Here is a 144179-nt window from a genome sequence, read left to right on the forward strand (position 1 = left end):
TCTGGAAAGGCCAACACTGTCGCACTCTATTCGCGCAGCAAATGAGACCGCTAAGCATGACTGTACGTGTTGGAACGCGAGCGATTTGGCACTTGCGTTGCGGGCTGTAATTATCGATTCGCAAAGACGCACAAACGAGCAACACGACGAGGAAGAGCAGAAAGTGCGCGTACCTGCTAGCAGACTAACCGGAAGTCGTAGGGTCTTGTTCAATCAATAGACATCGATTCCGCAGTTGACATCACCAGATTCCCTCTGCTGACATCGTGACGACCACTGGGGATACCGGAAAGGCGAGGGGAGAACGGCATTTTTTTTTTGTGGCACTCCCGCAGCGCATGGCATCGTTGATTGTTACGGCATTCTGAACTCGATGCGCGTTTACTTGAAGTGTTCAAAATTATCTGAAGTGGTTTAGGGGCCCTTTAAGGACACGGAAGACCATCTTCGAAGTGTTATTGGACCAGCGCACGATGTGCGATCGGTGAGAGTCGTGCGACATCGTTCGAACAGCAGCAGGCAACGAACGGTACCATCCTTTGCCAATTAAGACTTCTTTACTTCTCCCTTCGGTGGCATCAGGTGCCACACCATAAGACGCACAAAAAACCAAGGGGACTGCTGCACACACCACACACTGCGAGCGAGTACCAGTAGCGCGAGTCGGCCCACACCGGCCACCATTCGTCGGTCAGAAATCGAAAAACATCGAAACCGAGCAGAAGACCCAGCTCTGACGGAACGGTTCGGCACGGCTCATTCAAAGAGAGAGAACCAGCTTCCTCACTCCGAAAGAACCGCTGCTCACTTACTGAACCACGGCTCCCTCGGTCTTCAAAAGAGCGGCCCGCTCCTAAGCGCTCAGGAGCGAGCCGGGTCTTTTGAAGAGCGAGGGAGCCGAGGCGAAAAGAGCGGCTCTCAGGAGCGACCCGGATCTTTTGAGCCGCTCTTTTGAAGAGCGAGGGAGCGGTGGTTCAGTAAGTGAGCGGCGGCGGTTCTTTCGTTCTTCAGCTGAAGGCGAGGGTAGCGAGGGGGCGAAGGCGACTCTTGCGAGGAAGGGCGGGAGGGCAGTTGCTTTCTCGTACCGCTAATAGATGGCGCGGAAATCGCACCCAGCAGAAGACCCGGCTCTGAGGTAACGCATCGGCACGGCTCTCTGAACGCGAGAGAACCGGCTCCCTTTCTCCAAAAGAACCGCCGCTCATTTTTACTGAACGACCGCTCACTCGCTCTTTAAAAAGAGCCGCTCACAAGATCCGGCTCGCTCCTGAGCGACCCATCTCTACTCCTAACATCGCACGCATAACACATCTGTTACCTAACTAGCACATTTATTCCAGTACATTAACCCTTGTATCTACTGCCAGTGTGACGCTGGAGAGGAAGCCGCACGGTCCCCTAGTCCCAAACAAGTTGTGGAGTTCAACATTACTGTCCTTGTCAAAAAGCAGCTCTGTCATATGCATTCATTTCATGTTTAAAAATACAAGCTTTAACAGCACGTGCTGCTTGCGTGGACTAACAGGACAAAAAAAAAAAAAAACTTGCCGGTTGACCCAGTATTTGAAACGTTGTAAGCACTCACCGAGCCGACTAGAAAAACGAATGCTTCACAATCGGTAACGTTCTTCCTGGAGCACGGACACGATCTATTTGCTCCGATTGCGCCCCACAGATATCTCTAGGTGGAAGCTCATCGCCTTCAACAAGCGCTATGTCAGAACCTGTTTTCAATGGTCCAGGTAGGTTCCCTGCAGAAGCTGAATATCACGCTTTACATAGGGTTATTGCTGACACGGCTTTTAAAGATTCTGGTTGAGAGTTCAGCGGGGGGGGGGGGGGGGGGGGGGGGTGTATTTGCAGCCCACGTGGTTCTCATAGTCGCCGAAATGTTTTTTTTAAAGCGAACGTCTTCTTGCCGCTTTTCCTCGGGTGTCGCCGCTGGCGGTTGTGCGTACAACACCAAATTTAAACCGACAGCTATTGTTGTGATTGACTAATTTCGCATCGATAGGCCAGGATTTCAGCTAATGCTTAAGAAGGAAAATTGACACCAGCACATTCTATGAAGTTCGTGCCCACCAAAAGCCCCTCCCCCCCCCAAAAAAAAAAAACAACGCAAAATTACATTAAAAGTAGACCTGTTTTTTATTAGTGTCATGTGTTTCTGTGCTCGTCTGCCGAAAACAAGCAACTCATACTTTTCGTATAATGGGATTATTAGCTTTTATAAGGTTGGCATAAATATTTCACTTATTAAGGTTGTTCACCTTGATTGTCTGTTTGGATGTTGTCAGTTAGTCTCCTGTTAATCTCAATAATGCGAATTATTTTATTTGGACGTCTTTAGGTTACACAGCGCGCTATGAGGAACGGCTTGTGGATACCTGTGGATTAGTTTTGTCCACTTGCTTTTCGTTAATGAGTGCTTAAGTCTAAGGAGACTGTTGTTTCGCATTTTTCGTCCGTAAATCCAGTTGCCACGGCTGTGTAATTTAGTGACCTTGCACTCAACAGCAGCGCCTTAAATAGAAAAATGTTGTAAGGTGATTCAATGTGCAGTTGAAGTAAAAAAGAATACATTGTCTCCCTTGGTAAGTTTGAAGAGAGAGTGCGCGGTATGAACAGCATTATTCGTTGTAAGAGCCACGCTGAAGCAACAATGTTTGATCACCATACCAAGAAGTTGAATCGCTTTCCCACCTTTTAATGTTCTTTCACTCTCAGGCCCCTTCGGGCACTTTGCGGGGTGAACTGTCTAAGTTTGTGTCTATGGTTGGGGATATCTATGTTTCCATTCAACCCATTTGCCGTCTACCGGGGTCGCTGGGTAGTCCATGGTGGAATGGAAAGCGCATCGGCCTGCAGCGATGAATGAACAGGGTTCAAAACCAACCATCGGACCAACTTAAATCACTCATCATGTGGCAACGTGTACCTAAATGCCACTTTTCAACGAACCTCTTTCCCGCCGACATGGACGACTCTAGATGCGGGACTGGGTAGGTACCGCTGTTCGAAAAACCTCTGACGCCACCTTAGAGCACTGGGTGTGTCCCACTCGGTCTGCGCTGATCTTCAATTAACATATTTGATGTAAACTTGGGTCACTAGGTATGCGCCAGTAGGTGTGTGCAACTCTCCAAGTGAAGTTTCTGAAGCCAACTTGGGTAACTAGGTATGTGCCGATTCGAATGAGCCGCTCTAGAATGATGAAAATATCCCTTAAATTTCTCTGTTGCGGAACGGAATCGAGCCCACTTCCAAAAGGTTCCTCAAGGACAGCAGTCCGACGCTTTAGCAGACTGGGCCACAAGTGCAATGAATATTTGCCGCTCTTCGATGACCATCTCGTCAACATGGATTACTGAGTATGTGTCCCTGAATGGGCGGCACTCGAGGGAAGGATTCTCAGCGTTCACAGGCATCCGGCGCCCCACGCGTCTCGTCTCGGAGTCCACGTGCGGATCTCGCAGCACAGCCATTAGATGGCCCAGCTTTCTGAGAAAGAAGCGGGAAAGAGGAACCCGGTTTCCGTATGACGCGTTTCTAGGCTATCTCCACGCAACGGCGTGCTGTACATTTCAAAAGCCACGCCCAGGAGCTTTCCAGTGACGGCGCTAGATGGCACCGAATGTTGTTAGGGGATTCAGCGCCAAAATAAAAATGAGAAGTATACAAAAATGCTAGATAAAGAACATGTATAGTATACCTGATTAAATCAAGCAGGCTAGGTGACTATTTGTCGCCGCCCCGTTTCAAAGGGGATGCCAATAAATCATCATCATCATCATGGATCGCGAAAGAGGAACGCTAGTACAGGGCTCATTCACAATTTGATTCGACGGTGGCAATATGTTGTGTTGATATATTGATTCAATTGTAAACGCATCACCATTGACTGTCTTCGTGAGATGGGTCCCGCCAAACTTTGTCATCAGTTGTCATCATCGTCATTGTCATCGTCATCTCACCGTCATCACATTACCAGTGGCCCACGTTGTAGATGCCATTAGCGCATTCCCAGTGCCCCATACGTCCATGCCCAGTGGCAGATATAGCTAGTGACTCCAGTGGCCCTTATGTTTGAACTGTGCTCTTTCCAGGATTGGCCCACGAGTCATTCTAGAAACAGACGTGAGAAGTAACACAACCGATACAGGAAAAGTGAGAACAAACTAACCAGCACGACCGACACAAAGAGTCATTGTTAACAACCACGTCTCTGCTTCTTTCTGCACATGTCGCAAGGTGGCACCTCCACCGTCCTCACCTTCAGGCCGCAACAATTCGAAGGAGCCATGCGCATCCCCAGGCAACACACCAGGTGGATGCTCGACTTTTGCCAGAAAGTGTTCTGGCGCGAACCGGACGAGACGCAGCAGTTCCTCGACGTCGGATGCGGGATCGGAGACCTGACGCGAGAAGAGCTGCTGCCCCGCTGCCTGCCGTGCCGCCGCATCGTCGCCGTCGACGTGTCGGCCGAAATGGTGGAGCACGCCGCTCGACACTCGTATCATGAGAAGATTGAGTACGGGAAGCTGGACATCGTCAGTGACGAGGACGTGGCCACGTTCAGGGACGTGCACGGCCTCTTTGACAGGGTGTACTCCTTCCACACTGTCATCTGGGTGCGGGACCAAGGGAGGGCGTTGAAGAACGTGGCGATGCTTATGAAGCCTCGCGGCGAGTGCCTTCTGATTTTCCACGCGTCTGTGCGGTCATTCGACGTCAACCGCAACCTACTCAAAATGGATCGTTGGAGCAAGTATTGTCACGTGAGTGTCGGGCGTCAGCGGTGTTAGAGTCCAGTTAAGTCGGCTAACTGCATAATCCATAGAATAGTACTTGCGGGAAACCGACGCTTGGCGAGCTCTTTCCCCAGGAAAAATTATACAACCTGCAGTGGTGGCTGCGGTATTGTGCAAAGTAATGTAATCGTAATGCGTAAATTTCACGAAGAATACGCATTTGGCAGTTGTACAGCCTCTTTCACAGTGCTGCCAATTTAGCAATTGTGCGAAATTGGTACATCTTTGGCGGGAATTGTTTTATTGCGATAGCAATTATATGAACACTCCAAAGCAGATTTCTGCCGTTGGCGTCGCCGTCGTCGTCGCCGTCGCCGTGGCTGTGAGGTTCCGTATGACATCAATGGAGATGGAATCGTCGCCGCGCGCCGAACGCTGTATGTGCGAGTGAAAGGGGGCGAGGGACGCGCGCTTTCACGGGGAGTGAACGCACGGCGAAGAAAAAACGCGCGTTCTGCGCCGTGCTCCCTTAAGGGCTGCAGAAGTAGGCGTCTCTTTCCTCCTTTATAATCACCATATATGTAGAACAAACACGCCTTCTTCGGACGCGCGAAAGGCCGGGGGCGGGAGGGGGAGGGAAGGGAGGCGACGTTCAGCTGCGGCACCAGGTGCCTATTTATATCAGAGGCTCCGGCAACAGTCACCAACGCCGTACGCATTTTGTGCGAACGCGGGCAAAACGCCGACGGCAGTCGACAACAGTTCTGCGTGTTGCCGGTGCTGCTGCATGTCCAAGGTTATACACCTGATAAAGCTACTATCATTACTCCGTATAGCTCTCTACAAATTTGGTATCGCAATTGATGTTTCGCCTTTCAGGTGAAACTGCGACAACTTTTCTAATAACAGGCGGCTTTGGTAGCGATATGAGAGGAGAATAATCGACATTTTAGCGACTTCAAAGTTACAATAGTTGCGTCGAAAATGGTTTTCTAAAACGCACTGAATTCTTCAGAAGCTGCGTGCATGCAGTCGAAATCGGCTGTACACTGGGCGGGGGCTCCTTGACCCCGATGTAGCAACAGTGGTCTCCGCCACGATTACAGCAGGCGTCCGTTTTTATTGACCGGCCGTGTCTCCACTCACAGTAGTCACACGCCACGTTAACTAGGTCGATAGAAATACGCTTCTTATTGATATCACACAATTCATTTTTAAATTGTATAATTTACAAAACCCATTAACCCTGCTGGGGCTACAGCTTCACTAAATAGGTTCGTTTGGTGGACGCTCGAAACGTAGAAATAGATTAAAAGTTACCAAATCATATTGCAATATATTTCATGTTGAGATTGAGAATGTCGCAGGTGAATAACAAAACAGATCAACTAGAGAATGGTGTTATTTGCCGGAGTGGATGGGCTCGTGAGTTCGCGCGAATTTGATAGCCACGGTCGCGTTCTCACGGATTTCGAAGAAATTGGTACCGCATGGAGCTCCCAAGAGGCCCAAGTCGGGAGGCAACGCAGCATTTGAACTAGCGGAATGTAATGAAGTTGTCATCGCAATATTAACATGATCAAGCGCAATGAAGGCAAATTTAACACGATCAAGACAAATTTTTGTCTCCTTTCACGAGCGTTCAACAGTAGACAATTTGCCGGCATTACGTGGACCAACTGCATTTTCGTGCTAGGAAAATCGGGTTGTGCGTGTTTTTTGTTAGCTGTGATAGATCTTAAACCTTATGATTGGAATGCGAATGCAGAACTTCAGCTATCGGCATCCGTTGTCTTGTAAATGTATTAGTAAAATAAAAGCCTTCTATAAGCTGCTGATGGTGTGGTATGATAAACTTCATTAAGGTCCTGAAGATCAAGCCTTAGGATGACGCAGGCGGCTCCCACGATGGGACAGTGAGGTTTAACCTTACCGCTGTGTCAGTGGGCCTTCTGGGCGGCCTGTACTTGATCTAAGAGAACTCCACTGTGAAGCACTCGCCGCCACCAGTCTATTTTCTTGTCGCAGTCTGTGAAAGCCACTGGACATTGTCAAAGCCTATGATCCAGAGTAATGATGCCATTACACTTCTCGCAATTGATTGGTACCTCTCTTTCTGGATATAGCTTGTTACTAAAGTTTGGACTAGGATAAGTTCTTGTCTGTAACAATCTCAGAGTCACCGCCTGAGCTCTATTGAGCTTAGCGTGTGGCACTGGGAATTCCCTTCTGTTCATGTAGTAATGCTTCGTGACTTCATTATATGTAAGTAATCGGTCCCTGTTCTCCTCCTGCATATTATTGGGGTCCTGGTCGCGTAGTGCACAGATAGTAAATCCTCGTGCAGCTGCGTTAGCCATCTCGTTCAAATTCCTCCGAGTTCGATCGACAGACCCCATGTGGGCTGGAAACCAGCGGATTTCGATCCCTTGGCTGTCCATCTCACCGATCAGCTGGGCAGCCCTTTTGGTTACAAAGCCTTTGGTAAAGTGTCTGATAGCCATCTTAGAGTCACTGTAAATTCGCGTCCACGTATCATTCCTTAAAGCCAATGTTTTCGCTACTTGTTCGCGACTGTCGCTTCTTTAGTCATGATTGTAATAGCATCCCGAGTGAGTCCATCTGCATCTACTACTGCCGTAAAGTCTTTCTTTCCTCTGACCCATGCAGCATCTACAAAAGCCGCATGTTCTCTGTCCTCTTCTATCTCTTGCAGGAGAGCTTTGGCCCTTGCCTTTCTTCTTTCCAAGTTGTGCACCGGGTGCATATTTCTGGCTGCTGAAACATTCGCTATTTATTCCTCGCATGCACAGATACTGTATGCGAATGCGAAATGTATCGACAGATGCATCAGGCCATGTTAGGCTATATTAAAGTGTTTGAAAAGACCCACTTTATTAAAAAATCATGCGATAGTTTCAGTGACACGTTTAGCGACATTGTAGCCAAATTTAATGAAAGTTTAGCGACCTTTGGTCTCAGTGTAGCGACCCGCCCAAAAAAAGTTGGCAACACTGAAATCTTTAACTGTACCCGGTGACGCGAAAGACAAACGTTCCGTTATGGTTGACAACAGTGCTGCAACCTACTGCTACCGTCCGCGAGCAGTGCTTAAAAATTCAGTGCCGTTCTACTCTGTGAAGGTGGATGCCCAGCGAAACTGTGTACGCGGTGATTGACCGTTGCTCCGGTGAAACGTTTTAAGTTTGCGGGACCGGGGCCACATGGTAGGTTAGCATTTCTTTTCGCCTCCCGATTGTGACGGGCAGCCCACTTACGCTTGGCTTCCGGGGCTCGGTTATCATCGGTGATCTCGTTCCGCCGCCGGCACGCCCATTCCCTTTTCTGTTCACGCCGTCGTTCTTGGTATATGAACGCTGTTCTTCTTCAGACCGTACAACACGCGGCCTACCCATCTCACAGTCAGAGCAGAACTGAGAAAAGGAGTCTACACAGAGCATTACGTAAGGAGACAGAATGCACTCAGAATGTAGTATCTGTTCTCATCAGCTTAATAGATGATACGACTTATAAAAGGAACCAAGATTTTAAACTCATTTTTGCAAGTGGCGGAGTGCTTGCTTGACCTCCGCCACTGGTTGTACTGGTATTGCACTTTCTTCGGGGTTTTTTTTTTGTATACTGACATCGATCCGCTGGAAGCTAGCCATATACAGCTTTGCTGTAAAATGTATTCTTAAGTCTGGGCGGAAGTGGGGCGCAATGCATGTATGCACCATTGGAGGTAGAGAGAGAAAGAAATTGAAAGATAAAGAGAGAAAGAAATTGTAGCAGCACCAACGACGCAACATGCAGAGCTGCTGCCGACGCCGCCCGCTTTGCCTAGCCGCGCATTCGCCGAAGCAGTAGCAAGGAGGTGACCTCGCGTTGCCTAGTAACGGCCGGCGTAGGTGTGCGCTCACTTCACCCGACAAACACGGCTCCTGCCTGCCTGTCTGCATTTGTGACATGTCAGGAATGCTGTCGCTGGTAGGCGCCGACGCGTCCAGCGCTATTCACGCGAAATGTCGCGAAAGGGAAGTCCGAAAATCATCGCTCGAGAATACGTTCCCTACATCCGTAGTCAAGTTAAACCAAATTAAGACCTAGCCGCAACGAAGGCAATACCTAGCAGTAGCAGCCAGTAAGACTTGAGGATTGACACTTTCACTGTGCCTAATCTTTGCACGACCGAGTGCACACTTGCCCGCTTTTAAATGAGAAGCATTTCTTGGCAAACATTTGCGACTTTGACAGTATCTATCTACCTATCTATCTATCTAGCCGCCTACATCTTGGAGCTCTCATGGTCGTTTCGTTATCTTGGTATATACGAAAATTGTCATAGTGTGACAAGAGTGTATGTCGAACCTAAATGATAGGTTATGACATGAATACCATGACATGCGTGTCATGTAGGTCATGAAACAACCGCCTAAAATGACAGCGACCGAGCGAAAAAAACACTTAACACTCAAAAACCACGGAGAAGGGTTCGGACGCGGGTACTAAGGGAAGGAAACACTAAAGGGCGGTGGTAGAAGGCTAGTCATGGGCATGACTCAGCAAAAATGACAATGATATAGCAAAAAAAACATTAACACTGAAAAACCACTGAAATGTGTTTGTACGTGAGTATACGATGTGAAGGAAACACTAAAGAATGGCGGTAGAAGTCATAGTCATGGGCATGACTCAGAAAAAATGACAATGACTGAGCAAAAATTTATAACACTTAGAAATTACTGAAATAGGCTCGGACATGGGTACTAAGTGAAGGAAACACTGAAGGATGATTGTAGATGTCATAGTCATGAGCATGACTCAGCAAAAATGACAATGCCTCAGCGAAAAGAGATTAACACTCAAAAGTCACTGAAATGAGTTCGGACATAAATGAATGAGATGAATATCATGAGAAGCATGTCATGCATGTAATGAAACAGCCACCTACGTCTTGGTGCCTCATGGTCGTTCCGTTAACTTGGTCTGCTCCCCGCACTCTGCTTTGCATACCATCGATTCCCACAGGGAGTGGGATCTGCCGGTTTTTTTTCTTACTACCCCAAGCTTAGTTTACCAGTAAGGATAAATATTACTCGCCAGTATTTGTTTAACTCAGTTTGTCGCCACAGCACCGCGCCCAGTGCCATTGTGGCTTTATCCAGGATACTCAGTGGCAGTTGTACTGAAGCTAGCTTACCTGAGAAGTATTTCAAGTCAGTGAACAGCTACACAGGGAGAAATTAGCCAGCAACGTTTTATTTTGCCACGCTACGTTTGGCCTACATGTATATTGACGGGCGTGTGCCTTGACCCCACGTGACATCATCTGAAGTACGGGTGTTTCTCATTCGCATAAAAGAGTACCCTCGTATAACACCTAGTAAAAGAGTATCGTCATGTCACTCCCCTTTTTGGAAAAAGAGCGTATGACGGGCAAAGATAAGGAACATTTGAAAGAACGCCGCAAGCCTATGTTTCATGTTTCATGACTCCTTCTTCTCACTGTCCAGGTGGTCGACGACATTGCACCGAAGACGCAAGACATGAACTACGACGAGTGCATTGAATACATTTCCCGACTCCTGACCGAAGCTGGACTCTCACCGAGCATACTGGAACTTCCAGTGTGCACGGTGTTTGACAATTTCAGCATTGAAAGTGTGGCTGGTATGTTCTTATGCCATGTGCTGCGCTCTGGCAGAATAGCATAAGTGAACTCACCCTACGAATGCGTAATAGCTTTAAATTAGGTCTAATGCGTGTTCACCTTCTAACCTCATGGCTACAACGCGATTTGCTTCGAGACCTGTTGTAGGCAAACAAACTTTTAGGGGAGAAGCTCCTTATAGCGGCACCCGTTCGTCCCCGTCGTCGTAGTAGTAGTGTGTAACCAGTCTGAGAAAAGTGAGAAAAAAAAATTCGAAGTTGTGTCCGTAGCGCGGAATCGAACCAGGGACCCCTCGCTTCCGAGCGCGCGGCGTTAGCCCACTACGCCACGAAGCGGACATGGACACACGCACCACGATGGCAATAAATACCCAACATTAACGAAAGGCCGCGTTTCTAGCGCGTTTCTAACGCGTTTGTGCTAGCGCGTTACGGCCCGTGTAAGAAGCTGGTGTAAGACGCTGTGGCCTCTCCGCCTTACCTTCAATGCGTTTCGAACGCGCTGCCCAAAGCGGTGGCAAGTCAAGTTCAAGTCGAGGAGCGTTTATGAATACGGGGGGTATACTCTCTCAGCAGTCATGTGATGGCGTCGGCAAACGCGGTGCACGTTCCGGCATGTGTAAATGGCTGCGTAAGACGCTGTGGCCGCTCCCCCTTACTAGAGAGTACTGCACGTTTCTAACGCGTTTGTGCTAGCGTCCCCTTAAGCCGGAGATCCGATGATTCCCTCCGAAGCTTCGCCCACTCATCATCATTCACACCGTGGATATGCTGTGATTTTTATATTGTAAACAATTTTTCGAAAGCTTTTCAGAAATAGGTGCACGACACCAGGCAGAATACTTGAAGCGACCTCCTCGTCAAAGCACCAATGGATTCATTTTGATCTGAAACAGGCTGATTCTGTCTGATGTGCAACATATGTGTACATGCATTCTGTCGTGTGAATTTCAAGGGGTAATTGAAGTCAGCCTTCCGAACGTGTGTTTCACTTGCTGCTAGGTGATGTTACGATATCCATAAAGTCTACATGACTGCTTTATAGTAACAAAAAGCTTTGTTCATTGACCTTTTTGAACGAACTAGTGGAAAGATTTTTCTTTCTTTTGCATCTTTGTGTATCGCAGAGAGGTATGCCTCGTTGATTCCACTGACAGCAGCTGTCTCGGAAGACGAGAAGCAGCAGTTCCTCATAGACGTGGTGCAGGAGACGGCGAAAATGCACTCTCCAGACGTCGACCCCACTCACTACAGGATTTACGTCATCAAGGCATCGAAAATAAACAAATAGAGCTTCGACCTGAGCAGCCGTACACAGTGCAACCAATTCAAAATAAAGGTGCAACTCAGTTCGAGTTGCCCTCTTCCGGTTATACGAATGTCTGTTAAATTTCGGAATTTGTCTGACTCTGCATGTTACGCAAAAAGAATGGTGAAATCGACCAGTATGGATGCCAATTACCGTATGGACTACAGGTATACAAATTACCTTGAAGCGTTCATGAACACAAATGTGGCTTTTTTTATAAGTGTGTTTTTTGCATAGTTCCGGAGAGCCCCACTATATATACGGCGTTTCTCATTGATCATGTCTTGCTTTAGAACGATAAAATCGAAAGTTGCATTTTTGTTGTTCTTGTCTGTTTTCATTCGTTCTGAAATCAAAGGAGAGCATGCTGGCTGCATTTTTTCTTCATGTTATTGATTCTGATGCGGAGCTGAACTAATAATAATTTTTTTGTGTGTTTGCTGTATATCTGAAATATAGTTTTTTGAAATAAGGTATATATTAAATAACTTTTTTAAAACATGTCAAAGTTAGCTTTTCATAATTAAGGCATGCTGACATGTGATGTGCTTTTTCACTTGTGTTTTCATTTTCCTCTGCAAATGTGGAGTCATTCGTTTCTTAGCCTATTTCTCTGTCGGTGCATTGTATAAGATTGGTAATTTCGCACCATGGTTTTATTAATGCGTAAGCATTCTTTAGGCGAGTACCCTCTCTTCAATGCTCAAACAGTGTAATGCCTTGTATCTGCACAAAAAGGCATAATTTTCGAAGACAGCTGACCATAAATGTAGATGATTGGTAGCTTCATAAGCGATAATGAACAAATTACAGACAATGATTATGAAGAATGCCTATAGGGATACCTAGGGCTCCATAGAAAATTCACGGAGAAGCTTACAGTAGGGGTGGGCCAACTGAATTTGGGAGATAGGCCCACTTTATATTTGGGGGTGGGCCAACCTAAACTTGAGGGTGGGCTAAGCAGAAATCGGGGGTGGGTCAACTTGATTTCGGGGAGTGGCAAATTGAAATTTGAGGGAGGTCAAGTGAAATAGGGGGTGGGTTCACTCGAAATGGGGGAGCGCCGACTTCAATTTGGGTGGTGGGCCAACTTGAGGTTTGGAGGTTGACCAAATTAATGGTGGGGGTCGCCCAACTAGAAATCTGGGAGGGGGCAACCTAAACTAGGCGGTAGCCATACTGAATTTTGGCTGTGGGCCTATATGACACTAGGTTGGGAGCCAACTAAAAATTAGGGGTATGCCAACTTGACATCTGGGATTGGCCACCTGGAATTTAGGGGTATGCTTACGCATATTTAGACAATCCAGTGAAGTATCTGCATTCTTATTTCCTTTATCCATGCCGCAGGTTCGTTGTTAAATCACAGTTACGTGCATGAAAAAACAAAAGAACGTGAGAAATCGGTAACCATAAGACTGTATTATGAGATGCTATTGCTTCTAAATAGCACACAGTTTTAGCCGATTTATTACTGTCACCATTGTCGTATGCAAATAGGATATGAGGTTTCACTGCATTGCTAAATCACACTCCTGGGGTACCTGGAAAGGTCATCCTATCCTGCAGTAGCTAGACTAGTCAGACAAGGTGCAGAAACAAAATATTGGTGGCTGTACAACCCCAAATCTATGACGGCATCATCTCAACGGCTTCGTCGATCTTAAAACGAGAGCGTACGTCCATCCAGCACATAGGCCAGACGACAATTGGGTTAGGTGTTTGAGTCTGCCACGTTAATTTTTCCCCTGATATTGTGCACCTCCATGCTGATTTGAATCAAGGGCACAATTTAGCACCGCTGACTCTAAGAATTTGATGCATGTTTAGATTGCGATGATTGTGACGTACGTCTTGAATTTTGCATCCGCATCGATCAGGAAGAAGGCTGCCAAACCTAGAAATATTTTCAAATACTTAAGAATTTTCGGCCTTGTTTATGTAAAATTCATATTTGTACAAATCTAGGCAAAATTCAGGTATTATAAGACGTGAGCGAAAAAAACCCCGAAAATTGAGAAACCACTGCTGCGACGCCACGACAAGCAATACCTGCATGCTGACGAGACGGCGTGGCTTGATTTGTGTCACTGCAACGCCTTCGCAATAACACTCAAACTATGACTTATGATCACACTGCAACTCATTGAACGCATATCCCGAAGCAAACGAGAAGGTGTGGATTTCTTGAGTTCCTTAACAGAACAGAGCTACTGCGCTATAACCATTTGTACCTCTACCTGGCCTTTCAGTGTGTGTGCCCTTTTAATGAAATAGTTATCTCTAACCGGCAAAACAAATGTATGCCACCACATCAAACAAAGCAGCTCAGACAACTCTTACATAAGCAGACACATATACCTAGCAGCTCAGCCCAACAAGGCATTTGTGATTCTGCGCAGCCGGGTACTGACGCATATTCACCGGAACGGCTCATATATGCAAACCAGTCTTGGACAGAGTCCCTTTGTAGAGTCAGTTTAGGCATGGAGGGAAGAACAAAAATTGGTCACGTATACGTGTGTTTGACTGCAAATAATGTGTCCGCATACAAGCATAGACGTCTGTACGTCAAGACACGAAAGAAACATTATTGCACAAACTTTACCATGGTGCCGTGATGTAGCACACTCATTCTACGGTGGAATGTTCTGTTCGGGTGGTGCCAGCGTCCATCTTTCTTACAATTCTAGTAAGCTGCCGTGTCAGTCTTCGCTCTTTGTTGCTGTCCAATCTTGCATTGCATGTCGAGCGAAGTATAAAAGTGTTGACACCTTCATCTGTGAGTATGGGTGGCTTCAAGCAGGGGATGCCATGTTGTTAGCATAACTTGCTGTACGACTATATTTAAGCTTGAGTGCAGCGACTTCTATAATTAAACTTTTCAGGAACAAACTTATAAATAAGCTTCAACTAAAATTTGAAGTCCATTTGCATCACAAAAGCATGTCAGAGGCTATCTCACGATTAATGTCGACGTTAATGCGAATATCATTGAAGAAATATAGTGATACAGCGTATTGACAATGCCGAAACATGTATGCAGCTGGTGTCCTGTTTCATGCTTCCTAGTGCCCAGACTTCATCATCCACATGCGATGCCGCGAAATCCGCGTGTGGTGCGGATTCGATCACGTCGAGTGTCCGATAAATTTTAAATATATTAAGGGGGGGGGTTGTAACGGGGGGGGGGGGGCTTTCTTTGCCTTTTACTTCGAATTTTTCACTGCTGCTGCGTCGGAAGGTGGTTGAGAGCGCATGGTAGGGAGTGCAGGAGAAGAGACAGGTGGTGTCAAAAAGCATGCCTTGTCTGGAAGGAGCAAGGCCACAATACCTTCTGGAGCTCCCTGGGAGTCGCCACAATTCCTTTTTTTTTCTCGAAACCATCGCAGAACCTTCAGGGTTTGCGTTTATGCTCACGCGCTACAGTCCGGAGAGGGAATAGAGAGAGGAGGTAGGGAACAGGTAGAACCAGATGGCCCTAACCATTCAGTCACCGAGGTAGTCGCGAAACGAGTGAACAGCTTGACCATTTTTCGCTGCTGGCAGCTCGCCTACACGATGCGGGAGAGTGGCATTGTGACGTCATGTGAGAGCATTTGTCGTTTGCGGTCTCTCTGAATAAAGGAACGTGAATTACCACGCGTGGAAACAGTTGAGGAGGAGGAAACAGCCTTATTTTGTTCATTTAAAACTAAGTGTATAAATGTCAATTCATATTACGGTACGGTACGTTTCTGCAATTAGTGCAATACAAACATCATGCAAATTTAGCGGCGGAGAACTGACGCAAGGGATGCAGAAGCAAAGCTGCAGCAAAGCACTGCGGCGTCAAGACGGCACTACGCAAGCGGCCGCTTAGCAAATCAACAGTTGTGTACACGACGCGTTATCTTATGGCGAATTCCATAGGGAGAACGGAAGCAGGGCGCCGCGCAGTGCGGAGTTGGGTGACAGCGCAGTGAGAGCAGGGACACTCGACCCGCCACTGGAATACGGCGTGCATTCGGGGAGCAGGTGGGAGGGGGACGTGTGAGGAGAAATGTACCATGTGACTAAAGCAATCGACGTCCCACTATTCTCTGCAGGAGAGCAGCAAAACACGCGTGATCGTCTTCTAATCTGTCGGGCGTAACGCTGTCACCGTTTGCGGCCACGTACTACATACTTTAGTGCAGCGCCGACGCATCCCACAATGTTTCGGCCTGCGAAGATCATCTGAAACTGCAACTTGAATCTGAAGTTGAGCTCCAGCAGCTTTCGCTGCTGTCACCGTCGAGCGTCTCAAGCACTTCAGCAAGGCGAAGACGCTTTGCTGCCGCTGTCCCCCGCGCATCCAACGAGAAGCAAAGCGGACTAGAAATGCCAGGATCTGTCGCTAAATCGCTGCGAAGCTCACTCGTATCACCGACGTCAAAAACAGCGGTGCCAAAACACCAACTACGCTTGACTGCCGCCATTGCCGCCGTGCGCACCGGCTGAAGCAAAATAAAAAGAAATGAGGAGGATATGACGGTTTAAGTCACGTGACTTCCTCCGTACTCCGCTTTTCAGGCGAAAGCAGTCCGGACTGCTCCCGGCTGCTCTCGGCGCAGCGAAACTGCTCTTGTTCTACCACTGGATGACGGCTTTCCCACTCCTGTTCGACCACTGAAACACGTCGCCTCTGGAACGAGCACTTTCAGCGTGCTTTTGAGTGCTCCTGTTCTCCCCATGGCAATTCGCCATTAGTCTCTGTGGCGCCGCTGGAGATCGCGGGCTCAAACCCGACCGCGGTGGCCGCATTACTACGGGAAAGAAATGCGAAAATGCTCTTGTACTGAGATTAAGGTGCACGTTACAGAGCTCCAGGTGGTCAACATTATTCCGGAGTACCCAACTACGGCGTGCCGGATAATCAGACTGTAGTTCTGTAACGTAAAGCACCATAGCTGAATTAAAGTTTAACACACTTCTGCCACGAAGCGATGCGTCGTGGGAGGCAATGACAGTGCTAACCTTCTCGCAGGCTAGAAAGAGCGGCCCACAACAACGCCTCAAGCAAACATACCTCACTCTGTGTTTTGAGGACTATGTGTGCACGCAAGGGCAACATCACCTCAACACACACGTATTGCCCCAAGCACTCAATAACTTAAGCATTCGACAACATCCCCGCCAGTTACCGACAATTAACGCGAACGCTACTGGTAGCTTCACTTATAGTAATTACCACAGTGCGTGGCATCTGCTTAATGTTTTGTCAATGAAGTACGACACATACACAGTGGCACAATCTCTTTCACGCAAGTTGCCCTCAAAGAGATTCATTGAAGAACGGCAGCAAAGTAGCACATACCGATTGCTCGAAGTTATCATCACAGACTTTCATTGAGCAGGGGCACATACCCAGCATTGGACACCCCAGTGATGTAGTTACTACGACGGTTGGTTTCGAACTTCGTTCTGTCAAAGAGCAGCACGATAAGCCACCCATTCACTAATGCACTACCCATTCCCATTGACCGAAGTTGACGGGAAAACGGCTATAGACATAGATACTCCGCGGAAAGTGCGTGAAGTATCCTAAGAATGCCGATTGTATTCAAAATTATTTTTATTGCTATAACAATTATCTGGACACTCCAGGCGCATTTGTGCCATTGGCGATGCCGGGAGGTTCCGCATAAAGTCCAAGGGCGATAACATCGTCGTCGCGCGCCGTATTCTGTATGCGCGAGTGAAAGCGCTCGAGGGTTAGCCGGTGATCACGGCGCTGCGCATGCAATAAAGGAAAGCGGGGAAGGAGCGCGCCGTCATCCGTCGCAAGCAGGGCTCCGGTTGGGCGGGGGGGGGGGGGGGTGAGGGTAGATTGTGTTGATAGAGAGAGGCCGCCATGCGCTGTACTTTCACGGCTTTCAGGGCCGCACGAAGGTCAATTCGCTCGCTGCTGCTGCGCTTCCTCACTCCAGCGTTTCGACAGCGAGTTTCCGCGGTCATAAAGTCAGATATGTTGATGTTTGCTTGTGCGCGCGTGACACCATGCTTCTTAATTTAGTTAGTATGCCTATGTTTACAAGTTTATATGGGCGATAAAACCGCTATCCGTACTTCATTTAGCTAACCACTAATTTGCTATCGCAATCGATGCTTCGCCTTTCGGGCGAAACTTGCGACTTTTTTGCTAAAACGATAGTGGCAAAGTAAAGAACTGTTTTGTGCAAAGATTCATCCGTAAGTAGAAAATTCTGTTAGTTCAAATTAGTTAGGAAGAATTGGAAAGCGATATCTTTCATTGCCTCTTCCCCCCATAAACGGTTCGTCAGCTTCCGGCCATTTTGGTCAACTTGGGACACTAGATGCCACTAGTTCTCACTCAAAATAAATTAAATAAATACATAAATTGTCCGATTGTCGGTTTCGAACGCGCTCCCCCTAAGCAGATAACCATTGAAGCGCTAACCATTGGACCACGGACGCATTCAAGAAGAAGCCGAAACAATTTGTGCAACTGAGTGCATGAAACGCCTGGCAGGTTGGGCGCGTCGCATAGCAACAATTTTGCTTAAAAAGTGAGCATCAGCATCTTCTACACGGCGATGAAAAAGGAAGTTAGGAACGCGTTCTGTGGTCAGTTATTGCAAAATCAATTCAATGTGCGACTTGAAACAAACATTCTTACCTTGTAGGTACATGTAAATAGAGGGACGATCCGGTGTCTGACCAATTTATACGCTGGATATCGGATTATGGACGCCGAAGTTAAAGGTCTAAACAACAGAATGCTTTCTTGTTTTTTTTTGTGGGATATCAAAGTGGGCTTGAGTAAAAATGACGCGGAATGACCTCGTTCTTCCTGTGCGTTTCTTATTATGGAATGTTTCTTGGCTCTTATAAGAAACATTAAACTAAATCAATAAATATAGTTGAAACCTTCCTGAAAATTCGTAGGTGCGAGAAGTGTAAAGTCATGAGAATACGATGTTTCTAATGTTGCCGTATACTCAGCTAGCCATCTAACCACAAGAATGAAAGTTACCAGAATAAAGCGATTCATGCGTGTTTGACTTCATCTGCTGCAACAACGACAACGCCTCACGATGACACGGCAAAGCAGACACAAAAGAAACGGCGGATGAACGGATGCAGTAAACAATGTGCAGAGCTTTGAACTTTTATTGTGGTAAAGCAGTTTTTCAGAATCCAGCATCCGGCCTTTGATCGTGCCGGCCGGGTGCTTGCAGCGAGAAATACATCTGTGAGCTAGTTCGCATTAAACTTGAACCGCCTGGTTTAGACACACGAAAAACGAATGAAATGACCCCGTACAGGAAAGTGACAAGTGGGTTAGGGACTAAACAAAACGAAAAGCTTCTGGAAAGTTCGCATCGTTGTTTTTATAGCAGCTGTGTCTTTCCAGTACTGAAATTCCAGGTCCATTTGCACGCATTTCGATCTAAGGCTAGAAGGGGATAAAAAAAACGCTGTAATATTACTGCTATTTGAAAGGGTTGAACACACTCAGAACTAACGTATAGGGAATATTTTACACTCGGCAGCGTTTCTTAAGGCACAGAACCTATTAGAGCTAACTGGTTCACAGGAACATCTGAAGACAATCTTGAGGGTAACCTATAGTCATAAACTGCTTCTGCAGTGAAACTTTTAATTACGTCTGTACTCTAAAAAAGAAAGAAAACATGAAAAAAGTAACCCTCACATTATATATGGCAGTCTCACCTGTCTCCGTCCCTGACTGGGGTAATTTCCCTGCCCCAAAAAAGCCAAGATTGGTTCACGCTGTTTTAAGGTAACATGACATATGCCAGGCGAGCAAAAAAAAAAAAAGAAGTCAGCAAACTTCATGAACCTTTCAGCGCTGAACTCAATTGCTGTGTCAGCTGGGGGCTCTCACTGCGCACACCGCCATCTTGAAATGCTCTAAAGAGCTACTCGGCGATGCGCACTTGATCGTAGCTGCAGCATATGGCGCTGCTGTGGCCTAGACAATGTATGCACCGTCACCGCTGTACTCTTAAAGTCACTGTGGCGCACAAAAGTAGCCCAACTATACCAAGCACGGGCGTTGTGTGGATGCTAAGGGTTTATCGCGTCCAGGTGAAATTTTCACTTCGCTATATCATCCTGGTAATGCCGATGAGCAAGAAACTCGTAAAGAATCCAATGCCGCAGTGCATCTGCAAGGAGTACAATCCAGGAGACAGGCTACTTCCCAACTTCTCCGCCGATGTTACAACAGAAAACACTTTTTGGAGAAGGCGCGCTGGCGCCGGTAGCCTAAATGATTAGCAGACAAAGCTCTACGTATTTTTATGATGCTATGCTCGGCAGCTTTTCCTTGAGTGAGCAAGTGTGGGAAAAAATTTTGAGCGAAGCCATTCATTAAAACCGAAAGGCCGGGTAGAAATGAGGAGGAAGAAAAAACAACGATGCTTCTCCATTGTACCAAATAATATTTTTTTTAAATACAAGTAATACATACAAACATCTGAGCGGGAAGGGGGCATTTCATTATGTTTCCATTGCAAAACTTGGCCAATGCCCCCTCGTAAGTTCGTGTGATACGATGGAGGCAACCACAACGACGACAACTTCAACGCCGGGGGAGCGCTACATACACAAGCGACGACGGCTCGGGCTTTAGCCGTCACTGAATAAAGCTTTTATTCCGGAACGGACATCGCTCGCGCGCATCTGGGAATATTTGCGAGAGCCGATGCCGCAAGGAACATTGCCAGACTTATTCCTCATAATATAACGCCAGCTGTCGTATCACCTCATGAAATTAGAGGCAAGAGTGCTATTTTTTCTGTTCTCTTATAAGCAGATTGTGAAGCAGCAAGTGGAGAGGTGACCCGACCACAACTTTATTTTGACAGTAACAGACCTAGCAACGCTAGTGTCGAGGTTTCAACTGATATCGGAGGACAAGAAGCTCACAGAACTGAGCATCTGGAGCTTTTTGCTCAGGATATGACGACAGAGGTCGTCAGGTAGTTTACAGGGAATATTCTCTGTGCGAGGGAGAGACGCGCAAAAAAGGATGAATGGTCCCACTAGACAGCGAAATAAATTAAAATGAAATTTTGGGGTTTTACGTGCCGAAGCCACAGTCTGATTATGAGGCACACCGTGCTGGGGGAGTCCGGATAATTTTGACCACGGGGATTCTTTATCGTGCACACAAATCAAGGTACAAAAGCGTTTCTGGGTTTCTCCCCCATCGTGATGTGAACGCCATGGCCGGCATCGGACCCGCGACCCCGAGCTCCGCAGCGCAAAGTCACAGACACTAAGCTGCCGTGGCAGGTAGGGAAAGGGACGAAAAGGTTTCGAAATGAGCAATAAAATTGTTGCGTGAGCGTTGATTGCTTGATCCCTGGCTGCTTATTAGGCTTTTTGCTCGTATTTTCAAATTACAATCCGACGCTACCATGTCTGTATGTTTTAGTTAAGTCGTACTTTACGATTCTTCTGATGAATTTTACTTTGAGAAATTCAATTTTTGTTCGCTAACACCTTGCCCCACGCGGAGCGCCTGTGTGGTCGGCGTGGTTGGGGATGAATTTCTCAACCACGGATGCCGATGCTTACGCCGAAGCCGACACCAACGCCGGATTTTCTGTGACACGGGGCCCTTAACGCCCGTTATAACAGTGTGTGCAGTGTACAACATCGCTGTCCTTGTTATAAAGCAGCTGCGTCGTAAAACTTCCAGTTGTGTTAAAAAAAACCAGCTTCAACAGCACGTGCTTGATGCGTCGACTAAAAGGGGAAAAATGGTGGTCGTGCCAACATTACAAATGCTTCTAGGACTTTCTGAGCTGACGTGAAAAGCGACTGCTTCACAATCAATACTATTCTTCCTGGCGCAGATTCTCGATCTATTGGATTATACAGGTTCCCAGGGATATCTGAAAAAGGAATCTGATCTGCTTCAACAAGAGCTATGTCACAACCTGTTGTCAAGGTCCAAGGTATGTTCTCCAAATACTCCTTTTCATAGCTAGCAAAGCTATCGAGGCTAGCAAGACTCCCCACTGTAGCTACGTTCGCACAAAAAAATCGTTCGGGGTTTTTTACGCGCAAGTTCGTGTAATTGTTCTTTATTTAGGCTGAGTAATAAATGCAAATCGTTTTGCGGATTACAAGTGGACGAACTTTATTATACGAACGTCTTACATAATTTTGCTTTTCGTTGTTTTCCGTTTTGGTTTTCTCATTTGCAACCCGTCCCGACGCCTAACGCGCAGGCTCACGCTGGGTTTACGCCAATATGTTCGTCCACGAGACATGACCATGAAACGCGCGGAGTTATACATTTCGATTACCGAACCTCTTGCGTAGTTTGCAAACTGTTGCACGCTAGGTATGAAACTGAGTATACAAGGTAAATATCACCTTTGTTGTGATGGGGTTGCAATGCCTTTTATAAACTCCGGAGGAAGAAGGGAGGGGCGGTTGGATTGACTTTGCACCCCCCGTGGTCCTGATGACTTCCCAAATAGCGAAACTTCTTTTTTTTTCAGGTGTCACCGTTGGCGCGCTGTCCCGAATAGTTTCTGTATCGAACAGACGTTTGACCGAGAAGTAGGTACCCAGTGAGTGCACCGCTATAATATACCAACACAGCAAAGTGCACCACGTAGTAAAACAATGAAAGCCTGTACGTTCAACGTCACCTGATAGGTATCTCTAATCACCGCAGTGATCTTATGAAATATTGCGTGGTACTCAACGGCTTATTTTATGTTGTCTTCGTGACATTGCTGCGCATAGGCATCTCGTCAAGTTACGGGTGCTCGAGTAGCGTAATATTGCCAATCTAGTCGAACGCGAATTTTCTAGAAAAATGAGCTTCGAAAATGAACCGAATAACAAATATTATCTGATGTCTTGACCGAGTGAACTTAACGCTAACGTTGGGACAGTCTCACTAATAAAACCAAATTACCGTGCCTTCCACTCCGTGAAGATGGTCGAACAGGGAAGCTGTGTTAGTTACACCGAGTGTTACGAGTGTTACATGCGCATGTGTTGCACATGATGCAATAGCGTAAACACAAGTAAACACAGATATAAAACAGGAATTTATATTATTTTGAACTTTGCCAGGCGAGAAGAGCCAGCGACTTCCGACGTTACTCAACGAGTGTCCAGTTCTCTGGTCGAAACCTGCCGAGCCGCCGCCAGCGGCAACGGCTGCAGCCACGGACACCACGCGTGTTCGGCGTGTCTGAGGAAACACGGACGGTGTCGGCAGCAGCTATACGCGTTGCGCGTTATCCGAAAGGGTGCGCCGTACAGAAAAGCCTTCTCTTATCGTCTCTCCTCCGCGTGCCCAGCGAGGCCTCTCATCGGTCGCCTCCTCCCCCAGAGCACCTCTCCTCCCCTGTTGGTCACGTGACCTTCCCTCCCCCGGCACGGTTCTCATCCTCTCCTGTTCACGTGACCTGCGTCACGCCGGACAGACAGCGAACGGTCGACAATGAACAGCTCCGCTGTTAAATATCTGGCAGATCCCACCTCAAGATGACTGAGGGCTTTGATGCTATGATCATTTAAGCACTGTAGCGAAACACAATATTGCAGACGGCACCTGTATTTAAAATCCGGAGAGGTAGTTTTTATATATCTAATGCTTCGGGTTCTTTACCAATTCTGTTATTGTAGGTCAAAAATACCCGCCGTGGTGGCGTAGTGGTTATGGCACTGCGCTGCTAAGCCCGACGGTTCGGAATCATATCGTAGCCCCGGCGGCAGGATTTAGAAGAGCAAAATTCAAAAAACGTCCGTGTACCATGCATTGGCTGCATTGTAAAGAACCCCATGTGGTGAAAATTATTCCGGAGTCCCTCCCTAAGCTGTGCCTCATAATCAAATCCTCGTTTTAGCTCGATAAAACCCAGAATTTCATTATCGTAGCTGAACAGCTGATAAGGCTCTCTTAGGTGGGAGATCCAAATTGCAAGACAATTACTCTCAAAATGGCAAAAACTATTACTTTTATCGCTTTTGTGTTCTTTTTTTGTTTGAAGTTTGTTTTCACAGTATAATGTGACTTTTTTTATTTACGATTCTAAGCACATCATACTGTGTTTTACCACTTTATTCCATTTGTTACTTTCACGTTGCATTGAATTCCCCTTCACGTAATGCCTTCGGGCCCTTAAGGAGGATATAAATGATATAAAGTGAAATCAGGCTGTGCAAGCCGTTTTATATGAAATTGTGATAGACGTTGTAGCGGGGGCTACGTGCAACTGTTGCATTTTGTATCAGCTGGCCTTGCGCACCTTCAGACTCCACAAAGAAAGCTTCACTAAAGATGGCTTCTAAACTGCAGCCAGTTTCATCCCGCTGGCAATGTACAATTGCAGTGCAGTCTATCTGAGTTCCAATGAACTAGGTATGACATAGATATAGATATATGGATATAGAATTAGAGCAGTCCGCATAGAGAGGGTTGGTCCTTTGCATATCGACCTTCATGCACTAAACAAGACGTAGGAGTTGTCCTCAATGCGTCGATCCACTCTGAAACCGCCATGCAGCTCGTCAAGCACGCATCTGCTCTCGGCCCACCGTTCGAGAAGGATCTTTAGCACTTGCATTGCCATCCTGTACAGGGCAGGCGTCACCGCTAAGGGTCTGCTATTCCCCAAGTCACGCTTGTCTCCCGATCCCTCGTCCAGTGGTTTCACAATGCATAGTCCCCAATCTCCCGGCACCTGCGCCTCCTACAGAATCCACGTCTTGGTGCCCAGCGTTTCGATCAAACCGATGGCAATCCTATCGTATCTTGGGAAGTCTCGGCGTCCACCCTCCCACAGGCTCGCCTAAGCTCCATCCCTGCTTCAATTACCCTGTGCTTGGTCGCCAACTTTCTTGACCTTTTCCTCCATCCCGCGTCCACGCTTCTTATGCAGAGATATCACTGCAGTTTAGCCGGCCCTTTCTTTTCATCTATGTTCCTCAGTGTTTCTTCAATACTAATTTTGCTCGGCGCTTCTCTGACTTCAAAGGCCCAGCTCAAGTCAACTTGCACTGCCTCATTTACGGCTTTACAGAGGGCCCCAAACCCAGTCGGTCCACCGACTTCAAATTAATTTCCAACCCCGACATTTTTTTTGTATTTAAAGCACAGCACCGCATTTGAAAACGTTAGCGCTGGCACCATTACAATTTTCCTAATTCCTCAGATCACCTCATATGTATTGTAGTCCACAAGAAGATGACGATATATTGGCAATACCTCCGAAACGGGAAGCCGGCAAAAAGGCCCCTAGCATGCTTGAGTTAACCAAGTAATCTGTAGACTGCTATCTGTTTAGCATATTGTTCTTGTCACCTTATTCTTTTTTCTCTTCCTTAAGATCTCCTATATCTACCCTGTAAAGTTACCTATGCCCAGTCATAAGACAGTACTGCCATGCACGAATGCGCTTGAAAGACGGAGCGGCACTGAGAGCGGCTCCGCGCCGACGTGACTGACATAGGAATGAGTAATAGAGGAAGCTATGGCCTGGGCGGCATATCCGATTTTGACGACCGATGACTGTGCTCGGCGCTATCGTTATGCTTGTGTGTTACTTGCTTTTCTGGGCATGCATACGGCCAATAAATTGTTAGTTCTTTTTATTCGTAGTTTTGACTGCCCGGTTCTGCACCATTGCTACCGTGTGACAGTATGCTTATTTCGTATAGTATTTAGCATCCTTTTAGCATAAGCGTTTTACGCGCCTTTCTTTCTACTCATCTTGCTAGGTGACCCCAGTGCCGTCAATGTCTTCAAACCGGACCAATTTGTGGGCGACAAACGACTTTCGAGAAAGTTCAGCAAGTGGCTGCTGGACTTTTCCCAGAAAGTGTTCCGGTGTGAACCGGACGAGACTCAGCAGTTCCTCGACGTTGGTTGCGGGATCGGCGACCTGACGCGAGACGAGCTGCTGCCTCGATGCCTGCCATGCCGCCGCATCGTCGCCGTCGACTTGTCGCCCAAGATGGTGGAGCACGCCGCTCGGCATTCGCATCACGAAAAGATTGAGTACGGGAAACTGGACATCGTCAGTTACGAAGACGTGGCCGATTTTATCGACGAGCATGGCCTCTTCGACCGGGTGTACTCGTTTAACACTCTCACCTGGGTGCGGGACCAAGCGGATTGCGCTGAAGAACGTGGCAAGGCTTTTGAAGCCTCGCGGGGAGTGCCTTCTAATGTTCTCCGCTTCTCTCGAGCCTCTCGACGTCTACCGAAACGTTGCTAAACTGGAGCGCTGGAGCAAGTATTCGCAAGTAAGTATCGAGCGTCAGTGGCATTTAAGCCCATTTATGACCAGTACCATCTTCACTTAGAGTAACAAGACAGTAACATTCTTGCTGGAGGGAAAAAATGAAGTTCTATGACGCCTGGCGTGATTCTTGCCCCCAGACTTATGGTAGAGGCTGCACAAATGTCAGAGTATTGGACATCTCACAATATAGTAATCAACGGAAAGCATAATGCACACCCGTATGTAACCTATAAGCCTGCGTACACAAGTATATATAGAATGCGACGCATTTATTGGCGAACATTTGCTACTGTGACAGTATCTATCTATCTATCTATCTATCTATCTATCTATATATATATTTATCTATCTGTCTAGCGGCCTACGTCTTCGGGCTCTCATGCCCGTTTCGTGAACCTGGTATGTACGAAAATTAGCATTGTATAACAGTGGATGACGAACATAAATGATAGGTCATGACATGTGTATCATGTAGGTCATGAAACAACAGCCTAAAATGACAATGGCCCAGCCAAAAAAGATTAACACTCAAAAACCACTGAAATGGCTTCGGACGTCGGTACTAATTGAAGGAAGCACTAAAGGATGATGCTAGAAGTCATAATCACGAGCATGACTCAGCAAAATGGCAATGACGGAGCGAAAAAAAGATTAACACATCAAAACCACTGAAATGGGTTCTGACGTGGGTACTAAGTGAAGGAAGCACGAAAGGATGATGCTAGAAGTCATAATCACGAGCATGACTCAGGAAAAATGGCAATGACGGAGCGAAAAAAATATTAACACATCAAAACCACTGAAATGGGTTCTGACGTGGGTACTAAGTGAAGGAAACATTAAAGGATGGTGGTAGAAGTCATAGTCACGAGCATGACTCAGCAAAAATGACAATGACTCAGCGAAAGACGATTTACACTAAAAAATGTCACAGTTTCGCCCTAAGGGCGAAGCAATGAATGCGATAGCAACACAGCAATGTCATACGAAGTAAGGTGAGCGGCTTTGGTAGCAATATGAATTGTAGTAAACATGAGCTGATTAAGTAAGCAGGTGTGCTGCGGCGTAAGTAGACCGACATGAAGAGAGACTCGATGACCACGAGAAGGCGCGTGTGAAACGGTGGTGTTGATGAGAAGCGCTTCCCGTGGGCAGCGCGCGTGCGAAGGGACACACCTGTAGCGCTGCACTGCCGATCCGGACAGCATTACATGTGTAGCGTGCGTTGGAAAATGTGGCCCGACTATTACTAACTGAATGAACAAGCGTGGTGTGAGCGCGCACAAACAAACATGAATAGATCACACTGAATGACTGCAGACAACGACTGTCAAAACGCTGGCAGCAAGCCCATACGCTGCAGCGGGCGAAGGTACGTGCGGTCTATCGCTTCCACAGAAACTGAGCGGCGAATGCACAGTGCATAAAGGTCAGAGCCGTGTGGAGATAAGAGACGGTGCGGCGAGCGACGAGCGCGGTTGTTGGCAGAGGAAAAGTGCGCCCCCCCCCCCCCCCGCTCCCTCCGGCGCTGGCTTCCCGCTTCCTTGCTTGCGCGTGGGAGAGATAAGAGACCGTGCGGTCAAGCGACGAGCGCGGTTGTTGGCACAGTAGAAGTGCCCCCCCCCCCCCCCCCGCTCCCTCCGGCGCTGGCTTCCCGCTTCGTTGCTTGCGCGTGGGAGATTGAGTGCGTTCGCTCTCCGTGATAGCGCGCGTCCCCGCACGCTTCCGCTCGGGCATACGGCGCGCGGTGAAGATTTTATCTATACGGAACCTCACGGCGACGGCGACGGCGACGCCGACGGCAGAAATCCGGTTGAAGTGTCCATATAATTGCTATCGCAATAAAAAGACCGCTGGAATGTGGTCGGACGTGGACATCAATAAAATGAGATCGGATCTGGTACTAAGCGAAGGAAAAGGCTATAGGTTGATGGTCAAAGTCATAGTCATGAGCATGACCAAAGCCTGTTTCACATGCAAGCGACTGAGCGAATGAAGCGAAAAGTGGCGCGGCGCTGCGAAGCTTTTCGCGAGGTTTCGTTTCGCATGCATTGCCGCCGCGCATTTTACACCACTGCGAATATCGTCGTATGCGCAGCCTTTCCCGCACTAGTCTTTCACTGGTCAAGTGGCGAGGCGGGCAGTCATTGGTTCGGAAGCTGGTGCTGCCGCGCTGGCACCCCTACCGCCGTGATGAAATTTCAACTTGCTCGAACGTTGCTGCTCCAGCCGCTAGTGCTGTCGCCGCCGCTCGAAGTAGGTTTCTGTGCTGCGGCGGCAGGAATCGCGAGCGTTTTTGCTTGCATGTGAAACAGGCTTAAGGCTTTCGCTTTAAGGTCTCTTCGGCGTAGCTAAAGGCACTTGTGATGACTCATGACATGCGTATCATGTATACGTCATCAAGCAGCCTGCTACATCTTGGTGCTCTCATTGTCATTTCGTTAACTTGGTAGGCTCCCCGCACACTGCTTCGCCTAACATCGATTCCCACAGGGCGTGGGATCTGCCGGCTTATATATAATATATATATATATATATATATATATATATATATATATATATATGTGTGTGTGTGTGTGTGTGTGTGTGTGTGTGTGTGCATGCATTACGTCTGCTAGGGAGGCCCAGCAACTGTTTGAAATTGATGACGTATATTCATTACACACAAGAACATCAAGGTAGAGAACTGCGCGGCGCGTGCAGCACAGTCGCAGAGTATGCTGGAGGAGTCGCTCCGTAGGAGTTCCATTTTCGGCAGCACGCACTTGAGGGTTTTCGTGGCGAAGTCTGAACTGTCCGCCCGCCGTCGACGGCAAGCTGCGGCTTGTGCTGCTCTCTGCACAGCGGTCTGCTGAGCTCAACGTTGCCTGGCCGCAGCCGCGCGCGTAGCTCTACGATTCGCTTTTCAGGCGAAGCTTGTATTGCCTCAGAGGGTGGTGCCCTTGTAGGTGTTTTCGGAAAAACTATCACTCTATATAAAAATTGCCCGTCGGGCTGCGGATTCGAACCACCGACCACCGGGTTACAAGACAACCACGCTAATCGATTCAGCCCTGGTCGGTTCATCATAGACTCTCTTAAAACCGGAGTTTTATATGGACGGTGGTCCGCACGCGCTTGTGCCACTGCTCCCGCGTTCGTCGTCGTCATCTGATTGCACAGCTGGCTGCGTTACCGCTAATCATTCCAGCGTAGAATTTCACTTCTCTTCTGTCTTCGTAATGGAGAGGCCGCGTTTACGGGGGTATGAGCCATCATTGCTTAAGGGCGTATGAGCAATTCAATGTCTTATATGTAACGGATATATTTAATTTAGAAGAAATTTGATAGAAATCCATCCAGAATGAATGCACTCGAGAAAAGGTCTCGTAGTCGACGTGCCCATTCTATCGGGAAGGCTTCCGATGCTCAGGCGAAACGTCATCGAAGAGCCGCGGACCCCGAGTTGAGGGAGCGCGATGCTGATGCTACATGTCAGCGCCATCTTGCCCTCCGGGAACCCGAGAAAGGTGTTGCACGCATCGGCAAGTTAGCGCCAACTTCGCCGGTGCGACGGCCAGATTAGAACGCGAGTGGGCGTGAAATGTACCTCCAAGTGCTAGAATGTACCTTTTCCTGATTGCTTAACTGCATTTTACTGACATAGATTGATATTCCTGTTTAAGACCCTTTTAATCTGGTGCCTCGCCATGCCGCGAGAGCGCGCCAGTGTAGCGCTTCCGGAATGCTGCCGCCATGGAAGTTTGGGTTTACCTGAGCGTGTGTCCAATATTTACCGAATAAAGCTACATAGCATGCACATGTTTAAAATTATCAATTCGCACTAAATATTCTACTGTTTCAAATTATTTCAGTTGTGCATAACTTGTCTACTGATAGATTAATTGCACAATTGTTATATATTTATGTAAATGAGACCTAAACCCCGTGAGCTATGATTGCCTTTTGTCTCGGCCTCCTCTTAGACTACGTCTGACAAAAAATAAAGAGAAAAATAGTGACACATAGCAAAGCGGACTGCGGCCATCATATGTATTTTTTAAGCGACCCTTTCTATGTCTCACTGATTCGTCCGTGAGCGCCGAAAACGCAGTTCAGGAAAGCCAACTTGCACAATAGATCAACGACTGCGCATCTGCACACACAATAGAATAACAGCGCACGACATGCGTATCGTAGAACACTACAGTTTACATTCGCAGTTGTACCAATAAGAACAATGAAAACTGCAACGCCACGCTACCCAAACGAACTGTATCTTTGCATTGCATTGCGCGCGTCACGCAATGCATTCCAGGCCGTCACCATGGGTAGGCCACGGGTGCAGCGAACGGCAGAAGATGCTCACGTACGCGAACGTAAGCTCGCGCGCGCTTGTGCCCGTACGGCCGATCCCGTGTACCGGCAACGGCAGAGCCTCTGACTGTATTCCACAGCGATCACAAGGCAATACTGTGCAAGTGTAGAGTCATCCGTGAAAGTGTGAGTTTGTGCGTGTAATCAACGGCTACATGGTCTAAAATAAATGCTATGCAACTTAGCGAAATGTGTCTTCATTCAACATCAACGTTCAAAAAATACAATCCTAAACAAGCAATCAAAATAACATATAGATCGCATCGCGTCGCTCAGCATTTCTTGGGTTCGTTGCGTGGTCGTTGGCTTTGGGCTTTGATTCAGTTTGCATGGGAGAAAGCTTTGCGTTCAGCTGTCTTTCTTTAAGAAAGGGGCTTTGATTTTTTCCTAATTCTTTCTTTTTGTCTTTGTGCAGCTGGTAGAGCAAGTGATGCCAAAGACGCACGACATGAACTACGAGCAGTGTCTTGAATACATTTCCACAATTCTGGAAGAAGCTGGACTTTTCCCGAGCATACTGGAACTCCCCGTGTTTACAGGTTTTGATGACTACAGCTTCGAAACCTTGACTAGTAAGTTCATAAACAGAAGCTTCTTTTTTCTTTCCTCAAAATTTGAGACGTGATTATATGCTTACCACTGCGTTATTAGCGTTTGACAATATCTTCAAGATCGCATTTTTCAGTCTGCGTCGCAAAACACAAACACTTCAGTCATGGTGGATATATTTGTGTAGGCAACTTGTTTTCGCCGGTTCTGTCAAGTGGTGGGGAAAAGCACACTCCTATTCAACTTTGAGTAAATTGAAGCCCTTCCATACTTAAAGTGTATCCATCTAACATCAATGTTCTCAGTACTGCTATACACATGACAGCACCTCCGTGAACCATTGTTATTACTGTGTTTTTTCTCACAACACTTGTGGCGAAAGCTAAAGCCGAGTCAGTTATTCAATGCTTTATATGGTGAGACGCAACACATTTGACTATTCAGTAATTTGATGCTTATTTACTCATTAATAACGAGCTCTAGAAAATGCACACTGCATTATCCATCAACTTGACGTTCTTTAGTGGAGTCGGCGGCGACTTAGTGCAAAATTATGTAATATATACAAATTTACTGACAGTCCATCACGACTCATGATTATGGGGATAAAATGTGGCATTTATACTTCTCCACTTTCCCCTGGAAGAAGCGAAAAAACATTGTCACAAAGGCATAAACTAGCTGATGCACTGATTTCTACGGGATACGCAATCTGGAGGCAACTAAATACAGAGAAAAATGGAAAGGCAAGGAGGTTTACAAGACAGACTTACGGTTTGCTACCCTGCATGGGGGAGAGACGTTTGTGAAGCACGAGGCAAGGTGCGGTAGATCGTGAGATGAAAAGATGAAGACAAAGAATACGGGGGGGGGGGGGGGGGCGTGAGTGCACTGTGTTACAAATAGCGACGACGTCGACGCGCGGGAAGCACGAGGACACGCAGCGCGAGTAAAGGATATTAAGGAAAATGATCCATTCGGGAAAATCCAAAGAGCTCTCAAGCAGCAATCACCGGTAAACAACGGGCTACGAAATTTTCCAATCGGAAAAGGGCAGAAGGGCCAGGGCAGAAGAAAAACGAGGCGCGTTGGCTTTCGCGGAAGAGTTCCAGGAAGCGGCGCAGCGAGAAGGTAGGCCACCAGACCGTTCGCTGAATGCTGGCCACCAGGACCGGGGCAACCTGTCAATCTCTTCCTGTGCTTCGCAACATCGCCACGCCGCGGACTTCTACCCGAGGCCTGCGGACGCCTGCGCCCGTAGGCAGAATGTGAGCGGTGGGGCTACTGGCCCGAGTTCGCGTGCAGCTGCCTAGCAAGAACATCCCTGTCTCCAGCCGCTTCCACCTGTTCCGCTGAGAGGTCTCTGCTTATGGGTACACGCGTCTGCAGGGCTCGTGTAGAAGCCCACGGCCTGGCGCTGTTGCGAAGCACAGGAACGAGTTCAGAGGTTGCCCTGGTCAGGTGAAGCTCTGGTGGCTCGTGTCCGGAATCTTGACAGCCGTTATTCAGCTTCGTGTTCGGCGGACAACCTTCCTGCATCGTTTTCTGGAACTCCTCCGCGTTATACCAACGGGCCTCGCTTTTCTTCCGCCATGGCCCTTGTATTCTTTTCTGACTGGTGAATTTCGGAGCTCCGTTTTTACCAGTGGTTGATACTTGGGCGCTCCTTGGATTTTCCAGTTTCAATCAATTTGTCTTTATCTTTTTCACTCGCGCCGCCTGTCGTCGTACTCGCCGCTCTTCGACGTCGTCGTCTTTTGTAATGTAGTGGATTCATATCTGCGCGCTCATTCTTTGTCTTCATCTTTTCATCTCACGATCTACGGGACTCTGCTTCGCGCACCATTGGGGGAGAGTGGATGCGAGAATCAAAGGTAAAAAGTCGCAGTTTCGCCCAAAAGACGGAGCATCAATTGCGGTAGCAAATTAGTGGACACCTGAACGAAGTAAGGGTTGTAGCTTGATCGGCCATATAAACTTGTAAACATAGGCATACCAGCTAAATTAACAAGCGCGGTGTCACGCGCGCACAAGCAGACATGAACACACCTCACTCGATAACCGCGGAAACTTGCTGTCGAAAGGCTGAAGTGTCGAAGGGCGGCAGCAGCAGCGAGTGAATTGACCTTTGTGCTGTGTCTCGCATCAACACGAACGTAGCCGCGGAAACACAGCACATGGCAGACTGTGCCCCCGCCGTAGATGGCTTCCAAGATAAATCGCACAGCCGCCCGGGACGCCCGTAGTAGAACCCCCCCCCCCTACCCTCCCACCGCAGCGCTGCGTGCGACGGAAGAAGACGCGTTACCTTCCCGCTGCTTTCCGCGCTTGCTTGCGCGACTTCGAGCCGAGTTCGCCGGCTCACCCTGGCGCGCTTTCACTCCCACATACAGCATACGGCGCGGGGTGACGATTTTAGCGCCCCTGGACTTTATACAGAACCTCACGGCGACGCCAACGACAGAAATGTGCCTGGAGTGTCCATATAATTGCTATCGCAATAAAAAGAGATGTCGAAGACAGAAATACTTAACTCTAACAGCAGTAGACGCAGAGTTTTAATAAGTGTCTTTTCGGCACCATTGATTTTTGAAAAGTCACGAGAGCAGGCGTACCTTTCTGGATTGATGGTGGATGCGGTCAAGTATCCAGAAGCTTTGCTTCTGGAAAGTATAACCGTCCAGTTGCCTGTGTGTCCTCCGAACAGGCTTGTGTTGGACGTCAAGGCAGGTGCAGTGGCAGAGGAGCCGCTGCATGGTAACCTAACTGTTATAGTAGTCTCATATACGAGAGTTAGCCATTCCAGTGAGGAAGAAGTGTGAGTTCGGGAAAGCTACACCAAAATGTAGCATAAGGGTGCAATACTGTGGTGCCTTCCAAAGTGCCAACGTGATGTCACGATCAATCTCGATCAAGAACAACACAAAAAAGGGACCACAGAAATCCCTGAAGGACTTTGTGGGCACGCCGGAAGCCATGAAAAGTGTGATCAGGCTGGTCACCATGCTTGGTCTGGCCAGAGAAATTAGTTGAATGCGATTTGCAGGGCGGGATTCTGAACATCGACACATGATTGCAATAAAGAAAACTCTCGCCAGTAGCGCACCCAGGATCTCTGCCAGGGGGGAGGGGGGTAGGGGTTGACAGTTAGCCAATACCATCTGAACAGCACTAATTTCAATTTATTCATGGAAAATTGGCAAAAAATGAGTTTTTCCGAGTGTGCAGATGATTGCGCGTCTTACATCTTAGTTGCAGTACTCAAAGGCGCAAAGAAAGAAACGGGGTTAAACAAATGGGGGCTTAACTCGGCCTCAGGATGGGGGGTTACAACCCCCGAACCCCCCCGTCGGTGCGCCACTGACTCTCTCTCACTATCAGTAGTTCACACTGTAAATGCAGGTATTTCAAGTTTCACAGCGAAGAATCTGCCTTGATGCGCCACAGAACTAAGTCATTACAATGAACGACTGAGTCCTTCCAAGACTGACTGCTGCTCACCGTAAAGCGATGTGCGGCAGCTTGCTGCTCTAGCTATTAAGTAGCGAAACAATTAACCTAATCTTGGCACCTCGCCGGAAAAACCACAAGGGTTGCCTTTTAGTATGTATACATGTTTTCTTTTTTTTTCATTATTAAATGCCTTTCTCTCTCTATGCGTTCGAGGCAATTTGTATCCACTTTAATGCAATGCCCAAAAATGCTTTTCAACATTCGATTGAGAAGACTTTATCAAATATTTCCATTTTTTCTTCTCTGTCTTTTCGTATCGCAGACATGTACGTGGTGAAGAGTCCGATTTTCGCCGTGCTGCCGGAAGAGGAGAAGCATCAGTTCCAGATAGACATGACACACGAGACGCAGAAAATGCACTCACATGACGTAGATCGTACTCGATATCGCATTTTTATCATCAAGGCGTCAAAAATTTGTGATTAGAGCATTCATGTGTTGCAGCCCTTCGCGAAAGGAGAGAAGCGCTCCTGGCCTGTCTTCACGAGAGACTGTTATGCGGCCGTCACTTCGAGTCACGGCATCCTGGACAGAGGAAATAATGTTCAATTCTACAATCTCTGACAAAACATGGTATGAAATAAATAAATAAATAAATAAATAAATAAATAAATAAATAAATAAGCAACTGGACAGCATTTCCGATCCATGCTCGTATTGCTGTTCCTATACAAAAGCAAATTCATGCAGAAACTCCACTGGAGTTGTCTAAGTATGCGTAAGCATTGTTCCACTTGCTCATCTCCACGCAGCCCGGTGTCATGGTCAATCTCATCAAACTTGGTCTGACCAGTACAAACACTTATCAACCCTTATCGGTCGTTATCACCTTTCTCGAACTAGATCCGACCGTTATCGTCTCTTATCAGCGGTTATAAACCTATCAAACTCGATTCGACCTTTATCAACCGTTATCTGTCGTTATTATCGTTAACGCATATGATCCTATCCTAATTTTATTTAGAAATACTGATGTTTCTACTTCAAGACATAGCAGGTGTGAGTACAGATTTTAGTACAAACAAAAGAACAAACAATAAGGTTATACAAATCAACAGGTGATCATCATCATCAGCCTATATTTATGTCCACTGCAGGACGAAGGCCTCTCCCTGTGATCTCCGATTGCCCCTGTCTTGCGCAAGCTGATTCCAACTTGCTCCTGCAAATTTCCCAACTTCATTACCCCACCTAGTTTGCTGCCGTCCTCGACTGCATTTCCATTCCCCTCATATCCATTCTGTAACTCTAATGGTCCACCGGTTATCCATCCTACGCATACATGGCCTGCACAGTCCATGTTTTCCTCTTAATGTCAACTAGAATATCAGCTATCGCAGTTTGCTCTCGGATCCACACCGCTCTCTGCCTGTCTCTTAACGTTAGGCCTAAAATCAACAGGTGATATGGTTAGGCAATTGCCCAATGAACTCTTCAAACCTTATCTGTCCTCATCGATCTTATCGGATATGATCTGACCCTTGTCAACTATTATCGGTCTTTATCAGCCTTATCGGACTTGATGCGATCCTTATCAACTCTTATTGGTCCTTATCAAACTTATCAGAACCGCTCCGTCCATTATAGGACCTTATTGCTCTTTAAAACCTTATCCATCCACGTCAAACCATTATCAAAGGTGATGGCACCCATTTAACCCCCTCAGCCTTCCTTACCTCCCTTATCAATTGAATGGCTGCTTATCTGTAAGCGTTGCGCGGTGCAAAGCGCATGAGCCCTCACATATCAGTGGCATTTCGGTCAGTGAAGGAACGCTCCAGCACAGGGCGCTTCCCGCGACTAAAGAAACGCATTGGGGATGTGGCGTGTTTGGCAGCAAATTTTTACAAAGTCGGAATTTTACTGATGTCAACAATGCTCCAAGGCAGCGCTGCATGTGGACTTAGAGAGGGCTTTTATTCCACCCGCACACAATCTTTCAACATTACCTTCACAGAAACTGTTCTCCTTCGACATTTGTTTTGTACCGCCGGTACAGCACATTCACATGGTTCACATGTATTCGCATTATGCAAGCGTGAATGTTTAGCCGAGTAGGTAAGATATTCGGCTTTTGAGCATGGGATCGTAGGTTTAAATCTCACCACCGCCAACGTTTTTTCTTTCGAATTTATTTTGTTTTATACAATAGTTTCTTTATAGCGAATCGTCTTACGTGACAGAGATACCACCGCATACAAAGACATATGCCCATGGTGTGGAGCCACACCAACTCGTGTTCACATCATGTGGGATTGTGCAGTGCACGGAGACCACAAAACAAGCGGCACATAGAACGAATGGGAGGCGCTGCTGTCTAGCCCGGCCCTGGAAGATCAGCTACGACTGGCATGACATGACATGACAAAAACTTTATTGAGGTCCTGAGAAGAGCTCACGCCTGGGGGGACCCGGGATGAGCCGGTGGCTTCACCCATGACGGGACTGGCAGGCCGAGACCCACCGCAACATCATGGGCCTTCTGGACGGCCTAGAGTTGTAGATGTTCGAGACACTGGAGGGCGGATTCCCAGGAGTCCTTGGTTTGAAGTGAAGATGCCTCTAAGGCTGGGCACGGCACAGCCAGAGAATGTGTTCAAAACTACAACATTCGTATCAGAAATTGTGACATTCCTGTGAACTTTAACGCGAAAGCGTTAAGGCGCCCCCTGTCGCAGAAAATCCGGCGTCGGCGTCTGCCTGGATGTCGGATTCCGTAGCGGAAAAAAATAATCCCCAACTACCCCGACCACGCAGGCCCCCCGCGTGGCGCAAGGTGTTAGCGAAGGAGAAAATCATCTCGAACCACCCCGACCGTACAGGCCCTCCAAGTGATGCAGAGTATAGGTGAAGAAAAATTGAATTTCTCACAGTGAAATCACTCAGAACAACAGTAAAGTACGACTTAACCACAACCTACAGACATGGCGGCATCGGATTGTAATTTGAATGTACGAGAAAACGTAATTCTGTTACCCGTTTTGCAGCATTTCTACCAACCCAACATGGTTCGCTCGGGTAATTGCTGAAATGCTATCTGGTTGGCGCTCACGTCCTCGGCAGGTCTAGTTGGGACTTCGCCGGCCTAATGCGTTTTGGACACGCGCGCGCGTCGGGGCAATAGCAAAGAATTATTAAAATAATAAAAAAGGTGCAAGGGCATGCATATTTTAATATAAGACGACTTATATTGCGCCTGGGAAAACGTCTTCCCAGCAATGCATTTCTGTTTAAATATGAAGCCGACTTTAAGGGGATCGGTGTAAGCTTGGTCTTTGTATGCTAGCTGGCTTTCCCACGTTCTGCGTTGCGGTAAAACCCACTGAAACAAAACTGCGATGTGAACGGCGCCCGATAACGCTATCGCGTTTCACTATTAAAGGCGAAGCTTAAGCATCCTCCAATTTTTCCTGACCTATTAAATGCATTAGGCATGGAGTAGGGTAAGATCTAGTCTGTAGCATTCTAAGCGTCGACTGATCCAACGAGCTGAGAGGATGGGCCATACTAGTGGGCCCTTGGAATAGGGGCACCACCCTGCTGGAAAAACAATTTTTTTCCTCCCCGAGCCCCTTTGGGGGATTGGGGTAGGAACCCGTCTGGTTTCTGTATATAATAAAGTTTTTCTACTACTACAGAGGGACGGACGGGTTTTGTTGTCGTCTTCTTCTACAGCTGGCTCTAATACCACTGATTATGCCAGCGTTCCCATACTGCCCCTCACGCTCGTGCCACTTCTCACGCGTTCATCGTCTTCTTCCACAGCTGGTTGGCTCTATCTTGAAAGCTATCGTCTTATGCGAAGGACGGACGCACGGACAAAATTCTCGTTGAGTAACCATAGAAATGCTTACGCATTCAAAACTCAGAGTGGTTACGAGTAGGCAGCGCGAATGCTCAAGCGTTTGCTGCGATGTGGGCTCGGAATTTTCGACCCCGATCTCGAGCTCGCCAAATCGCTCGGTGGCTTGGAGGTCCCCCTTCATCCGTGACATTACAGTGTAAAAGATATTTCGTACCGTTCGTTTTTAAACGGCTAAGCTGATCTGGAATGCGCGAGCGCTCGCCGGCTTTTAAAAAGGCCCTGAACCACTTTTATAGAAGTGGAGAAATGCACTTGAAGCTAAAGTAGGCTATTTCAGAGACACTTTGCCACAATAAGTACTGTAATGCGTTCGACAGAAGCGGATTTATTCGCTCCGTTAACATTCCAAGTATGCGAAATCTAACATAGATTGGGATGACTGTGACGTGCCGGCTTCTGGAACCATGTTTCTCACGAGCAGGGCTGCCAACTTAGAAAAATTATGCTAAATTTAGAGATTTTAGGGCTTCTTTGTGAACAATTACAATTAGTCCAAATCTAGAAAAAAATGGGCGCTAATATAAGAGGTTAGGTATAGGAAAACCCCGAGACTTGGCAAGCCACTGCTGCGATGCCACGACGACCAATACCTGAAAGTGCTTGTCTAGACGGCGTGGCTTGATATCAGTGACAACAAATTGCCCTCCTTGTACCATGCAAAGTATACCGTGAGATCGCACTGCATCACAGTGAACGGATCACACCAGGTAAACGACAAGGTGCTGATTTCTTGTGTTCGTTAACGGAGCGCAGCTACTGGGCTCCTTTTTTTGTGCCTCTAGCTGCGCTGTCATTCTATATGCCCTTTAAATGAAACATTTAGCTGTAAATTGAGAAGCAAATGTAGCCTGGAACATCAAACAAAGCAGCTCAGGCTAATTTCGGCAAAAGCGTACGCAAATAGCTGGCCCCTCAGCTCGAGAAGGCGATCGTGGTGCGGCGCAGCCGGGTATTGCCGCAAATTTACCAGGAAGCGCCGATAAATGGAAACCAGTCTTGGCAAAGTCCCATTGTAGAGTCCAAGTGGTCACGTCTTTTAGTGAGTTTTGGCAAGGAGGAATGCACACAAATTGGCCCCGTAAGTGCGTGTTTCACTGCAAATAATCTCGCGCAAGCCTGGTTGTGCCACATCTGTACGTCAAGACACGAGAGAACCATTATTGCACATATTTTACAATGGTGTAGTGAAGTAGCACACTCATTCTGCACTTAAACTTTCAGTCCGGGTGGTGCAGTGCTCATCTATCTTGCAATTCTGGTAAGGTTCCGTATCAATCTTCGCACTCTGTTGTCCAAACTTGCTTTAATGCCGAGCGAAGAATAAACGCACTGACGTCTTCTTCTCTGATCATGGGTGGCTTCAAGCAGGAAGCCATGTTGGTAGCCCAATAACTTGCTCTGCGAAGTCATTTCAGCTTGAGTGCAGCGACTTCATTCTTCACATTTTAGGACAAGTTTAGACATAAACGCAAACTATAAAATTTGCTGTCTTTTTGCAGGACAAAAGTATGCTGGAGGCCTGCTCACGGTGAATGTCGATGGTAATGCGATTAGCATTGAAAAAATATAGTGGCACAGCGTCAATGGAGAATTGTGCATGCAGCCAGCGTCCTCTTTCCCTCTTGCCACTGCACAAGTTTGGCCATATAGCTGCGATGCTGTGAAGCCCTCGGGTGGCGCTGCTTCGATACCGCCGAGGGCTGGATAATTTTTAAAGGATATTTTGGAGGAGGGGGGGGGTGGTGGAGGGGACAACTTTTTTTTTGCATTTCCTTCAACTTTTCCACTGCACCTGTCGCTGTCTTTCAACTATCCGCGTCGAGTGGTGGTTGAGAGCCCACGGTAAGGAGTGCTGGTGAAGAGATAGGTGGCGTCAAAAAAATCACGCGCCATACCACTGCTGTGAAGGTGGATTACCAGCAAAGCAGTTTAGCAGATGACATAAAGGTGACAGAGAGCTTAGATCAAAGAGATGAGCAAACTTTATTTCTCTTGAGCGGTGACGGTGGTCATCCCAAAGAAAGATATCTGCACACGCTTTTATTTTCTTCGGCGGTCTTGTTCGGCGACATACATTCGTATGGAAGGCTACCAGCACCTCGGGGAGCTGGGGGAAACTTGACACGCGTGACGGGACCGCCACGCTTGGGGAGCGGAACGAAACTAGGCACGCAAGCGCTTGGTACGACGACACAGAAGTCAAGCGTATTGATTACTGCTTTAGTCCTGGTTTCCCCACGCTGAGACAAACTTGCTGCTCCAAAAGTCGTTATACACTACTAAAATTCTTGGAAACAATATTTGCTCGCGCATTAGATTGCGCTGTTTGCACCATGAACATCAGTTACGCCTCGGGTCCTCCTTTGCTGACAATCGACTTGCAAACCACCATGTACTGCAAGACAAACTCCCCCTTTGTCTCGCAAAAAAATCCCAACATAACACATGAAAGAGCTAAGGTCCCGCGTGTCTAAAATGAGAATCTAGCCATGCACTTCGGCAAAAATGAACAGATAGCATGGTTTTTAATGCATGTGCTTTCTTTTGATGTTTCATGTGACAGTTCTTGCGCTAAATGCCACGTGTTCAAGATTTATCTTCTTCATAACAATTCATTTTGTAACGTTACACGTTAGCCTCGAACACACCACTTGTAAATTCTGAATATTTATTGAAAGCGTTGTTCTTGTATTATCTGTGCTAGTGAGGGTATTATCTGTGCTAGTGAGTAGTATTATCTGTGCTCTTGCTGTGCATTTATTATGGAATGCTTCTTGGCTCTTATAAAAGACATTTAAATAAATCCATAAATATAGAGGTAAAATTCCTGAAAAGCCATTGGCACGAGAAGTCTAAGGGCATGAGATGATTATTTTTCTGTTACCGTGTTATCAGGTGGCCGTCTAACCACAAGAATGAAAGTCGCCAGAATTAAATGATTCATGCGTGTTTGACTTCTTCTGCTGCAACAATAACAACGCCTCACGATGACACGGCAAAGCCGGCACAAAAGAAACGACAGATGTACGGATGCGGCAAAACAATGTGAAGAGCTTTGAACTGCTATTGTAGTAAAGCACGATTTCAAAATCCAGCATCCGGCCTTTCATTGTGCGGGATGTTTGCGGCGAGATACATATCTGCAAGCTAGATTGCATAAAACCTCTACCGCCTGGCATAGGCATGCGAAAAAACAAAAGCAATGATCCCATACAGGAAAGCGACGAGTGCGTCAGGGAATAAACAAAAAGAAAAGCTTGTGAAAATTCCGCATCGCTGTTTTTGTAGCAGATGTGTCTTTTCTGTACACAAATGCCAGGTCCGTTTGCAATCATATCGCTCTGAGGCTACAAGGAAAGAAATAACCTGCGCTGTAATATTGCTGCCAGTTGAAATGGTTGAAAACACTCTAAGAACTCACTTGAAAGCAAGCGAATATTTCCCACTCAGTAGCGTTTTCTAAAGCATATACCCTATTCTGTGCTGACTAGTTCACAGGAACGTCTAAAGACAAGCCTGAGGGAGACCTGCAATCGTAAACTGCTTCTGCGGTGAAGCTGGTCAATCCGTCTATACTCTTCAAAGAAAAAAAAACATAAAAAACGTGCCCTTCACTTTAGTTAAGTAGAATGGCGGCTCACGTGTTTTCTTCCCTGAGCGGTGTAATTTTCCGGCCGCAAAAAGACCACAACTGTTCAGGCTATTTAAAGCCAAAATGACATATGCCAGGCAACCGAAAAAATGGAGCCAGCAAACTTCATGAACTTTTCAGCGTGGAACTCACTTGCTGTGTCAGCTGGGGGCTCCCACTGCGCACACCGCTATCATGAAATCCTTTAAATAACTACTCTGCGATGCGCGCAACATCGTAGCTGCAGTATGGCCTTGCGGTGGTTTACACAATATGTGCGCCGACGTCACTACACTCTGAGGGTAATTGTGGCGCACAAAAGCAGCCCATGAAGCTATACCAAGCACAGACGTTGTGTGATAGCCGAGGGGTTATTGCGTCCAGCTGAAGTTATCACTTCGTTATATCATCCGGTTTACGCCGATGGCCGTCGCCGGAATCACGAAGTGTTTTGCCAGAAGCTCATCAAGACAGCAATGCCGCAATGCATGTGCAAGGCGTTCAGCCGAGGAGACAGGTTGCCAATGGACAATTCTTACTTCCCAGCCCCTCCATCGATGTTACGAGAGAGAATACTTCATGGAAAGGGCATGCATGCGCCCAAAGCCTCTATGATTTGCAGACAATGATCTACCTATTTTCCGATGCTACGCTCGGAACCCTCCTCGTAAGTGAGCACGTGCGTGAAAAGATTTTAAGCGACGCCATTGATTCGAAGCTTTGAGCCAGGATAGGAATGAGGAGGGAGAGAAAGACGTGTCTCTCCATTCTTCCAAATACGATTTTTAAATAGAGGTTATACACACAAATACATTAACTCGAAGAAGGCATTGCCATATGTTTTCGTTGCATCCCTTTACCTGTCCCCCCTCGTAAATTCGTGCGATACGACGCCGGCTACGAACGCTATACCCAGCAAGCACGGCTCGGGCTTAAGCCGTTACTGAATAAAGTTTTGTTCAGAAACAGACATCGCTCGCGCGCATCTGGGAATATTTGCGATAGCCGATGCGGCAAGAGACAGTGCCAGGCTTAATCTGCGTAATTATTTTAATTTTATTTATTAAATACTGCAGATCCTTGGGTCCAAGCAGGTGGGCAGTTTCAAAATTCCAGTCGCAATACGAAAAACGACAACAGGAATTTGTTTAGAGATTAGTGTAATAACATAGATAATAAAACACAAAACAATCATAGAATCTGTTTCAAGATTAGTGTAATGAGATCTAAGCGCTATATAAAAGTGTTTTTCCGAGCGTTAAAGATGCCCGCGAATACGCGTACACGCAAAGTGCCTCGAGCGGCCAGTCACGCGGCAATTTTGTGTGCATTCGCGTGTTTCTTTCACGCTCGGAAAAACACTTTTATGTAGCGCTTATCGAGCGAAAGAAAGCTGTATCGGGAGTTTTTCATGTTGCGCTAAAATGTTCTCATTGACACTTTTTATCTAATATATTAGTTGATAAGTTAATTCATTCAGACTAATTATCTAATTAGGCGAGTTGCAAAAAATAACCTGAGTATCTCCAAGCGACGGCAAACAACATTACCTTGGTTCTTTCGACCTACGTAGAATTTGCATACTTTTAACGTTTGGCCCAAAGGAAACAACCTCTAGTTCATGTATTAAGCTTTGTGCAACGAGAACAGAGCGCTTTTGGAGCGTAGATTTCCCATGTTGCTGTGCACATTTAACAAACAGTTTCACGATAGTTTCCGTGAAACGTATAACTTCTTATCGCTTACTTGCTTTCTGGAGTGAAGTATGTGTTACCACCGCCGACTGTTGGGACTGAATGGGCAAACATTTATGTAAACGCTGAAAGTTACTGTTTGGTCAGTAGTTTCCCGGCAAGAAATTGACCCCTATATAAGTATTTCTGCAGGTTACGTGCCTAGTGTATGTAGATTTGAGTTAGGCAGCACGACAGGGCACGTGACCGCTGTGTTATTAGCTTGTGTGAAGATATTTTTTATAGATACAGTTCAGTTTAAAGTCCAGCTTCGCGATAACCTTTCTGCATTGTTTGGGTTCTTGGATGTACCCGTGTAGTTGTCTTCCGTATTGCACGGCAAATAGCACCTTTGCCTGCTTGTGAAGCAGGCGCTGATTTCTGCGTGTTGTAGGCACACATACTCAAGCAACATTGCCTGCCACCTTACGTAGCACGCTGAAGTAGTAAAATGTTTTGCTAAAGTTTCAGTAGTATGCACACCTGCAGCCCGCAATTGACAATAAAGAAATATGTAAGAACTACAGCAACTTCAAGAAAATATGAAAGGTGCACGAGATATTATAACCCATTTCAATTTGGTATTAGAATGTGCATGCGACTAACTTCTAAGCGCAACACGTTATGGCGTAGACAGCAGTGTGGTGCGATGGTAGGCCTATGATATAAGCAAGCTTTCATGGTAAATACTGACAAGTTCTTGCTCATGGCATAGCGAGGGCCTCAACTTTGGTATCCTTGATGCCATGAGGTAGAACACGAAGGTTTATAGGCCAGTGGCCTGGTGCTAAAGTTCATCTACTATTTAGCAGCTGCTGCAATAATGTTTAAAATAATTTGTGAGCAGTTTCATACTTGACTGGACTGGCAGATGGCAACAGCGCAGTCTATTTCAAACAACAATTAGTTTAAGGCTTCAGTGTTGCCCTGATGTTTTGTTTATGAACTATCCTTTTGACTTCTGCACGTTTCTTAGCTGTGTGCATACAGGCCAAACTGTTCTTGTCTATATGAAATTCAATGCATAAGTGAAAAATTTTCGCTTTTGTTTTGTTTTTCAGGTGCCCTGGGAGCTCTCATACAAGCACCCCATTCCACCGGTCTTGTGTGAGCCAATATGGCATATCAAAGTAACATGCAGATAGTCCAATAAAATACTTGTAGTTTCAGAGAAACCTTTGCAAAGTATAGTCAAAACTTTCAAAAGTGCAAGCACTTATCCAACCTGACATCTTTCCATGCAAACAGTACACTTTATATTTGTGACAGAAACATATTTAGAGCAACAGCGACAAAGCAGGTAGGAAGGTACAAGTTGTACTGAAAGATTCATATTATACTAAAATTATTATTAGAGAACAATTTTGCGTGAATTTCTGCGCCCTAGCAGACTTCCAATAAGTATGCTGCATCATGTAGCGAGCAGTAACCTTTTAATAAAACGCAACGCAAAACTTTCAAACTCACAAAATCCTCATAAATATAAAATGAACACAGGGAACTCTTCATGTATGCATGTCTTCATAAAATGCAGGATACAGGATCTTATCAATAGGGCCACATGAAAGGTGCACTAATATGGGACTCATGAAGGAAACATAAAAGCAGTGTCGAAATTTCAACATTTAGGAAACATAAAGGACGTTTTCTCGTGTCACCTCCAGCAAGCATACAGTAAACATAAAGGACATAATCATAAGGGCGGTCCCCGGATTATTGTCGAGCACATGGGCTTCTTTCACGTCCATCTAAATCTATGCACATGAGCGTTCTTGCGTTTTGCCTCATCGAAACAAGGCCACTGCGGCCGGAGTCATACCTGTGACCTCGAGCTCAGCATTGTGACGCCAATGCCAATAAGCTGCCGCGGCCGATAGGGAAAGTGATGAAGGGGTTAACAAATGAGCAATAAAACAGCCTGTATAGTACAACACAGCCTGTGCTCGTTATAAAGCTGCTGCGTGGTATAAATTTCATACTTGTATAGAAAATAAGGTTCGCAGCACTTTTTTACTGCGCCGACTAAAACGAAAAATAAAAACTCAGAGGCAGTGCCAACATACGTTACAGATGTTTCTGGAGCTTTCTGAGCTGACATAAAAACTACTGCTCCACAATCAGTATCGTTCTTCCTGGCTCAAAGACTCGATCGATTGGATCCGATTGGTTCCCAGGGAAATCTCAAGAAGGGATCTGATCTGTCTGCTTCAACAAGCGCTATGTCCCAAACTATCGCCAAGGTTCAAGGTAGGTTCTCCATATACTCATTTTCGTACCTAACAACGCTTTGGAGGCTAACAAGATTCCTAGCTGCGTTGGCACCAAGAAATCATTCAGTGTATTTTTTCCAGCAAGTACGTGTAATTGATCTTTAATTAGGCTGAGTAACAAGTGCAAATGGCTTTACAACTTAGAAATGAACGAACTTTGTTATACAGCCGCTTTAAATTATTTTGATTTTCGTTGTTCTCCTTTTCGGGTTGCCTTATTTGCCACTCGTGGCGGCTCCTCACGCGCAGTTTCGCGCTTGGTTTGCTTGAATGTGTGCGTCCCCGAAGCATGACCATGAAACGCCCGGAGTTATACACTTCGATTACGGAACATCTTGCGTAATTTGTACAGTTTTGCACGCTAGGTATGAAACGGAGTATAGAGACGAAATATCACATTTGGTATGAAGTGGACGCAATGCCTTTTGAAATAATCACGCAGACACTCCTCTGGGACTTGTCTAAGTATGCGTAAGCGTTATGCTGCTTGCTCATCTCCACTCAGCCCGGTGTCATTATCATTGTTGTGAAACTTTATCCAACCAGTATAAACCTTTATCAACCCTTATCGGGCTAGAACCGACCCTTATCACCCCTCATCAGTTGTTATCAACTTATCGGTCTCGATCCGAGCCTTCACCCCTTATCGGTTGGTATCAATCTTATCGCAATGAACCCGATTCGTGTGAACGCTTATTTGTCCTTATGAACCTTATCGGGCATGATCCGACCAATATAAACTCTCATCGGTCCTTGTCAATTTTATCGGACTTGATCCGACCCTTATCAACGCTTATCGATGCTTATTAACCTTATCATAATTGATCCAACCAATAGAAACGCTTATCGCAATTTAGCACCTTAATCATCCATGTCGAACCACTATCAACCACGACTAAACCCGAGTAACCTCTCATCACACCTTATCAACTCATTGGCTGCTTATGTGTGTGCTGCGCGACGTCAAGCATACGCGGATGAACCCTCAGAGATCGGTGGCATTTGGTTCGGTGAAGGAACGTCCCAACGGAAGGCGCATCCCGCGTCCACCAAAACGCAACGGGAACGTGGAGTGTTCGGCAATAAATTTCTGCAAAATCGAAATTTTCATGATATTCACAATGCTCCAACATGGCTCTGCATGTGGTCCGTGAGATGGCTTTTATTCCACCATCACTGAATCTCCCAACAAAGCCTTCTTAGAAACTGTTCTCCTTCGACATTTGTTTTGTACTGCAGGTACAACACACTCATGTCGTTCAGATATATCCACCTTTCGCAAGCGTGGGAGTTTAACTCACACAACCCTAATCCAAAAGAGCACTGATAATGAAGTATTAAAGAGAGTAAACAGATATAGGCCGATATCGTTATGTAACGTCAATGATAAAATATTTGCTAAAGTACTTATGAATAGCTTGCAGAAAGTAAATGCTAAATTAATAGGTGACCGTTAAACGCGCGAAATTCGAGGACTTCCGTAATATTAATAACTTCCGTAATAGCGGATCTCATTGGACGCCCGTGATAACCACCATCCGTCGAAAGGTGACAACCTGGCAGATACGTGACCTCTCAAGTTTGGCAATAGCTAAGGCATGCAATATATTTTGTTGCTTCGAAGCTTCTTTATGTCCTGCAGGCCTTGCACTGTTCTTGCATCCATGTGCAAGCATTTCATAGAATATTTGCATGTTTTATTTGGCATTCGTCATGGGAAGCAATGAGAAGGGACAATCTTTTTCTTCCACTTGATAAGGAAGACCTCAGTCTTGTGCATTTGTTTGTGCGACAATTCGTCACGCTATTATTTTACATTAAAAACGTCCGTCATCCATTCCTTCTTGCGGTTAACCGAACACGTCTTGGTTCACACCTCCCTTTTCTTGCTTTCACCACAAACTCAAGAACTGCCGTTATGGGGCTTCCTAAAAGAACTTCTCGACCCTATTTCATTTTTAAAAGCCAGATTCACTCTGGAATATTTTTTTGGCGTCTTCCCTTTTCCCTCCACCTATGTATCGAAAGCCGTATCTGTCTCTATTTGGTCAAGATATTCTTTGCCGTATCGGTAGAATGTGTATAACGCGAGAAGCGAAAGCAATTTTCTTTTAACAGCACACTTCCACCCTACTGGTTAAAGCATGACTTCATGAAAACGGATTATATGTACCCGGGAATACAAATTGTAGACTTCACAATGAACCCGAGCCAATAGTACATTGCTTTATTCTTTGTCGTGACGCATATTATTTTTAGCACATCTTACAACGAACGGTCAAAAAAGACTTTCCTCTCGCATCTTACGGTTTCCGGTTCATTACTTTCAGAGAGATAATCAGATATACAACATGTGATTGGTTTATGTTATTAAGAGTTTATTCATTATGGAGAAGCCGAATGGTCGACAGGCATGCCGAGCCACCTAGCTTGACAAGGTCTGTCTTTCGAGAAGAGGCTGTTCATGTGCGTAGTGTGGTTGCAACTTTGGTACCGTTCCTGAGTGGACTTCGTATCTGGACGCTTGCGTTTGTTTGCCCGATATTTGAACTTTCATTGGACTGCCTAGCATATGTGTACTTGTTTTTCATACGTGTCTACGTACAATGTAACCAATTTTCGCATGAAACTACTCGTAATTCCAAGCAATACAGAAAAAAGTGGGAGCTTAGCCCAGTGGATAAGACACTCCGCTTCTGAGCGTGGTGCCCTAGGTTCGAAACTCATCGCCGCCAACGTCATTTCCTTTCGAATTTGTTTTGTTTTATACATTATTTTTATAATAGTGAGTCGTCTAACCTGACGCACGGTTTTTTTTTTCGTTGGGTAGGCATAGAAATGCTTAAGCATTTAAAATTCCCCAGCGAGAATGGAGAGTGGGGTTGAATTTTGTACCCCCTGTGGCCCTGACGACTTCCCAAATAATATTTATATTTCAAAGAGTAACTTCGTTTGCTTTTTTCCTCGGGTGTCACCGTTGGTGTGTAGTCCCGAATAGTTGGTGTATAACAAACAGAATTTTGACCGACAAACTACCTAGTGAGGACACCGCTGTAATATATCAATAAAGCCATGTGCACCAAGTAATAAAGCAATGAAAACCTGTACGTTTAACGTCGCCTGATAGGTATCTCTAAACCACGCAGTCATCATATGTAATAATCTATTGGCGTCCCAGTTACTTTCGTACCAGTTGCTTTTGTTAAGAAAGTAACTGGAACGCCAATCCATTTCTCCGGAAAGTTCGGGAATTGATATCGCAAAACTGGTGTCATCCTGAGGATTCATCCAAGTGGATCCGTCTTGCAAACTTCGCGGCTAGAATTTGTAACTTGCAATATGGGTCATAGGGTAAATAATTAAAATTTTAATCAGTGAATAATAATAATGAGTCGATTATGCATTTCAATGTTTTGTGCATGTAATATGTCCGCCGCTTCGAGTAGACCAGCTCATGAACTAGAATTGTGCTATCTGCCATCGGCAACTTTTAAACATTTTTGAAAGTGTTCGCTTAAGCAACCTGTATACGTACCTTGCATAGTTACCTATGCTCAGTCATAAGACAGCGCAGCCACGCAGAGGATGCACTTGAAAGAGGAGCAGCACGGCCGGGCGGCTCCGAGCCGACATGACTAGCATTGGAAACATTACCAGAAGAAGCTCTGGCCTGAGACCCAGATCCGATTTTGACGACCGATGACTGTGCTGGGCGCTATCGTTGTGCTTGTCGGTTACTTGCTTTTTCGGGCGTACATCCGGCCACTAAATTGTAAGTTTTCTTGATTCGCAGTTTTCACTGTCCGGTTCTGCACCGTTGCTCCCGTTTGACAGTATACTTGTTAAGTGTGCATGGTATTTAGCGTTTTTTCAACATTAACGTTTTATTCGTCTTTCTTTCTACCCATGTTACAAGGTGACTCCAGTGCCGTCAACGTCTTCAAACCGGAACAATTTGTAGGCGACAAACGACTGCTGCGGAACTTCAGCAGGTGGCTGCTTGACTTTTGCCAGACAGTGTTCCGGCGCGAACCGGACGAGACGCAGCAGTTCCTTGAAGTTGGTTGCGGGATCGGAGACTTGACGCGAGACGAGCTGCTGCCTCGATGCCTGCCATGCCGCCGCATCGTCGCCGTCGACTTGTCGGCCGAGATGGTGGAGCACTCCACTCGACACTCGCATCACGAGAAGATTGAGTACGGGAAACTGGACATCGCCAGTGACGAGGACGTGGCCGCGTTCGTCGACGAGCACGGTCTCTTCGACCGGGTGTACTCGTTTTACACTCTCAGCTGGGCGCGGGACCAAGCGAAGGCGCTGAAGAACGTGGCGAGGCTTTTGAAGCCTCGCGGGGAGTGCCTGTTGGTGTTCCACGCTTCTGTTGAGCCTATCGACGTCAACCGAAACGTAGCTAAAATGGAGCGCTGGAGCAAGTATTATCATGTAAGTATTGAGCGTCTGTGGCGGCTAAGTCCAGTGCAACCTCTTCCCTTACATTAACAATACAGTAACATTCTTGTGGCTGGCAAGAAATAAAATTCTATAACGTCTGGGGTAGCTCTTGGCCCCGGACTAATCGTTGAGGCTGCAAGAATGTCAGAGTATTGGACAGTGCAGTTACTACTAATTAACGGCAAGTATAAAGCATACGCTCATGTAACATAGAAGTGTACATTCATAAGCCTATACAGTGTGTTTCAACGAATACTTAAAATTTTTTTAACGGTTGTCTGGGGCAGATAGAGCAATTCTAGTTATTCTTCTTCTTTCTGGGGTTTTACGTGCCAGGACCAGTTCTGATTATGAGGCACGCCGTAGTGGAGGGCTCCGGAATAATTTTGACCACCTGGGGTTCTTTAGCGTGCGCTACCACGCAAGCACACGGGCGTTTTTGCATGTCGCCTCCATCGAAATGCGGCTGCCCGGGATTCGATCCCGCGATGTCGTGCTCAGCAGCGCAACGGCTTAGCTGACTGAGCCACCACGGCGGGTCAATTCTAGCCTATGAGCTGGTCTACTCGAAGAGGAGTACATTACTTTCACAAAAAATTGAAATGTACGTATATTCGACAAACAATCACTAATTCAGATTTTAACAAACTACCGCATTGTCCGTATTGTTTTTACAAATTCTAGCCATGGAGTTCGCAAGGCGGATATACTTGGTACGAACTCTCAGGACGACACCAGTTTCGAGATATTATTTCGCGAACTATTTCGCGATATTGGCGTTCCATTTACTTTTTTAACAAAATGTCATTTTATGCATTGAATCACAAAATTAACTGGAACGCCAGAATTTGTTAAAAGCTGAATCAGTTAATTTTCGTTAAGTACTTTATTGTCCATTACAATTGTTTGCGGAAGTCATGTTCGCCTCTTCGAGTGGACCAGCTCATGAACTAGAATTGTGCTACCTGCAACACCCCTTAAAAAATTGGAAAGTTTTCGCTGAACCAGCTGGTATATATATATATATATATATATATATATATATATATATATATATATATATATATAGGGTTACGTAGTAGTTTGTGCCGCTGTAGAAAGATGCTGTGAGGAGAAGATTACGTGACACTTGCATCGATCAGCGGTATCGCTGTGCCCTGACGTAGAGAGTTACGCATTGTCCCTGTATATATAGCCCTTGTAAATATTCTTCAAGATGATATATATATATATATATATATATACAGGATGTTCAGCGAACACTTTCAAAAATTCTTAAAGGTTACCTGTGGCTGATAGCACAATTCTAGTTAATGATCTGGTCTACTCGAAGTGGCGGAGATTACTTGCAGAAGAAATTGAAATGCACAGTCGAATAATTAACAAACATTCACTAATTAAGTTTTTAACTAATTACCTGATGGCCCATATTGCAATGTACAAATTGTAGCCGTGAAGTTCGCAAGGCGGATCCACTTGGAACAAATTCCCGGGATGAAACCAGTTTCGAGATATTAATTCCCGAACTTTGCGGAGAAATGCATTGGCGTTCCAGTTATCATCTTAAGAAAACGTCGATTTATGCATTGAAGCACAAAACTAACTGGAACGCCAATGCATTTCTCCGCAAAGTTCGGGAATTGATGTCTCGAAACTGGTGTCATCCGGAGAATTCGTTCCAAGTGGATCCGCCTTGCGAACACCATGGCTACAATTTGTACATTGCAATATGGGCCATCAGATAATTAGGTAAAAACTTAATTAGTGAATTTTTGTTGATTAGTCGATTAAGCATTTCAATTTTTTGTGCAAGCAATGTCCGCCTCTTCGAGTAGACCAGATCATTTACTAGAATTGGGCTTTCTGCTACCGGCAACCGTAAATAAATTTTGAAAGCGTTCGCTGAAACACCCTTCATATATATATATATATATATATATATATATATATAGTATAGTATATAACTAACGTTATAACTAACTAACTAACGTTAACTAACGTATAACTAACGTTAAGAGACAGGAAGAGAGCGGTGTGGATCAGAGAACAAACGGGGGTAGACGATATTCTAGTAGACATTAAGCGGAAGAAATGGAGCTGGGCCGGCCATGTAATGCGTAGGATGGATAACCGGTGGACCATTAGGGTTACAGAATGGATACCAAGCGAAGGGAAGCGCAGTCGAGGACGGCAGAAAGTCAGGTGGGATGATGAGGTTAGGAAATTCGCAGGCGCAAGTTGGAATACGCTAGCGCAAGACAGGGGTAATTGGAGATCGCAGGGAGAGGCCTTCGTCCTGCAGTGGACATAAATATAGGCTGATGATGATGATGATGTTTTAGTCGGATAGGGTGGCCTATAGCCACAGTTCGAAATTCATAAAGTGGATTTCTCAGAGACTGAAGTTCAAAGTAGAGAACTTCACGGGCCAAGGCCTACCAAAGAGCCCGAGCCGGGTTGGATAAAGCATTTCATGGTGGGCCCGGACTTGGTACTTTTGCCGAGCCAAGCTGCGGCTTGTAGCTGTGTCTGTCCGGGCCCGTTCATTAATAGCTCTAACTCGGGCCTTGGAGCACATGCGGTCATTCTGCATAGATGAAAGACGTTCTGTACGGAACTATGCTCGCTGGAATTACTATAAAAAGGCAAGATAAACTTTAAAAAGCCATTGAAGTTTACATTCCTTTCTGTTTCATCAAAAACAAATTGTCTTCCCCCGAATGTAAAAGCTTTGATAAATAAAGCAGCCTTTGACATTATTTCACTGTCACAGGTTAAGGTACCATTATTTTATTGCAATTGCGCCAATACACCGCTTTCAAATCGAATTTTTCTTTGCTGATTTCTCCCACTTCTCGGGTGGTGGCGGCTGCTGGCTGTCTTGCACGATTAGCCGGTGCCGGGGCGTGGCAGAAACGCGCACCGGATATAGTGCAAACCAAGCTGCCCGGGGTGGCATGTGATGGATGTAAGTACTGACGTGAGCGGCAGCACCATCACGCCGTCGTCGTGATACCACCGTCGTCATTTCATCGCCTTCATGCTAGACGGCCACTGACCTCTCGGTCATCCCAGAAGACTTCTATGCACACCACCCGCTATGAGACTTGACACTGGTGTCACTGCTTCTCTGCACACACAGTGTTCACTTTCTGCCCTTTTCCTCTTTCTGTTCACCCTTTCACTTACCTCCTGTGCATGCATGGTAGCAAACCTGACGCTGGTGGGGCTGACCTCCCTGCTTTTTCTCTTTATGCTTTCTCTCTCTCTTTCTCTGAAGCGTTCTGTTCGTTCGACCAACTTGAGACACTAAGTAATGACGCAATTCGCGGAACCTCTTTCATCAACCTTAAGTGACTGGATATGTGCCACTAACTACGTGTCGCTCTTCAATGAACCATTTCATGCCAACTTGGGTAAGTGGGTATGGGCCATTGGGCATGTGAAACTAAGCAACGTTCTTACATACTAATAACGTTCCTACGAGGTACATGCTACTGTGTATGTGCCGGACTCGCGCCATGCACAGATTTCGCACCGGCGCCGCTGCATGGCGCACCCTGTCTTCAGGGAAACGCCAGAGAGGAGCCAGTTGCAGTACACGTCAAGACATGGCACGCCTCTTGCATAGGAATAAGCACAGTGCATCACTACATTTGCTTCACTGCTTATCGACATTTACGTCGACATTCATAGTGAGGTGCATTCCCCAGGATTCCTTTTTTCTTGTCTGGTGCTAAAAAGGACCTTTTCCTCATTGCTAAAAAGTATTTAATTGCCATAGATTGATATTCCTCTTTAAGACCATTTTAACTGTAGTGACTCGCCATGGCACGAGAGAGCGCCAGTGTTGTGGTTCCGGCATGCTGTCACCCAGGAAGCTTTAGTTTACCTGAGGGTGTGCCCAATTTGCCGAATACTGCTAATAGCATGCACATGTAAATAATAATTGATTGGGACTGAAGAGTTATATGTTTCAAGTTATTTCAGTTGTGCATATCTTGTCTACCGGAAGAGTAATTGCCAAATTGTTGTATACTCATATAAATGGGACCGAGACCCCGTCAGGCACTGTTTGCCTTTTGCCTCGGCGTCCTCGTAGGCTACGTCTGAGAAAGGAAATAAAACAAAAATGCATACAGATAGCAAAGCGGACTGCGGCCATCATAGGACTTCTTTTTTGCCTGACACTCTGCTTTTTCTTTTTTTTTTTGCAGTTGGTAGAGCAAGTGGTGCCAAAGACGCACGACCTGAACGACGACGAACGTGTTGAATACATTTCCACTCTTCTGGCAGAAGCTGGACTTTCCCCGAGCATACTCGAGCTTCCGGTGTTTACAGGTTTTGATGGCTACAGCTTGGAAACCTTGGCTGGTACGTTCCTAAACAGAAGCTCCCGTTTTTTTCCCCAAAAATGCTAACATGTGATTGTGTGTCTACCCCTGCGTTATTAGCGTTCGAAAGTTTCTACCAGATAGTATTTTTCCATCCGCGTCGCAAAACACAATGTCTTCAGTCATGGTATATACACATACGCAACTTGTTTTTGCCGGTTCTATCAAGTTGTGGGAAAAAGCAGATTCATAGTGAACATCCAGTAAATTGAAGCCATCCCGTACTCAACGTGCATTCACTTGACATCAATGTTCTGAGTACTGCTACACATGACGGCTTTGCTAAAGCTTCATCGGATGCTCGACATATGGCACATGAACTCCGGCAACAATTGCTAATAGTGGTTTTCTTTGTCATAACGCTTGTGGCCAAAGATAAGAATGGGTCACTGACTCAATGGTTTAAGTGATGAGACGCAAAGCATTTCAGTATACAGTAAATTGATGTTTATTTGCTCATTAATTGTGAGTTCGAAAAAATCCACACTGAATCCTCCCACCACCTCGACGTTTCCTTAGAGGAGTCAGCCGTACTTTGGGAAACAATTAGGTAGATTTACCGATAGTCCATCACAACTCATTACAAGGCGATAAGATATGGCATTGCTACTTGTCCGGTTTGTCCTGGAAGACACGAAAGAACACCCTCACAAAGCGTAAGATAGTTGATGCACGGATTTCTACTGACTACGCAATCGGGAGGCAACTAAAGAGAGAGGGAGAGATGGAAAGTCACGGTGGGTAACCAGGCAGACCTCCTTTTTGCTACCCTGCATGGGGGAGAGTGGATGCTGGAATTAAAGAGAAAAGAAAGAGATGTGGGGGAGAGAAATAGGTAACTCGAACAGCAGTAGACGCACAGTGTTTATCAGCGGCTTTTCTGCTCCGTTGATTTAGGAAAAGTCATGACGGCACGCGTAGCTTTCTGTGTTGATGATGAATGATGTCAAGCACCCTGAATGTTTGCCTCTGCATAGTAGAACCGTCCAGTTGACTGAGTTTGCTCCAAAGAAGCTTACGTTGGACGTCAAAGCGGGTTTAGCGGTGGAGAAGGCGCTCAATGGTGATCTCACCGTCGCAGTAGTTGCATAGACGAAAGTCAGCTATTTCATTGAGGACGAAGTACGAGTTTGCGAAAGCTACACAAAATGTAGCTGGTACAGCAGTGTAGTATCACACAAGGAGAGGTTTGATGTCAATCTAAATTGCAGTGATGGATCATCATCATCACCCTATTTTTATGTCCACTGCAGGACGAAGGCCTCTCCCTGCGATCTCCAATTACCCTGCCTTGCGCTAGCTATTCCAATTTCCACCTGCACATTTACTCATTTCATCACCCCCACTTAGTTTTCTGCCGTCCTCGACTGCGCTTCCCTTCTCTTAGCACCCATTCTATAACTCTAATGGTTCATCGGTTATCTACCCTATGCATTACATGGCCTGCCCAGCTCCATTTCTTTCGTCTTATATCAACTAGAATATCCGCCATGTCCGTTTGCTGTCGGATCCGCACCGCTCTCTTCCTGTCTCTTAACTTCAATATATGGAGCAGAAACTTGGAGGTTAACAAAGAAGCCCGAGGACAAGTTGAGGACCGCACAATGAGCAATAGAACAAAAAATGTTAGGCGTAACGTTAAGAATGATGGATCATGTATGCACAAACGACGGTTGCAATACTCTGGTATCTTCCAAAGAACCAGCGTAATGCCACGAGCAATTTCTGGAAGTTCCCTGGCTCCATCCATTCTTGATGGATATATAAATTATTGTCTGGGCGTTACCGTGAGCTGATATAGCAGTTTCGTTAGAAACGTGGATGCCGAAAATGCAGCAATGACCAGGTAGGACAACTGCAGAAATTAGCATAGAGCGCGGGGGCAGAAGAGACGCGAATGTTCAAGCTGCGATGTGCACCCAGACACTCCCTACGTTGGGAAGGGGCAGTGGGAAAGAAGCCATCAGTACTTCAGGAAATTCACCTAAACCTTAAGAAGAACACAAGCACAAAAGAAAAAAAAGTGACCAGAGAAATTCTTGACGGACATTGTGGCCACGCCGGAAGCTATGAAAAGCGTGATCAGGTTGGCCACCATGCTTGGTCTGGCTAGATAAACTAGTTGACTGCGTTTTGCAGGGTGGAGTTCTCGACATCGCCTCATGGTTAAAATAAAGAAAACTCTCTCTCTCTCTCTCGCTTTTATTACTTCACACTGTAAACGCAGATATTTAAATTTTCCCTGCGAAGAATCTGCCTTGCTGGGCTACAGAGCTCAGTCATTACGATAAACGAATGAATCCTTCCAAGAGAGGACCTCTGCTCACGGTAAAGTGAAATACGACCGCTTGCTGCTCTACCTATTAAGGAGCGAAACAATTAACCTAATCTAGGCACCTCGCAGAAGCAAACATCACATAGGTTGCCTTTCATTATAGGTATCTATTCTTTTTTTAATCGTTACACTTCTTTCTCTTCCCCAGTTTTCGAGGTAAGTTTCTACTGACATCTACTTCAATGCAATGCCAAAAGGCACTTTTCATTATTCGACTGAGAAGACCTTATAAAATGAGTTCCTCTTTTTCTCTTTCTTTTCGCATCACAGACATGTACATGGTGAAGAGTCCGATCTTCGCAGTTCTGTCAGAAGAGGAGAAGCATCAGTTCCAGATAGGACATGGCACACGAGACGCAGAAAATACGCTCACCTGATGTAGATCGTACTCGATATCGCATTTACATCATCAAGGCGTCGAAAATTAGGCGAGTAGAGCTTTCACTGGTTGCAGCCCTTCGCGAAAGGAGACAAGCGCTCCTGGCGTGTCTTCAAGAAGGGCTGTACAAAGAAAGTTATGTTCAATTCAGCAGTATCTGGCACAGCATGACATCAAATAAATAAGCAAATAAATAAATAAATGTGCAGCTGGGACAGCATTTGCGAACCACGCTCGTATTGCTATTCCTATACGAAAGGAAAGAAGATGCATTCATAAACTCCGCTGGAGTTGTCTAAGTATGCGTAAGCATTGTGCCACTTGCTCATTTCCACGCAGCCCGGTGTTATTGTCAATCTCGCCATACCGATCCCACCAGTATAAACGCTTATCAACCCTTATCTGTCGTTATAAACCTTATTGGACTAGATCCGACCCTTATCAACCCTTATCGGTTTTGCGCTAGCGTATTCCAACTTGCGCCTGCGAATTTCCTAACCTCATCATCCCACCTGACTTTCTGCCGTCCTCGACTGCGCTTCCCTTCTCTTGGTATCCATTCTGTAACCCTAATGGTCCATCGGTTATCCATCCTACGCATTACATGGCCTGCCCAGCTCCATTTCTTCCGCTTAATGTCAACTAGAATATCGTCTACCCCCGTTTGTTCTCTGATCCACACCGCTCTCTTCCTGTCTCTTAACGTTACTCCTAAGATCTTTCGTTCCATTGCTCTTTGTGCGGTCCTTAACTTGTTCTCGAGCTTCTTTGTTAACCTCCAAGTTTCTGCCCCGTATGTTAGCACCGGTAGAATGCAATGATTGTACACTTTTCTTTTCAACGACAGTGGTAGGCTCCCAGTCAGGATTTGGCAATGCCTGCCGTATGCACTCCAACCTAATTTTATTCTTCTGTAAATTTCTTTCTCATGATCAGGGTCCCCTGTGAGTAATTGACCTAGATACACATATTCCTTTACAGATTCTAGAGGCTGACTGGCGATCCTGAATTCTTGTTCGCTTGCCAGGCTATTGAACATTATCTTTGTCTTCTGCATATTCATCTTCAACCCAATTCTTGCACTTTCTCGATGAAGGTCCTCAATCATTTGTTGTAATTCCTCTCCATTGTTGCTTAATAGGACAATGTCATCTGCAAACCGAAGGTTGCTGAGATATTCGCCATCGATCCTCACTCCTAATCCTTCCCAGTCTAAGAGCTTGAATACTTCTTCTAAGCATGCAGTGAATAGCATTGGAGAGATTGTGTCTCCTTGCCTGACCCCTTTCCTGATAGGTATCTTTCTACTTTTCTTGTGGAGAACCAAGGTAGCTGTGGAATCCTTGTAGATATTTGCCAAGATATTCACGTATGCCTCCTCCACTCCTTGATTACGCAATGCCTCTATGACTGCTGATATCTCTACTGAATCGAATGCCTTTTCATAGTCTATGAAAGCCATATAGAGAGGTTGATTGTACTCCGCTCTATCGGTTGTTATCAATCTTATTTTACTTGAACCGACCTTGATAAACTTTTATCGGTCGTTATCAACTTTATCGCAATTGATCTAATCCTTGTCAACACTTATCTCTCCTTGTAAACCTTATCGGACATGATTTCGACGCTTATCAGCTGTTATTGGCTCTTATCAACCTTATCAGAATTGCTCTGATTATTATAAGTCCGTATCGTTCTTTAACAGCTTATCCATCGCGTCGAACTATTATCAACCGTGATGAGGGCCATATAACCACTCATCACTCCTTATCCTCGTTATCAACTCATTGACTGCTTATCTGCTGCACGACGCGAAGCGCAGGAGCCCTCAAAGATCGGGGGTATTTTGGTCGGTGAAGGAACGCCCCAACGGAAGGCTCATCCCTCGACCGCAAAAACGCATCGAGCATGTGGCGTGTTTGGCACTAAATTTTCTCGAAGTCGTAATTTTTCTGATGTCTACGATGCTCCAAGTCTGCTGTACATGTTGCCCTAGAAATGGCTTTTATTCCAGCATCACCAAATCTTTCAGCAAAGCTTTCATAGAAACAGTTCTCCTTTGACGTTTGCTTTGTACCGCCGGTACAACACGTTCATGTGGTTCGGATATATCCACCTTCTGTTAGCGTGGGTGTTTAGCCCAACTAACTTCCAAGTAGTCGGGCTAAACATCCATGCATTTAAAGCGAAGATTTATATGGCTAGGCGAAACGAAAAAACGTCTGTTAGTCGACTGTACACAAAACTATAATGATCAGCACTGGCCCGACCATCGCCGTCTTTCGCAGCTGGCTCGTTTGCGCAAAAGTCCCTAGATTTTCTGCTCTTTTTTTAAAGTCCCTAGATTTTCTGCAAGAAATATCTAGGGACGTTAGTTCGCACCCCTCGGGTGGCGCTCGTGCTCATGCTCAGCGCACGCTAGTGCCACTGCTCCCGCCTTCGACGTCATCGTCTCCTTCCACAGCTGGCTGCGTTGCCGCTGATCAATCCAGCGTAGAATTTCACTTCTCTGTAGTCGTAATTGGAAGGCCGCGGTTATGGGGGTATGAGCCATTGCTTAGGGGGTATGAGCCATTCATTCTCTTATGTAACGGACAGATTTATATTTGAAGCCATTTAAATTCGAATAATCGCAAGCGGCTATGGTGGGTGAATGCTGCTCACCACGCTGCCGAACGCCGAGCAAACTCGAGACATCGAACGCCAGCGACAACGACGGACTGCGGGCATACCGTCAGTGACGTCATTCTCTCCATCGCCGAAGAACGAGTGTGTAACCTCATAATTGAGGAATACTGAAATGAACCGCCGGGATTAGCCCAATGAATGAACACCGGGGCCGCACGTTACAGCTTCGCTGGTTAACCATATTCACGTAGTGGAAGGGCCGACGAATTTTTCTTGTTTTGCTGAAAATTCTGCTCCCATGTAATAAAGAGAAAAACATCAGAGCCCTTCCACTACTGTGAAGATGGAAGCCAGCGAAGCTGGGACTATGGTGGGTCTGCTATAGTGAATATTGCTATAGTGAATTTATATATTATCATTATTGACTGTATTGAGCGTCTTGGGCATGTTCGTCGAAGAGCAAGGACACCAGCGTCCTGTTTTCGCCTGGCGCGATGGCCAAGTAGTGCGTTTGCTGCGCCAAGCCTGCCCCATCGTCACGGATTAGTGTATGAGCCACAGCGTTCATAGCCGCGGCGCACTGCACGGCGTCGTCAGGATCCTGATGTAAGGATCCTGGAAGATTTGGTTAAACGAGCGTCAGTCCCAAATCGAGCCCAAAGGACAACTGTTGGTAACAGCGCTAGTGCAATATCTACGTCGTGAGACAAGGGAGCACAACGTTTGTGGGACGTGCCGCCGCCGAGTATCGCGACACTTCTGAAAGCGGCATCGGCGGTGGCGAGGGGCCGTCCATTATCCGTTTTGACACCTGTGCTAAGGCACAAGAGGTGGGGAACCGCCACGCACATGGGGCCATACCACTACGCAAATGGAGCCATAGCAAATGATGCTGATGATAGTTTTTTTTCTGCACGCGCACATGATCCTGGGGAACCAAGTAATTAACAGCTTCACAGTAAAGAACTTACTCAGAATCTCCTCAGGTAGTTATCCGAATGATGCGTAAGCATTTCTTAATAATGACGTGCTGTTGAGTGCTCACACTCAACACTGCTGGTAATCGAAGCACTGCTCGGAGGCTGAGGTCGGCATGGCGCCATTACGGTAGATGCGAGAGCACTGCGGCGACACGAACTGTTGCTCAAGGTGGCGCAACGTGAATTGATTAGGCAAGCAAACTACTGCAGGTGGCGGCACCTGGTGTGCTGATGACGTTCCGATCTGAAGCCACGGCTGCTCCACAGTTCTGGCCCACTAAAGGTATGCCTAGTGCGTGCCTGATTGAACATGTCACGTGGTCACATAGCCACGCTCGTGCCACTGGTCGCGCGTTCGTCGCCTCTTCTTCCACAGCTGGCGAAAACATTGCTGCTGGCTCTGTCTTTAAATCGATCGTCTTATGCGGAGGACGGATGGACGCTCGGACAGTTTCCTCGTAGGGTAACCATAGAAATGCTTACACATTAAAAAAAGTGTCAACCCCTCCCTTCCGTAAACGGCGGTGCACACGAAGCTTGTCCAATCCTAGGAAAGGGGTTGGTTACCTTTTTGAGCGTTTGAGACACATTAAAGAGACAAGGTTGTTGGTGAATGAGAAATGGTTGTTTATTGTTGATGTTGAGGTTGCGTTGTCGTTGTGCTTCGGGCATGGCAGCCCTACGGGAGGATCGGAGCGTCATTGTGGTTCCCCTTCGACTTCACATTGCCAAAGCTCTCGATTCGCCCGGTGAGCAAGTTCACGGGCCCGGTCCTGCTGCTGTTCCTTCAACGTAGCCTGCTCTTCGGCAGAACAAACTAAACGCGGCCTCCCCATCTGACTGCCGAGCCTGAACTGGCGGGAAACGGCGGGTGCGAGGCGAGCGAACACGAGATCACACCCTTTCCCTCCTCCGGAGGAAGGGAGCGTGCACTGAAAAGCCTGCACATGTAACGGGCGTGCGGCTTGCGCTGCGTCTACTTCTTCATGGATATCAAATCCCGCTTTTAAGGGAGCGTATTATGAACCACTCCACATTCCCCAGTTTACCAGGGTATGACGTACTTCAACGAGTCCGTAAGATGCCTTTATCCCCATGTATACAAACGTTTTTCGTTAAATTACACAGTGAAACATTACCTGTGAAAACTTGGATGCAGAAAAAAAAAGGAATGTTCGCATCCACTGTGAATTATCTTTGTGATGTACCCGAGACTATAGAGCATTGCTTCATAAGTTGTGAAGACCCAATATTATTTTGGGATGTGCCTAAAAGAACTCTGAACGAACACTTCATTTTCAATCAGCATACCATTGGCCGATACTTGATTGCACCCCATGGAGAAGACATGCCTTTTGATATGTTTTTCCTAATTGGACTACATAACATGGCAGACACGCATCTTGGACCGAAACGCTGAATCTGTTGTTTCGTCAAAATTTCAGTACGCTCAAATGATTGGTCACTAGAAGGACATGTATGACTTGACAGTTTCAACAGGACTGGTACCACCTCTTGTTAAGTTGCTTGTCGTTGTTACCTTTTTTAAGTTCAAAGCTACTTGTAGTTTTTGTATGTGCATGGTGTGCTCAACGCGATTTTTAGTTCCTTTCTAGGCCATCAATATGAGATCGACAAATAATCAATAAATTCCGCGAAATGCTGGGGATGACTTGGTAGAGCTTAGCCTAGTCCAAATACATCGCCAATACCTTGCGATAGCCAATCAATAACCAATCAATAGCTAATCTATAATCTACAAATAATCAATAAACTCCGGGAGATGCTGGGGATGACATGGTAGTGCTTAGCCTAGCCCAAATACGTAGTCAATACCTTGCGACAGCCCATCAATAGCCAAATAGTAGCTAATCGATAATCAATCAATACTCAATAAATTCTGGGGAATGCTGGGATTGACTTGGTTCAACATTCAACGGAAGCTTGGTCGTAGGAGTTATCTCAGTCAGACATCTCATTGCGAATGCCTATGAGCTGTCTGGAAAGACGTTCAGCAATATCGTCGAGTCATTGCCAGGCGAGTAAGTAGCTGTCCGTCTTCTAGATTACGCTGACACATAAGCGCACTTATTTCCAAGTACCAAGGTGAAGCAACCGTTTCAGTGTATGCTTATTGTCTTTTTTATTGTGCACCATGACATACTTCATGGCGGGAATTCCGAATTTTTTAAGGTGGCACAAAAGAAATCAGACCAAAGTGTATCTGATGCCTGGTATGATACATTCTCACAACTAGGACACGAGACAATAATTATATTACCTGAATTCAGCATTATACCGACGAACAGGAAGCAAAATGTAGCAAACATATTCTCGTTCGAATAAAGAAATACTGAAAGCAGGCAGCAGCAACGACACAAATGAAATTCTGCCACTAAAAATGTGTTTTCGGGTTCTACGTGCCAAAACAACCTTATGAATATGAGGAAAGTTGGAGTGGGGGAAAACACGTCGGGTGTTTGTGCATTTATACCCCATAAAAATGCGGCCGCTGCAGGCAGTATTTTATGCCGCGCCCTCGATTTTTCTAGCGCTACGCCAAAGCCACCACGTCACCACGTCGGCAATGCACGACTTGCAAAAATTGCGCGCCCTCTTTCCTGCAGCGGCGAATTACAAAATCTGTTTGGAACTGCAAGGCATATCCCGGCTATTGGGGATATTTCACCTCGTCTCAACCAGCTCAGCTGGGCTGAGTCACTTGCGTTTCGCGAGGTAGTGATAACGCGGCCTAGAGCGCGCGCTCACCACTGGTCAATCGCTTATGATGTCTCAAGATAAAAAAAAAGCACGTTGGCGCCAATCTACGACGACTCATTCCGTCTCTTAGGAAATGGTGCAACGTTCAGATAAACACCTTTGGTTAGGAAATACCTTTCTCGGGCATGGTGATATATTTCCTAAATGCGGCATTATGGAGTCTATCGTCCCCAAACACACGTTCAATAAGAAACGCCGTGGTGAGGCGCTGTGGCATAATTAAAAAAACACTTATGCAGCAAAACCACGCGATTATGTTCATAAAATACAAAATTAGTGGTATACCTGCACTGTACACCTTGACAACAAGAATTGGTATCCTGTATGATCTTGCTTCGTGGCGTATAATGTGCGGTGTCCGAGACAATTTGCAATATACGTAGCACCCACCTTGAATTTCAGTCATTTATTGGAAGAAACACGTAGGCCTTCTGCCATTTCATGAGTGGCTGCTCAAGTCGAAGCTCTGTTCTTTCCTTTCGAAGCCTTGATGACGTAAATCCGGTAGTGAGTACGATCAACGTCGGGTGAGTGCATTTTCGCCGTCTCCTGTGCTAGGTCTATCAGGAACTCCTGCTTCTCGTCTTCCGAGACAACTGCGGTCAGCGGACTCTTCAAGGCATATATATCTGCGATAGAAGATAATATGAAAATTAATAATAACATACGCTTTTTACACGTTTGTAGAATAAAATTAATGAGCGAATTTGCTTCAATACATGAAATGACATTGCATTAGAGGAAGTGACGCAGATCCTCACATCGCCTCCGAGAGTGGCGGCGTGCTTCGGGCGTTGTCTGATGTCAGAGGTTGTGACGAGGTGCCGTGTTGGCTCTCAAGCTTGTAGGTTCCGCGTTATTTCGGGCTACTAGTAATATTAGTGTTTTCTTTTTCAGTTTTGGTATCGGAAATATCTATTTCAGTGAGTCTTTTGTGATCTCTCCTATCATATTTGTAATGCAAGAATTTGCGTGGTGGTCGGTATGCTAACTGCATTTTTATATCATAGGGAATTTCTTTAAATTGCTTGCGGCAGGTAGCAGAGTTCTAGTTCTTGACCTGGATTTCTAGAAGAGGAACATTACACCTACTGGCACGAAACCCAACGCGAAATTCACTAATTGCGAAAACTTCGTTATTTAAGTTTATGAATTACTTTATGGCACATATGGTAATTAACAAATTTAGACGGCGTATTCTCAACGCCTATTAACTTGGAACAAATTCTCAGGAGAGCAACCATTTTGATATATGCCCCATAAGACGCGTCAAAAGGCAATGTTGTTCTACTCATTGTTTTTGCAAAAAGCCGTTTTTCGCATTCACTCCCAAAAATACCTGCAACTTTGGAGTATTTCATCACACACTTAGGGGAAACGAATACCTCAAAACTGGAGTCATCCTCAGAATTTGTTTCAAGTGATGCGAACTCGACGGCTGCCAATCGTAAATTATTGTGTGACACAAAGTAACTACTTCATACGGAATTCACGAAATTTTGTTAAATATTAGATTATGCCTTTGGTTTTCTCGAGCCAGTAATGTCTGCCTCTTCTAAAGATCAAGCTAAAGGACTAGAGCTTTAGTGCCTTCAACAGGCAATGTTTAAAAAATTCTGTATGGTTAAAAAACGATACAGAAGTCCCAGCACATACAGTATCTAAACCTAGGCTTTGTACGCGGTTCAGAAATTTCTTGCAGTTCTTCTTTAAAGCCGTATACAATAAAATTTCGAAGCCCATAATTACACTACAACTGTGCGAATGGAATTAAGTGAGGTCAGGGAATATATGACAAACATAACTTTTTTTGCAAACGTACATGTTTGAAGATTGTCCGGTGGCATCTGAAGAGTAATGAATAATTGACGAAGTTGTGAGGAACGTTCGATTGTGTTAAAACATGCTTGCGGGACTCTCTAGGGTGACGCTCCCGGCAGACTCTGCGTCAAAATTATTAGTAAAGATTTGAATAGGTCCGCTAACATTTGCTTTCCCGCCGCAGTTGTGCCACAAAATGTTATTTCAGCCTTGAAGTAGTAGATCAACGCTCCTTAGACTTCGCTTAAAGCTATTGCGCATTTAAATCTTGCCGTGACATCTGCTTTGGCGCCAGAGAGAAACCTTTAGCATAGCAACATACCAGCCAAGAGTTGGAGGCTGTGGTTGTCGAGCATGGTGCACACTGGAAGCTCCAGTATGCTCGGCGAAAGTCCAGCTTCTGCCAAAAGCCTGGAAGCGTATTCAAGGCACTCGTAGTAGTTCATGTCGTGCGTCTTCGGTGCTAACTGGTCGACCAACTGCACAGCGGGAGGAGGGAGTCAGGAAACGTGGGATTATGGTATTCTTTCAAATATTCATTATTTTAGCCCGTCCTATACTCTCGCACAATGTGAGAATGATACGGGGATACTGTGTTACTGGAGTGACAGACACCCCTACTGTAGATAAGGCCATGTATGAGGTCAGGAACACGTCCGTTGAAATATGGGCAGAAGGTCCGTCGCAAAGCAAAGCATAGCTGGCTACTTTCTCATTGTGTACTGCTTTAGCTCCTGTTCATTGACTTCAGTACTATGATTTGGCACGTAATCTACCCTGAGTACGCCTGCAACTAAGCATCCTGGGAAAAGCTACAGAGCCGCTTCACCGTGCCGTGGCGACAAACTGATATTAAATGAGCACTAAAAAGTAGCATCGAGCTTTACTGGTAAACTAAGCTGTGGTGGTAGAAAAAGGGGGCACTCGTGCTGTAAGACAAGACTTGGTGAGCCAGAAAGATAACGCTAGGACAATAGTTGGGGGACGACTCCACCACGCACTTGTTCTGTCGTCTCCCTGAAGTCATACATTTTGACAACATTTTAGTCGGTAATAGCTAAACGTTGGTTAAGTAAAATTTAGACGCAGTTTAGAGGACACAAATACTGAAGATAAGTTTCAGAACGTATCCTGCATCGAAACGGCACATATGGCCGAGCCCACTTTTGAATCAATCATGCAACAGTGACGTTTCAGCGTAGTGACTTTGGTGCAAATTCCTGACTTACACTTTCTTCTCTAGCAATATCTTACCATTAGCAAAAATTAAAATACCACGTTGAAAAATACGTTTCATAATTAAAATGCTCACTTAACCGGACTCTAACGCCAATAGCGCTCGCCACTCACGTGTGAATACTTGCACCAGCGTTCCAACTTAACAAGGTTTCGGTTGACGTCCAAAGACCGCAGAGACGAGTGGAAAATCAGAAGGCACTCTCCGCCAGGTTTCAGAAGGCTTGCCACGTTCTTCAGCGCCCTCGCTTGGTCCCGCACCCAGATGAGAGTGTGGAAGGAGTACACTCTGTCGAAACGACCGTACTCGTCGATAAACTTCGTCACTTCCTCGTCATTGACAATGTCCAACCTCCTGAACTCTAGTCTGTCGTTATGATAGTGACGTGTGGCGTGCTCCACCATTTCGGCTGACACGTCGACGGCGACGATGCGGAGGCACGGCAAGCATCGAGGAAGCAGCTCCTCTCGCGTCAGGTCTCCGATGCCGCACCCCACGTCGAGGAACTGCTGCGTCTCATCCGGTTCGCGCCTGAACGTTTTCTGGCAAAATTCAAGCATCCATCTGATGTGTTGCCTGGGCATCTCCTTCTCTCCTTCGAATTGGTGCGGCCTGAAGGTGACCACGTTGCGAGAGACACCTTACGATATGTGCAGAAGGAAGCAAATACGCGATTGTTAACGATTTTTCTTTGGCTCTGACGTGATGGTTAGTAGTTTTTTTACTTTTTAGGTATCGGGCATGTTGATTATCACGTCTGTTTCTAGCCTAGTTCGTAGGTCTATCCCAAAAATAGAGCTCGCTAAATGTTACTGTACCTGCTAATATACGTGTCACAAAAATGAACCAGTTCAGACTATAGTGAACCACTTGCCAAAATTCATTATCTTCATGTCAAAAAACTGAAAATGTAACACTTGAATAACACTTGAATTTTCATAAAATTGTTTTCTTGAACCAGTCCCTGAAACGCGAACTTTTATCAAAGCCATCGTATTTGTCAGCGCGTATTGATCACCAGCATAAAGTCGCCATTCCTTTTTGCCATACTAACCTGTTTCATGATTCATTTATACCAAAGACTAGCTCTGACTGGAACCACCTTCCCAGTGCCATTGCCAGCATTGAAGATGTACAGTCATTCAAGGCCGCAGTTGTTGACCACTTCACAGAATAACCTGCGCAGCTACTTGTTCTTTCAATAAGTTTTGTATTTTACATGTATAATAACGTTGCTAACGCAATTGCCGTTCAAGGCCTTTGGTATTGACCTGTTAAACTGCTCTTTTATTCATTGTTCTTTTTCTTGTTTTGTTTTGGTTTTTTTCATACTCAGCTTTGTTGTTGTTCTCATTATTACGCTTGTCTAATAAGAATGTACCCACCCCCTCTGTAATGCCACCTAGGCCCTGAGGGTATTGCAATAAATAAATAAATAAATAAATAAATAAATAAATGAAAAGTATATACAGTGGAGCGGTGTGGTTGTCAGGTAAGTTCACAGGAACACATGAGACTTGAAAAGAAAATAGAAACATAATATTTTACTGAAAGAATAATTACGCATGCCAGAAACAGGTGCCGCTTCAAGAGCACGCGGCGCAGCGCAACCTGTCGGGAATAAACGTAGCCAATAAGGCAATAAAATATCGCACTGCTGAAGGAGCCAGATCTCATGTTCTTAGCGTTTATCTGGAAACTTCTTCCTAGTACTTTATAGATATTTAAATGGCCCGTTTTGGATCCCTGTATATATATATATATATATATATATATATATGTGTGTGTGTGTGTGTGTGTGTGTGTGTGTGTGTGTGTGTGTGTGTGTGTGTGTGTGTGTGTGTGTGTTTGGTAGGAAGTGCTTTGTTAACGAGAGCAAATTAATGATTACTATTGTTCTTCTTATATTTGGCGCTTACATTGCAACATTGCTAATTCGGTGCCGCTTCAGAACTCCGCGGCTCAATTTCTAGCGCACGAGGGAGGAAGGCGGGGAGGAAGCGCGTCGTCTTCTTTCGCGCGTGAGGCACGTGGGAGAAGCGAATGAGAGAGGGGGGGGGGCGCGTTCTACTCTGGCGGCTGCTGCTTACGGCGCGGCCGTGCGGGCACCATATCTTGAAAGCGATCTGCGATGCGGACAAAGTGCGTGCCCTGCGGGCCTCCATTTCAAAGCAATATGCGATGTGGACAAAGTGCGCCGAGTGCCGGTAGCTTCGTATGCCCTGGGGTTTCGACGTTTAGTTCGCGTTGAAGCAAGAGAAAGCACAAATGTCAACTCTCTCACTGTTGCTGCCACGCTTCCTTACTCCAGTAATTTGACAGCGAGTTTCCGCGGTCATCGAGCGAGATGTGTTCATGTTTATCTGTGCGTTCGTGACACCGTGCTTGTTAATTTAGTTAGTAAGCCAATGTTTACAACATTATACGACCGATAAAGCTACTATCCTTACTTCGTATAGTTATCCACTAATTTGCTATCGCAATCGATGCTTCGCCTTTCGGGCGAAACGGCGACATTTTTCCCTTTCCCCTCTTTTCGACTAATTCGGCTACCGAGCCATCCTTATCGCAATAAAAAGATTCAATCAGTCAGTGGAACTCCGCCATTATGCCAAAGCACTAGGCCAGAGCTGCGCGATGACAAATTTTTGTGAGCAGGCCGGCGACAAAGTTTATATATGATGCCCAAGCTAATGGTCTTCTGGTTTCATGTTTTCATTTGTGAGTATTTTTTACGTCATTGAGGGTGCTAAAGATTGTTTTGTTATCAATGGCTTTTTGATGTACCTGTTATTCAGCGTGCAGAGCGTGCGACTATCTATGGCTGATTATAGATGTCACTTGTGCAAGAGTTACGATTAAGTTATTTCTATTAAAGTTGGTATGAAGCGCAATCGTGTAAAATACAGTAGCTTGTCGAAAAGCACGGCATAGATATGCCCAATGGCGTAATTTTCTCTTTAGAGCACAATAAAATCAAACTTGCCTATTGTACGTATGGTAGACTAGCGAAAGGGCCGCATATGACGTAGCGCACACAAACAAACAGTTACTCAAGGGACACTGCAGAGAGCAGCTTTGTTCTTAACTTTTTGTCCTCAACCTTGCCTATTTCGACTGCTTCAATTTCAAATAACAGAGGTTATACGCCTCCTGACGGCCACAGCGGAAACTACTGCCTGTTGCGCGGGAATGTCAGAGCCAAAGAGGCTCCTACAAAAATGACTACAGGGCACCCTGTTACTAGTGTTTACGGGATATGCAAGTTGTCTAGTTAAGCTGCCGCTCAGCTATGATGGATAGTGCAAGTATTTGCCTATACTTTGCTCCTGTGGCTTCGAACAGGTTGGAAACTCGGCTAATTGATCATTTTCGACAACACATCACGCTTTAAGTGCAGGAATTGGGAGCTAATATGCACGTGCACGAAGACTAATTGCCGTGCTGTGTTTAGAAAACTGAGATGGCTCGGAAAGTGATAAAAACAATACGTAATAGGTAAGGTCCCCCGGAAATTCTAAGTGAGCACCACGAAGATTACACACATTGGAGCACTAACCACGATTCCAATTCCAGTTGAGTGATCGCCACACCAGAGTTCCGGTAGATAACTTAAAGAAACACAAGATGAAAATATTAAGGGTGGTTAGATGGACAGATTCTCCAGAAATGTATCATCGTTTTCTGTGTGCCAATTGCTGCCGAAGGTCACACTGCTGCTAACCAATTTGAATCGTCTGCCCCAACCGCTACGTGGGCTTGCGGATCAGCAAAGACGACCAAGAAACGAGCCCCAAAACCTCGGCTCCTGTGAGCACGTCGTATGCTCGACGCAGGCTCTTAATGTGCTCTGTAAAGCAGACGATCAGATTTAGCATTTGGAAAGAAGCTGGAATCTAGCCAGACGTAGCTGAAAAATATACCCGCTGGAGGACGGGAAATAAGTAGGCAGAGACATTGCTGTAGTCGCTGCACGATCCATAGGCTTCGTGGCACGAGCCAAGAAAGTTGTGGGTCCGCGTTCGGCAACAATGTGGACACTCAAGGTATCGGCCATTTAGCACAAACAACAAGTCAATATATCTTACTGAATTCCTCATTATATCTATCACTACACGACAATTCTTGGTTTCTAATAGTATTTTTATGCGCCAAAAGTCTCAGAACGAAGCTGTTAGGGTCACTACAAGTGCAGCAAATAGTTATATGCAAGTTCTCACGAATTTCTACAAGTAACCATGAGATTGGCTATGCTTGTATTTCCAGCATATGTGGGTAATGTAAGAGATAATATGCACGTAATGTTAAAAAATTATGGACAACATGAAAATTTTCTAAGCCCTCCTTTACGGCCCGTTATGCTATAGGAAACGCTTACAAACTCTCTGCGCTACCATTGAAAGACAAAAACGCAGCAATTTTACATTAGCAGCAATTTTGCCCACTTCATTCTATGGGTGGTACAAAAGTTACATACGGGAATTAGGTGCCTCGGAAAGGCTGGCCTACATTTCCATAGGTGGACTTATCTTCGTCAAAGTCGGCCTTGTCATTCACGGTATAGCCACTGATATAGTCGTCGCTGGTGAGCTGTTCGCGGGAACTCGTTTACGAGTTATTTGTCTATCGTTATCGGCCGAATAGTTCTTGCCGAGGATGATAAGGCCACCTTTGACGAATTTATGTCCCCCAATCGAAATGGAGACCCGCCTTTCTAAGGCACCTTATATCTGAACTAACCTGCCGAGGATGACAAGCCCGCCGTTAACGAAGATGGGTCCACCAATTTAAACGTATTCCATATTTTCTGCGACACCTTATTCCTATTCCTATTTTTTACCTTTTATACCGCACTGTGCTACTGCACGTGTAGGCCTCCTTCTTGGTTTTTCGTTCTATGGGTGACATGAACGGAACGTTTGAAGTGTGTAGGTCAATATTCTCCTTGAAAAGAAATGCCAAGTAGTCTCTTTTATTTCAATTTTCATGCCTTCTACTTTGCGTGTAGTTGGGTTCTCTCGGTTTCCTCGGTGAACTATGCGAGGCAGGTTTTTTCTATTTTGTTAAAGTAGGAAGATTCTCATAAATGACCATCTATAAACCTTTAGTCTGTGTATGTTACAGCCACTGTAGAAGTTTACTTATCCAAGCGTTACGGAGTGTCATAGGGATTTTACCAGCCATGTTTCCTAAATCTCTTAATCAGCTGTCCCTGACTCTAATTTCAAGTTCAGTGGCAATGGGAAAGGGGGGCGCCATGCTCAATTCATTGTGTGGCGATATGTTTACGTTCCTGGCTTAATTAAAAGCGTCGCAAATAATTACTGAACCCCCATCCTTTCGTTCTTTTTATGCAATAAACGAGATTTGTGGTAGTTTCCCCGGTTCCGTCAGTTAGCTAAACAATGAACCTTGTTTTATTTGGTGAAAATATCGAGAAATGCGTAGCCAGCCAAACTTTAATCTCTTTCACGCAGTTGGCGCCTTTAAAATAAATACATAATCTAGTACTCCGAAGCGTTAAAATAGAGTTTTACATGCTGCGAAATATTTAGCCCGCGGCCCTGGAGTGAATACAATTGCCACCAAGTTGAAAATCAGCAGAAAAGTGAGTAAGGGGAGGGGGTGGCAATGCCGAATCATTATGCGAAATTAGGAGCACGTGGACAAAACCGAGCTTTCTTTAAAAAATAGTTGAGCAAATGCTCGCCGGCGTTATACGGCCATGTTCAGTTATGTTTCAAAGCATCGCGAATGGGAATCATACGTTCCACTGAGTTTATATTTTGTGGCAATGGGGAGAGGAGGAGGGTGCATGATAATTGTAATGTTGAGCGAAATTATAATGGAGCGCTGCAAATCAATACTGAAACCTCGTTTTTTTTCAGTATTTTCATTCGTTATACGAGGCTCGCAGTACGTTTTCGCGTTGTCTTCGCTGAACTAAACTATGCATCTTTTTTATGCTTGCTTGAAAGTAAGGGCCCGGTTATGGGTAGAGAAAGTTGAAAGTGTAGAGAAAGCGTAGAGAAAGTTGAAAGTGTGCGTGCTGGATGCGGTCTTTACAATTAATTACGTATGCAAGCGCTTTGCAAGGTTAATTATGCGTGTGCTTCACGAGGGCCATAGAAGTTATCCGGTTGCCCTGACAGAACTACAAAGCTCAGCGTGATCAAATGTATCGAAAGTAAGGGGAATGCTAGGTGAGAACTTTAATAGCTGTTGAGCCAATACAGCCTTTGGAAAAAACGTCGGAAAGAACTGTTGGAAATTGTCACACCACCATTATAGCGCTCGTTTAACAGTGCCCTGAGAGAACTCTAAGATGCGCCAAGTTTATATTTGGTGGAAATTGGCAACCACGATATGTGTAACCTTTGCCGAAACTTTAACATTCCTGACCTAACCCAGTATTTGCTAATGGTGAGGCATCCATTGTTTTCTCTCTCGTTTTTTTACTTGCGATCGTTCGTAGTAGGTTCCAGAGCTTTGACAAAATATGGAGTTTGACAATATATGGGGGGTTTTCTTTTTTACCTTGAACAAAAATTTCAGGAGTAGCCTTTGGCAAATAGCGTAAGTGCATTCTTTGAGCTAGATTACTCGAAGCGGCGGACATACATGAGCAAGAAATAGGGATGCGTACTCGCTAATCGGAAAAAAAATCCCTAGTTCAGTTATAAACCAATTAGTTTACGGCAAATGCAATCTACGAGTTGTAGCCGGTGAGTATGCAAGACAACCACTTGGAATAAATTCTGAGTATGACGCCCGTTTTGAGATATACACATATAAATGTATGCGTAGGATATTTCTGAGAGCCTCATAAACGTAACAATTTCAGGTAAGGTACAATCCCATAAATGAAATTTGCCCGCCTTTGATGCTTTAGCATGTCCAGCTTACAGAACAGTTTACGGATTTGTAAACACTGTGCTTCAATTAGACCATGTACCCCGCTTAAACGCTACTCGAAACAAGTTAAAAATGCGTTCCGTTTATCATCCGAAGTTTTGTTTGTGCGCAGGACACAAAAAACAATAACAATCATTTCTTTTTAAAGCGTCCGATTGCGTTTATATACCTGTGGTGAAAACAATGCTTGCTAAACTCTGTTTCTACTAGTGTAGCTTCTTTTATGCAAGATTCTGTCTATGTGCGAAAAGAATCACAATAATTGTGCGCAGTTCTCGCGTTCGAAACAGAAATGCAAACATGGAACAGGAAAGTAGCGAGCGCCGAGTTTGACAGTTACAGATGACAGATGACAATATTTGTTTTGCAGCAAAATACACCCGAAACACTGTCAACCTGTTTTTTTTTCTTCTTTTGGAGTGGTTGGGTAAAGCTCCCTAATACCTAACTTCAACGGACAACTTGCCTTGGGCCACATCACGCTTCTGGGTTATATTCGCTCTTCAGATGGCTTTCTGAACCAATTGGCTGCAGTATGGTGAAGTCCTTGTGCCTAAAAGAGCTCTACTGAGCTGAGCCTGAGACATTCGCTTTTCTCCTCAGTTCGAAGAGTGCTCGGTGCCTTTAATATAGCGGCACCATAACTCAGTTATTTTCTGTTCTTTCTATCGGTGAACAGGAGATGAACGTTAGTTCTGGTATGTCTGAGCCCTAACGTACATTATACAAAACAGCTGCTGTAACCAGCCCAGCGAACGTCACATTTCGCAAGCCGCTTATCTGGGTTGTTTTTCAAGCGAAGCTTCCTGCACGTGTTTGACCTACATAAAATTACACACGTGCATTAAATTTAGACATTTTACTGCAAAATTTGAATTTTATAAAACCTGTATAGTTTTTTTTATTTCTAGCTTACACTTCTGTGGATGACATATTTTGTACTTTTTTTCTTCTACCGAGAATCCAAAATTAGCGACCTTCTACAAAACATTTCCTTTGCCTCATGAGACCCGAACACAACTATGGCATATAATCCCTCTTGCAGGTGATTTTTATTGTCTGCTGTTAAGTTATGAACTTGAATACCAATCTTAAAATTTTATATACCACGGTTAGAAGCCAAAAACTGCGTCTCGATGTGCGTGAAAAAATGAACTATCTCCATCAGCTCCTCCTGTTTGCTATGGTAAATACTGCATTTCATTGCTTAAATGCCGAGATGAAGATAGTACTACGTGCAGTGAAGTGCCATGTTGCTGCCGCGTCTGGTATTGTCACGCCATCTCAGTGATTTCGAAACACTCCTCAAGGTTGCTTTCAGCCGTCCGGGACGACACCGAGGTCTAGATCAATTGAGTGTCAAATTCCTCGAAACGGATGACAAGAGTGGGGGGTAAACCATTCAATTACAGTCAAACGTGCGCCATACTTCATAGTCAAAATTAATATTTGGCGTAATCACTACCGAGTGAGTTCGAAAACGTTGCGTGAAATGTGCAAGGTATTGTACAAGGGGTTTGCGATATGTGAAGTGCGCGAGGCGATGCGAACATGGTGCGTGGGATGGCCGGGAGCCCAAAGACGATGTCAACGAAGTGCTGCATGACGAAGTGCTGCATGAGTTTGGCTCGAGCACGCAGAGCGTCGCAAGAGAAAAGCAACATCTAAAGAAAAGTTCACGAGAGACTAGGAGAGAAGAAGAAGAAGAGACGAAGAACAGAAGAGTGCTCTGGCGTTCGGAAGCGTTCGCTGTGGCTCCTGTCTCTTGGCCAGGTTTTGGGTAATATTAGGCTTTACTAATCTTATTTATTGAGGTATCACTTACTCCAACATCAGCTTCATCCTAGGCTAATGTCCAAGAACTCCCCCGGCGGGGGTTTTTCTTCTTGGACGGCCTCTACTCCAACGGATGAATTACCTTTAGATTTGTTCATCCGCAAGGGTGTGAGCAGCATCCCGGTGGCTCTGGTTCCTTCAAATGGAGGCTCTATACGTCTGACCAACCCCCCGGCGATCCCGAAAGCTCTGCAGGCTGCTACATCTTCATACCAGACCATCACGGAAGTGAGGCAGTTCGGCCGCGGAGGTATCGTGTGTCGATCGCCAGACCAGACCTGTGTCGCGGATTTGCTTAAGTGTTCATCTTTCGCGTCATTACCGGTGAGTGCCTACATCCCTACTCACCTCGCCTGCACTAAGGGAATAGTCAGAGGTGTCGATGCGGATCTTTCTCCCGCTGAAACACTAGAGAGGTTGTCTGGGACGGGAGTAATTGCTGTTTACCGATGCAATCGAATGGTAGACAATAAGGGGGTTCCCACAGAATCGGTGATTGCAATTTTTGCTGGAACTTCCTGCCCATCAGAACTAAAGGTGTGGCCCCTTGTGTTCAGAGTTGAACCCCTGGCATCGCGTCCGCTTCAATACCGTAATTGCTGGCGGTACGGCCATAGTATGGCAGGGTGTAAGTCTAGACAACGTTGTTGCGCATGTGGGGAAGAACACGCTCAAAGTGATTGTAGTGTCCAAGAAGAGCGATGCTGTCTCTGTGATGAAAATCACCCAGCCGATTATTGTAACTGTTCTGTTAGGGCTCAAGAATTACAAGTGATTGAAATAATAGACCGACGACGCTGCTCTAGGATGGAGGCAATAAACATTGTGAAAGAAAGGGCATCTGGCTATGCGGGTATTATAGGCAGACAAAATCTTACCACGAACCTATCACTTACTACAACTATAGAGGCCGCTGTGGAAAAGGCAGTTACCAAAGCTATGGAACGGTTGGCAATAAGCCTGGGTGAATGTATCTCACAGGCCATCTCTAGTCATTTGTCTCATTTCATACAAACTACCTGCCCAACTCATGTGACAACGCAAACAGTTGATCCTGAGCACCAAGCTAGTCATAAAAGCTCAGATACCATTCCTTCCAATGATGATATTGAACCTTCGACTTCCTCTTCCACGGGCCCTACAACTGGTAACCTGATTAACACAGATTTGGAAATGACAGAGGTGGAACAAAATTCTCGAGCATATAAAAGAACCATGTTTTCTATCAATGAAGACTTTTCTCCCGGTCCTCACTCAAAAGCTAAGAAAAGTCAATCCAGTGCTGTGCTAAAGCAAAGCATTCTAGAGAAGGCAGTTTCAGCTCCTGCACTTTCCAAAACATAGGATCGCTAAAAGTGCTTCAGTGGAACTGCCGCTCTTTATACTCTGCTTCAGTAGATTTATCTTGTCTAACTTCTCAACTTAATCCTGATTTAATTATGTTACAAGAAACGTGGCTAAATCCTGCGAAATATTTTCAAATAAAATGCTGCAGATCATTTCGTTTAGACCGTCCTACAAGAGGTGGCGGATTAATTACACTCATTTCATCTAGAATTTGCCATAAGGCTAAAATTTCATTTCAATTTTCTACTCCAGAGTGTGAAATCCTAGCGATAGAGCTAGTTCTTCCTGAATGTTGTCCCTTCACCGTAGTTAATGCATATTTTCCATCTGGCGTACAGGACATTAGCACACTGGATAGTGTTATTAACTCTTGTGGACGTGAAATTCTAATCGTAGGTGATTTCAATTTTCACCATATCTCATGGGGTTTAAGAACAGATTTGTGCGGCACCCGATTATGGAACTGGTCGTTGGACAATCGGCTAACGTGTGTTACCTCCGGATCTATTACGTTTGTGCGAGGTCGATCTTACTCTTCAATAGACCTTACATTCTGTGGCCCGAGTCTTTCCGTAACTTCTTGGTCGACTGTTGAGTGTTCGACAAGCAGTGATCACCTTCCAATAGTATTTGAAGTTGCCCGTCCTGTAACATTTATGAGTGACCAGGTTCGAACTTTCATAAACTACGACACTTTTAAAAAGATGCTTACGAAATGCCATTTCATCTCTGTCTGATGCGCCTACAGAACAAAAAACCACGATTATCTGTTCCACTTTGGAAAACTCTCGAAAAAAGGCTCAATTTGAGATTAGATTGAATAAAAGAAATTCTTATAGCCCTTGGTGGAATGAAGAATGCCCCCGAGACTACAGAAAGAGAAAAGCTGCTTGGAAAAAATTATTGCATAACCAGAGTCCGCAAAATTGGAGTGACCATAAATTTTTTCCAGCAGTCTTTAAACAAACAGTTTCTAAAGCCAAAGATGAATTCGACTGTAAGCATTTTCATTTCTTGTCAAACAATAAAAATAAGCGCGCATTGTTCCGTTTTCTCCGCAGTAGAAAAGTTCTTCCGCGTCAAATTAATATTGACTCTATATTCTTAAGTAGCGATGAAATAAAACAATCACTAGAAGAAATTGCGAAGGGATTAGAGATTATATTTTCTTCCGTTTGCCAAGTTGTTCTCGCTTACGAAGGGTATCAGATGATTTTACAGAAATCTCTATGTTGGAATTGGCTGAAATTGTGGAGCGGCTTCCAGATTCAGCTCCCGGCGTGGATGAGGTAACATCTGCTATGATCAGAATCTTATTTAAGGAAGCTTCTGATGACCTTTTAGCTGTTGTAAATTACTCAATTCGGTTTTCATGGATTCCGTCTGCGTGGAAAATCGCTGAAATCATCCCAATTCTTAAAAATCATGGGGAAGGTTATACAATAGATAATATTAGACCAATTGCCCTAACTTCAAATTTGGTTAAATTAATCGAGAGAATTCTATATGCCCGTATGATTACATTTATACAGAACAAAGACTTGCTTAGCCCCTGCCAAATTGTATTCCGACCATCATGTTCCATTTGGCATGCTCACGTGGACTTAGAAAGTAGAATAAGATTAGCACGGCGACAGAGGCAAATAGGTGCTCTCGTGACGTTAGACATTTCCAAAGCACACGACAGCATAGAACACTTAATTGTATTAGATATATTGCGAAGTCTAGAGATTCCAAATTATTTTTCAAACTGGATTGATGAATTTTTTAATGGAAGAACATTTTACCGCTCTCTAAGAGGCTTTTCCTCGAGTATTTATAATCAATCACGTGGTGTTCCTCAAGGAGCTGTCACTTCACCATTACTTTTTAACATTCTGATGTGTTCCATTCCTCTTCATCAAGATGTACAAACATACGTATACACAGACGACATTGCTTTCTTCGCATCAGACAGTGATATCCACTCTCTATATTATCGACTACAGAACTACCTCTATGCCATAGAAACCTGGTTAAACAAAATTCGCCTTTCACTTAACGTTAGAAAATGCTCGATATTGGTTTTCCCTCTTAACAATCCCGTGAACATGTCGCTATCTTACCGCCTCGAGACTATACCTCAAGTGGAGTCTGTGAAATATTTAGGTGTAGTATATGACGGTTCCCTCAGCTGGCTCGGCCATATTGACCATATAGCTAAAAAAGGAGTGAGAGCCGTTGGTATGCTTCGTAAGCTGTGCAACAGACCGTCCGGAATGCGAAGAGATCCACTTTTAATGATATATAAAATGTATGTGCGGCCCATTTTAGAATTTGGATGTGTATTATTTTCTGGTGCGCCAGCTTATAAATTACGTCCCCTTGTTCTGCTTGAGCGGGAAGCCCTACGACTGTGTTGTGGATTACAGAAATGTGTTGCCAATAACATACTACACCAAGAAGTCAGGTTGCCCTCAATATTGTGTAGATTTCGTTTACTGGCGGTGCAAACAGTCTTAAAATTGTATGAATCCCCTATTACAAGATTAGAATACATATTCATTTCCCAGCCTGCACTATTCTTTGGAATACACTGGCCTCGTTTTCATACACCCCAGGTGGTCTTCGTACAAACATTAATCAATCCCTTAAATGTACGTGTCTAGGAGGTGCCGCCTATTTGTAATGTGCGAGAGAACCTACAAATCATATATGATGACATCTACCCAAAAAACGCAAAACTCCCTTCTTATAATAGATTAAACCGCCTATTACACGACCATTTATTAAGTTTATCTATCAGTACGGTCATTGCGACAGACGCCTCACAGTGTGAAGAAAAATCTAGAATTGGCATTTTCTCTCCTGCTCTAGATTGGTCATTCGCAATCAGGATTCCGGACTTCTTTTCCCTATTTCTGGCTGAATTTCTAGCTGTAGTTCTAGACCTACGCAAAGTAAATTCATCGATATCGGTGTAGTAATAATAACAGATTCTTTATCTTTATGTTCCTCGCTCACAGCAAATAGTGTCACTAACCTTTTACGTACATTTCATTTTCTAGTGCCTGCCCACATAAATTTAATTAGATTGCTTTGGGTGCCTGGACATAAAGGATTAGTCATGAACGAAATGGCTGACAGTCTCGCGAGAGCTGCCCTCAGTGGCCCTGTATTACGATTACTTCCTACAATAGCTTACCTAACGACTACTAAATTCAAGAGATATTCAATTATTCAAGACTTAATGAACCCAGCTGTAGCTAATTTCTCAGAATATCGACACGTCCTATTCCCTTGGCCCAAAAATTCCTTTCACACCAGAAAAACTAAAGTCATATTTACCCGATTACGTTGTCGGGTACCAATATTAAACTTCTATCGTCACAGGGCTGGTCTGGTTCCCTCCCCTCTGTGCCCATTCCGTGGAGATGAAACAATAGATCATTTTTTCATATTCTGGCGCCGTTTTTCTTCTTTAAGGAAAAATATTCTAGAATCAAAATTTACACAGCTTGGTTTAAGCTTTTCTATTCTAAACGTGCTTTCTTTAGGAGCCTCCTCTCTTGGAAAGTGCCACAGGGATATTTGCTCAGCCGTGGAGGAATTTACAAGTGCTTCAAATAGATTTTCTTGAATTCTTAAATATTTAATTTTTGTTCATTTTCTCCAGTTAGCTATACCGATTTTAGTGTTAAAAAGATTGCCTAATTCCATCCAAATCTTGGCCAATCCCCCGCAGTGGGTATGCGCCATCAGATAAGGCATACCATACCATACCAGAAGAGTGGTTACGTGCCACGGTTTAAGATCATCATCATGATCAAGGAGAGAAGACACGTCGGAGGTTGGAACATGGGCAGGCGGCTAGGGTGCAGAGGTGTGAGCTTGACGGGCGCTTGGACCCGGGCTAACGAGGCCTCTACCTGGTCGGCTCTGCACTTGCCGACGACCTGGCATCTTCCCACAACAGGCTGTGGTTTGCTCGACTGTGAGCGCTCTCCGGAATCAGGACGACGAGGCGCGGAAGAATGTGCTGCCAGGTGACTGGGCCTGGATGCCTAGGCCTTCCACTCGATCACAGCGGACCTGCTGGAGACGCTCGAGACAACCGTATCTGACCTCTCCTCAACGGCAAGACCTTGGTTGAGCCAACGTCACGTCGACCGTTCGAGACTTGTTTCCTTCAGCCGACCCCAGGCTTCATTTTGCTGGTGTCATCTCAACATGGACTTCCGGGTCACCATCCCCGCCAATAAGCCAATAACTGGTGAACGCTTCACTTGCACGTGACCTCCGCTTGTTTGTTACCCCTAGGTATCTTAGTGAACTCTAGGTTTGTTCTTGAACTTATCCATGTATCTCGTGCTATAACTGACATTCTAATTTCCTTGCTTTGTTATTCCTAGTGCGTGTATATAGGAGAGTGTTATTTTCCATTGATAAATTTATCCTTGCGTGTGGTTTGCAGCCAGCCTTGTCTTTTATCGGAAGCACCAAGGCGCAACACCTTGGATGCGTTTCCTATTACACTATAAAGAACCTAATCATTACAGGGTCTTAGGATGTTAAAGGGCTACTGACATGATTGTTTGGACTGTATATATTCTTGTGTTATTGAAGGTCCTGGAGCTCTAAACCATGGAAAATATAGTGAAGAGATTCAGAACGCCGCAAATAATTTATTATAAGAGCTATGCTGCCGCCAGTCTCGGTATCGTTTCCCACGAGTACACTGTGTCGTGGCGTTATCACACAGTGTGTGACCACGTGGGAGCAGAAAATTGCAATGTTTTGACACTCGCTGAGGCTCGCTTGGTCGTCTTATATGCTGCATTGGCCCTCACATGAGTAACAGCATACGAGAGGACCGACCGTGCTGGAACACGGGTCAAAACGCTTTAGTGTCCAGCTCCCACAGCAGTGCCGCGAAGTTTTCAATCTGCCAGTGTGAGGGGGGGGGGGGGGGGGCAATTTCCGCCCTCTCATTTACAGCGTAAGCTGTTATGGGCTCATTCCAATAGCCGTTTCGGTTCTAGGGAGCCTATATGCAAGCACAGCGCTTGCATGTAGGTTCCCTATTCGGTTTGCGATGATGCCGCCGGCGGCGGCCGCCGGCGTTGGGCCGTAAGCGCTATCGCCGGAAATGTGAAAAAAGTACGCGTTTCCCGCTGGGATCGAACCAGCGCCCGCTGCGTGGGAGTCAGATACTCTACCACTGAGCCACGCAAGCACTCGCTATCGCTCGGCTTGTCGAGTCTGCAGTTTTAATGGCCACGTTGATTACGGATGTCGACGACGCATTCGATTGTTTGTCCCGCGGTGGTTGCGATTCCCACAGTTGGCGGCACGTTTCAATTCAATTTCAATTGCTCTGGTTGAGATACTCGCATATTCTCGGAATCTGAAGCTCAAGAAGAATAAGCTGCCACACCACAGCGGCGAAGGAGACCGAAGCAACAAATGACGTCTTCCCGTAGATAGATGAATGAAAATCGTTCTTGTGGTCATTTAGGGCGCGAGTTAGCCCGCAGCGGCCCGATCCCACGTCGGGACAGAGAGGCCGAGCCTCGCCGCCACTTCGCGGGGCCGTTGGACAGCCCATAAAAAATAACTGTTTTTCGAGGTTGGGGCTGCGTGGAGCTGTATCGCCGCGTAACGCGGGACGCAGCCAGAGCATGTGATCTAAGTTCGCTAAGTCTTTCCGTAGAGACCATGGGAAAACTCACCGGAATGTGTCGAAGAAAGCTGTCCGAGCACACTTCACAGACCGGTGCGTCCCCCTTTCTTAAGAGATAGCTGTGGGTTAAGTGCGTGTGGCCAATTCCCGCACGGCACAAGACCACCTCGTAGAACCGTTCCGAGTGTCTGGCACTCCGGCATTCGCTTAAGATGAGTTAAATGCTGTGGAGCTTATTATGAAGCTCAAAGCCACATTCATTTTCCTATAAACATTTTGTTTATATTCGGCAGAATGATGTGTAGTCTCTGCCGCGCTTATTTTAAAGGTAAATTTAGAGTTGGCGTTTGGAGTAAACACTTGATTTGGGTGCTCGGGAAGGGCTCGAAGTCTTAAAAGAGAATGTGCACCAAGGGAACACCTGCACTTATCGAGTGGCCATTCATTTGATTCCGCACAGAAACTTGGATGGAGTAGTGGGCACGTGTAACAAAAAATCCGGTGCCGGCGTTGGCATCCCGTGCACAAAATTTGCCGTACGTATTCTATACGGCAGTAAAGTTCTTTTATCAATAATGTTGGTGTCACGGAGCGGCATATTTTCGAGAGTTCGGGTGGTTTTGACGCCAATTAACGGCCGCCGAAAACGTGGCGTCCTCACTGTGCGGCGTATAATTTCGAGAAGGCGACATGCCGAATTACGGGTGTTAAAAACGCCGTGGCCCCACGGGGTGGCATCTCGTTTCGAGACGCGACAAGCCGATTACGGACCCCAAGGTGTGCGTGGGCGTCCGTGTGGTACAGTGCCAGGGCTCGACCTTGGCGCTTGACCTTGGCAGAGAGGGGAATCTACCGTCTTTCGTCCCGGGTGAAAGGGCCGCAGCCAAGACCTTTGGGAGGAGTCATGAATTAATTAGGTGAACTCTGCATACCGGCAATTTCCCTACATAGGGAACTAGGAAAGGAGAGGCTATTTAAGCGCAGGTTTTGGGCCCTGCTGGTCAGTCTAGAAGCTGAGCCTGTAATCTGCGTAGAAGCAGTCAAGGATCTAGTGCCATCCAGCATCGCCTGGGCCGCCTAGCCACGTCGGAACTCCAAGTAACTAGTTGACGTACGAGACGTCAAACCAGCGTCTGCAACGAAGTTCTCGGTAGTTCACCTCAAGTTAGCTCAACCTGCCTGAGGGAAGTCGTCGGATCTAGACTCCCGGGAAACCCAGACCAGCAATCGTATACACCTCGACAAGATCAGCCGCCAGCATTCTTCGGGAAAGCTCTGCGCGCCGACTTCATGGTTTATGGACTTTCTGCTGCTGCCCGGCCATGGGTATGACACCATTTGTTTCTTTTGAACTTTGTCTTCATTTTGAACTTTATTTTTACACCATTTGTTTCTTTTGAACTTTGTTTTCATTTTGAACTTTATTTATATTTGCTGTTAGGTGTTATTCTTGTATATTTGATCCGCGCCCTGTTTCATATGTATATGTACTGTTAATTGCTCATCATATTTCGCTGTCATCATTGTGTTACATTAAGTTCAGGTGTGTTAGTCTGTCTCGTGTCTTTTTATTATTTTCTTTTTAAAAATTGTGTATATTTCATCATCATTATCATCAGCCTATATTTTTATGTACACTGCAGGACGAAGGCCTCTCCCTCTGATCTCCAATTACCCCTGTCTTGCGCTAGCGTATTCCAACTTGCGCCTGCAAATTTCCTAACTTCATCATCCCATCTGATTTTCTGCCGACCTCGGCTGCGCTTCCCTTCTCTTGGTATCCATTCTTTAACCCTAATGGTCCACCGGTTATCCATCCTACGCATTACATGGCCTGCCCAGCTCCATTTTTTCCGCTTAATGTCAACTATACTATCGGCTATCCCCGTTTGTTCTCTGATCCACACCACTGTCTTCCTGTCTCTTAACGTTAGTCCTAAGATTTTTTGTTCCATCCCTCTTTGTGCGGTTCTTAACTTGTTCTGGAGCTTCTTTGTTAATCTCCAAGTTTCTGCCCCATATGTTACCACCGGTAGAATGCAATGATTGTACACTTTTCTTTTCAACGACAGTGGTAAGCTCCCAGTCAGGATTTGGCAATGCCTGCCGTATGCACTCCAACCTAATTTTATTCTTGTGTAAATTTTTTTCTCGTGATCGGGTTCCCCTGTGAGAAATTGACCTAGATAAACGTACTCCTTTACAGACTCTAGAGGCTGACTGTCGATCCAGAATTCTTGTTCCCTTGCCAGGCTATTGAACATTATCTTTCTCTTCTGCATATTCATCTTCAACCCAATTCTTACACTTTCTTGATTAATGTCCTCAATCATTTGTTGTAATTCGTCTGCATTGTTGCTGAATCGGACAATGTCATCTGGAAACCGAAGGTTGTTGAGATATTCGCCGTTGACCCTCACTCCTAAGCCTTCCCAGTCTAAGAGCTTGAATACTTCTTCTAAGCATGCAGTGAACAGCATTGGAGAGATTGTGTCTCCTTGCCTGACCCCTTTCTTGATAGGCAAGTTTCTACTTTTCTTGTGGAGAACCAAGGTAGCTGTGGAATCCTTGTAGATGTTTGCTAAGATATTCACGTATGCCTCCTGTACTCCTTGATTACGCAAAGCCTCTATGACTGCTGGTATCTCTAATGAATCAAATGCCTTTTCGTAATCTATGAAGGCCATATACAGAGGTTCATTGTACTCCGCAGATTTCTCGATTACCTGATTGATGACATGGATATGATCAATTGTAGAATATCCCTTCCTGAAGCCAGGCTGTTCTCTTGGTTGGCTGACGTCAAGTGTTGCCCTGATTCTATTGGAAATTATCTTGGTGAATATTTTATACAATACTGAAAGCAAGCTAATGGGTCTATAATTCTTCAATTCTTTAATGTACCCCTTCTTATGGATTAGTATAATGTTGGCGTTCTTCCAGCTCTCTGGTACACTTGAAGTTTTGAGGCATTGTGTATAAAGGGCCGCAAGGTTTTCAAGCATGATATCTCCTCCATATTTGATTAAATCTACTGTTATTCCATCTTCTCCAGCAGCTTTTCCCCTGGTCATGTCTTTCAAGGCCCTTCTAACTTCATCGCTAGATATAGAAGGAGTCTCTGTATCCGGTTCATCATTATTTCGAATGAAGGTAGCTTGGCTGTTTTGGGCACTGTACAGGTGAGTGTAGAATTCTTCCGCTGCTTTTACTATGTCGTCTAAATTGCTGATGATATTACCATGCTTATCTTTCAGTGCATACATCTTGCCTTGTCCTATGCCAAGCTTTCTTCTTACTGATTTAATGCTGCGTCCATATTTTACGGCTTCCTCAATCTTTCCCACGTTATAATTTCGAATATCCCTTACTTTCTTCTTGTTGATCAGTTTTGACAGTTCAGCGAATTCTATCTGATCTCTTGAGTTGGACATTTTCATGTTTTGTCGTTTCTTTATTAGGTCCTTTGTTTCTTGGGAGAGCTTACCTACTGGTTGCCTTGGCGCCTTACCTCCAACTTCAATTGCTGCTTCTGAGATCAACCTAGTTACGGTTTCATTCATGACCTCTATGTTGTCTTTATTTTCATTTTCTAAAACTGCATATTTGTTTGCGGGCACCAGCCTGAATTGGTCTGCTTTTACCCTTACTGCCTCTAGGTTGGCCTGTTTCCTCTTTACTAATTTCACTCTTTCTTTCTTCAAATTGAGAGAAATCTTAGACCTCACTAACCTAGGGTCACTGCACTTTACCTTACCTAACACTTCTACATCCTGCACTATGCTTGGATCGGCAGAGAGTACGAAATCTATTTCATTCCTTGTTTCTCCATTAGGGCTTTTCCAGGTCCACTTCCTGTTGCTGCGCTTCCTGAAGAAGGTATTCATTATTCGGAGCCTATTTTTTTCCGCGAATTCGACTTACATCTCTCCTCTTGCATTCCTAGAATCGATGCCGTAGTTGCCAATTGCTTGCTCACCAACCTGCTTTTTCCCCACTTTTGCATTGAAGTCGCCCATGACTACACTATACTGAGTTTGCACCTTTCTCATTGCTAATTTATCAGTCCATAAATATCAGTTTTTTTTGTTTACTCCAGACTCTGACTCTTTTCACTGTGTTCGCTTGAGTACGGAACGACCAACCGGCTTGTATACCCCGTCGATCGACTTTGCGCTGACAACGAATCGGTGACAGCTGCGACAGTTGGTCCCACCTTGTCTTGCATTCTTTATAAAGTTATTCCTCCCAATTTTGAGAATAACAGCGCACAAACAAATGAAAAGAAACGAAACATCGACAGGGCATACCTTTTATGTTAAATCTTCTCAGACTGAATCATTAAAAGGGCGAAACAAACAAAAGATCGGCCCACGCTAAAGGTCGTGTTTCTATCAGAAAGCTCGCTTTCTTGCGTAGCTTTCGCCGCCAGCGTTTCTCGGTAAACATTACGGTTGCGTAAGCTACAGTTGCCGGGAAGCGGGTGAAGCAGTCACGTATCTTTGAATGCTATCGCGTTCCACTACTAAAGGCCAAGCTTGAGTGACGTCCAATTTGTAATAATATTAGGAGTACGCCTAACAACCACGCTTGAACCTTCCTTGTTCAACGCCTTCCTTTCGGAAAGACTGGATTCACCAAGGGTCTCTAGACGAGATAAAGCTCATAGAGCCCATTTGCGAATTTTTAACGCAATAGATTGAGTGTTCTGATTTCAGCCTATGCATAAATTATAATGGCTGGATGTAGTTCAATTATGTGCTAATTTGTGTGCCATCTGCCTTCCGTAAAGTGCTCCTGATGAGAGCGTTATGCACTTCTGGCTCTCGTGTTGTTCTCGCGTCTGTCCATTTAATTCATTTTATTGCGATAGAAACTATATGGACACTCAAAGCGGATTTCTGCCGTCGGCGTCGCCGTGGACGTCGCCGTGGGGTTCCGTATGACGTCAATGGCGATAAGATTGGCGTCGCTCGCCGTATGCTGCATATGCGAGTGAAAGCGTGCGAGAGACGCGGGCTTTCACAGGGAGCGAGCGCACGGCGCTCGCTCCCTGTGATATATATATATATATATATATATATATATATATATATATATATATATATATATATATATATGCACAAAGCAAACGCGACTTATTTCGTCGCGCGAAAGGCCGTGGTGGGACGGGCGAGAGGGAGGGAAGGCGACGTTTAGCTGCGGCACCAAATGCGTAATTATAGAAAGACGTGGCGAGCCGAGAAGGTGGTAAATACTTCCGACGCTGCTCAACGACTGTCCCGTTCTGATCTCGTCGAAAACCTCCGAGCCGCCCCCAGAGGCACTGGCAACAGTCACGAACGCCGCGCGCGTTTGGTGCGAACGCGGGCAAAACGCCGACGGCGCCGACAACAGTTCCGCGCGTTGCTGGTGCTGCTGCATGTCCATGTTGATACAGCTGATAAAACTACTACCCTTACACCGTATAGCTCTCTACTAATTTGCTATCGCAATTAATGCTACGCCTTTCGGGTGAAACTGCTCATTTTTTTTCTAGTTCGGACCGGCACCTTGAAACCATTTGCGACTCGCTTCGGTTGTCTGGAGACGCAAAAGTTCTGTTTATTTCTGGAATTTGTTAAAAGATACCCAGATCCCAGTTACGTCAAACCCGTGTGAAGCCAGCTAAAGCGACCATGTCTTCTTTAAACATTCAACGGAAGCTTGGCCGGAGGAGTTTTCTCGGCCAGGCATCTCATCCCGAATGCCTATGAGCTGTCTGGAAAGACATCGAGCAGAATCTTCGTGGCATTGCCAGGCGAGTAAGCAGTGGCGGTCTTCGAGATTACGCTGACACATAAGTGCATTCGTTCCCAAGTACCGAGGGGAAGCAACAGTTTCAGGGTATGGATCTTTTTGTTCTTTTGTAGTTGTGCACCATGGCATACTTCATCTCGAAAATTCTGAATTATCTAAGGTCGATACCACACGTTGTGGCGGAAAAAGAAATCTGAACGAAATGTCTAATTCATTGGTATGATGCATTCTCACAACCCTGAAACCAGGCAAGTTTTATATTATATAAGTTCATCATTACACCCACTAACATGACGCGATTTCTAGCAAATGAATGAATGAATGAATGAATAAACTTTTATTTCCCTTTTTAAGAAAGGGGAGGGGCCGGGGGGAGAGAAGGAGGCCTGTGTGCTCCAGTCTTAGCACCTTCTGCTGCCCGACGTCCGCCTACCAGTCGTGGTAGGCCTCCGCTACCTCCTCAGCCCACCTCAGAACTCGGTCCTTCAGGGTGGGATCGGAGCTGCGCAGGGCCGTCTCCCACAGCTCCTCGCTACTAATTATTGGTTTGAGGTTGCGGGGGGATATTTGATGGGGCCTTTACACATGATATGGGAGAGATCTGCTGTCTGGACAGAGCAGAATCGACACTTGGGTGTCGGGTATGTGTCGAGAAAGAATAAGTGCAAAGTGCGTGGGGTAATAAAAGTGCCAGTTTGTAGTTGGCGCCACATTATTTCTCTCCGGCGCGTGCTCGACACAGAGAGAGGTGGATACGCTAGGCGTTGGTGTTTGTAATGTGTGCAAATTTCATGGAATGTGATGAGTGCGTCTTTATTGGCCTGTTGTTGGGAGTCATTGGCTTCTGGGGTAAGGCCCACATTTCCGTCCACTCGGTCCGTGAATCCTCGAGCAGCAGCATGAGCCATTTTGTTGCCTGGTAGTCCTTGATGTGCTGGAGTCCAGATGAGAGCGATGTAGTTTTTCGGCGGGTGAGCGACAAGTAGGGTGTGCGCGAGGTTGGTAATGTAGCCGCTACTGAAATCCCGGATAGCAGTCTTTGAGACACTGATGATGACATCGCAATCAGGTATCCCCGATGCGAGCGCAATGGCGGCTTCTCCTGCGTCGCCCGCTGAGGTGGTCTTGACTGATTCTGAACGAACAGTGTTGCCCTGCTTGTCTACAACCGCTAGAGCATAACGATGTTTAGTGTTATAGGCTGCGGCGTCCACATAGTAGACTCCTTCCGCCTGTCCATAGCTGCGTGGTAGCGCCTTGGCTCGACACAAATAAAATTTTGGAACTAAAAATATATTTTCTTGCTCTACATGCCAAAACAACGACATGATTATGAAGCAAGCTGTAGTGGGGGGAAACACGTCGGGTGATTTTTCTCTTCGCCCCCATAGAAATTCGGCTGCTACAGGCAGAATTTTTGTAGCGTTACGCCAAAGCCACTACGCCACCACGGTGGCAATGAACGACTTGCGGAATATTGCGCACCCCATTCCCTGCAGCAGCCGAACTGCACAATTAGGTTGAAAAACAAGGCATATCCGCGCTATCGGGGATATTGGGCCTCTTCTCAACCAGCTCAGTTAGACCGAGCCACTCCCGTTGCACGAGACAGCGATAAAGCGGCCTAAAACGCTTGCTCTACACCAACCCCCCCCCCCCCCCACACACACACACACACTCAGACGCTTATTATGCTTGAAGGTAAAAATCATGTTGGCGCCAAACTACAACTAATTCCGTGTCTTACATAATGGCGCAACGTTCACATAAGCATCAGTGGTTGGACAATACCTTTCTCGTGCATGTTCAGAAGGCTGTAAGCATTTGCTGTAAACAGTCGCTTCGCTGTATATGGCTAGTTTCCAGCAGATAGCTGTACGTAGACCAAAAATCTCCGCTCAGCTGGGCGGAGTCACTTTCGTTTCACGAGGCTGTGATAGCACGGGCGAGAACGCGCGCTCTTCAGCACTCGTCAGTCGCTTATTATACCTTAAGGTAAAGAAGAAACATGTTGGCGCCAAGCTACGATAGATAACCCATTCATTGTCTTAGAAAATGGCGCAACGTCCAGAGAAGAATCTTTAATTGGAAAATACCTTTCTCGTACATGCTCATAATATTTTTTGTAAGTGCGCCATTATGGAGTCCATCATCCCAAAGCAACACATGATCAATAAGAAACACCGGGATGAGGCGCTCCGGAATACCTTTAAAAACACGCTCATGAAGAAAACCCCGCGATAATGTTCATAAATTGTGCAATATTATTGGTAAACCTGCACTGTACACATGAGTGTTTGACAAGAATTGGCATCCTGTCACATTTTTTTCGTCGCATATAATGGGTGGTGTCGGAGACAATTTGCAACATTCAAGCCACTTTGATATAACCAGAAGACGGCGACTCTAACTGGCTGCCATGTTTATTTTGAATTTAAGCCATTCTATGGATGAAGTAGGGAGGGTCTTCTGCCGTTTCATGAGCGGCTGTTCGAGTCGCAGCTCTGATCTTTCCTTTTCGACGCCTTGATCACGTAAATCCGGTATTGAGTGTAATCCACGTCGGGAGAGTGCATTTTCGCCGTCTCCTGTGCCAGGTCTATCAGGAACTGCTGCTTCTCGTCTTCCGAGACAACTGCAGTCAAAGGACTCTTCAAGGCACATATATCTGCGATACACGAAGATACAAAAATAATAGCAAAAGCCCCTTTTCCTCGTTTGTACATTGAATTTAATTATAAAAGTTGTTTCAATACATGAACTGACATTACATTAGAGGAGGTGACACAGATCCAATCACATCCCATCCGAGAGGGTCGGCATGCTTCGGGCGTTGGCTGATTTCAGAGGCTGTGTCGAGGTACCGTGCTGGTTCTCAGTGATCTAGGTTCCGCGTTTTTCGGGATAGAGGTAAAGTCAGTGTTCTTTTTCTTTCAGTTTTGGTAGCGGGAACGTCAACTTCAGTGAGCCTTTTGTTATGTCACCTGTCATATTTGGAACCCAAGAATTTGCGCGGTGGTTCGTATACTAGGTGCCATTTTATACCATAGCGAAATTTTAAAAATTGCCTACCACAGATAGCACAGATATAGACCTGAAGCTGGTTTCTCGAAGAGGAACATTACTTTTACTTGTCCGAAGAAACCAAACGCGAAATTCACTAGTCACCAAAACTTAATTATTTACGTGTTTCAATTAGTTTACGGCACACATTGAAATTACCAATTTAGACAGTGTGTTCTCAGGGCCTATTTGTTTGGAAGAAATTCTGAGGGGAGAGAACCCATTTAGATGTAGGCACCATTACACTAGAGGTAAAATGTAATGTTCCACTCATTCTTTTTACAAAGAACCATTTTTCGCAATTACTCCCAAAAGTATCTGCAAGTCTGAGGCCTTTCATCATAGTTAGGGAAATGAATACCTCGAAACTGATGTCATCCTCAGAATTCGTTTCACGTCATGCGAATTCATCGGCTGCAATTGTTAAATTATTGTGTGTTGGAAAGTATTTGACACTGAATTCATGAAACTTCGTTAATTATTGGATTATGCTTTTGCATTCCTCCAGCCAGTAATGTCGGCCTCTTCTAAAGATCAAGTTCAAGTACAAGAGTTGTACTGCCGGCTACATGCATTTTGAAAAAACTTGCGGGTACTTACAGGATCTGAAACTAGGCTTTGTACACGGTTAATAATTTAGCGACCGTCCGTCTTTAAAAGCATGCAATAAAACTTTGAAGCCCGTAATTACTATATGACTGTGCAAGGAATCTTGGAATTAAGTGAGGACAGGGAAAATACGGCAGACATAAATTTTGTTGACAACGTACATGCTTACAATACCCTTGAAGATTGTTCGGGGGTATTTTAAGATTAGCTGAGTAACTGATAAAGCTGCGAGGAACATCCGATTGCATTAAAAGATGCTTGCGGGGCTTCCGAGGGCGACTTTCTTGGCATACCTTGTTCGCCACAAATGCCTTAGGAAATATTTAAATAGGTCCGCTAAAATTTGCTTGCCCGCCACAAGTGTCCAACCAAATGTCATTGTAGCCATGAAGTAGCAGATGAAGGCGGATTAGACCTAACCTAAAGCTATTACGCATTTAAATATTGCCGTCGCTTCTGCTTTGGTGCCAGAGGACAACCTTTAGCATAGGAACATACCAGCCAAGAGTTGGAGGCTGTGGTTGTCAAGCATGGTGCACACTGGAAGCTCCAATATGCTCGGCGAAAGTCCAGCTTCTGCTAGAATCCTGGAAATGTATTCCAGACACTCGTCGTAGTTCATGTCTTGCGTCTTCGGTGCTAACTGGTCCACCACCTGGACAGGGGAGTAAGGAGTCGGTAGCCGTGGACTTATGTCATTCTTTCGAATAAGCGTTACTTTAGCCAATTGTATACTCTCTTGCCCAATAGGAGAATTACACGAGGGTGCTGTTTTACGAGAACGAGAGAGGTCCGTGTTATAGATGATGCCTCGTGGGAGTTCAGGACACACCCATCCAAATAAGGGCTGAAGGTTTCGTCTTCAAACAAACATGTGCTGGCTACTTTGTGATTGTGTACCACTTTATCTCCTGTTCATTCAGTTTAGATACTTTGACTTGACACTTCAGCTACCCTCAATACACCTGCCACTGAGAATCCTGGAGTAAGCTACAGTGGCGCCGTGGTGTGCCGTACCGACAAACTGAAATAAATGCGTACTAATCAGCAATATTCAGCTTTACTGGTAAATTAAGCTTCGGTAGTATGAGAAGAAGGTGCTCATCCAGTGGGAGAAGACATGGTGAGCCAGATAAAATTACACTAGGACAAAAGGTAGTTGATGAATGCAACCAAGCTTTTCTGGCGTCATCTCCCTGATTTCATACATTTTGATAGCGTTTCACTCGGTTATAGATAAACGTTGGTTAATTAGGATTTAGAAACAATCTGAAGGATACACATACTAAGGATAACAAGTTTCCGAACATTTCCTGCACCTAAATAGCCCATATACAAGCGCACACTTATGAATATGTTATGTGACGTTTCAGCGCACCTACTTTGCTGCAAACTTCTAAAAGGCGCAAATTTCAAAAAGCCATTACCTGACCTACACCTTCCTTTATAGAAATTTTTCACCAAGAAAAATTAAAAGTACAGCTTCGAAAAAAATGTTTCGGCAATAAAAAAAACAGTTGAGCATTGCTCTTTCTAGTACTTTTATTGTACCTGAATTCTGCCGATGTTCCGCGTAGACTTGACGAGGCAATTTACATTACTTTTAAATAACGGGCAGGTTCTTGCCAATAGTTGCTGTAGGCATTAGCGCTTTGGCAACCGTAATGGAATGGTTGTTTCCTATATCATCTGATCTAGTTAACGGTGCAAGAGGTTGTACAACTGTCAAATGAGAAGTATTCGCTAAATCCACGCTGACATTACAATGCATTACGCTGTACAATACTGTCACCACCACTGCAGGCTGTATAGTCAGTCCGAGCTAGGGTAAGGACACTATCGTAAAGCCTCTGCTTCTATCAAAAATCTTACTATGGTATTGTTTCTATTGCTAGGCTGAGTTAACTGAACTCTGACACCAGTGGCACTCGGCACTCACGTGTGAATACTTGCACCAACGTTCCAACTTAACAAGGTTTCGGTTGACGTCGAATAACCGCAGAGACGCGTGGAAAATCAAAAGGCACTCTCCGCCAGGTTTCAGAAGCTTGGCCATGTTCTTCATTGCCTTAGCTTGGTCCCGCACCCACGTGACAGTGTGAAACGAGTACAACCTATCGAAGAGACCATGCTCGTCGATAAACTTGATCACTTCTTCGTCGCTGACAATGTCCAACCTCCTAAACTCAAGCTTGTCGTTTTGATAGTGACTTGCGGCATGCTCCACCATCTCGCTTGACACGTCGACGGCGACGATACGGCGGCACGGCAAGCATCGAGGCAGCAGCTCGTCTCGCGTGAGATCTCCGATCCCGCACCCCACGTCGAGGAACTGTTGCGTCTCGTCTGGTTCGTTCCTGAACACTTTCTGGCAAAATTCAAGCATCCACCTGATGTGTTGTCTGGGCATCCGCTTGTCTCCTTCGAATTGGTGTGGCCTGAAGGTGACCACGTTGTGAGAGACACCTTGTGATATTTGCAGAAAGAAGCAGATACGCAATTGTTAACGACGTCTCTTTGCCTCTGACGTGGTGGTTAGGATTTTTTTTCACTTTTTAAGTATCGGGAGTATTGATTCTCATGTCTGTTTTTAGCCTCTTTCGTAGATCTGTCCAAGAAATAATGCTCTCAAGATATAAGTGTCCACTGGAAATAAGAGCGTCACAACAGTGAGCTAGTTAGGACTGGTGAACCACTTCTAAAAACTCAACAACCTCATCTCAATTAACAGAAAACGTAACACTTGAATATAACGAAAATGCATACAGTTGGACGTTACGGTTTTCAGATTTCCCGGGAAGACATGGGATGGGAAAATTAAAGAGAAAAACAGTAGGTAGCTTGCGCTGGAGGCTCAACGCTAAAGAGCTGACTGGCACCTAGCTAGTCCGGGCTTTTGAGCTAGGCTAAGCAATACCAAGTCATCCCCAGCATTTCGCGGATTTTATTAATTATTGATTGATTATCGATTAGCTATTGATTGGCTATTGATTGAATGTCGCAAAGTATTGGCCATGTATTTGGGCTAGGTTAATCACTACCAAGTCATCCACAGCACTTTCCGGAATTTATTGATCATTGATAAATTATTAATTAGCTATTGATTAGCTATCAATTGGCTATCAATTGATAACTGTTGAACAACCTACATGGCAATGCGAGGGGGGTGGGTCATGTTTTGTTCACTGTGTGGCGATATACTTAATTCAAAGCGTTGGAAATAATAACTGAACCCTCACCATTACGTTATTTTCCCCCGTTATACGAGATTGGTGGTAGGTTTCATCGGTTTCCTCTGTGAGCTAAACAATGCATCTTGTTTAAATTTGGGGAAATTATTGGTTAATGCGTAGGGAACTTCAAGGTGTTTCGCGTAGTTCTGGTGTTCGAAAATAAATTCCGTGATGAAGCTCTCAGAAGCGTTAACATAGAGTTTTACAAGCCACGCAGTATTTAGTCCGCTGGCTTGGCATGAATAGAAATGCCACCAAGATAAAACTTAGTGAAAATGTGAGTAAGGAGCAAGGGGGGGGGAGGGGGGGGGCTTTGCCGATTCATTATGCGAAATGAAGAACTTGTGGACAAAATAGAGCTTATGTAAACAAAAAAAAAATACTTGAGCAAGGGCTCGCAGGCGTTATACGACATGTGTTGCGTTTCGAAGAGTCGCGAATGGCGATTCTACGTTACACCAAGCTTATATATTGTGGCAAGTGGGGGAGGGTAAGGTGGTATTGCTAAGTGTAATGTTAAGCGAAATTGTAATGGTTCTGGCTTAATAAGGAGCGCTGCAAATCAATAATGAACCTTTGCTTTTTAGGCATTTTTATTCCTGATACGAGGTTCGCAGTACGTTTTCGCAGTGTCCTTGGTCAACTAAACTACGAACCTTTTTTTACCTTTGGTTAAAAGTAAGGGCCAGGATTGACCTAGATGTTTATCTAGGTCAATTACTCACAGGGGACCCTGATCATGAGAAAGAAATTTACAGAAGAATAAAATTGGGTTGGAGTGCATACGGCAGGCATTGCCAAATCCTGACTGGGAGCTTACCACTGTCGTTGAAAGAAAAGTGTACAATCATTGCATTCTACCGGTGCTAACATATGGGGCAGAAACTTGGAGGTTAACAAAGAAGCTCGAGAACAAGTTAAGGACCGCACAAAGAGCGATGGAACGAAAAATCTTAGGAGTAACGTTAAGAGACAGGAAGAGAGCGGTGTGGATCAGAGAACAAACGGGGGTAGAGGATATTCTAGTTGACATTAAGCGGAAGAAATGGAGCTGGGCAGGCCATGTAATGCGTAGGATGGATAACCGGTGGACCATTAGGGTTACAGAATGGATACCAAGAGAAGGGAAGCGCAGTCGAGGACGGCAGAAAGTCAGGTGGGATGATGAAGTTAGGAAATTCGCAGGCGCAAGTTGGAATACGCTAGCGCAAGACAAGGGTAATTGGAGATCGCAGGGAGAGGCCTTTGTCCTGCAGTGGACATAAAATATAGGCTGATGATGATGATGATGATGAAGGGCCAGGATATGGGTGTTGCGTAGAGAAAGCTGAAAGTTGATGTCTTAGATGCGGTCTTTGCAATAAATTACGTGTGCAAGCGCTTTGCAAAATTATGCTTGCATTTTACGAGCGCCGCATAAGTTAGGCAGTTGCCCTGACAGAACTATAAGTTCCACCGTGATCAAATTTATAGGAAGTAGGGGAATGCTATGTGAGAAGTTAGATATCTGTTGAGCCAATACAGCCTTTGCAAAAAAAACGCTGGACAGAACTGTCCGAAAAGGTCATACAACGTTATAGCGCTCGTTTATCAATGTCCCGAGAGAACTCTACGATACACCAAGTTTACATTTGGTGGAAATGATCGACCACGATATGTGTAATCTCTGCCAAAACTTTAACGTTCAGGACCTAACGCAATAGTTGCAAATAATGACGAATCCTTAGTTTTCTCTCTCTTTTGTTATTTGCGATGGTTTGTAGTACGTTCCAGCGCTTTGGCAAAATATGGAGTTTGACAATATATGGGGTGTCTTTTTTTTACTTTGAACAAAAATATTAGGAGTGGCCTTTGGCAAGTAGCGTAATTGCAGTCTTTGAGCTGGATTACTCGAAGCGACGGACATAACATGAGCACGAAATCGGGGTGCATACTCGCTAATTGACAAAGAAAATCACTAATTCAGTTCTAAACCAATTACTTTAGTGCACCTGCAATTTGCGAATTGTAGCCGGTGAGTATGCAAGACATAACCACTTGCAACGAATTCTGAGTATGGTGCCCGTTTGGAGATACACATACAAATATGCGTTGAATATTTCAGAAAGCCTCATAAATCTAACAATTTCACGAAAGGTGTATAATTGAAATTTACCCGCTTTCAATGCTAAACCGTCTACAGTTTACTGAACTGCGATATATGTCTTGGATGCAAAGTTAGAGATTTGTAAATATTCTGCTTCAATTTGACCACAGACGCCGCTTAAACGCAGTTCGAAACAATTTATAAATGTGTTCCGTTTATCCGAAGTTGCGTTTAAGCGCAGGGCACACAAATCAGTGTCAATGTTTCTTTTTTTTTTCAGGCGTGCGAGTGTGCTGACATCACCATGGTGAAAAAAAAAAGAGTTTACTAGACTCTGCATTAACTAATGTAGCCTCTTTTGTGCGAGATTGTGTTTATGTGTGAAAGGAATCCAAATAATTCTGCACAGTTGTCGCATTTGAAATAGCACTGCTGACTTTGAATATGAAAGTACTAAGCCCCAAGTTTTCAAAAATGTCACAGTTTCGCCCTAAGGGCGAAGCAATGAATGCGATAGCAACACAGCAATGTCATACGAAGTAAGGTGAGCGGCTTTGGTATCAATATGAATTGTAGTAAACATGAGCTTAGTAAGTAAGCAGGTGCGCTGCGGCGTAAGTAGACCGACATGAAGAGAGAATCGATGACCACGAGAAGGCGCGTGTGAAACGGTGGTGTTGATGAGAAGCGCTTCCCGTGGGCAGCGCGTGCGAAGGGACACACCTGTAGCGCTGCACTGCCGATCCGGGCAGCATTGCATGTGTAGCGTGCGTTGGAAAATGTGGCCCGACTATTACTAACTGAATGAACAAGCGTAGTGTGAGCGCGCACAAACAAACATGAATAGATCACATTGAATGACTGCAGACAACGACTGTCAAAACGCTAGCAGCAAGCGCATACGCCGCAGCGGGCGAAGCTACGTGCGGTCTATCGCTTCAACGGAAACTGAGCGGCGAATGCACAGCGCATACAAAGATCAGAGCCGTGTGGAGATAAGAGACGGTGCGGGCGAGCGACGAGCGCGGTTGTTGGCAGAGTAGAAGTACGCCCCCCCCCCCCCCCCCCGCTCCCTCCGGCGCTGGTTTCCCGCTTCCCTGCTTGCGCGTGGGAGATTGAGTGCGTTCGCTCTCCGTGATAGCGCGCTTCCCCGCACGCTTCCGATCGGGCATACTGCGCGAAGCGAAGATTTTATCTATACGGAACCACACGGCGACGGCGACGCCGACGGCAGAAATCCGGTTGAAGTGTCCATATAATTGCTAGCGCAATAAAAACTAGCAGCAAAAAAAACATATCACTATTATTGTTTCGTAGGAAGGTACACCCGAAAGGTTCTCAACTTTGTATTCATTTCTTTTTTTTTCCCTGTTCCTTTGAGAGTGGTGATACCTACCTTGGGCAGTAGCATCGGGGTGCGACATCACGCTTCTAGGTTATATTCACTTTTCAGGCGGCTTTGTGAACCTATTGGCTGCAGTGTGGTGAAATACTGGCGCCTGGAAGAGCTCTACTGAGCTGAGCGTGAGGAAATCGCTGTTCGCTTCAGCTCGAAGAGTACTTTATGCCTGTAATATAGTGGTACCATCGCTCAGTTATTTCCTGTCCTTTCAATCTGTGAGCAGGAGATGAACCGTAGTTCTTTTACGTCTGAGGGCAAGCACAAGTTGCGCTAAACAGCTGCTGTGACAAGCCCAGCGAAGCTCGCATTTGCCCAGCAGCTGTTCTGTTTTCTTTTTTTACAGGGGAGGTTTCTGCGCGTGTTTGACCTACATAAAATTACGCGTGTGCATTGAATGATTTCATTTTTTTAACTGCTAAACTTGACTTTTTACACATCCTGTGTAGTTTCTTTTTATTTTTATTCTGTAGCTTTTACTCTTGCGGGGACATTTTTTTCTTCTACCGAGAAGCAAAGATTAGCGACCTTATACGAAACAGTGCCTGAAGGGGGTACTGACATGAAATTTTATGCTTTATATTCTTGCACTAATGAAGGCCCTAGAGCTTTAAACCATAGAAAATATAGTTACGAACTTCAGAGCGCCGCAAATAACTTATCATTGCTAGCAGATTTACCAGTGTCGGTATCGTTTCCCACGAGGATATGTGTCGCGACGTCAGGACAGAGTATGTGGTCACGGGGACGCAGAAAATTGCTACGTCAAGAAACTCGCTACGGCTCGCTTAGACGTCCGCTATACTACCACATCGCTCCTCATAATGGGTAGCAGCATACGAGGCGACCGACCGAGCCGGAACCCGTGTCAAAACGTTGCGACGTCCTGCTCTCACATACTGCGGCGTGACGTCAGGACACAGTGTCTTCCTTGAAACGAAACCGACACTGATCGTAGAAAAACTGTTATAATAAAGTATTCGCCAAACATTCACTCCCCTTCCCTTGTCGTAAGACAGCCATGTGGGCCTGGAATCGCACCACAAAGGGCAAAGAAAAAGAATACTTTACTTTTCCCACCCTTACCGCAGTGCATCGGTCTCATATCCTTGCTGCTATGTGCATTGGCGAAATGGATGCGCTCACCCCTGTGCTATCCTGCAAAGTTCCCTCTTAGTAGCTGCTGTTGCGTATAGAATATGTGGCTTATACCCACTATGAGGGGTTGCCCGAGAAATGGGGGTGATATTCAAAGATATGCTGAAAAAATTTGGCGTAGCTTGCACTGGAGTAGCAATGCTAAACAGACAGCGGAGCTGATGGGCTCCTAACTAGGCCTGGCTTTTGGACTCGGCTAAGCATACCAAGTCATCTCCAGAATTTTCCGGAATTTATTGATTATTGATTGATTATTGATTATCTATTGATTGGCTACCGATTGGCTATCGCAAGGTATTGGCTACGTACTTGGGTTAGGCTAAGCACTACCAATTCATCGCCAGAATTTTCCGAAATATATTGATGTTTGATCAATCATCAATTAGTTATTGATTGGCTATCGATTGGCTATCGCAAGGTAATAGCTACGTATTTGGGCTAGGCTAAGCACTACCAAGTCAGCTGAAGCATTTTCCGGAATTTATTGATTATTTATCGTTGAGAAAGAAATTTACAGAAGAATAAAATTATGCTGGAGTGCACATGGCATCCATTGCCAAATCCAGACTGGGAGCTTACCACTGTCGTTGAAAAGAAAAGTGTACAATCCTTGCCTTCTACTAGTGCTAACATATGGGGCACAAACTTGGAGGTTAACAAAGAAGCTACAGACCGCACAAAGAACGATGGAACAAAAATGCTAGGCCTAATGTTAAGAGACAGGAAGAGAGCGGTGTGGATCAGAGAACAAAAGGGGGTAGCCGATATTCTAGTCGATATTAAGCGGGAAAAATGGAGCTGGGAAGGCCATGTTGTGCGCAGGATGGATAATCGTTGGACCATTAGAGTTACAGAATTGATACCAAGAGAAGGGAAGCGCAGTCGAGGACGGCAAACTAGGTGGGGTGATGAAGTTAGGAAATTTGCCGGCGCAAGTTGGAATCAACTAGCGCAAGACAGCGGTATTTGGAGATCACAGGAAGAGGCGTTCGTCCTGCAGTGGACATAAATATAGGCTGATGATAATGATGATGATCGGTTATTGATTAGCTTTTCATTGGCTATCGATTTATCGATGACTGCCCAAGCTTACATAGTCTCTTATTCGCTCTTATTCTCTCTTGTCCGTAGCTGTGGTTTACCCGAATGGTCCCCCGGTGCTTCGCCCACTCATCAACATTCACTTCGTGGATATGCGGTGATTTTTTATGTGTGATCGTTTTTATGGAATAACAATAATAATCAATTATTGAATCAATAAATCAATCAATTTATGAACGCGCCCAGGAACAACCTGGTGGTCTTGGTACTGGCGCACGTGACAATGCGTATAATATACATGCACAGCCACCAAGCGTCCACCTCACAGTATTTGGCCAAAATAACTGTAGCTCATTCAGGGAAAGAATAGGCAGACACTTGAAATATATGAAACAAAAGCAGTCTTTGAAGAAGCGTCGGGACATCAAGCATGGTAACTGTTACATGGAAAAGATGGAAATATATACACATCACAAACTACACAAAATCAAAGTCTGCTTAATTTACGCGATTAAGTTTTACAATGTATAACAAATATACAACATAACGTAGCCTAGCATAACATAGCAATGTATAACATTCACCATAAAAAAAGAACATTGACTGAAATTTCTTGAAGTCTGGACACCACGCAGACGGTAACGGTGACAAGGAACGAGACACCTATAGATATTTTCATCGGGCGAGGAGGAAAGGGCGCGCGACGAGCCTTTCTTCCTCTCTGGCTTGTGCGAGCCGGCGCGCGCGGCTTGAAATGTGTTGCCGGTCGCGCGCTGCGGAACGATTTGGAGGTGTTTTAGCTAGTGCTGAGTGCAATATGCGGGATGTCAGTTCTTACGAGGTCGTCGAACAACCACTGTGTAGCCTTTAGGTGCAGCAGTAGCTAGAGTATCTGGAAATTTCTTTTGGACGTGCAAAAATGCGACGCGCATCATCAGCCGCGGTGTGTGTATACGTGTTGTGAACTATGTTGGAGGTATCGGTTTTCACTCGACAAAGACTTGTAAAACATTTGCATCAGCCACTGGCAACGTTCTCACGCATTTTAAGTCTAGTAGACTTCAAATCACTATATAAGTCTACGTTAGCCTCCTGCAAGAGGCCGAAGGCTTTGCTCGAACACTGCGGTTGGCAAACCAACATGATACACACAAACTTCGTGCTTTGATCGGCATTGCCTTTTTGCCATGTAACGTACAATATACAAAGCGGATCGCGTAAAGAGAATCCAACTGCTATTTGTATAAGGACACAATTTCCGTAAGATGGGTGAATGCGTCGTAGATGACTGAACTTACGAGAATGAAAAAAAAGAGTTCATATGTCCTACTGTTGCGGCAAAATAAAACATTACACGACATAACGACGCAATAAGACTTCGCATGGTCGTGCCGCATGCTTGGACCACTTGGACCATGCGCTATATAGAAGAAACACATCTATATAACACAGCATTTAGTACTGCCTCGGACGCTCGCGAAGTCTGCAGCTGGTCGTTCGACCCCTCGAAAATTGTGATTCACATTTTACGGTATGCGGTTATTATTAACCAAACTATCTTATTTGTGCGCGGAAACCTTTCCCAGCAAACAAGGCAGTCGTTCAATGTGTCTACAGATAACAACTTGAACGCTTGTCAAAGTAAACAGCAGCAGAACGGTACCCACGCTGTTAGGATCGTCAAATGGTTCGTAACTTCTCGTTGCAGCTAAACCAGAGCTACCTAACTCATATCCGAGGCTAATTGTAAGGCGCTCAAACAAACGCACACACCTCGCGCTGGGTGCTTCGTTCGCCCTAGCGCCAGCAGAAACTGCAGCCGCTTAATTACTTCAGACTTAAGTTCCTTCCCTACGCCTCACAGGACCATTCCCCATGTAGAAGACGCCATTTCATGCTAAATAGACCGCGTGAGTGCGAAAAAATCCACCAGAAACTGCCGCCGAGTGTATACCATAGCTTACAACACGGGCGTTCACCCAAGCCAGCATGGCAACTGCCCATAGATGGCGCAAATGCCTACGCAATGGCGGCGCCCATGAAAAAACGGTCTATATATGCATCAACAAACCGGAGTAAAGAGTACGCATGCTTTATGACATCCGTTTACCGTTTAACATACAAAAAGAACATTGACGTTTATGAAAATACGTTATGAATGGGAGGCGAGTGCTGCTTCGAAAGTGGGCGAATGTTTGTGAAATATGTCAAATTTGTTTATTGTTCGTTTCAGGCCCCAGGAATCATTGCCACAGAGTTCTTCCAGACGTAAGACGTAGTTAAGTGAAAAGTTCAAGACACGGACCGGTGTATGAGGCATGTTTGAAAAATGCACGCAGTCAGTCAGCGAAAAAGTGAGAGACTCATTCTGACTCAAACATACTCAAAAGACCGAAATAATGTTGATGGCAGCAGCGGCAGTCGCAGAAAAAGCCAAAAAGGTAGCAAACCAATAAAACAAACAAACGAACGAGGAAGAAAGGAAGGAAGCAATTTGGGGTTCCCCTGTCATAACTGGTCATAGTGCTTACTCCAAATCCAACCTTTTTTATTACAAGAATCATGCGGAGACGGTTTATTTGTCCGCATACATGGAGATGCTTCCTCCAGCATCTAACCGGGGTGTTCAAACGGAAAACTGTGTTTTGACGTACGTTCATAATGTGCCAGTCGGTAATAAGAACCGACCTAAAAACTTACTATTCCTCTGAGCGGCCTTTGGTTCTCAGAAGAATAAAGGAAATTACTGTGTTCTAGTGGGTTCAGCATTTTCGGGAAAGCAGTGAAGACCCGTGGACGATGGAAGATAGCGACACCCTCACACCTCCACGGAAGAAAACATCGATCGTGTGCGGTCTCTGAATTTCGGTGACCACCGAATGACTGTGAGCATAATAAGAGAAGCCCTTAGTTTGGGAAAGTCGGTTGTTCGGTTGTACACCGTATTTTGACTTAAAGTTTGGTAATGAAACAGGGGCGCTATAACGTAAAACTATTCCTATCTGTGTTTATTCGAATCTCTAGACCTCAAATTCACGCAACTGCCGAGGCAAGCATCGGGCTGTGATTCACAGCGTTGTTTGCACAGGCGAATGAAATGCTTTCCTCTTTACAGGAGGTCACTTCTGTTGAGGTATCACTTTTGTTTTGAGGTATAGGAGGCCTTGCCTTACTTGACAAGGTTTTCTTATCTAATTAGCTGAGCATAGGCCTGGAGCATGCCGAAGTGCAGAGGGTTTCGGTATGGCTGGGCCAGCGCTGTGAAATTTGATACCCCGATGAAGATGCTGGTACCAGCGTCTGCGATTGGCCCGCATCCTCTTGCTTGAACGATTTAATTTTTCCCGTCCATTTGTAGAGCTGATATATAGGACAGTTGGTGACTGTGAATCCTGTGAGCTGTTGCGTAAACTAGCTAACATTGTCGCTGCGACGTTGACATTATCAACGCTTTCGGCGTTGTGTTCCACCAAGTACCTTATGTTCGGCGCATCCTCTTTTATGGGTACGTGACCTGTTCAAGGCTTATCGTCACGACTGTCATGTACTCCTCCACTGCGCTGTCGAATCTGTTTTCAAGAGCATGACAATGAAGAATTTCACCCATCGACACCACCATCTTGTCAATAACATTTTCAATTCCATGCCACTACACTTATTTGAATTACGTGCCCAAACCGCACAACCGCAATATGATTATGAGGCATGCCATGTTGGGGACTCCGCATTAATTTTGACGCCCTGGGATTCTTTAACGTAATCCAAATGCACGGTACACATCAGTTTTTGCATCTCGCCCCTATCTAAACTTGGTCGCCGTGACCGGGATTTGATACCCCGCCCTCGGACACTGGAGCACAATGACAAAGCCACTATGCCACCAAGGCGGGTGCCTCTAGAGATCACTACTGTATTGCTCCTTGTGCAGTTCGAAATGCATGCACAGATCGCCGTGCTCTAAGAGTCTCTGCGCAATGCAAGGTCCCGAACTACGGGCCCGACGATGTTGTTGCCCGATGGTGCGCTCAACTCGCAAATGCACATTGCTTAACAGGCATTGGTTCGACTCCCAGTGGAGGCGGTAGCGGAGAAGTTTTCTTTTTCTTCGCACTGTGGCAATAGCCAAGAAGCAGGAGACGATGTGACTTAACGACCGTAGCCATCGCTGTTGCGTGTACTCGATGACGATAACGGTCGTTGTCAACGTAAGAAATTGGGCGGACGGACGGGACGGACAAGGCAAATCCAATTTCGAGCAATTAACTGCAGTCACAGTAAAAAAATAGCAGTGTTCAGCTGTTTCTGGGGCTCCGAACTGATTTAGTGCGGCGGCAGCCGGACCTTTCAGTCGAAGCTACGATATTTTTTTCCAGAGCAACTCATTTGCGATGCTAACAGCGTCGTCCTGATCCATTTCTGTATGGCCTCAGCCTTAGAAATACCCCATTTACTCGATTCTAACTCACCTTCGTTTGTAACATGGCAGCCAACATCTGAAGTACCAGTTCCACTAGTTCAGAGCATGTTATGACGTTTTCTTCTCTGTTTCATTGACCAGTAAATATACGGACCAGCAAGTATACGGAAACGGACCGTGTAACAGACTTGATTTTTCCTGGAACATCTGATGATCCTACGTCATATATCAAAGACAAATGCCGAAGTACTCCGTTTTTAAGGCCTACTACTGAAAACGAGGTCTATAAAACAATCATGCAGCTTAAAGTAGTAACTACTATGGTTATTTTTATTTCCAAATCATACCAAATAAGTACACTGCGGAAATAATCGCACAACCACTTTCCGCACTCATTAACCTTTGTCTGTCAACAGGAACTATTCCCTCAATATTACAAGCTGCTAAAGTGTGTATTTTGTCCAGAAATGGAGATAAAAATATTTTGCAAACTACAGGACCGTATCAATTTTGCCGGTATTTCTAAAATATTACAATAAAAAAACACCGCCCAAGCACTCCGTACACATGGTTAACCAGCGAAACTGAAACGTGCGGCCCGGGTGTTTAGCAGTGGGTTAATCCCGACGCTGTATTGAAGCGTTTCTCAATTATTGGGTACATGTTTGTGTTTCTAGTGGAACTACCGTGCCTAGAGTAAGTATATTCTAGGCACTGTAGTGGAACGCAAGCGCCAATGGTGGGCGGATGCTGCTAACCACGACGCCGAGCTAACTCGAGATGTCGAACGCATGCGACAACGGCGAGCCGAGGAGGCGGCGTTGCAGGCAGAGTAGCGTCAACGTGGCAATGGCGGGAACGCGTTCGCCGGGGCCAACGCCTGCTTTCGGCGGGAGTTTCTCGAGCGGCACTTTGGCTTCGGCTGCGACGGAACGTCCACGTTGAAATCGCGAAGTGGAACGCGAGCGCCAATGGCGGGCGGATGTCGACGCCGAGCTAACTCGAGATATCGAACGTATGCGACAATGGCGAGCCGAGGAGCCAGCGTTGCTGGCAGAGCAGGTATGACGCAGAGAACGACGTCACTAACGGCGCTGCCAATGGCGCGTGTGCTCGGGTGCGACGTAGAGAACGACGTTACTGACGGCGCAGCCAACGGAGACGTTTATTGAAACACTGGGCGAACGGTTTACAGCGAAAGCTGTATATGGCTAGCCGAAACAAAAAACCGTTCGTCCCATGTTTCTCTAAACTTCTCCATTGGCTGCGCCGTCAGTTACGTCGTTCTCTACGTCGCACCCAAGCGCACGCGCCATTGGCAGCGCCGTTAGTGACGTCGTTCTCTGCGTCGTACGTGCTCTGCCCGCAATTTTGAGGCTACAGTTTTCAAGCTGATTGACACCAGCTAATCAATATGTGTGTGATTTAGCCAATTGTATAGCTATAATCCTATTTTATGTATTTGCAACATGCGTGTATGTTTTTCGTTCTATTTTGTGATGCTTGATTAACTATTGTATCCTGTTAAACATTATATCCCGTAATAATTGTGAAATAATATTATTGTAATAATTAGCATATCTCATGTTCGGTGGCTTATATCTTCTTTACTAATAGATGTCACTCCTTTGCAGCCCTTTGTTAGGTAGTGGGACATAGCCAAGCTGCTATTGTGCAGCTTTTACTCCCGCCATCATTTATACACGACACATGAAAATAGAGATTCAATTCAATTCAAGCTACCTGCTGCTAGCTTGCTAGTCTGTGTCCGCGTTGTCTACGCGGCTTAGGCTTTGCTTATGTCTTGCAGGGCATGTCCGGCACTCAAGGAAGCGTCTCCTCCAAATTTCACCGGGTAGTGACGGTGGAGAAGCAGGCAGTACGAATACTGCGAGTCGTGAATCTAACATTATATTGGGCACCAACGTAACCACTGGTGCTCGCATACGTTCCGGAAAGTACACCGCTACTTGCATCGCGTCCGCAATCTGATTAGCAAGATTCATCGGCTATAAAATTGGCCACCGCGTTTGAGAAAGTACTGATAAGTGGAGGTGCGCCTTGCACCCAATGGTAGCTATGTAATAGTGGTTAGTCGGTGAAAAAGTGCCGCCGGAAGAAGATAAAGAATGTACGCGTGTGATTGTCAGTATCAATGATAATTAAAAGTAATCAATAATTAATCACTATCAATCAACGAGGCATCATTATCACGATCGATCCCCCACAGTATCTCATCATGCGTACCATCTATAACATTTCAGGTACTGAGAGAGAGAGAAATGAAGAGCGAAAGGTAGGGAGGTTAACCAAGGACGTGCCCGGTTGTGGAGGGGGAGAGGGGAAGAATAGATAAGGAGAGAAAAGAAAAAAATGGAGTCAGTCATTCGCAGAGACAGTCAAAGAAGAATCTCCGCTGTCACAAGTTTTCGTACAATCCAGTGCTCTTCACGAACTGCAGAAGGGCTTTTGTGGCCTTTTGCATGCAAGAATTCATAGGCCATGGCAATTCATAGGCCATGGCCCAAGAATCTTTTCTTCGGAGAGCGTCCTGTTATCTAACAGGTTAAGTTTAGCTTGGAGAATACGTCGTTGAGTGCCAAAAGATGGACAGTGACACAGAAGGTGCTCGAGAGTCTCGTCGCACCCGTACAAATTGCACGCCGCACTGTTGGTCATCCCTATTAGGAACGAATAGGCGCTGGTAAATGCGACACCCAACCACATGCGACACAGTAAAGCTGTTTCGCGACGGGAGAGTCCAGGTGGTAGGCGAAATCGCAAGTTAGGGTCAAGAGAATGCAAACGTGAGTTGGTGAAACCCGGTGAATTCCATCGCAGAAGTGTGATGTGGCGAGCAATCGACTGAAGTTGCCGCGCAGCATCCGATCTTGAGAATGGAATAGGAACCCGCTGATGTTTCTGATGAGGCAATCGATACTGCATTTCTTAAATGCCTTGCAGACCAGGTATGGCAGCCGAACGTTAGGGTTTAGAATATACGATACCATGTAATGAGTTGACAGAGCGCGTACAAACCTACCGGATCTCGTTCAACTGCACTGATGTGTTGACTGGTTCGAAATAAAGAAAACTTTATTGCCACTTATATTAGCTTCTCACTACTGTAGGATTTTCTTCGTATGCCATTATGATGTTCATATGATTATTTGTTTTGTTTTTTTTTTCGCAATGCAAGTAGGCTTCCCACACAAGTAAAGGCGGTACATGTATGGAGGCTGCAGCTTATTGTCCGCTTGATGCGCAATGAAAAGTGAGAAAATTCAGAACTCGCCAAACGGGAACATTGCTCGATAGCGCAGGGATGTGCGCAACCTGTTCACAAGTGCACATTACTCCGAAAACACTAAGTCAATACACTGCCACGAGGGTACTCAAATTAGTGTTACATTTTTCTTCGTCGTATGGTGAGATTCTCGGCCATTTGCGGCCAATCGTGACCTGTGCGGATGCATTACAACACAAGAACGAGTGTAAGGTTAGTAGAAGCAAAAAGTCAAGAACGCTCATGTGCCGTGCACATCGTGCAAATTATGGTTTCGAAGAATGACGCTGATTTTGGCTTGTCGGGAGAGGTAAAATAATCATTAAAAGTCCTCCACCCGACACTAAGCTACAAAAATGAAAGAAATACTATACATGCTTCAAAAGTATCAAGCTTCGCAGTTGAAAAACAAAAATGTCGGTACAACGAACACGTTCAACGTATGCAGATCCAACGCACGCTTAGAGTTTCGCTATCGATCAAAACGACAGCTTGCGAAATGACCCCTTCGGCGTGCTTGTCATAGCAGCAGTGTTGTCTGACTTCCGTTAGTGTAGACGAGTGCATGGTTATTCAGCATTCTACATTTTCTGTGCCCCGACCGTGCTCCGACACACATTAGAGTCATCCTTGCGCAAAGAATCAACTTTATCTCACCCAATCAAATCACACAGGCATCTGAAGAACAGTTCTCCCCATCAAGGACAATGTCAGACACCGACCATAATGTCCAAGGTAGGTTCCCCTTAAAACTAGGTATTAAGCTTCAGATGGGATGGTTGGGTCAAAGATGAGATGATTGCGAAGGGCGGAGAGGTGGCATAGCCCCTTCACAAGTAATATTTACCCAGATATCCAGTAGGTCACCTAAAATGCTACTCATTATTACGATAGCAATTATATGGACACTCGAGGCGCATTTCTGCCGTCGCCGTGAGGTTCCGTATGAAATCCAAGCGCAATAAAATTGTCGCCGCGCGACGCGTATGCTGTATGTGCGAGTGAATGATTCCGAGGGTGAGCGGCGATCGCGGCTTAATCTCGCGTACACATGGGAGGAAAGCGGGAAAGAAGCGCGCCTTATTCCGCCGCTCACAATGCTCCGGGTGCGCCGCTCACAATGCTCTCTAACTGCTTCGCATGCTTCCCGGCCACTGCAGGTTATGTAACTGTTATGTTTAGCCGGAAACTGCTATGCACGAAGGCGAGCTCTCTGGTAGAAACGCGGCCTCTTGCCAGGGCCGATCGCAGAGGTTGTGCACAGGTGCGCTAAAAGATTATATCATTTTCAGGTTTCTGTCATATTTCGCGCCTTTGATATTTCAGTCTGAGAAGATTTATCATAAAAGGCATGCGCTGTCGCTGTTTTAATTCATGACATTTGTTCGTGGGCTGTCATTCTCAAAATTCCGAGGAATAACTTTGTCAAGAATGCCAAACCAGGTATGAACGACTTTAGTGATAAAATGTTGTGGTAATAGGCCACATGTACCGCAGTAACTTGAAGGTTCACAAAGAAGCTCGAGAAACTTTTTCATTTTCATTTTTATTTACCCTAAAGGCCCATCGGGCATTACCTAGGGGGGGAGACATTTTTAGTACAATGAACACTAAAAGTTACATGCACACAACAAAGAATATAGCGGTGCTAATAACACTTGCATAAACGCTCTTGCATAATAAAGTATACATAGAATTCGTCCACTAAGGTGGGAATATGCAAACGAAAAACGGAAATATTTACAGAAAGCAATACAGCAATTTCAACATGCAGATACTGAAGCGTGCGATGATTTATTTGATACTTCATGACAAAATAACTGAAAAACACCTTAATGAAAGTTAGAAGACATGCCATTCGCACGTGTCAAAACTACCGAACATCTTTGTGGTTATGTCAATGGCTTTTGGTAAGCGATAAGAATTGATTTAGTGCTTCTGAAAATTTATCGGCATTTTCTTCTTCAGCTACTGATTTCGGCAACTGATTCCACTCCTGCATTGCCAAATGCAGAAAGGAAAAAAATCACAGCATATCCACGGGGTGAATGATGATGAGTGGGCGAAGCTCCGGAGGGAATCATCGGATCTCCCGCTTAAGGGGACGCTAGCACAAACGCGTTAGAAACGTGCAGTACTCTCTAGTAAGGGGGAGCGGCCACAGCGCCTTACGCAGCCATTTACACATGCCGGAACGTGCACCGCCTTTGCCGACGCCATCACATGACTGCTGAGAGAGTATACCCCCCGTATTCATAAACGCTCCTCGACTTGAACTTGACTTGCCACCGCTTTGGGCAGCGCGTTCGAAACGCGTTGAAGGTAAGGCGGAGAGGCCACAGCGTCTTACACCAGCTTCTTACACGGGCCGTAACGCGCTAGCACAAACGCGTTAGAAACGCGCTAGAAACGCGGCCTTTCGTTAATGTTGGGTATTTATTGCCATCGCGGTGCGTGTGTCCTTGTCCGCTTCGTGGCGTAGTGATGTATGTTTTGATCATGCAGAATAGGAAGAGTAATCCGACACGATGAACCTAGCAGCTTTGTTTTGTAATGATTCTAGCCTCTTCGTGAGGTATGCTTGATGAGGGTTCCAAATAACTGAACAATACTCAAGTTTGGATCGAACTATTGATTTGTAGGCAAGAAGTCTTGTGTCCTTCTTAGCTTGGCGCAGTGTGCGTCGTAGAAAGCCAAGAGTCCGATTTGATTTTCCAATTACCCAGTCAATATGTGTGTTCCAGGTCAGATTAAAAGTTAAATGAACACCTAAATACTTAAATGACTCAACTGGTTCAATTACCTCATTATTTATTGTATAAGTGTGCGACACAAAGTTATTACAAGTGGCAAACCGCATTAGTTTTGTTTTCTTTGTTAAAAATGTTAAAAACCGCAGAAAGAGCGATGGACCGAAAAATATTAGGCATTACGTTAAGAGGCAAGAAGATAGCGGTGTGGATCAGAGAGCAAACGGGGATAGCCCACATTCTAATCGACATTAAGAGAAAAAAATGTAGTTTGGCAGGCCATGTAATGCGTAGGAGGAATAACCGGTGGACCATTAATTAGTGTTACAGAATGGGTAACAAGAGAAGGGGGTACGTAGAAGCATTAAGGTAATTCACCACTGTTAATTGGCTCAGTGTTGTCAGTTAACATGACTTTAACAGTAATAAACGCCCTTTATTTAATTAATAGTATTTAAACTGTACAGAATGCTATCAGCGACACCGTAGTCAAGAGCTCCGGATTGATTTTCACCGCCTGGGATTTTAATGAGCGCATAAGTCTAACTGGATTGACGTTTTTGCAGGTTGCCTTCAATAACTTCCAATCTCTGCGGCCGGTAATCAAATAGGTTACATTATTTTGCTCGACAGCGGTGCCGTTATTGAAAAAAAAATGTCACAGTTTCGCCCTAAGGGCGAAGCAATGAATGCGATAGCAACACAGCAATGTCATACGAAGTAAGGTGAGCGGCTTTGGTAGCAATATGAATTGTAGTAAACATGAGCTGATTAAGTAAGCAGGTGTGCTGCGGCGTAAGTAGACCGACATGAAGAAAGACTCGATGACCACGAGAAGGCGCGTGTGAAACGGTGGTGTTGATGAGAAGCGCTTCACGTGGGCAGCGCGTGCGAAGGGACACACCTGTAGCGCTGCACTGCCGATCCGGGCAGCATTACATGTGTAGCGTGCGTTGGAAAATGTGGCCCGACTATTACTAACTGAATGAACAAGCGTGGTGTGAGCGCGCACAAACAAACATGAATAGATCACACTGAATGACTGCAGACAACGACTGTAAAAACGCTGGCAGCAAGCCCATACGCTGCAGTGGGCGAAGGTACGTGCGGTCTATCGCTTCAACAGAAACTGAGCGGCGAATGCACAGTGCATAAAGGTCAGAGCCGTGTGGAGATAACAGACGGTGCGGTCGAGCGGCGAGCGTGGTTGTTGGCAGAGTAGAAGTGCCCCCCCCCGCTCCCTCCGGCGCTGGCTTCCCGCTTCCTTGCTTGGCGCGGGAGAGATAAGAGACTGTGCGGGCGAGCGATGAGCGCGGTTGTTGGCAGAGAAGTGCCCCCTCCCCCCCCCCCCCCCCCGCTCCATGCGGCGCTGGCTTTCCGCTTCCTTGCTTGCGCGTGGGAGATTGAGTGCGTTCGCTCTCCGTGATAGCGCGCGTCCCCGCACGCGTCCTCTCGGGCATACGGCGCGCGGCGAAGATTTTATCTGTACGGAACCTCACGGCGACGGCTACGGCGACGCCGACGGCAGAAATCCGGTTGAAGTGTCCATATAAGTGCTATCGCAATAAAAGACTAACCACCAATATAAAGGTAAGTAGACCTCGCTAAGAATCCGGCCTCTGCCTTTTTTTACTCATCTCGCAAGGTGTCTCCAATACCGTCATCACCTTCAAGCCGCATCAATATGAAGGACACAAGCGACTTCCGAGGCACCAAACCAAGTGGATGTTGGCCTTTTGCCAGAAAATGTTCCGACACGAACCTGACAAGACGCAGCAGTTCCTCGACGTTGGTTGCGGCATCGGAGACCTCACGCGAGAGGAGCTGCTGCCTCGATGTCTACCGTGCTGCCGTGTCGTCGCCGTGGACGTGTCGGCCGAGATGGTGGAGCACGCCGCGCGACACTATCATCACGACAGGCTTGAGTTCAGGAAGTTGGAGATCGTGAGAGACAGGGACGTGGCCGAGTTTATCGACGAGCATGGTCTCTTCGACAGGGTGTACTCTTTCCACACCGTCACTTTTGTTGCGGACCAAGCGAAGGCGCTGAAGAACGTGGCCAGGCTTCTGAAGCCTCACGGAGAGTGCCTTCTTATTTTCCCCGCGTCTCTGCGGTCTTTGGACGTCAACCGGAACCTCGTTAAAATGGAGCGCTGGAGCAAGTATTCTCACGTGAGTATCAATTGAGCATTAGTGTTGTTAAAGAGACACTAGTAAAATATTAAGTCAAGGTAGAGTGAAAGTTTAGGCTTATCCAAAAGCGACTTCATCATTAGTAGTGAAAACAGAGCCTTAGTAACCAATAAAATGACGAAAATGAGAAATTGGAGTGGCGCAACCTGTTGTGGACGATGTACCTCTCCAGTGACGTCAGCAATGGTTGATTCACAGAGAGCGCCAAAGAAGGCTGGGATTTGGCGATTTATCCAAGTCACCTGTTTTGCCGCGAGTGTTTCAAATTGAGGACCAGCAGCGTGACCTTCGGCGACAATTTTCTACGCAACACAGCAGCATATTGGACCACAGAAAACAATGTATACTTTCTATCTATCAGTCTAGCTCAACTCAATATTTTTTTTTCTTTAGGGTCCATTTAGGGCGCAGTCAAGCCGTTCTAATTGCTGAAACAGTTTAATATAACAACATTCTTGCACGAGGCAGGCGCCCGACGAAATGTTAGCGTCCAGCTAACTGAACAACATAATGGATGTAAAGTAAGCACCGAATTCACGAAGATTTGATACTTGACAGTCGCAGAACATCTTAAATCTGCAACTAGTTCAGAGGATGTACAAGACAAACGTTCATTTAGGGTTGAGAGCAACAGTGCAACAACTTACCACTAGCATGAGCGCTACGTAGCCTGCTTTAGAGCGCACACGTCCCTCCGGCGAGCGTCGGCGTCCTACCTCGTAACCAAGCGAAGGATAACAGCGAAAGATGAGTATGTTAATATGTATGTCAAATGTAAGTAAAATATGTATGTAAAAAGTATGTAAATTTGATGAATACGTGTGAAAGTAGTGGGGGCACAGCAAGGCAGCTTTGTTTTGTAGAGCTAGCCTCGGTCTTCATCCAGGGCGCCCTCTACTGTCGGGGGCATTTCTCAGTATCATTCACGCCCCTTTACTCGTGCGACACCCCTTTTGGACAAAATAGTATACGGCGAGCTAGGATGACGAATATTTGAAATCACGGTTGAAGCCTACGTTTCTTGAGTGCTTTCTCTCACTCTCCAGGTGGTCGACCAAATAGCGCCGAAAACGCAAGACATGAACTATGACGAGCGCATGGAATACATTTCCAGGCTTCTGGCATTAGCTGGACTTTCGCCGAGTATATTGGAGCTCCCCGTGAGCACGGTGTTCGACAATCACAACCGCGAACTCTTGGCGGGTATGTACGTATGCCATGGTGCTGCCCTCAGGCACTACTGATTGCTTGATTGAAAACTTTACTATTCCACCGAGCTGGGGTACCTGCCTCTTAACCTACACGTAGGTAGGGGGGGAGGACGAAGCAGTCCCCGCACGTTGAGGACGGTGAGTCTTCACGGCCTCAACGGCCAGGCGGATTACTCGACTCTGGTCGTCTTCAGTCTCGCTCTGGAGCAAGGCCTCCCAGGCTTCTCTACTGTCAATATTTTCCTTGGCCCCTGGGGAGCCAGCACACTCCCATATTACATGGTCTAGCGTACCTTTCTCCTTACGAATTTTGCAGAGGGCGTCATTAGTGCATGAGGATCTAGAGGCCTTCAGGCACGAAAGCACGTGTGATGTCAGCATACAAAGACGTAGTTGTTTTAAGCGATGTCTCACGCGTATTCATCTGCTACTTCATGGCTGCAACACTATTTTTCTCGGATACCTGGGTTGGTCCAATAATCTTTAGCAGATCGATTCAGAGGCTTATACAGCATTCGTGGAGAACTGCGTCAACCGAGGTCGATGCCCTTCACCACTTCTTCGCTTCTTGAAACTGCTTCCCGGCTTATTTCTTCAAACATCGTCAATTATTTAGGAGTCTTAAGATTCCGACAGACAATTTTCAAGGGTATTGCAAGTATATGCGCTGGCTCTATAGACCGCGTTATCCAGTACGCCGCCATTTTGCGTATGCAGTGGCGCTACCTATGAGCAGTCTGTTTTCCCCGCCATGCTAGCTTGGGTAAACGCTCTCTGTTTTATGCCAGATACACCTCGGTTGCAGTTGCTGGTGGTTAATTGTTTGGGGCTGGCATGCTCTATATAGTACGAGTACGAGTTCTACGTTGGTGATCATTCTGTGAGACTTACTGAAGTTTTAAATCGACATGGCTAGAGTTTCTGCTGTCGCTGGGACGGACAGAGTACGCCCTGTGGTTCGTGCGTGTGTGGTAAAGCATGTATATATATATATATATATATATATATATATATATATAGAGAGAGAGAGAGAGAGAGACTTTAGAAAGAAGGAGCAAACACATATGAAAATTTTGCACGCTAAGTCTCCTGTGGGCGTTATCTAAATGATGCGTAAGCATTTGCTACTAATCATCTACTGTTTCGACGTCGTATGCTGCTGTGTTTGTCATAATAGCGAGAAACACAGCGAAAGAAACGTGAAACGTAGAAGCGCGTTTGCAACACCGAAATGTCAACTGAGACCAGCATGAGGCGACGAAGAAGAGGCGAGTAGTTCACAATGTTCCATCATGTTATTTGATGGTGCGTTTGGATGATGCCCCTGCTTCAGGGAAGATAAGCACTATCTGGGCAATGCGTGCTGTAATACGGGACGTAATTGAACAGTGTCACGTTTGGTAGACCTCATACGCAGACATGGTCAATGATGCTGCCTCCTCTCGATGCGAACCATTATCAACCGTGATCAACCGTACTGCGGCGGCGGCTGCGCATGGTGCGGCTGCGAGGGCCCTATTTCTAAAGCGATCTGCCATGGGGACGGAGTGCGCCGAGTGCTGATAGCTTCGTGTGCGCTTTGTTCTCACCGCTTAGTTTGCGTTGAACCGAGAGGCGGGACGAAGGTCAATTCACTCGCTGCTGAGGGCCCTATCTTGAAAGCGGTCGTCTCATGTGGCGAATGGATGGACGGATGGACGGACAGGTTTCCTGGTTGGGTAGGTATAGAAATGCTTGCACATTTAAAAGGCCTGTTGGCTTGAGTATGTTTCGGCCGTTCGCACGGAAATAAACATGCCTTTTTCCTTTTGTGCTCCTTCTTTCTAAACTACGCGCATACCAGACCTACACGATACTCTGTTTGAAATTATATATGGGCTCTTTTAAGCTCCCCTCCCATCTCTACCACGTGACCGACTTCTCACACATACACTTTACACTCCCAGTGCCAACGCATTAAACACACACACACGCTCGCACCGTAATTATCACTAGCCGGAAATGGCAAGCAACCTAGACCGTTCACAACTTGCGCAGCTCCACGACACAGCTTCTGAATTTGGGAGGCGCGAATGGCTCGTTCGTAATCTTGCAGGCGATGCGCTCGGGCCTGCATGCGTCACTACTTCTAAACATTGAGTAGAACTTGTTGCTGGGCGAGTTGGTTGACATCTGAGGAAAGCATGGTTGCGCGAAAGGAAAAGAAAGACTTGGTAAGAAAAGTAGGAAACGATAGGTCAGGCGCTGATTTGATGTAGCTTGAGGCAGACATGCTGAAGAAAGGCGCCTGACCTATCGTTTCCTACTTTTCTTACCAAGTCTTTCCTTTCCGTTCGCGCAACCATGCTTTCCTCTTCCAAACATTGGGTGCACGCGTCTTCAGCCAAGGTGCCAGTTAAAGAATATTACTAAGAATGTTAGACACTTGCCAACCCCGCAGTTTTGCCACGATGGCCTGTGCAGTACTAATACTACTATTTATATATATCCTATTTAGAGAAAGCGAAATTTCGTGGCACTTGGACTTTAAGGAAGTCATCGGTGTCAGCGCATGCTGTGATTACCCTCGCCAATGTTACAGCCGGCTTGCATGCTCAACGTTTGTTTCCTAAATTACCTCGCGCTCACGCAAGACCGTATAGACAGAGCGTGGACGCAGCAAAGCATGAGCGAGCTCTCAAAAGCCGCCGCTGCTAAACAATTCTGTGAGAACGTTGGTAGTCGAAAGTGTTAAAGGGGCACTAAAGAAAGACTATATATATATATATATATATATATATATATATATATGCTGCTTTCAGGACAACAGGTCCGTATACTAGGCGAGATTGTCACCTGGTATACGGATGATATACTAAGTCCGTGTTGAATGGTATCTCATTTGTACGTAACAAATATAATATGGATCATAGTGCCACTTCATGTATATTTCAGGCTCTGTCCGCGACAAACAATTTAACAGTTAAAGCAGGAGACATAAAATTAGACGTCTAAACGTATGGTTCAGCTAGTTGGTTTATTATCGCCGCTCAGGGCCCCACAGAACACTTTATTTATTTGAAATAAATAAATAAATAAAACACGAGAAACCTGGAAGGCGATCAAAATAATCACAGGTGAAGGAAATTATTGTCATAGAACAGGGGAAACTATATCGAGAATAAGGGTATTCAAGAAAGAAATATTTTGCAAAACCTATTTCAGCAATACTGGGCAACAGGCAGCACACTCGAAGCGAGCTTCACTGCAATCCACCTATTGCCTTGTGTGGAACTTGTAAGAGACAGCTCTCGTCATGTATGAAAGAAAGGCGTACGTTACATTTGCTCAACGCTACACGAATGGTACGGTTGCGGTGGTTGCCATTTAAGGCTAAAGTGGACGCATTTAATCGAGAGCAGGCTTAGCTGCCCTGGCACACGCCAGGCCTCTGACAACGGCGGAAAAGTCCTTCCCCTTCTAGCGGCCGCGCGAGACACGGACCGTGCCCGTATTCAAGGCCAGCACGGTGGATGCTGAAAGGACGTGGCACCTTGATAGTTGTGTTCTACTCTTGCGACGCAGTGCAGACCACTGCAGCGAAGCGTTGGTCGTCCCTCGTCCTCAACACAAATGTTTAATTTCTGGCCCGCCTCCTTCATTCCTCGGCGAACGCCACACCACTGCAGCCGTTGATGTTACATCGTTCTTTTGTCCTCATATTGTAATTTCAAAAGAAAGCGAATCAGGTGTTAAACTTCCTCCTCGTCCTCTATCCTTGCTCCAACCCAACAAATGATGCTTTCCTCCTGACCTTCAATGTTGACTGGAGATACTTACCAAGGAAATACGTAATCAAAACAGAAATTCGGCAAGAAAAGAAAATGTTTGTTGCAGGTGTGTTACCGCAAGGCAACAGTTGTCTGTAAACGTTTAATGGAAGCTGTCCTGTGCTCGAGCGTTCCCTCTGTCTTCTGTTTGTCGCTGTTATGTTATCCGTAAAGTCTGCAGTGTCTCTTTTATACTTATTTTTTGTATATTTGCTTATCGCAGAGATATATGCCTCGAAGAGTCCGTTAACGGCGGTAGTGTCGGAGGACGAGAAGCAGCAGTTCCTAATAGACCTGGCACAAGAGACGGCAAAAATGCACTCTCCCGACGTGGATCATACTCACTACCGGATTTATATCATCAAGGCGTCGAAAATCAACACAACTGCTTCTCAAGCAGCCGTTCGTGAAACGGCAGAACGTCCTACCGGTTTCATTCATACAGTGAGATAAATTCAAAATAAAGGCGGAAGGCAATCCCGAGTCTTCTTGATATTTTAAGGCCTCTTCAATTTTCCGAATCAATTCTGAACCTGCACATCATTCCAAACAGAGAAATAAACATTTATTCATCCAAAAAGCGTCCCGAGTGAGGGCTCCTTAGTCCAGGAACCGTCCGGCTTCGACTGCCCTCTTCGCCCTGGCGACGAGTTGTCGTTGGTCTTCCAGGTCCCCGAGGGCGAGCTTGGATTCGAGAAATAGAACTACGGCAGAAATAATTTCACAATGACAGTTGATGATAATGCGATTAGCATTCCAGCAATGTAGTGACACGCCGTATTCCTGAACTCACTTTATTTATATCTGTAGGAGTCATGCTCAGACTTCTGTTGCTTGGGCTGTGTGCGAAAATGTTTCCGGTATCTCCACAATATTCTATGGCCCTCGCTTGCCAAGCGCACCCATGGGCATGCAGGAATGACGACTACTGTACGACACCGACGAAGGAATGACGATGGAATGATGAAGTTACTTTTGTGTTTCAATGCATAAAACGACGTTTTGTTAAGAAAGTAACTGGAACGCCAACGCATTTCTCTGCAAAGTTCGGGAATTATTGGTGCAACACCTGTCGAAACTGGTGTCATCCTGAGAATTCGTTCCAAGTAGATCCGCCTTGCAAATTCCATGGTTAGGAATTGTAAATTTCAATATAGGCTATAACGTTACAAGTTAAAAACTGAATTAGTAAATTTTTGTTAATTAGTCGATATGCGTTTCAATTTTTCGTGCAAGTAATGCCCCCCTCTTCGAGCACACCAGCTCGTGAACTAGAATTGTGCTATCTGCCACAGGCAACCTTTAAACATTTTTGAAAGTGTTCGCTGAAACACCAGGTATATAGTCTCACGGTTTATTTCATGCCTTGCTGTTCGATGTATTTCCGTAGCCGTCCGCTCTTTCCATGTGTCCGTTAACGTCTTACATTTACTTTTACAGCGAAGCTGTTAGCCTCCCGGTGGTTAGCATTTTTCGTCTCCTGTCCGTGAACAAAAATTATCATAATCAGCAATAGCCCATAGCCCCTTAAGCAAGCAAAAATGCAATGGCCCATCACCCACCGTAACGAAGAGGCTACAAGCACTCAGTAAAGTGAAGCGAACAGTGCATACATTCATTAGAAATCGCCCATGCAACACACCGAACAGCATACGTTTCAATGAAGAACAAGCTCAAGAGAAGCATCCGAACCATCAATAAAGCATGGCATACCCCCCCCCCCCCTCAACAGTTTTAGTGGTGATTTTGCAACACCTTCGTTGCACATCCACTTTCACAGGGCCTGGATGGCGAGTCGTTTTTTTTTCATTAGTTTCGTAGCACATTTGCACATGTTCGCCGGTGTGAGTCAACGTTTTGTCGAAAATCACCTAACAATTTTTTCAACCCCCTCTCATAAGAATGCCAAAAAGGAATCTGTCGCCAAATGTGAAAAATTGCCGAGATCACCCGCAGAATTTGCGAGCACATTTTCTTGAAGTTTGTGTCAAAGATGTAAGTGTGGCTTATAATTGTCAGCTTGCTATCTCAGACAAATCATTAGCTGCTTCGTCTGAGGGCTACAAATAAAAACGCATGTTTGCAAGGCAGTCAGCAGTGGGCGTACCGCTACACCTCGAATTCTAACAGTCACCTAGTTCATTGGCTAGTTGGTTGGGATTAAAGGCGAATGCCTCTCATGAGGTAACAGACCTTCTTATCTTCAGTAAACTCTGGGTTGCCGCGACGAAAGTGACACTTCATATCTTCGGCGTAGTCCGCAACGCTCTCGGTTGGCCGTTGCATTCTCGTCTCAAGTAAATGTTCAGCGCGTTCTTTTCGAATGGCGTTTGTGAACGTTTCCGGGAGCGTCGTTCGGAACGCTGTACAACAGGTAAGGGTGGCTTTGTGACTTTCGAACCACATTCTCGCCGATTCTTCTAATGACAAGTTCACGTTGTGCAGCTTCTTCGGGTCGGATCAGCAGTTCAATGTTGCGACATGTTCAAGTTCTTCGAGGCCCCCTTCGGGGTCGTCGGACGCGGCTCCTTCAAAGGTCGGTGGCTGCCGTGCCTGGTGCAGGACGACTGGGCCGGTCGATGTGCTTGCCATTGTGGTGATCGTTGCCTTCTTCCCCTGAAGGACTGAAACAGGCAAGGCCCCGAATTCTGGCGACAGCTGCCGCCCTCGTCGACTCCTTCGCAGTTTCTCAGTTTCTGGTTCTTGGTTGTGGTCCTTGTCGGCGGCGGCGCGAAAGTAGTCTGAGCTGCAGCGGTTCTCCTTGGAGGTGTCCTTTGGAGCATAAGCACATCCACCAAATATCATGTACTAGCGGCGGTGCTCAAGAAGGTAAAAATGATGCGTCGTAGAGCGATAAACTGGTGCTGTTTATTGGGCAAACATGTGCCTGCAAAGACATCAAAAAGAATCTCGGCTGCGCTGGAAGCCGCGAGCTTGAACGTCGGGCGTCGAATCGAGCCCGTGCGCACACTAGTTGGTTATTTATAACTTGCCCCAAGAACCTCCGAGCATGCGCATCTAGCTTATCTGACGGGCCCATCTATCGAAAATTTCCGGACGAATCAATAGTCCGATATCACTGGCGCATCATTGCGCTGCAACACAAAATGCGATAACAAAGCGGCACCGAAGGTGGGTAGTTAAAAACTAGGAGCACACATGGCAATATTACGCACGCTTTGAGCAACATCGGTGCAAACCCACTAGCCTGTTAACATGATAATGATAATGATGACAATGTGAACGTCTATTTGGACACGGGCTTGTGTCACGTATCACAAGGCTCTGTTTAAGTTTTTGGGTACCTTAATGTCATAAGCAACATCAGGTGCCATTCATAGATGCCTAGACTGGAAAGAATATCCTCCTTAGGACCCTTTGTACAATACAGTGCACCTTGCTTTCTACATTTTTTTAATTCACTCGCAAGCGATTATGCAAAATATTCGTTCTGGGTATAAAAACGGTACATGTGTAACTGCAAAGAAGTGGTTTGCTCATATTCTTGTCATCCGCTTTCAAGGTCTTTTACACTCAATTTATCTAGACCTATGTATCATCCCAGGCGGCCGAAAGCAGATTTGAGGTGTTTTGCGAAATCACTGAGGTAGCGTGAAAATACCGGACGCGCCCGCAACATGGCAATGTACTACACGTATTTCCATGTTCATCTCTGCGTTTAAGCAATGAAATGCAGTTGTTAGCATAGCAAACATAAGGAGATGAGAAGATGTTCACGATTATGGAGATGCAGTTTTGGCATCTAACCTTGGCATTTAAATTTCAAAAATTGTTTTTCAAGTTCATAACATAACAGTAGACAATGAAAACCCCCTCGAAGAGCAATTATATCACATAGTTGTGTTCGGCTCTCAGGGGGATGTAGCGTGATCTATTTGTCATAAACATTATTACAGCACTTATGTACAAAGAGCCTGTGCAACCTGTTCAGTGCGTATTGTGCAGAATACGCACAGAATAATAATGTGGAACAATTATGAACCTATACATACGAACATGTAGCAAAATAAGATGTTGACCTGCTTTATGATTGAACTACAAGGCAGTGTATCCTACGGATTATAAGCACGGCCCGATAACATCGCTGGTTGCGCCGCGTACCTTGGATGTCTATTCTAAAATCTTCGTCATACTGCTCACTTTGTTGTAAAGGTTGCGCACCATACCGCTCACAATAGATCAAGCTCTAGACACGTTAAAAAATAAAGCTTTGTTTAACCTCAATTAGAGAGTATTAGGGAAATAAGTAGAAAATATTCTTTTCTTCACACATAGTCTGAGAAAATGTGCGACTGCACCTAACTTTGTTTGCCCCAAAAATTCACAGCATGCTCTGCGCAGGTGGTGCGTAAAGTAATCTGCATATCGTCAAATGCCTCTCTCATCTCCCTCGCCGCCAAAATTCGTGATTCGTTTACGGCATCTTCATCCCTGTTGCCTTTCTTGACATCCACCTTCTTTCTGCCTTAGATGACTTTAATTTACAGCATCTTCATTCCTGTTGTCTTTCTTGACATCCACCTTCTTTCTGCCTTAGATGACTTTAATTATCCTATCGGTTGTCAGTTACGGTTACATCACCACGTTGTGATCAACTGCGACGTATGCGTCTTCGGTCGAACCCATTGATACGTTACAACAAGCAGCACACGAGCTAAGCGATTCCTGAAGAAGGGCAGCAGAACTACTTTTGATGTCGGTACGCTCTTCAAATGCGTCGCTATAGCGCTGTGGTTAGCGCTAGAGCCGAATGCAGCTTCCTGATATCAGCATAGGGAAATGAACTCCACCGCTACGTCACGTTCATTGTGAAGCAACAAAAACTCAGCTCTCAGGGACGCTAAATTGCTCCTTTCTAGATGCGTTCACAAAACGACGCGCGTTCACGAAACGACGCGTTGTATCACATTTACGTTTCGTTTTCATATTTTCCCATTCTCTGTCTCCGATATTATTGTGTTGCTTATGCATGATCAATTTATTCTTTTCGTTTCCGGTAGGCATGTTCTTCTTGTGCAGTACTTGCTTGTGTTTGCCATTTGGACTGGGTTGTGCCTTAGTCAAGTCCGTGTTGTGGCTTTTTGACCACGGCCCCTAGCATCACGAATGTTGGTACAAAGCTTGAATAATATTTTAGTAAACACAAGGCGATTTCACAAATGTCACATTCAAATAAGCAGTTATTTCCGGATAACGACAACACAAATTCTAATAAGGCATCTCAGTTGCTCCGTTTTCAAACGCTTCGAAGGCAATTTTTAAGCGTATTATTATGGTGGGTTGGCCACTAGAAGCTCTTCCGCTTTCATAGGAGCAGCAATAGGTGAACCACGAATTTTTCGGGGCACCATCTTTGCTGTCCCGGTCTGCAAGGACCACTTGCTGCATGCTGTCTCGGTGGTCTACGGACCCGGATACCCTGTAACGAAATTAGAACTACCCTTCAGACACGACAAAGGGGAAGTTAACTATATGTGATTTTGTTTGTACTCTGTGATTATTTGAACCGTTCTTCTTGAGCAGGATGTAATATACTTCTTTATTTCCTAATGCTTTCGCTTTGTAATCGCAAAATCAATGCAGGCCTTTAACGCATATTCTACATTGCGTCCTTTTTGGATTGCGTGTTTACTGCAGTCTTTTTTTTTAACTTTTGCTCTTACTGTGCTGTCTAATGCTAGCTCTCACTGTATACAACTTTATTCGTATACTGCCCCGACACTACATTGAGGCTGTAAGACTCACGGAACTTTCATGGAGAGAAAATTTACCTCGTTCACTATGTCTCGCATCTGTGATGCAAAACGTTGCAAAAGCGGTGCTGGGTTTTAGTTTTTATATAATTTTTGTAAATATACCGATTCAGTTAACCGCTCGCGACTTGACCACAAACACATGGCTGTGCGTGTGTGTGCCTGCATAAACATTCCTTATCTCATTCCTTCCATCTTTTCTTACTTATTTTCCACTTCCCGATGTCGGGAACGGAGCTCTGTCCAGATTAGTCTGCTTATCTCTATGATCGCTTCCCTCACTCCCATTGAATGCGCAGCAGTGACACCGTCCGTGATCCAATAAGGCGGCAGAGTGGAAAGTGTCGTTGCTCGAGCACTTGATTATCACAAAAGCCTTCTCCAACATTTTTCGTATTCTAGCGATGTCTTTAACACCTTGACTCATCCCGCAGTCCCAGTCACTTCGCTGCTTGTCGCTTGATTAGCATCAGTCAGCACTTATAACAAGTGGGTTTTGTGTCACGCATCGAATAACAAACATTAACATAGCGCGCTCAATCCCCGGGGAAGTAGCGTTCATAACGTGGGCGCAATAGTTGGCAGCAAGTGTTTTTTTTTTGCCCTTCAAGCGATCATTATTAGCTGCCGCTACCTTCCCCATTTCAACTGTACCACGTCTGCGAAAGTGAGCATATCGCCCGACTTTTTTGGTATGACCGACCCGCGTGCATCCACCTGCCAACCTTCTCATTTCGCTACAAATGCTCGCACTAGCACTCAAAGGAAGAAAATCTAGAAGAGATCCCGACGTCACAATTCTGAAGCCTTGCCGTGAAATAAAAAAAAACGTGGCTTTATGGTAAAAACACCCAAGCACGTGATCGCAAGCGACGTGTTCAATTCGCCTCCACGCAGCATCGCTATGTTTGAAGTCTGCTTGTTTGCTGTGCCTCTCCCGCTTTGCTTAATTTGCAGACGCTGCGGTTCTAGTGTTGCCTTTGCAGTGGCAACAATGTATTGAAGCCAAGAACTGTAGACAACAAATGCGGCAAGCAGAAAGAGAGCTGTCAGGGCCAGCGGCGCCCAAACCCACCGCGAACCAACCCGTGATTCCCACGATTCAACGCGCGATGTGCGCATTTTCCATTACTTCCCAAGTGGAAGGAGGGAGAGATCAGCTTCAAAAGAGGCTGCCTTGCAATAGTTGGAGGGCTGATGTCATACTCCTTCCAAGTTTTATAGCAAAGCTTTATACCCTAGTTTGCTCGTCGGATATATTTTTAAATATATATAGACAACTTGGTGCACTACGTGTGTGCTGGCTGCTGCCTAGCCGAGCACGCAACTTGGGTGACTGAGTACGTTCTGGTTCTTGGCCACTGCCCCAGAATTGATGCGTCACTGCGACACAATGTGTTTGACGCAGTGAATGGAGTTAGCTTCACGTCGCACATCTCGATGCATGCACCTCTCATCAACATTCTTCCCTCTGCAAGCAGCATTCATCGCCTTCGTCATCATGACGCGCAGACAACTAACAGCTGATGAGGTTGTGTCCCTGTCATCCGCTACTGTTGCTAACTCACCAACTCAAACAAGCTTCACGTCACTGAGATTCCAACAATGTGATGGATCTGCGAGTACTGTATAGGCTCGTGTAACGTCCGAATTTTTTTCTCAGTATTGATGAGGTGCGGCCCTTACACAGGACCGAACCTCTTGGTCAAAATTGTGCACACCCCCGAGGTACCTTTGTATTAGAGTTCAGCCCGCAGCTATCGCCATTTAATAGCAGCATGCGGGAGTACGCCGCGCATCGAAATTTGCCGATGTGCGCGCCCGGCATCGAGGCAGCGAACGCGAATGCTTCTCCGTTGGATTTATTTTTCCAAATTTTGAGCTGCCAAGTGGGGGGTGCAGCCTTTTCACGCGTCTATATGGCATTTACTTTCTCCATTCTGGCACTCATAGCACGTCGCGTGACTTTCAACACGTGGCTTGCGAGCCCGAGCGGGCATGGCGTCATGATACCTGGCCCGATTGCCATAGAATATAATGGGCCCGCTCCCAAGTAGGCCGCGGTGATTTTGACGTCACCACACTTTTGTGACGCAGGGCTTGGTAATGGAAAATTTAGGCCTATAGGCATGACGTCTTAAAAGCAGAGTGCACACGGCAGAGTGCTAGCTGTCTTGAGCTATGTCGGTTGAGTTTGCTCGAAAGACCGCTCCGCCAGGGCCGCGCATGCGCAATCGCACTTGCGACATCATGGTGGCGATGACGGTGGTGGAGAGAATTCACCTCCAGTGTCCACACAATTTCTATGGTTTTAGTATGTGTGGTGACCACAGGGAAATGGCTCTCTCGAAACCGGAACAACCTATAGGAACGCATAACCGCATCTTTACCACACATGTGGTCTGTATATGTTCTTATTGACAGCCTAATAACACATGGAGTTTGTGTTTCTTTAACGAAAGGACTCATCCGGAGTTAAAAGGACCAAAATGCCAGAAGGGAATAACTAGACTGATTATCAACTGCCGTCTATAGGCAGTTAAGAGTCTGTTTTAACATCCACGGACAGTTCATAGACTGTTCAAAATATATTTTTTTATTTTATCCACGTGAAATTTTATCCGCGTTAAGCGCACCTTCTCTCTATCTGCGTTTGGATCGTCATAGGCGAACCCACTACGTTTATACAATATTATGCGGCCGAGTTCACTGGTATGTTTAGTATATTGTTCATTGCTTATTTCTTATGTTGTTAGGCGTTTTTTTTTCTAGGTGACAGGTCATTAAGGCGTTAAATCAAGGACAAAAGGAGAAATATTAAATTGCATTCGCGAAATAATTTACTGCCTATATGTCACAGTGCTAAGAAAATTCTCATTATGGACCTGTTGTTTTCCAGAAGTGTCCTGTGACATTGTTTGTGCATGCATGTATATTGCTCGCCTGATTCGGCTAGTGGTATTGCCAATATAGGGACAGTCACCCCGTCAAATAAAACTGCATATCAAAATAGCTTGCAGCGGCTGCCCAATCACTGTTTTATGTCGAAAAGAAAAATACTTGATTCCATTGAGTTTGGTTCGTAACTCTACTGCCCTCAATGCCCACTGATCTGCTTCTATCTGTGTAGACAATACAAAATTTATTCAAGGGTTCTGATGTCTGAGCACCTAAGCACTTTATTTTCTCGCGATTCGGTGATGCGGTTGTACATTAGCACAACCAGGCATTCTTATTCACTTATTGAAGCAAAAAGACGCACGAGCGAGGCATAATGGAACTTACAGAATCGCCATTTGCAGTGGCAGAAATTTCCTTTGCAATAAGCTTCGAGATTCGGCTTTCTGGGATGCTTTGTCTTACAGTATTTCACACATTGCGTTAGCACGCATTCTAAGTAAGAAAAGAAACGAAACAATGCGATCAGTCGACAACGAGTGGGTTCTTTGCGATATTGATAGTGCAGACTGAGTGAGTATTAACCAAAATTGTACGATGTTTCTCTGTACGGCGTTATTTTACAGTTTTACAGCGAAGCTGTTTGCCTCTCAGTGGTCGACATTTTTCATGTCCGTCCGTGAACAAAAATTGTCATCATTAGCAATGCCTCATGAACCTCCAAGCAAGCAAACTTTCAATGGGTCATCCCCCTCGTAATGAAGATGCTACAAGCGCTCTGCAAAGTGAAGCAAACAGTGCATACATTCATTTAAATCACCCATACAGCACACAGGACAGCATACGTTACAATAAAGAACAAGCTCAAAACAAGCATTTGAACCATAAATACAGCATTGCACACCCCCCTCAGCAGTTGTATCGGTGGTTTTGCAACAGCTTCCTTCGCAGAACCGATATGGCAAGTAATTTTTTTTTCATAAGCGCCTCCATAAACAAAGCGCCCTGCAGCCAGAACTACAGCCTTTCTATTTCATCTCCTTGCTGGCATTGCGTCTTGTAGTGTAAGCTAAAGTGAATAAATAGCCGAGCTTTATGTCTATTCCGTCAAGATGATACGCACGCCATAGTCTCGATCATTATAAAATCTCGCTCAGGGCATGAGCGTAACTAGCTGTTCCGTTAGTCTCACACAACTTAGGCTCGCCACCTGCTACTACTGCTTTACCGCTTCTCATTCTTTCATAACATTTTCTTAAATTTGATGTGTCAGAAATTTTACCGCCTGTCGCGCTAATTATAGGGCGATGACAATCAGTGCTTTTAAAGTGAGCAAAACTGTATTTATGGCAAATGAGTTTTGCGGAAATACGCGTGGCGGAGAAAACTTCATGAAAAGCCCGACTGCTGCACCAAGCTAAAAAGGGAACCCGTACGGTTTCTCAAAGAAAAGTTTGCATTTCATGAAAAGTTTCACACTTTCATGAATTTGAGTTTTCTTTGTAGCTTCATACGACTATTGAGTGGACTATTGAAGTCGTATGAAGTCGTATGAAGCCGAAAATATTTACTGCTTCCAGGGATTCGGGACCTTGACATGCCCCGTGGAATTCACCACGTCCTTTTTATTACTCTTACTGATCTCATCACCTCCATTAATGACCATAAGAACGCGCGAAAATTATATGACTATTTCAAATGAGTTTTTTTTTTTTATCCGCCGTGGTTGCTTAGCGACCACGGTGTCGGGCGGCTAAGTACGCGGTCACGGGATTGAATCCTGGCCACGGCGGCCTCATTTCGAAGGGGGTGAAAGGAAAACACACCCGTGCACTTAGATTTGGGTGCACGTTAAAGAACCCCAGGTGGTCTAAATTAATCCGGAGACATCACTACGGCGTTCCTCATAATGAGATCGTGGTTTTGGCACACACACAAATATGACAATTACGTTTCTCATAGGGGACATGGGTGGAGTCCTGATGCACTCTAAAGCTAACCAACTAACACTCATCAGAAGAATGTTAACTATTAGTCCGTGCTTGTAAACCCATGGAACAGTTCGTCTTTAAAAAGCGACTGCCATCCATCCACATGTGCATCAATATGGCGCCAAACAACCATCACGTCATATCTGGGCATTGTTGCAATGCTCACACTCTCATTTGGAAAGTGCCCAGACCCACTTTATCAACGGCTGATTTCAGAGCCTGGGTAAACGTGAGGTGACTTTGGCAGGCATAATTCCACTGGTTCTTTTAGATTCCGAATGTTCTATCTATTACAATGTTTTTGTACATACCTAATTACGTACAAATGTTTACAGGAGAAATAGGCTAAAATTCAGACTAGTTTGACTGAAATTTTACCTATTTTCTAGTATTAATTACATTTCACTCATTATAGCTTGGAGCACTTCACAGGCTAAGTAAAACATAACGTGATGATCGACGCTTACACATTTATTCGTTCCTTTAGGCCGCAATATATATTACCCCCCACTATATCAAGATATTTTACTGCTTCAGTCAAAATTGCGTGATTATCAGCTACTAGAATTTTATTGCTCCTGCTAATTTTAGTGTATTTTTCTTTAAATCAGTGGAATAGCTGTCGCTTCGAGGACATTTTATTCAAGATGGGTCATTATGGGAAAATTGCAGCTGCGGGAAGAGGTGGCTTAAAGAGTTGTAGTGACGCTTCAGGCTCCTATCGCGAAATCCTATCTGATTCAACACCTCATACGGAGTAAAGAAATAAAGCATCTGCTTACCCTTCTCCCAGCCGCAGTAACACACCCCATCGTTGCACCTCGAATAGAGGCCGACTTTTCGGCCATACTTCTTATGACAGTAACTCGAACACTTCTGCTCTTGACAAGCTGCAGGAAGGCATGGCAGGTACCACCTATCATTTCAGGTCACTCTCGACATGCAACATTAGCCTAGGTTTGTCTACAGACAATACTCTCCTGAGAGGGAGCGATCACATGTTCTTTATGAAATGATTTGCATCATTAACGGTTGTAGAACGTATCGATGCTTTTGTTTTTCCTTTGGCCCACCAAAATAGAAAATGTGCATCTTTAGCAACGCCATATTACAGAACAACAAAGGGCAAAGAAGAGAGGCCTCGACCCTGAAGCCAACGTTTCGACAAAAGTACTTGTCTTTGATTTTACGTAGACAAGTCCCAGTATCGAAACTTGAGCTCCAAGCAGGAAATTTTAGGAATTGGCTGTAGGCTTGATCACTTCAAATATCTGTCATCCTGAATACCACATGGGTAGTTTCCAGATATTTACAGCAAAACTTAATGAAGCAGTGTAGAATAAGGGGCTTTGAGAGCTCGTACACCGTTCTCTAATGATGTCCCATTTACCAACCAAGCTAGGAATCTGTCGGAGCCAGTGACTGTCGTCACAAGTCAGTTTAGCTCCCCGAGATGGCGAACGCCTGTCCCAGATATCTTCAATTACCCGTGCCCTTCCTGAGCCTACTCCATTCTATACCTTTAGGTCTTCTAATCCTATTACTCTACATTGTGGTTGGATCCTGAGGAAAAGCAATTTAATATCTCAAACTCAGGTTAAATTTCGCACCGCAGCAAGAAAACTGGAGAAATTGAAGTTCGAGGACATCCCCATTAAGAACCAAAATTCCCGTTAACATAGTATAAGTGTAGAAAGCCTAAAATAACAAGACTCATTTTCCTCATCGTGCCGCATTATTACGGAACAGAACAAATAAATAAACAATTACTATAACCTGTTCCTGCTATGCGTTAGCCCGTATTTTGAAACGCGAGAATGGGGTTACTTGCTTGATATCAACCCCAAGCTAAAAATGTTTACCCTCTCTAGAGAATATAGCCTTGACACGCTATGTGGAATCCGCTACGTTCTATGTTTCTCTTTCTGATCCCATCCGTAGAATTAAGGATCACAATATCATGCAAAAAACTAATGCATTTGAATCTTAAAAAATAACAATTTGTGCTTACCATCATGCCAGCTGCAGTAGCACATCTCATTAGTGCAGTTTGCATATACATGTTTCTTCTGACTGTACTTCATTCGGCAGTAATCCTGACACTTCTTTTGTTCGCACACTGCATAGACAATTCATCCATATTGGAATGCAGCACGTAACGCTGCCAGGCAGATTACCATGTACAACTTCTCATGAGAGCTAAGACAATCGGTGGCAGAACACTTCTCTACGTTTATGAATCAACCTTCGTCTGAAAAGGTTATACTGGGACCCTGGACGGACCCTCGTCGTCAGCGTGCTGTTCTGAGGGCTGTCATCAAATTCTTGCATGGTAGGGAACTGGATTTGAGACTTGAAAGAGTATTCGCTGTTAGAGTTGAGTCACCACCATTTTCGTCCCCATTATCAACACTCCAATTTCAGTGCCCCAATGTGGAGTAGCAGGTCAGAACATTGACTCTGTCGACCTCTCAGCTTTCCTAACATAATAAATGTATCTCTATCCTAATATAATCAAATAAGAACGCGTCTGCCCATACGCAAGTATAGTTATTAAAGACAGAGCGTACCGATTCTGCCCTTTCTACTTCAGGGAACGCTACTGAAGGCATCGAACACTTTCTATAGTCACGCATAAGCTACCGCCATGTGCGCTGGTCTCTTGTTAAAGACTTCCAGATGAAAGACGTCCCATATGCGTATCTTCAACATTTAGAGTTTTGAAAAAAGCTCATTATAGCTCGCAAGGAACCTTTTCACATTGAACGTCTAGAGCGCAATTATTACCTAGACTTGCAGCAAATATCGCACTGACACTGCAAGAAAGGCTCAGGCAGAACCATTTCTAGCCATTAACTACTACGGGAAAAACGCACGAGTCCATGTTACATTATGTTCACTCCGATGAACAGTTTTCTCGAGACCATACTAAATGATGAGGCAGGAATTCTAAACTTATACTGTGAAGACTGATTTCGCTAGAATAACATGATGGAGATTATTTGTATTATGGACTGAAGACCATTTCAATCGCATCAAGGAAAGCGATGACTCCCGAAAGTGTGCTACTTCAATGAAAGTGCGTTGTGTTCGGGCTAGTTGTTTCGAACAGCAATAGTTCAGCCCCATTGACGCGTTTGTTCACCCCACTTTCCAGATGATGAACAGGAAAAGGCAGCTGCCACTGTGTAAACGCGAGCATGCGCACCTGTGCGGTAGGAGCAACGGCACACCCCTCGCTCGCACTGTCCTCCGAGCTTGAGGTTCTTGTGCTGCTTGTGCTGCTCCTTGCACATCGCGTCGCAGGAGGTCATGTCGCAAACGTTCACGTTCCTGAGTCACCAGAAATTAATGACATGAACGTCAACGGTTTCTCTCTCCTTTCTTTTTCTATAATCAGAAATTGTAACGGTAAGGCTAAAAAGTGAGCCAATTAGTACCGCGCAAATCGGCAAGGTGAACGAAGTTTAATGACTAGGAAAGTTGGGCCCCCACCTGAGCGCAGCGTGAAGCTACAAACGAAACTGAAGAGGCCAAGGAGGTAATTTAAAAGGGTACACGTGTCAGGCAAAGAGATAAATGAGGTGGAAATAACAGGCAGGCAGGTAATCTAAGGGAGGTAAGGTCCGGTTTGCTACCCTGCGCTTGGAGAGGGGTAAAGAGAGACGGTAAAATGTTTAGGAAAGCGGTGAAGGCAACCACATGCACGAATGTGCGGTCATGTAGCAGTCGTTTAAGTAAACCTATTGAACGTAGGAAGTTCAGTAGAACCTTCATCACCTTCTGATGCTACTTCCGTTTAGGCCTGCATTCCAGGTTCGCCTGCTTCGAAAGCGACCGGTCATCGAGGCGTGCGAGCAAAATCTCGAGTGGATGCCTTTGCGGGCTTTAGCGGAAACAGTGGCAAAGCGAGTATTAGGTGGTTTTCTCGCGGCCATGATCTCAACAGGCTGAAGTGCAGGTCATTCTAATGAGGCAAGCAAAATAGTGAGCAGGACCTACACCAATTGATCTGCAGTCGGTAAATCCCTTAGAAGGAAATGATGTCGGAGAGGGAAACGAGGAAACAGTCCCGTGGGACCCGTATTGGTTCTATTTTTACCTGCGCGCTGATTTCAGATGGATGGGGTCTTACCCTTTCATGAAACACTCTACCACACCCGCCCCCCCCCCCCCCGCGGTAGTTAGGGTGTCGCATATCTCGTCTGACAAGCTACTGTAGGTGTGATTCTAGTTGTTGATGATGATGACAGCGAACAGCACCAGAGCATACGAGAGACAAGCAAAGTGATCGAGACAATCGCAGCACGCACTAGCGACTGAAAATTTATTTATTCATCGCACAGAATAAATGCTGGTTGACGAGCAATAAACTTCGGATACGCGTCAGCACAAGTACAAATTGAGAAACACAAGCCTACTTCGCGTCCATAGCCGATGCCGACCGGAGGCAGAAATCTTTCTCTGATTGCACAACAGCGGGCCTGCTGGCACAAAATTCCCCCAGCAATTTTATCTCAAACGCGTTTCCATATTTTCTCTAGCCAGCCAATCAGCCCAATAAAAATTATCTGGGGACATCTAGGTTTGAACTGCAGAGACTGCAGTCGCTCACCTTTGCCTCAGAGAACTGGCGGTTTATGCAGATTTGGTGCATAACCTTCAGTTGTTAGTGCTCCCTGTAATCGTTTGTCTCCTTGCTAGTCCCTCGTGTTCTATGTCACCATTTTCTGCCATGTTAAGAGTGCACTAGCCTGAGAATACGTTTTGACGGATGGATTATCACTCACACTGCCGTTTCCTGACCTGCTTGTCAACCCTGTTGGTCTCTTATCACACGGGAGCTCTTTCCTTGTGACTCGCAAAACGGCAAGCTGTTTTTCTAGAACTGCAACAAAAATTACTTGCCATAACAATGTCAGGTCTTTCTTGGAATTGGTACCACTGGCACACGTACTTTATCTATTTAATCACCGTCTTTACTGTTTTGCCGTTCTCGCCATGGTACTTTCTTTTATTTATACCAGGCATACTTACCTAAAGTGTTGCGTACACTACACACTCCCTTGCTACAATACACCGTGCAAGTTCCGCATCATCTGCATGCGGAGGGGCAGGCGAGGACGTAGTCCATGTGTTACTGGACTACCATGTGTAGTGTAAGCTTAGCCAATCACTATGCTACAAAATTAGGGCTCTACGTAATATTCCGTTGTCGCCTAGACCATGCTTGGACCATGACCAGTTATTGTGTTGGAAATCACAGCATTTTGCATTGAAATAATTTTATTACTACGGACATGCGTTCTAAATACTCGGGACGGTATATATTAGAACTGACCGTGTGAGGTAGTTGGTCACATACAGTTCGCTTTTTTCTCAAGCAATTTTATGTACTCACTCGAGTTCGATGTTGGCGCTTAGTTTTTTGGCAACGTTCTGTTTCTATCTTCGCCCGTGCAGAGTTCCTTTTATAATTACATTTTCTTGTTTTATTTATTCATCTTGAAAGGGAAGTTTAAAGCTCCAAGATAAGTGGAATAGTGTATCCAGATGCGTACTGCTTCAAACCGAACTCCTCAGACCTGATTTCACCCTACCTGCTGCCGCGTCAAGTGCATTTTTGAATAAAGTTCCACTTGCAAGATGCTACGCGCCGTAGTGGGGCATCCGTGTCTGCTGCGACATCGTTTTGTGGCGCCATTTATGATGCACTGAACGAACGGCGACTGTTGCCTGAATGATTTCGGCGCACAGCTTTCCGTTCATTTCTGCCGTATTTTTTTTTCGCTTCGCCGGATTACATTTATGACGCACGACTGGCTTCAGACAATATTACATAAACCAGCGCAAACACCAAGTATGAGTTACCGCAAGCTAAATTTGCATGATTACAAGTCTCGGAGGCACATATGCCCTACAAGAGACTTCCGACAAGGTGCTTCAAGAGCTTACATTAAAACTATGTAGACTTTGCTATCAGAAGTAACAGTGGTCTCATGTGAATGGAAGACCTTTAAATAACAACGAGCTTTGCTAACTCTGGATCCAAAAATAAGACAGATCGCATTTCCGGCCACTCCGTAGCAAAATACTAACAAGTCTTCAAAAGGTGTCGACAAGGCTCTGCGCAAGCGCAGTATGTTTTCAAGCCGAAAGTCAACAAATAATAACAAGCTTCCTTTCGCTTACACTCCATTTGTTTCGAACGCCATGGCTGCTGTGATAAATACTATGCACGTCGATACGGTCAGCAGTAACAGCATCTTGGTGTTTATGGTGGCCTTCTGCCGTATAGTTCACCTTGAAGTGGCCATCTGCAAAAGGTGAGTTTCGGAAAATGTTTAGAATTTTATTTGGTCTGCTACAGACGGGGTTTTCTTTAGAACGCAGCTCTTAATCACCCGTTGCTGCGGTGAGTGTCGGCGTCTAATCGACCGTAAACGGCCATACCCTTCTCCGAGGAAAGCGGAGGAGGGTATGGCGAAAGCGTGAGAAGAAAAGCGTAGTGCGGCGACGATGGCTACGAGATGGCGCCAGAGTAGCGCGCGTCGCCTGGGAGGTCTCTTGGCGGCGGCTGCTGTGAATCGAGCCCACGCGTCCCCCACGCGCTGGCTCCCGCGATCTCCAGATTAGTGAGGCAGTCGCGCCCCACTTTGCACGACACAGATTGTCCGCGCCAACCAATATATTGTAAAATGAATACCCGTGCAGAGCTGCGCGCAAATTTCGCATTAAGAAGTTTCGTAATCGTCGGTGACTTTTTTCCATTAATAAAGACATCTTAGGAAGCGTGCAGCATGCCTTTATGATGCTACGTGGGAAGATGATACTAAATAACGTAATGTAATCAAGGTTTATTGGTAAATTACGCTCCTAAATTTAAAAAATTAAGTTTTACGTGCTAAAATCACGATCTGATTATGAGGCACGCCGTAGTGGGGAACTCCGGAATAATTTGAACCACTTGCGGTTCTTTAACGCGGACCTAAATCAAAGTGCACGCGTGTTTTCTCATTTCACCCCCATCGAAATGCGGCCGCCGTGGCCGGGATTTCATCCCGCGACCTCGTGCCTAGCAGCCTAACACAATAGTCATTAAGCAACCATGGTGGGTTTTCCTAGATTAGCAAAACATATGCCTTACCGTGACCGAAGGGTTCGTAATTCATAAAAATCGTAAGAAGCTAAATACTGTCGGCGGCACCTCCGTGAAGTACCCGCAATAGACCCTGTGAGGTCATGAATTTTAAACCAGGTTATATGGCATTGTGACGTTGTATTGTAATGCATTCTCACCGAAATGAAGACTCAAGCTAGCAATTTTTGAGAACTCTCCCTTCACAAAAAAACTGCCTTAAAATGTGAATTTTTCTTTACGTCAGTGCCGTCATACTGATGCGCTGGCACCAGTGATATGGCACAAAAATTTGGGGAAAAAGTGTAGTTTGCGCTGCATTATCAATGCTAGTGATCATCCTTAGACCGCCAAATAATAAATACCCAAATGCCGAAGCAAAATATTTTCAATGCAGCGATCCACAACGGTTTCCTTTTTATCATCTACAAGTGATATAAGGCATTCAGCATGCTATGAAGACGACACCTAAAATTAAGTGAAGGGATGAGTGGACAACTTTAATAAATGTTATTTTTCTCATTTCTTCGGTTGCGTTACATGCATATTGTCATGGAGCGGCATAGTTTCTCGAGTCAACGACACGCCAATTAGCGGCCGCCAAAAACGTCGTGTTCTCACGGTGCGGCATATAGTTTCGAGAAAGCGACACGCCGAATAACCGGCGTCAAAAAAAAAAACGTCGTGGTCTCACGGTGCGGCATATAGTTTCGCGAAAGCGACACGCCGATTAACGGACCAAGGTGTGTTCGTGTGCGTCCGTGTGGTGCAGTGTGGAGGGAAATCTACCGTTCCTTCGCCCCTGTTTGAAAGGGGCGCGGCCAAGACTTTTGGGAGGAGTCATGAAATAATTAGGTCAACTCTGCATACCTGCAGTTCTCCTACATAGAGAACTAGGGAAAGGAGAGGCTATTTAAGCGCAGGTTTTGGGCCCTGCTAATCAGTCTAGAAGCTGAGCCTGTAATCTACTGAGAAGTAGTCAAGGAGCTAGTGCCTTACAGTATCGCCTGGGCCGCCTAGCCACGTCGGAACTCCAAGTAACTAGTTAACGTACGAGACGTCAAACCAGCGTGTGCAACGAAGCTCACGGTGCTTCGCCTCAAGTGAGCTCAACCTGCTTGAGGGAAGTCGTCAGATAAAGACTCCCGGGAAACCCAGCCTAGCAATCGCATCCACCTCGACAAGATCGGCCCGCCAGCATTCTTCGGGAAAGCTCTGCGCGCCGACTTCATGGTTTACGGACTTGCTGCTGCTGCCAGGCCACGCGTATGACATCATTTCTTTTCTTTTGAACTTTGTTTTCATTTGAACTTCGTTTTGGTCAATTACTGTGAAGTGTATTCTTGTATAATTGATCCTCGCACTGTTTCATTTTCATATCTACTGTTACGGCTCGTCGTATTTATTTGTCGTCATCATTGTGCTATATTAAGTTCAGATGTGTTAGTTTTCTTGTGTCATTTTTATTATCTTTTGTAATTTGTGCGTCATTATCAGTCGATAAATATCTTTTTTTGTTTACTGCCAACTCTGACTCTTTCACTGTGTTCGCTTGAGTACGGAACGACCAACCGGCTTGTATACCCCGTCGATCGACTTCACACCAACGGCGAACGGGTACAGCCGTGACAATTCATTGATTTCATGCTATTGAATAGTTACGTTCCAGCATTTCAAAACCGGTCAGCCTAGTCATGAACAGCGGCTTGGATTCATGTGAAAACGAAAGAGCGGTGAGTGACGCAACTTTGAAACTCTGGCATAGATGCACTCCTCCCGCACTCCTCGTGGTATTAGAGAATTACGCTTACTTTATTACTACAAACGCTCCTTTCTGCATAAGTTTCCTCTATCTTAACCACTTTAGTTGTTTTTCTCTTCTTTGTGTTATATAAAACAGACTTGGTCGGAAATACAATACCACCACCTACGTTCGGTACCCTCCATTCAATTGTACGAAAGTCTGCGGGACGCCACCCGAAGACATAAGACATAAAGTGACGCCACACGAAGACATAAATTGGTCAGAAAAACAAATGAAAATAAAAATATTTTTCCGGAAGCTAAGCACGCCAAATATCCAGTGTTCTCGGTAGAGAGTCGACCACATCTAATGTGAACACCTCATTAGTATTCAAGCCAGTAAAACTACAGCGTTTATTGTACTTCACAAGAGAAATGTTCGTTATACGATGTGTCATCATGGCGTCAATAAACACAATAATGATTTTTTGAATTATGTACGGAACAACAGCTTCTATGATGTTTTGAATACTAATGAGGTGTTCACCTTAGATGTGGTCGACCCTGTACATTGCACTTATTTCAACAAATAATGCCAACGAGGATGCGCAAATTTCAGTGAAATACTAGCTCTGCCCGTTAGTATTGCAAATATTGCACTTTATCTAAATAATCTTTACTGCATTTGAGGATTATAGACTCACATCTTTCATGTCGATGTAACTATTTTAGAATAGTAGATTGACTTCTACCATTCACGTTTCCACGTTTCTTCAACATGCACCTAAATCTAAGTACACAAACTTTTCTTGCGTTCCGCATTCGAAATACGAACGCCGCGGTCAGGCATCGCGCCCGCCACCTTGTGCCGAGCAGCAGGACGCCACAGAGACAGACCCACCACGGCGGCTAGGTGCCTATTACTGCAAGTTGTAGCCGGCAGAAAGTTTTCTACATTGAGAAGCAGGTCCACAACTTACTTTAAAACAGCTAAATTAAATCAGATACTTCGGTTTTACGGGCCAATAACCACGATCTGAGTAGAAGGCAGAGGGGGTTACGGAATAATTTTGACTAGTGGAGGTTCTTTAAGTTGCACCCAGTGCACGGTACACGAGTGTTTTTGCATTTCGTCCTCATCTCAAGCTGGCCGCTGGGACCCGGAATTGAACCTGCGACCTCGTCCATAGCAGCGCACCGCCATAGTGACTATAACAACATTATGGTTGCTGCTCACGTTTCAAGGCGCAGTAAGTGTATTTCCCAACAAGAGCACCATGGAAGAAACTGAGGTAACATAACAAAACTAGCACTTCAACTATAGACAGGACAGGCAACATATGGGCACACATCACATGGTTTATCACGTCTTAACGAGGGGAGGTAAATTAAAGGGCACAACAAAAAAAATCTCAAAAATACCTTTGTGTGTTTTGGGTTCCTTGAGAATCGTTCTTCTCTTACCAAGGTTGGTCACGTTTGTGAACACCGTTTCGGATGTTCTGGGAGCCTCGTATGCAATGTTTTCCGATACGCCCTCAGCATTTTGACGCGCGTGCTTCGAAGACAGAGAAACCGAAGAGGCACTTCAGGGTGAGTACACCGAAGAAACGCGAGCGTGTTCGTCTCCCTCACAATTGCTATGCTGATTGCTCTTTATGACCATGTTCTCAAGAGCGGCAAAAAAGGAATGAATTCTCCTCCCGGTATATCACACCTTCTTTTTGTGAGAGCCTTCTGACACGTGCGCTGTGCTTTAAATAAAGGAGTCTCTTTCATTGACAGGCGAATAGGTTATCACAGTTCTCGTAAGATTCACCGCTTTCATGCATTTTCTTTTTCTCTTTTTACTACCCAGCGCCCTTTTGACGAGGCAAGGCTGACGTATCCGCAGTGTGTGGTCTAAAGCTATGCTGCAAAACTAACCACATTTAAAGTGTGTTTGACCATTCTGAACCGTGAGTTTTATTGACAAATTTTGCCATTTCAGACATTGAGTACCGGTTTTCATTAATATCAAGGTCAGCTATAAAGTGGAGGGAGTACTTCTGAGCTATGTTTAATTTAAATACGTGCACGCTTTGCTTATCATCAGCCTCGTTTTAACGAGGTACGGCTGAATAGTGGGCTGTTATGACCTAAAGATAAGATAAAAAGGATCGAGTTTTAACCTTCATTTCACCGTTCTGGAACCTGAAGTTGAATGGTACAAGTGGCCAGCATCGCCCCTGAATGAGCTAATAACTATAAAATGAGTCATAAAACCACAAAGTATGATACATAAAATATCCGAATCGAACTGTAAAGGGATATGACTCCTTCGGCGCTCTGAATAATTTAAACGCATTTGTACTTTAATTTTAGCTCCCCTGCTATCTCGCAAAAACGACAGCATTCCAAACTGGTGTCATTCTCGAAATTCATTCCAAGTGGATGCGCTTGACAAGCTCACCGGCCACAATTCGTGAATTGTAATATGCACCGTAGAGTAATTAACCAAGAAGTTAATTAGTGGAATATATGTGTCGATTTTGCGTGCTACTAATGCTTCCAATAATGCTTCAAATGCTTCGAATAACGCCGGTGAAAAATAAGAATTACCTTACCATCCACAGGCGATTTTTAAAAATTACGGAAAGCTTCATTTTGAACACCCTGTATAACAGCCACTTCCTCTCTTGCTGCAGTCATACAGCAAGGACGCGAACGCCTGTTTCGTTGCTCGCGATATAAAATATGGATGAAACCTGCATTCGCCATCGTCACATGTATGCCTGCGCACTTCGCTTCAGTCTTTCTTGCTATTTTTTTGCTGATGTCGGCATTAAAAATTGTGTCCTGTGTGGGCACAGGTGGCTGATGGTGTGCATGTTTTTATTTTATATTTATTGTATGGCATAAATTTAGTTTCAACCCAGACATGTGGGCTTCACTGAAAGTGACGTCGAAGGCTAACGTTTCGATTCACAGTGACTGCTGCTCTACAACTGCATTCTTGTAGGGGGAGCACGGAATATAAAAGCCCTATCTGAGGGTTTCTTTGCATGTCCTTGTATATGAAGCATAAGAGACCATGCTTCTGCTTCAAGAACCTTAAAAGTTATTAACAACGAACACAGCACACCTATTTCTGGAGTTTTTAAAGGTTTTTGTCACGTTGTGTTAGGTCAACTGATTGTCAAGCTTGGGTTCACTCTATGAGTAAGCCTTCTATTCGTTGCATCAGTAAGTAATGCGCAAGTTCTTCGCAATGAGAAAAAAAAACATATTTATCCTTGGCATGTGAAATATTCACGTCAGTTTCGGTTATTCGCCGAAGATTGCAAGATGTGCCCAAAAACTAACGCTAACATTGATAAAACAAGCCCAGATAAAATCAATGAAGCGACCAATCACATAGCTCGAGTAGTAGTTTCTAGTTTCTCGAGTAGGCGTTACAAGGAATGGCGCTCCTGGAACTAGTTCCTTTTGGGAGGAACGGAGGAACGCCACCGTTCCATTAAGTGTCGGTGGAACTGTAACGGTAACTCGTTACGTTTACGAAGGAACGGCCAAGGGAACGGCACTCCTTCTGTAAACGTTCCACGGCATTGAACAAAAGCAACGCACGTACGCAGCACATCAATGCATGGTGGATGGGCGACCGCGTGAGGCGCAAAGAACTACGCTTCCCTGTCACGTTACTATGGTGCATTCTTTTCGTGAGTTCGCTCTTATATTTTTTTATGACTAGGCTTCAAGATTGTCACTTGACGCTCCCTACTGTAGACCATCTACATAAACACAGAGCTGGCTGCGGTGATCAAACCAGCCAGCGCAGATGTTGCCACCTCGTCCGCGCCCGAAGAAATCTTCTCGTTCGGGCACTAAACCCTTCCAGCCGATGAATAGGATGAGCTGTCGTGGTACCTGCAGGTGCCAGTTGACTACCCGCTGTCGCAGATGAAGAACTTCGAGGGACTGAACCAACTTTTCCTCAAGTACAACATGACAATACCCTCAAGCGCTTCGGTGGAACGGCTTTTCGAAATTGGCAACGAAGTGGTGAAGAAAAAACGAGTTCGTCTGTCGCACACCAACAACGAGATGCAACTCTTCCTGAGTTCAAAGAAGGGACTTTATTAAGTTGCGAATATGTATACTGGACATTTTTCCCCACTCGTACTGGAATATTTAATCATCATTCTCTAAACGCCTGTGTATTTTTCCTTTCTATGCGGTTTCTTGGGCAAGAAATTTAATTATATTGGTACATAGGAGAAACTGTCTATTTGCACATCTGCAGTATCCTGACTGTGCATTTGAAGGCCGAAGTGGAAAGTACCATATGTGTTGCACTTGTAAATACGGGAACCAAAGTTGCAGTTAGACATGTCTGGAGTATGTCCGGGGCTCCGTAAACAAATTTGTCTAGCAGCGTTTTTTGGAGTCTTTTTATCTCCAGGTAATCTGCTGCCGCCGATGTTCAAATTCGTATAATATACGTAGTTCGATGTGAGTTTTAAATTGCTCACTTTATTTCGCCTCAGGATCATCCGACACAATATTTTAATTAAAAATAATCAAATGTAACGTTCATGTAACGGCACGTTCCAATGTTCGAAGTGTAACTGGAACGCGTTCCTTTCGCATTAAAGGAACTTGTAACGGCAGCTCGTTTCAAGATTGGCAAGGAACGATGAACGAGCTTTCGTTCCTGTTTTAGAGGAACGTGTACAACACTGTTGCTGCATGCTTACGTGAAGCATAATTGATCTCTACATGTTTCATCTGCATTCCACAGGCTGGTCGCATGCGACGAATTGAACTTGCGTTCAGTCAGAGTGAACGTAATGTACTCTGGGAGGTAACATTATTCTCGCAAGTAGAGGAAAATGTTGAACAAGCGCATGACCTCAAATAAACAGTTGCCAATGTTTGCGTACGCATGCTCCTAAAGTACTGGTGGCGCAGCGAAAAGCTTCTTCGCACTTCAGACGTCGACATGCGATATGCATACCGAAAGGCATATAACGCTGCTGATACCACTTGCAGGTCATTTCAGTTTTATGCAACATGTTTATGACACTCAGTTTCATGCAACAGGTTTGTATTAGACAGTTTCTTCCGTTGATGAGCTGTGAGCACCAAAGGATATCTGAGCGAAGAGAGTTATGCAAAAGTGGTTCACAAATATGCACGTAGAGACGTCTACTGCTGAATTGGCGTTGCCTGGGAATGGCGCCATCGCGACCTGTGGCTAAAGTGAGCACCTCGCGGACCTAAACGTCTTGTTAAAGCATGACACCGGAACACAGGACCTTGTAATTGGAGTCGTCTTCCGATTTCTGTACCTTATAAGAGCGCAGCGGATGCTTCCACCAGATAATAGGGTTTCGTGGTTTCTCGTAGACGCCCACTGCTATGGACTCAAATGGCAGGCAACACTTTCGAGCTTTTGTGCACGTTTCTTCAGATCCGTCTTGCAGGGCCCTCGCTAAACGTTTAGTAACCTCCCATTGCACTTGGATTTTTTTGGGCATTCATCGAATTGGTTTATCATTCTGGACAACCATCGAATTCGGGCCCTCCATAGCCAAGCGCTAGTGGTACTTGACTTGTCTTCGAAACTCCTCATTAGTTAAACAACCATCGTGCTACAAAGCTCCAATGCTCTCTAGACTTGGCATGGAGCGCAGGCATCGCAGTTATGATTGCAATGGCGAAATTCTTGGTTGTACGCGCACGTTATTTTTTTTTAAATATCGACGCTAGCTCTAGAATGCAATGGAAATAACACAAGCAGTTTCCCTTCCTGCAATGCCACCTTCTCTGAAGACAAGAGTTTTCATTTACAGTTTTTTTTATAGTTACAGATGTGGAGAAAC

The 144179-nt window shown here is 45.4% G+C and overlaps 6 protein-coding genes, 1 non-coding gene and 1 pseudogene across 8 annotated transcripts; 5 read left to right on the plus strand and 3 right to left on the minus strand.

Annotated features, from left to right (window-relative positions):
• Nucleotides 1-1584: 1584 nt before the first annotated feature.
• Nucleotides 1585-11913, plus strand: LOC119464831 (juvenile hormone acid O-methyltransferase-like). The gene is made up of 4 exons (XM_049656582.1): nucleotides 1585-1742; nucleotides 4252-4778; nucleotides 10268-10424; nucleotides 11552-11913. The coding sequence occupies exons 1-4, from the start codon at nucleotides 1715-1717 to the stop codon at nucleotides 11713-11715; spliced, it is 876 nt and encodes a 291-aa protein (XP_049512539.1). The 5' UTR covers nucleotides 1585-1714; the 3' UTR covers nucleotides 11716-11913.
• On the plus strand, nucleotides 8211-8392 carry LOC119465413 (U2 spliceosomal RNA). Its single transcript, XR_005194852.1, has one exon. It is a non-coding gene; the product is annotated as a U2 spliceosomal RNA (small nuclear RNA).
• Nucleotides 11914-21552: 9639 nt separating the features above from the next.
• On the plus strand, nucleotides 21553-35066 carry LOC119463705 (juvenile hormone acid O-methyltransferase-like; annotated as a pseudogene).
• Nucleotides 35067-45827: 10761 nt separating this feature from the next.
• LOC119463706 (juvenile hormone acid O-methyltransferase) lies at nucleotides 45828-57505 on the plus strand. Its single transcript, XM_037724531.2, has 4 exons — nucleotides 45828-45924; nucleotides 49864-50390; nucleotides 54617-54773; nucleotides 57399-57505. Exons 1-4 carry the CDS (start codon nucleotides 45897-45899, stop codon nucleotides 57503-57505), a joined length of 819 nt encoding a protein of 272 aa, XP_037580459.2. The 5' UTR covers nucleotides 45828-45896.
• A 6788-nt stretch (nucleotides 57506-64293) lies between these two features.
• LOC119465356 (juvenile hormone acid O-methyltransferase-like) lies at nucleotides 64294-72519 on the minus strand. Its single transcript, XM_037726144.2, has 4 exons — nucleotides 70514-72519; nucleotides 67068-67594; nucleotides 66040-66196; nucleotides 64294-64525 (listed from the first exon to the last, which is right to left on the minus strand). The coding sequence occupies exons 2-4, from the start codon at nucleotides 67536-67538 to the stop codon at nucleotides 64350-64352; spliced, it is 804 nt and encodes a 267-aa protein (XP_037582072.2). The 5' UTR covers nucleotides 67539-67594; nucleotides 70514-72519; the 3' UTR covers nucleotides 64294-64349.
• An 18409-nt stretch (nucleotides 72520-90928) lies between these two features.
• LOC119464832 (juvenile hormone acid O-methyltransferase-like) lies at nucleotides 90929-99131 on the minus strand. 2 transcript variants are annotated; one of them, XM_049656581.1, is made up of 4 exons: nucleotides 98901-99131; nucleotides 94338-94651; nucleotides 92684-92840; nucleotides 90929-91181 (listed from the first exon to the last, which is right to left on the minus strand). In XM_049656581.1, the coding sequence occupies exons 1-4, from the start codon at nucleotides 98926-98928 to the stop codon at nucleotides 90991-90993; spliced, it is 690 nt and encodes a 229-aa protein (XP_049512538.1). In that variant the 5' UTR covers nucleotides 98929-99131; the 3' UTR covers nucleotides 90929-90990. The 2 variants fall into 2 exon arrangements, with proteins under 2 accessions (XP_049512538.1, XP_037581663.2); XM_037725735.2 differs by having other exon boundaries at nucleotides 94125-94651.
• A 14170-nt stretch (nucleotides 99132-113301) lies between these two features.
• LOC119463708 (juvenile hormone acid O-methyltransferase-like) lies at nucleotides 113302-113742 on the plus strand. The gene has a single exon (XM_037724534.2). It carries the CDS (start codon nucleotides 113302-113304, stop codon nucleotides 113740-113742), a length of 441 nt encoding a protein of 146 aa, XP_037580462.2.
• Nucleotides 113743-123982: 10240 nt separating this feature from the next.
• Nucleotides 123983-139863, minus strand: LOC125940434 (uncharacterized). Its single transcript, XM_049656584.1, has 7 exons — nucleotides 139735-139863; nucleotides 135624-135748; nucleotides 132640-132764; nucleotides 131443-131550; nucleotides 130214-130321; nucleotides 127828-127935; nucleotides 123983-124208 (listed from the first exon to the last, which is right to left on the minus strand). Exons 2-7 carry the CDS (start codon nucleotides 135695-135697, stop codon nucleotides 124192-124194), a joined length of 540 nt encoding a protein of 179 aa, XP_049512541.1. The 5' UTR covers nucleotides 135698-135748; nucleotides 139735-139863; the 3' UTR covers nucleotides 123983-124191.
• Nucleotides 139864-144179: the final 4316 nt, after the last annotated feature.

The sequence above is a fragment of the Dermacentor silvarum genome, chromosome 9 (assembly GCF_013339745.2).
Source record: "Dermacentor silvarum isolate Dsil-2018 chromosome 9, BIME_Dsil_1.4, whole genome shotgun sequence".
NCBI classification, from domain to species: Eukaryota; Metazoa; Arthropoda; class Arachnida; order Ixodida; family Ixodidae; genus Dermacentor; species Dermacentor silvarum.

Bases quoted from the DNA above. Each gene is read 5' to 3' on its own strand.
- LOC119465356 (XM_037726144.2), bottom strand. From the start codon at position 67,538: ATGCCCAGGCAACACATCAGATGGATGCTTGAATTTTGCCAGAAAACG. The intron at 66,197-67,067 runs GTGAGTGGCGAG...CCCGCTGTGCAG, and splicing joins GCTGGTGCAAGTATTCACAC to TTGGTCGACCAGTTAGCACC. The intron at 64,526-66,039 runs GTATGTTGCTAT...CTTCTATCGCAG, and splicing joins CAGCCTCCAACTCTTGGCTG to ATATATATGCCTTGAAGAGT.
- LOC119464832 (XM_037725735.2), bottom strand. From the start codon at position 98,928: ATGTCGCACCCCGATGCTACTGCCCAAG. The intron at 94,652-98,900 runs GTAGGTATCACC...AAATATCACAAG, and splicing joins CCCCGATGCTACTGCCCAAG to GTGTCTCTCACAACGTGGTC. The intron at 92,841-94,124 runs GTGAGTGCCGAG...TCCCCTGTCCAG, and splicing joins GTTGGTGCAAGTATTCACAC to GTGGTGGACCAGTTAGCACC.
- LOC119464831 (XM_049656582.1), top strand. From the start codon at position 1,715: ATGTCAGAACCTGTTTTCAATGGTCCAG. The intron at 4,779-10,267 runs GTGAGTGTCGGG...CTCACTGTCCAG, and splicing joins GTTGGAGCAAGTATTGTCAC to GTGGTCGACGACATTGCACC. The intron at 10,425-11,551 runs GTATGTTCTTAT...TGTGTATCGCAG, and splicing joins CAGCATTGAAAGTGTGGCTG to AGAGGTATGCCTCGTTGATT.
- LOC119463706 (XM_037724531.2), top strand. From the start codon at position 45,897: ATGTCCCAAACTATCGCCAAGGTTCAAG. The intron at 50,391-54,616 runs GTAAGTATTGAG...TTTTTTTTGCAG, and splicing joins GCTGGAGCAAGTATTATCAT to TTGGTAGAGCAAGTGGTGCC. The intron at 54,774-57,398 runs GTACGTTCCTAA...TTCGCATCACAG, and splicing joins CAGCTTGGAAACCTTGGCTG to ACATGTACATGGTGAAGAGT.
- LOC125940434 (XM_049656584.1), bottom strand. From the start codon at position 135,697: ATGCTGTTACTGCTGACCGTATCGACGTGCATAGTATTTATCACAGCA. The intron at 130,322-131,442 runs GTAAGCACAAAT...GCCTTCCTGCAG, and splicing joins CTACTGCAGCTGGCATGATG to CTTGTCAAGAGCAGAAGTGT. The intron at 127,936-130,213 runs GTAAGCAGATGC...TTTCTTACTTAG, and splicing joins TTACTGCGGCTGGGAGAAGG to AATGCGTGCTAACGCAATGT.
- LOC119463708 (XM_037724534.2), top strand. From the start codon at position 113,302: ATGTTCCGACACGAACCTGACAAGACGCAGCAGTTCCTCGACGTTGGT.